Genomic DNA, 144,179 nt, shown 5'->3' on the forward strand with positions numbered 1-144,179 from the left:
GCACTATTACACAGAAAATGTGGGTTAATGTGGAGAAATGGGTGGGGGGGAATGTCTTGGAGGCAACAAAGCAAACCTAAGAATACCTATTAGAAAGACCAGTCATGCAGCATGCTGATCAGGGAAGAGGTTTCAGGGTCAAAGATATAGAATCCTTCAGAATCAAAGAAAACAAGCTCAATACTAGGATTAAAGGGACAGAGCAATAGAAAACAATGCCATGTAATTTACACAGACATTGTCCTCACATCTTATGATCACATCAAATCACATCAAGTATAGGTATTTCTTCTTCCCTTTCCTTGCTTGCTCTTTTGTGTGTGTGTATGTGTGTGTTGTGTGTATTTCTCTCTCTTGAACCTTGTAAATTATGTACAAATCTTCAATCTTTTAATAGGAAGAAGACGCAGAAGATAGACCTCCCATTCAAGGCAGAAATACCTTATTTTCCGCAAAGAGGGGAATTAGCTCACCTTCATTGTTCCTGCATTTTTGGAACAGGTTCACATGTTGAAAGGAAAGACCCAAAGACATCAGTAGTATATCCTGAAGTCCAAATCTGCTTACAATATCCACTGCCTTGCAGCTGAAATTCACCAGAGAAACTAATCCTAGAGGGACCTCTTGAAGTCCCAGAGTTCCTTGCCTTATTAAAAACAACAACAACAACAACAACAACAAAAAAAAAAGCATCTTCTTTCCATGGCCATATTCCAAAGGAACCCAGGCTTTGCATTGGGTACTTTTCAGGTTTTTGGATTTTTGCACTGACCAAAGTGCCCTTTTGTTTAAGAAGTTTACATTGCTTATCTCCAGGACTAATATGTTGGTGTTCCTCACATAGTAATTAGCTTTCAATGCTTTCTCTAAGTACAGAAAAATACAAGCCTTAAAGCAATCCTCCTTCACAAGTGTAGAAAAGTTCAAAAATGGAAAAAAACCCTAAGACCATATACAGATTGTATAATATTGGTCTGAAAAAATGTGATAATTATACTAGTTGTTTCTATTAGTCCAAAATAAATGCTTTCAGTCTTGTCCATGAACTAATCAATTCCTTCTGTTAACTAATCAACCAATATGCATTTATCTAATGTCTATGATGTGCCAGGCATTGTGCTAGGCACTGGAGACATAAAAATGAAAATGAATCTCTGCTTTTGGGGAGTTTACATTTCATTGGGGAAGCAATATGTACATCCAATAAGCATATACATGATATGTACTTTGGTATATGTGGAGAAATGAGTTGATATAGTGGATAGAGAGACAGGCTTAGAATCGGGAAGACCTGAGTTCCAATGTAATCTCAGACACTAACTAACTCTGTGACCAAGACCCTTAATCTTGCTTGCCTTAGTTCCCTCATCTATAAAATAACACAGAGAATGAAATAGCAAATCTCCTAGTATCTTTGCCAAGAAAACCTTAAATAGGGTCATAAAATATCAGACTGAACTGAAATAATTGAACAATGACAAAATATGCTATATACAAAATAAATTCAAGACATGTTTAGAGAAAAGTCACTAATCGCTAGAATGGGGATGGAATCAGGAAAGGCTTCATATTGAAGGTTATGTTTAAGCCTAATAAGAATTCTAAGAGACAGAAGTGAGAAGGGAGTGTATTTTGGGAATAGGGAACAACTTTTCTTGTCTCAGATGGATCTCATAACAGCAGACGTTAGAAATATGCCCCTACTCAAGAGGCAAGGAGACAGGGTGGGTGATGAGTTCCAATAACTGCTAACTCTTACCATGTTAGGTATCTGGTTTTATATGTCACCATTGCAATGAAGACTGTAACTATATATACAGAAGCCCCCAAAAGACATTGTTCCCTTTAACCTCTATCTTCCCAGGTAAATATGATTAAAATGGATATCTAAATCAGGTAGCCTTAGAGTGAAAAGAAATAATGAAACATGCTTCCTTAAAAAACCAAAACCTTAAGTAGGGCAATATTAGTTGGCCCTAGAAGAGGAAGAATAAGAGAATTTTTTTTCTATTTGTACATTTATATGGGTTTATTTTGCTGTGGTTTATAGAAGACTTTGCTCCATATTTCTCTGTTTTCATTATCTTTTTTGTTTTGGTTGATCATCATTACATTTATAATTTGTTTTTAAACCTATGTGAAATAGGGTGGGGGCATTCTTAATTCTTTTTACTTGTATTAGGGGCAGGAGTGGCTGATCCCAGCTCAGACACTAGACAAAGCAGCATGGAACTTAGTGGATAGTACTACTGGATTTGGAATGAGATCGTGAATCCTGGTATTGCTGAGAAAAAAAAAAAAGGCCTTGTATTTGACTGGATCATTCAGTTTGGACAGAGAGAAATCTCTTTTTAAAATGTCATTTCTGCCAGTTGTTATCTTTGTGACCTTTAGCAAGTCACTTCATTTATCTGCAATCTAACTCCTTATCTGTAAAGTTCAGAGGTTGAACTAGATGGAGTATAGTAGCAAAGATCTAGAGTTCACTCCCTTTCATTTTAAAGATAGGGAAACTGATCATAGGAAAGAGTAAGTGATAAAGATAACATAAATCATGAGTAAGGGAAAGATTTAAATCCTGGGTACTCTAACTCTAAAGCTGGTACTCTTCCCACTATTTGTATGAAACTGTTTATTCTATCTCAAAATTTATGCTTCTATGATCCCTAAACTATGAACCTGGGCAATTACATTAATAAATTGTTTTAGTAAATTCTGGCTCTTTGACCTCTTCCTTATTAATCTTCTTTCTTGGGCTGCTTCATTATCCTTCATTAGTAATTTCACCACCATCCCAGGCTTTGAAACCAATTGCAGGTCTCTTCTTAAGATGATCCATAGCTGAGAGAACTCAACATCAAGTGACTTTTTTCAACTAGTTCATAGACTTGTGGAATTTAGAACTGCAAGGGATTTTAAAAATGATCTGGTTTGATTTATTATTTTACAAAGGGGGAGACTTTCTGTTTTGCCTCATAACATCATCCATGGTGTAGACAAAGTTCTCACTTTAACCCCTAGAAACCAACCTCTAATCTGATCTCCTATGTTCAAGTTCCTGTCTTGCTTCATATCTCAGTTCTTCTAAGACTGGGGTTTTGTCCAGCCTTTCTAGTATCCTTTGGGTCATGTCCTGGATAACAGCTATGCTTCTCTATGCCAGCATGGTGACTGAGTAGATGGAGTTTTGGACTTGGACACTGGAATTAAAAGCGAGCCATAAGACAATTATTTGCTATGTAATACTGAGTCAGTCATTTAACTTCTCCCAGTCTCAGTTTCTTTGTCTGTTAAATGAAAATAATAATAACACTCATCTCTTAAGAGATGTTGTGATGACCAAAGGCAACAGCAAATCTAAAACATTTCACTAACTTTAAAATGCTATATTAATTCTGGAAGTAAAAGAAATGGAAAAAGAAGTAGAAGGAGGAGAAGGAGAAGGAGAAAAAGAAAGAAGAAGGAGGAGAAGGAGAAGAAGAAGAAGAAGGAGGAGGAGGAGAAGAAGAAGAAGGAGGAGGAGGAGGAGGAGGAGGAGGAGGAGGAGGAGGAGGAGGAGGAGGAGGAGGAGGAGGACAATAAGGAAGAGAAGAACTCTGATTTTTTTCTCAATCTACCCCTTCCCTTCCCAGAGATTTTTATGGAAAACTGAATTCAATTAAATTAAGAAGCTTGTCTTACATGACTCTTGTCAACAGCAAAATGATTCAGGCCAGTTCCAATTGGTCTTGGGAGGAAGAGAGTCATCTGCACCCAGAGAGAAGACTGTGGAGACAGAGTGTGGATCACAACTTAGTATTTTCACCTTTTTCTGTTGTTTGCTTGCATTTTGTTTTCTTTATCAATTTTTCCTTTTTTTTATCTGATTTTTCTTGTACATAATAATAATAATAATAATTGTGCAATAATTGTGGAAATATGTATAGAAGAATTGCCCATGTTTAACATATATTGGATTACTTGTCATCTAGGAGAAGGAGTGGGGAGAATGAAGGAGAAAAACAAATTTGGAGCACAAGGTTTTGCAAGGGTGAATGTTGAAAACTATTTATGCATATATTTTGAAAATAAAAAGCTTTAAAAATTAAAAAAAATTAGTAATTAGTAAAATTATTAATTGTCAAAAAAGAAGACAGTCTTTAAAGGAAAAAAAAACTTATATTTTGGTCTTAGAAGAATTTCACTAAGTAATTTTTTTTCTTTCCCAACTTATTAGCAAATCACTTTTGGAATATAAAATAAAAAAATGATAATTCCAGATCACTTGACCCTTAGAGGAAATTGGGAGAAATTTATTTTTGTAATAAATAAAGGGGATTCTAATACAATATTATACAATAAACATTTATTAAGTGATTACTATGTTGCTGTTGTAGAGGCTTATTATGTGCTATGCATTGGACATACAAATTAGGAAAAGAGATACAATGTAATAGGAGAAAGCAACATGTTAAAGTAAGTTGAAAACAGGATAGGGAGAAGAATCTACTCATTTTTTTAATTAATTTTTTTTTAATTTTCAAAAGATATGCATGGGGCAGCTAGGTGGCAAAGTGGATAGAGCACCAGCCTTGAATTCAGGAGGACCCTAGTTCAAATCTGGTCTCAGACACTTAACACTTCCTAGCTGTGTGACCCTGGGCAAGTCACTTAACCCCAGCCTCAAAAAAAATAAAAAAATAAAAAAATAAAATAAAAATAAAATGCTAGCAAACAATGACAAATAAGAGTAAAAATGCTATGTTGTGATCCACACTCAGTTCCCACAGTCCTCTCTCTGGGTGTAGATGGCTTTCTTCATCACAAGATCATTGTAACTGGTCTGAATCATTTCACTGTTGAAAAGAGCCAAGTCCATCAAAATTGATCATTATATTATCTTCTTATTGCTGTGGACAGTGTTCTCCTGGTTTTGCTCATTTCACTTAGCATCAGTCCATGTAAATCTCTCCAGAACTCTCTGAAATCATCCTCTGATTATTTCTTATAGAACAATAATATTCCACAACATTCATATACCATAACTTATCCAGCCATTCTCCAACTTATAGGCATCCACTCACGTTTCCACTTTCTGGCCACTACAAAGAGGGCTGCCACAAACATTTTTGCACATATGGGTCTCTTTCCTTCCTTTAAGATCTCTTTGGGATATAAGCCCAGTAGAAACATTTCTGGATCAAAGGATATACACAGTTTGATAACTTTTTGGGCATAATTCTAAATTGCTCTCCAGAATGGTTGGATCACTTCATAAGTTCACTAAGAACATATTATTGTTCCAGTTTTCCCAGTTTCTCCAACATTCAACTTTGTCTCTTCCTGTCTCTTAGCCAATCTGAGAGGTGTGTAGTGGTACCTCAGTGGTACCTCTTAATTTGCAATTCTCTGATCAATAGAGACTTAGAGCCCCTTTTAATATGACTAGAAATGGTTTTAATTTCTTCATTTGAAAATTGTCTGTTCATATTCTTTGACTATTTATTATTTGGAGATTGGCTTGAATTCTTAGAAATTTGAGTCAACTCTCTATATTTTAGAAATGAGGTTTTTATTAGAGCCTTTGAATGTAAAAATGTTTTCCCAGTTTATTGCATGCCTTCTAATTTTATCTGCATTAGTTTTGTTTACAAAACTTTTATAACTTACTATGATCAAAATTATCTATTTTGTGATCAGTAATGATTTTCAGTTCTTCTTTGGTTGCAAATTCCTTCCTCCTCCATAGATTTGAGAGGTGAACTATACTTTGTTCTTCTAATTTACCTATAATGTCATTCTTTATGTTTAAATCATGAACCGATTTTCTTAGTCTTTTTATTATTAGTATTTTTATTTTATAATTATAACTTTTTTTTGACAGTGCATATGCATGGGTAATTTTTTACAACATTATCCCTTGAACTCACTTCTGTTCCAATTTTTCCCTTCCTTCCTTCCACCCCTTCCCCTAGATGGCAGGCAGTCTTATACATCTTATATATGTTATAGTATATCCTAGATACAATATATGTGTGCAGAACCAAATTTCTTGTTGCACAGGAAGAATTGGATTCAGAAGGTAAAAAATAACCTGGGAAGAAAAACAAAAATGCAAACAGTTTACACTTATTTCCCAGTGTTCCTTCTCTGGGTGTAGCTGATTCTATCCATCATTGACCAATTGGAACTGAATTAGATCTTCTCTTTGTTAAAGATATCCACTTCCATCAGAACACATCCTCATACAGTATTGTTATTGAAATGTATAATGATCTCCTGGTTCTGCTCATTTCACTCAGCATCAGTTCATGTAAGTCTCTCCAAGCCTCTCTGTATTCATCCCGCTGGTCATTTCTTACAGAACAATAATATTCCATAACATTCATATACCACAATTTACCCAACCATTCTCCAATTGATGGGCATCCATTCATTTTCCAGTTTCTAGCCACTACAAAAAGGGATGCCACAAACATTTTGGCAAATACAGTTCTCTTTCCCTTCTTTAGTATTTCTTTGGGATATAAGTCCAGTAGTAGCACTGCTGGATCAAAAGGTATACATAGTTTGATAACTTTTTGGGCATAATTCCAGATTGCTCTCCAGAATGGTTAGATTTGTTCACAACTCCACCAACAATGCATCAGTGTCCCAGTTTTCCCACATCCCCTCCAACATTCATCATTATTTTTTCCTGTCATCTTAGCCAATCTGACAGGTGTAGTGGTATCTCAGAGTTGTCTTAATTTGCATTTCTCTGATCAATAGTGATTTGGAACTCTCTTTTATATCATGAACCCATTTTGACCTTATCTTGATATAGGGTGTTAGGTGCCTAGTTTCCAATTTTTACAGCATTTTCTTTCAAATAGTGAGTTTTTATCCCCAAATCTGGGGGGTTTTGAATTTGTCAAGCGCCAGATTACTATAGTCATTGATTATTTTATCCTGTAAACCTAATCTATTCCATTAATTGACTATTCTATTGCTTAGCCAGTACCAAATGGTTTTGATAACTACTGCTTTGTAATAAAGTTTTAGATCTGGCACAGCTAGGCCATCTTCATTTGCATTTTTTTCATTAATTCTCTTGAAGCTATTGACTTTTTGTTCTTCCAGATTAACTTTGTTATTATTTTTTCTAGATCTGTAAAATAATTTCTTGAGAGCTTGTTTGGTATGACCCTGAATAAGTAGACTAATTTAGGTAGTATTGTCATTTTTATTATATTTGCTTGGCCTACTAATGAGCACTTGATATTTTTCAATTGATTAGATTTGAATTTATTTGTATGGAAAGGGGTTTTGTAGTTGTCTTCATATGGTTTCTGACTTTCCCTTAGCAGGTAGACTTCCAAATAGTTTAGATTGTCTACAGTTATTTTAAATGGAATTTCACTTTGTATCTCCTGCTGCTGGACTTTGTTAGTAAAACATACAAATGCTGTTTATTTGTGTAAATTTATTTTGTATCCTGCAATTTTGCTAAAGTTGTGAATTGTTTCTAGTAGTTTTTTAGTTGATTTTCTAGGGTTCTCTAAGTATACTGTCATATCATCTTTAAAGAATTACAATTTGGTTTCCTCATTACCTACTCTAATTCCTTTAATCTCTTTTTCTTCTATTATTGCCAAAGTCAAATTTTCCAATAGAATACTGAATAGTAGTGGTGATAGTGGGCAGTCTTGTTTCACCTTTGTATCTTAATGGCAATGGTTCTAGTTTGTCCCCATTACATATCATGCTTGCTGATGGTTTTAAAAAGATGTTACTGATCATTTTAAGGAAAACTCTATTTATTCCTATATTTTTAGTGCTTCTAATAGAAATGGACGTTGGATTTTATCAAATGCTTTTTCTGCATCTATTGAGATAATCATATGATTTTTGTTAATTTGGTTATTACTATACTCAATTATGCTAATAATTTTCCTAATATTGAAGCAGCCTTGCATTCCTGGTATAACTCCTACTTAGACATAGTGTATTGTCCTGGAGATGCCTTTCTGTAATCTCTTTTCTGATATTTTATTTAAGATTTTTGAATCAATATTCATTAGGGAAATTGGTCTATAATTTCCTTTTTCTGTTTTCTCTCTACCTGGTATAGTATCAGCACCATATCTGTGTTATAAAAGGAATTTGGCAGGACTCCTACTTTCTCTATTTTTTCAAATAGTTTGTATAGATAGTTACTGAAATTAATTGCTCTTTAAAAGTTTGATAGAATTCGCATATAAATCCATCTAGCCTTGGAGATTTTTTTCTCATGGAGTTGATAATATTTGTTTCTTAAAGGACAGATCAATTCTCCGAGAGCCTCTGCAGCTGTGGATCATAGCATCTGAAGGAGTTGCAATACAATCTTTACTGACCCAGATGTTGTGGACTGGGAATGAGATAGATTGGAGGCAGGGGAAAGAGGAGAGAGCTGGGCAAATTCCACTACTCCAGGCCAAGCCCCTCACTGTGCAGATGAGAGGCTGCCCTGGCCTATGCCCCTGCTGTGTGTGACTGCTCCCCAACAAGAGCCCCTTGCTGCAGAATGCCACAAAGAGCTGTGCTATGGTCTGTGCTGAGTCACTTCCGGTCCTGGGTGTGTGCAGCCAGATCCTCTTGGGCTCTGGCATCCTTTAGTGTACCCACTACCCCAGGCTCAACTTCTCTGCTGGTCCACTATTCCACCACTGAAGCAAAGCAGTCAGACTATGGGAGAGAGCTCTATATAAACCTTCCAACTGCAGAGGCCGCCCTACTCCCAATTCTATATCTGCCCTGCGCTGGTCTGCTCCCGCTACTCAGGTCAAACCTTTTCTGGTGATATTCCAGATTCTTTTCTACTGGTAAGTTTTTGTACTTCCAATATTCGTGGGTTTTACCAGTCAAGTGCTGTTTTTCAGGCTGAATTAAATAGTTGGTAGAAAGGGAATGAGAGAGCTTAAAAAGTTCCATGTAGCTTCTCTGCCATTTTGGCTCCCGAATGATTTTTCTTAACACATTCCCTACTTTTCTGTGCCTTTGCTCAGATTTTTTCCAAGATCTGGAAAGGTATTCTCCACATCTCTGCCAGTTGAACACTGGTTTAATATTTAAAAATGAGTTCAAGTGCCCACATCCTTTTTATGAAACCTTCCCTGATCCTTTCAGTTAGAAGTGATCTCTTTATCCTTGAACTTTGGATAGCATTTTGTTTGTATCTTTAAGAATGGTAGAATCCTCTCCATCTGTGATCACTCTTTAGGGAGAAAGTATTTCATCAATCCCGTTTGGCAGCCTTGCAAATAAACACAAAATAACTGACAAACTCAGTATTTATATAACATCAATGTTTGTGAAAAGGGAGCATATACATATTCTTACCTAATCATTATTTTCTGAATTTTTGCTACATGTCTCATAACAAATTATTATACCCTGTGCAAATGGACAAATGACTATTTGTAAAGATGGAACTTCTTCAAGGGAAGATATTCTTCCAATAATTTAATATTCAATATTATATGTCATCTTTTACAAATTCAAGATAGACAACATGGCATAGCATATAGAATGATAATAGCCATCATTTCTGAATCTTAAGTTTTAAAATATGCTTTAACATGTTATCTCATTTGATCCACACAACATCCTTGGGAGATGGATGCTAATATTTGTATGGATGATAAAATAATCTGAAGAAATTAAGTGATTTGCCCAGGCCATATAGCTAGTGTCTGTGGTCATATTTGAATGCAGGTCTTTCTGACACCAGGTCAAGAAATTTATAAACTACCCTGTGCCACTGCTATCTGTGATTACATTCCTATTGGCAACTTGCAGGTGAGGAAATTTCTTCTATTTTATTTGTAACTTAAAGTCTTAGAAAATTGCCTACAGAGTACTGAGATGAAAAATAACCTGCTTAGGGTCACCTGATCATTATGTAACATAGGTGAAACATGAAATCTTCTTGGTCTTCCTTGAGATCAGCTCTATAATCATTATGCCAAGACTGTCTCTGTAATAATGATTAACAGAAATAATAATTATGATTTTTGTATTTTGTCTTCTTTGTTAATTCTATTACTAAACAATTTCTTTGTAGAGTCAAAAAAATTTTTTTTACCACTGTTGCTTTTCCTTAATTTTGAAGAGGACCAGTGCTATCACAGAGTGATGTCTTGCCTTGTGTATGAATTAGTTTTACAGGAGGGAAAATTGCACAAAGTCATCACCGTCACTTTCTCTTCCCTAATGATTGAAGTCCAGTGGCAATACAAAACTCACAACTATTGTTGATGGCCTAGGATGCAATAGATGACCTTGTGTTCAATATTTGATCAAACTCTTCACAGTTCCTGCTTTAGTCATCTTCACTATCAGTGAAACAAAATTGTTCTCACTTACCTATTCTGCTAGAGAAAGCCTTCACATCATTGAGGAAGATATCCCCCTAATTCACTAGCATGTTTGAGAACTGTTAATTACTCAACCTAAACCTGTCTGCCAAGACGGTTTTTACTAGGCTGTGGCCATGCTACAATTTTTCGGGCTCTCAGGTGAGAGTTGAATGAAAGGTAGAAGTCAAAGGTAGTTAAGCAGCTCTGAATAGGGCTTAGCAAGCTCTCACACCAGAAGTGCTAGTCTTCCCTGAACACCCCATATATTCCAATCTTACTACTCAAAGTGAGGTTAATGAAGAGGTTAACCCTTAAGAAAGATTTGATGTCATGATAGATTGTGAACTTCACTGCATGTTGACATATACTTTAGAGAATTTTCATTTGATATTATTTCCACCATATAAAATTTTTGGATAAAGTTTTTTTAAAAAATGTTTGGGTGTGGGGATAAAAGGGGAAGACAAGGCCTATGATCTCATTGGTCCAAAGAGTTTCCAGTAAAGAAACTGTTTTTATCAATTCAAACCAGTACTTGCTCTACAACTTATAATTAGAATTGTCTAGGACACCGAGAAGTTAAATGACTTGCCTGGGGTCACACAGTTGGTATATGTCAGAAGTCCTTCTGACTCTGAAGGAAGTTTGTGATCTACTGCACCATTGCTGCTGTGCAGTCATTTTTAAAATATCTTCTTCTTTGTGACCCCATTGGAAAAATATTGGATTGGCTGGCCTTTTCCTTCTTCAACTTATTTTACATCTGAGGAAACTGAGATAACAAAAAAGTGACTTGCCTAGGTTCACAGCTAGTAAGTATATGAAGCAGATTTGAACTCAATAAGATGAGTTTTTCTGATTCCAGGCCTAGCACTCTGTACGCTATGGTCTACCCAGCTGCTACTAACTGCACCACAGCTGACTCTAACCAAACCATTATAATTATTATATATAGATTTTTTTCCCTGGAATTAGATCAGATGAATGAATTGGCCATCTTCCTCAGTGTGATGTTTTTGTTTCTTCTGTTTTACTGTTTTCTGTTTGTTTCTGTTTTTCTTCTGTTTTGAATTTATATTTTACTCCAAAATAGAGGGCAGTATATTCATGAGAATAAGGAGATTAAATTATTTCTATAGTTTTACTTATTGTTATTGATTTTGTTTGCTTTAGCAGATGCTTTTCTGCTGATGTATACTTCTTGCAGTAATAACAGAATTGTAGATAAGGAAATATTTTCAGAATTTAGGCTTCAATAGAAAGAAAACTAAGTTGTGTAACAATGTGAATTTATAGTACAAAGCATTTATTTTAAATGATATAGCATTATTGTACATTGTGAGGAGTTAGCAATACTAACATAAGATTAATCATATTTGCATGTTATCCATATACTGCAACTGTTTTACAAAAAAAGCAAAATAATATAGTGTTGTAACATGTGTTTACAATGTAGTAAATTTTTCTGCCAAATTTTTATTCAAAAATTTTTATACATAATACTTACATTATCTCAGACAGAAGGGAGGGGAGAAACAGAGAGGAAAAGAGAATTTGGAACTCAAAATTTTAAAAAAATGTTCAAAAAATTGTAACATGCAACTGCTTAAAATAAAATATTATTTCTGTAAGTATTATGAGTTAGTTTATAATGTAAGGCATTTCAATATTAGTTATTTTGTACAACACTCAAAAAAGGATGAAAAAAAGTAAGTTAAAATGCTTTAGTTTACACCCTGAGAGTATCAGTTCTTTTTTTCTGGAGGTGGATAGTATACTCCATCATAAGTCCTTTACATTTCCAAAACACCTGTTTCAGCCACCTTCATGACCATTGGAACAAATTGTTCTCCTCTTTCCATTCCACTGGCGAAAATCTTCACGTGCTTGAGATAAACATCCCCTAACTCACTAATACCTTAGAGACTCATTGGTTATCCTCATCTACTTCAGCCAATATGCCTAGATGGTTTTACTAGTGAGCGACTGCTGTACATATTGCAGCTTCTTGGAGCCACAGGTGAGAGCTGAGTGACAGATGTACACCAAAGGTGGAAGAAAAGGGATCAGACTCACACAAGAGGTGCTAGTCCTCCCAGCACCCTCCATATACCTGTCAGTGGAACATTGAAAATAATCTCAGAAGGAAGGTATTGGAAGGGGAAGGATAGGATGGACAGGAAAATCTTTTAGAAAATAGGATTTGAGCAGAAGTTTTGAGTTACCAATGCAAAAATTCAAAGGGGAAGGTGAAGGAGATTCCAAGCATCTGAGACAGTCAGGGCAAATGCATGAGTGTTGAGTATGAGGAAAATCTTAGATTTTAGAGTATTTAGAAGGGAATAATGATAAAAAGACTAGAAAGGTAGGAAGAGGCTAGGTTGTAAGGGGCTTTAAATGTCAAACAGCATTTAAACAAGTACATATTAAGTACTTGGTATGTATAAAGCATTAATTAGTCTGGGTGGATAGAATGCTGGCCCTGGTGTCTGGAGGTCGAGTTCAAATTCCGCCTCAGATACTTACTAGCTGTGTGACACTGGAGAAGCCACCTAACTCTGCTTGTTTACTTCCTCATTTGTAAAATGAGCAGGAGAAGCGGATAGTAAACCTCTTTACTATTCTTTTCCAGGAAAACCCCAAATGAGATCACAAAGAATTGGACATACTGAAAAATGACTGAACTATTAGATATTAGAAAGATGACAAAGACATTATTTTACTCACATAGAGTTTATCATCTAACAGGAGAAATAAAAGAAAAAAAAATAGATGATTGAAAAGATAATAAATAAATAGTACTTCCTCACATAGAGTTTATCATCTAACAGGAGAAATAAAGGAAAAAATAGACTGTATTCAGCTGTGAGATGCACAACTCTCTGTGTGGAAATGAGACATAATAAGACTTTTGATGATAAAGGCATAGAAAATGATGAGAAGCATCTTGCAGGCTAATTATTCCAAATGTCTGTCTCTTCTGAATTCTTCAGTATTCAGTGGGAAAACAACAACAACAAAAACAGAGATATGAGAATGCAGCAGAGAAAGTATGAAGAATAGAAGATTGAAGAAAATAAATACATATGAGTTTGATTTTTCACGTAAGATATTAATACCTCTGTTGATTTTTCTTACCATTCTAGATAGTCATATACTCTCACACTCTCACGGTTGCTCAATAAATAAATAAATAATGATGGGTATTAAGTGTCACCTAATGGACAAATAGAATCCAAAGAAATGTTTATAATTTTGACCTCAGTGACTCCAGTAAGCTCAGTCCTTTACAGTTTTAATATTGTTTCACAGTTTGTGCTGTTAAATCAAAAGGTTATCTATAATACATCTGGCACTATTAATGCAAAAGATCAGGGGTATTCAAAAGACATTTATTCATTATTAATATAGATAATAAAGGATCATTTATGAGGCTTCAGATGAGATTTTTATCATCAAAAGCTTAAAAAGGGAAATTTATTTTTGCTTCAGGACAAAGATGAGAAGAGTCAGTAATGAGAATTGTGGAGTCAACACAAAACTGTCAGCTTCATTCTTTTCTTTAAGACATCAGACACTTTATAGCAACAGATTAAAAGCAAAATAAAATGCTTTTGCTGTTAATTTCTATTGATGGGATTCTGGGTTCATTCTGGATCTGTTCTTTAGTTGGGGTAGTTTAGTTATGTATTTTACTACCATCTATTCAGTTTGTGAACTTAGAAGTTTTAAGAAAAGATATAGACAGCAGAATACTATCACTACAGGGTCTGGGGATGGGAATGAAGGATGAGGATAAAAAGGGATTAAGAAACCAAGCTACTTTTTGTTAAGTTTTAAGTGGCAGCTCTTTGTCTGACTTTTTCTTGAGGATAAGCAAGAAAGGAGGAAATGAATTATTTTAGAAGATAGCATTTCATTTGAGAAAGTATCTAGAGCAATTTAGCTTAAAAACATCTCCTTTTTTAAAAAAAGCTTTTTATTTTCAAAATGATTGCATTAGTAATTTTCAACATTCACCCTTACAAAACCTTGTGTTTCAAAATTTTCCCTCTCTTTTTCTCCCTCTCCCTCTCCTAGCCAGTAAGTAATCTAATATGTGTTAAACATGTGCAATTTTTCTATACATATTTCCACAATTTTTATGTTGCACAAGAAAAATCACATCAATAAATGAAAAAGACATGAGAAAGAAAACAAAATGCAACTAAACAAAACAAAAGGTGAAAATACTATGCTGTGATCACACTCAGTCCCTACAGTCTTCTCCCTGTATATAAATGGCTCTCTTCATCACAAGATCATTGGAACTGGCCTGAATCACTTCATTGTTGAAAAAAGTAATGTCTGGCAGAATTGATCATCATATATCTTAATGTTGTCATGTATAATATTCTCTTGGTTCTACTCATTTCATTTAGCATCAGTTCATCAAAGTCTTTCCAGGGTTTTCTGGAATCATCCTGCTGATCATTTCTTATAGAACAATAATATTCCATAACATTTATATACCATAACTTAGTAAGCCGTTCCCCAACTGATGGGCATCCACTCAGTTTCTAATTCCTTTCCATTAAAAACGGGCTGCTACAAACAGTTTTTGCACATGTGGGTCCTTTTGCCTTTTTTATGATCTTTTTCGGATACAGGCTCAGTAGAGGAACTGCTGGATCAAAAGGTAGGACATCCTGGTGAAATGTAGGAATATCTTTTCAGAATAATTGTTATTAAATGCATAAAATAAAATATGTAGAATTATGATGTAAACAAGTATATTGAAAAAATCTCACAGATCCAGATTAATATCTTATGCTTGCTAGTAAATTGTACTTACTTGTGTATGTGGTATAAAGCAAAATAATAGAAGTTATGTAATTGTTTACTTCCCCAATTTACTTGGCTATCCTGCCTCAATCAAATTCATGGCTATTTCTAGTCTGTCTAGTACATAGACTAGACAGAATGTTAGGTTGAATTGAGTTACAAGATGAATATGAATCCCGATCTCCAGTAGTTCTGGGAATTTGGAGTGAAAAGTGACTACACATGTAAATTATGAATTTCTATTCTCACTCACGTTTTCTCCTTTGGAACCTTAGCAAGGTAAAAAAAAGTCTATGCTGCTTTCTTCTTCCCTCTTTTCCTTGTTGCAAAGGACATTGTTATAGGGAAATTTAACTTTTTTTTGCTTTCTCTACCTTACGGTCTTTCTTTACTTATGCTCTAAGCATAGGGTTCTTAACTTTTAGTCTATTTAGGTCACATAGTATAGAAGATTGTACCTAGAATAAAGGAGATATAAGTTCAAATCTAAACTCAAAAACTTAACTACATGTACCTTGGAAAGTCATTTAACCACTATCTTCCTCAGTTTTCTCATCTATTATAACATATAAGATTATTTATCTCCCAAGGTTACTATGAGGATTAAATGAAGTAATATCTGTAAAGTCCATTGCAAAATTTTAAAGCACTATGTAAATTCCAGTTATTATTATTAACCTTTTTTTTGTGTTGTGGACCTTCCTTTGGCAGTCTAGTGAATTCTATAGAACCCTTATAAGAGTAATGTTTTTAAGTACATAAAATGAAGGAAACTAATTATGTTGAAATACAATTATCAAAATAAAAAAAAAATAAACAAATTCATAGTGCATATGGAGCTCCTGCAAAAAGAGATTCAATTAAAACTTTAAAGAACGACTCACTGCTCTCTAAATTTATTAAGTAGATTGGAAAACTCCCAGATTAATTCCCTACATTTATCTGTTTACATGTTGTATTACCCTCAATAGCATGTAAACTCCTTGATACTGTTTCATTTTTGTTTTTGTGTTCCAAGTCCCTTCACATAGGAAATATGTAGGGTTTTTTTAAAAGATAGGTTTGTTGAACTGAATTGAATGAATGACTGCTACCACAGTTGGTGATTTTTCTTTTCTGTAACAAAGTCATCTTAAATTTTGAGCATAGATTTGATGGAAGATGGTAGAGTAGGTCAAACATTTCAGGACTCTCCAGATTTCCTTCATAAACAGATACGCCATCAAATGACCATAGAGTAATAAAAACTAAGGGATGAAACAGTTGTCTTCCCAAGATAACGAGAATAAATCAGAAAAGAAAGGGCCTCCAGGGTCTGAAGTTAGATCAGAATGAAGTCTAAGCTGACTTCCCTGAATCAACAAACAGTAGGCACTGAGGACAACTTCTTTACATTTGTTCTTGACTCCCTTTCTTAATATTCACAATTCTTTATGAGTCCTTTAAAATAAGCTTCTTGTTTTATAGTTTTTAATAACAATTTTAGAATATATTATTTTATAATTATTATGGCAAGATGTATAGAATAAGCCCCAAAGATCAATGGTTCCTTCCCAGAACTCTCTTGGTCAAATAAACAATAATCTGATTTGACAACAGAACCCCTGTTTCTACTTCCCTGTTCTCTGTCAGCTTTTAAAAATTTTCTTGACAGTATTTTGTTATTTGGATCATTCTTCCATTTTCCAGATGTAGTCTTGTTTTTTATTTACTAAGACCTTTTTAAAAGCCTCTTAAAAAGTCACATCAGATGTTTGCTCTTTGCCTATCCTAAAGAAATTGCATTTGCAAAGCTATGATTATAGTGTTTCTTTGGAGTCTCCAGCCTTCTTCCACACTCCAGGATTTCTATCCTCCCCCCAGCACATCCTACTCTCCAAATTTACTAATTCCCCCCAAATATACTTCCTGGCAATAGGGCTTCCTAGAAATGTAATGGCTTTTTTCAAGCATTTCTGTCCAGAGGAAGATTAAAAGACTGAACAAACATTGGCATCTAATTTTTGGCATCAAATAACAGCCCCAATCCCCTGCAATTAAATATTTTAGTTTTAGAGTCTTAAAAAACCCATAGAATAGAAACTCATTTGATTGCTTTATTCATAATAAGCCATTTTAATGATCACATATGTTGAGTGTTTTAAGTGCCCATTTTATAATTGAAATAATACACAGTAGACTATCTTGGGGATTTGATTCATATAATTCAGTTCTCATTATGCACTAAGATGTTTATTAATCAGTTTGACTACATAGTCTGGTTTTAGTTACTTTGATTCTTTTTGTGTTTAATTTTAAGTTTAAACTCTTTGTCACTCAAAATGAAAAGTGTATTGGCTTTTTTAAAAAAAGACCAAACAAAATAAATCCCTTCAATTATATTTAAAAATATTTTCCAGACTTGAAAAAAAAAGAGGGTGGGGGAACAGGAAAGGAAGAAAGGAGGATTATTTTCTTTGTATTATTCTCATTTTACAGATGAGGAAACTGAGGCTTTGGGAGGTTAAATAACTTATTCCTGGTCACAAAATGAATGTTAGAATTGGAAATCTCTTGAATTGGCTGGAGAATAAGAAATAGATTTAATTTCTATTAAGCTGTTTTTTTTTTTCCATATGGGTTAGTCTTTCATATAGGGAAAGTAAGTAAAAGTACCTTTTATATGTTGTTACATGAGAAATGCTGAAAATTAACGTCTGTGGAAATATACTAAAGTATCTTCCCCCATCATATATACAAATTAGGTCACACATTAAGGAAATGATGTCAAGACTGTTTAATCTAAAGTCCTTGATCTACTAATATGAATGAAAAAGTTTATCAATATTTTTCTAAATGCTAATTCTAAATGAATATTCTGAACTGAAATATTTTATATTATTCTTATGGAAAGTCTAACTAGTTTCTTCTTTTTATTTACTTATTTTTATTTAACTTTTTATTTACAAGATATATGCATGGGTAATTTTTCAGCATTGACAATTGCGAAACCTTTTGTTCCAATTTTCCCCCTCCTTCCTCCCATTCCCTCCCCCAGATGGCAGGTAGACCAATACATGAGTCTAACTAGCTTCTAAAGGAAGAAGTGTTATCAAACTAGGAAGAAATCCTTCCTGAAATTTAGAAAATAATCAAAGAGCAAAAATTCTTTTGATTAATTTAGTTCATATAATTATCTTTTGGGTTTACTTTTTTGTGACCAGTGATCAGATTAAGAGATGAATCCTTAGAGGGAGTACTTAAAGAAAGCATGCTGATAATTAAAATTGCTATCTTATTTAATGAATAAAAGACTATTACCTAAAACCAACTATGGTTGGCCATCTCTTTAGCTGTAGTATCAACTATGCCTAAAGGCCAAATCTAGCCCACCAATTTATAAACAGTTTATGAGCTAAGAATATTTTCTTACATTTTATAATCATCTTAAGGGCTGGAAGGATGTGACATAGGATATGAGGGTGACTTAGAACTCACGTGTCAGCAGTTCCAGTGATGCATCTTAAAAATGAAAACAGGAAAAACAGTAGCTTTGGGAGCTCTCCAATCAGAGTCTTAAAGGGATCAAGTAATTTGTCCAAAAAAGACCACAGGGCAAAAGACTATTTGGCAATACTGTTGCCTATATCCACTTTCTGGTCATAGTTTAAGGAAGAAGATGAGCACTTGTCCCAGGGAAGCAGGATCCCTGAAAAGCAATATTGCTTTTAGTCACAAGGGAAACAGTCATGACATCTTTCATTGGACAATACCATCTTAGAAGCACCAAAATCTTCCCAATATCTAGAACTATTTAAAAAAAAATAGCAATGTAGAAAATCTTGATTACAACACTTCACTGCCCTCCTCCTACTCCCGTGCTTGTTCCAGAAACAGAGGCCAACTTTGACATTGTGTGTCATCAATAAATAGATAGGGAAAATGAGCAAAAAACAACAAAAATGAACCCAATAACAAAAAGCTACTATAGTGACAAAGACCAAGACACAATATAGTAGGGGTTCATTCTTCTGGGTCCTTGGACTTTTCAGTCTTCAAAAATATCTTTTAAAAGTAAAAATATTTCAGGAGACTGATTTCATTTGGCATTAGCTAATATTTTAGTTGGAATTAGTTGACTAACATTAGAGACCAATACTATAGTGAAAGAAGGATCTAAAGCAGTTGAAAAGCACAAAAACTGAAATATTCCTTATTTGCAATTTTGTTTAAGGTTATTATAGTCTGTGATTTAGCTCTGGAGCATGCTACTGTGAAGGACTCACTACATGGTGTGTTTATTTAAAATATTAATCTTCCATAATGATGAGTTTCTGATGGCCTTCCTTTGATAATGCTACTCTATTTTGAATTGTCATCCAATATTTACCTTGCTTTCATAAATAAAATTCCAGAATTATCTTTTCATATTTTTCTCTATTCTGTTGTTGTGAAGATATTTTGAACTCATTTCAAACTTCCATTTATTTTTAATGCATTTTTTTTCTATTTTACTGGATCTACTGTTTTAGAATATTGAGTTAGTTTAAGGACAAGATATATACAAAACTTACATATTTTGGAAATGAGATCTTTATTAAAGAAACATATTGCAAAGATTTTCCCCATCATTACCTATTTCCCTTTTAATTTTAACTAACCTTATTTATATAAATTTAAAAAATTATGTAATCATAATTATCCATTTTATCTTATATGATCCTTTTCTGTCATTTGTTTAGAAATAATTTTTCTCTTATTCTTAGTGCTGAAAATTAATTCCTTCCTTATTTCACTAAATGATTTATGATGTGACCATTTAAACAAAAGTTATTTATCTATTTGCAACTAATTTTAGTGTATGGCATGAAGTGTTGGTCTAAAAATAATTTCTGTCACTCTACTGTCCAGTTTTCTCAATGGTTTTTGTCACCTAATGAGTCCTTCCTCCACCAACTGGGATCTTTGGAGTTATCAAACACAATAATACCAGTTTGCTTCCTTATGCTTTGTGCTTAATCTGTTCCACTGACTGATCTTTTTTTTTTTTTAATTCAAGATTAAATGTTTTAATGATTACTGCTTACATCACATTTTGAAATATTATACTAATTAACCCCCTTTCTTTCCACTTTTCCCATTTTGTTTCCCTGTATGAGTTTTGTTAATATTTTATTCTAGCTCTACAAAATTTTCTTTTGAAACTTTGCTTGGTATAGTATTGAATAAATAGATCCATTTAGGTAGTATTCACATTTTAATTATTTTGGCTTGATTCACTCATGAGCAGTTAATGTTTTTCAATTATTTAGCAAAGTTTTTATTTTGCAGCGAGTATTTTATAGCTAGATTCATTCAATCTCTGTATAAATCTCAGTAGATACTCTCCCAAGAATTTTACACAAAATACAAATACCTTGTCATTTTAACTTTTCTCTATGACCTTTAAACATATTTGTGTCTATGACCAAAATGGAGGAGTAGAAGGAAACAGTAGAACTCAGCTATATTATTTTCTCCCACAACAAAGAAAATATCTGTTTCTTCTGATTCTCAGAGGAGAGACCTACAGTCTACCTCCTGAGGCCTTTTCACCAAAATAAAAATGAGTAAAAAAGTAGCAACAAATAAGAACTTTTCCTGCAGTGCAATTACTGAGTCTGTATCCTACAGATTTTTTTTAATAGGAAAGGACCATTTCACACAAAAATATTTATAGTAGCCCTTTATGTGGTGACAAAAAATTGGCAGTTGAGGAGATGCCCACCAATTGGGGAATAACTGAACAAGTTTTAATGTGAATGTAATGGAAAACTATTGTGCTGAGCAAGAAGAGTTGGTGGAAAGACTTACATAAAGCAAAGTGGAGTGAGCAGAATCGAGAGAACGTTGTACATAGTAACAATAACATTGCACAAGGATCAACTATGAATGACAGTTATTTTTAGCAATATGATGATCCAAGACAATTCCAAGATTCATGAGAAAGAACTAATGGAGTTTGAATGCAGATCAAAGCAAACTATTTTCTCTTTTTCATGTTTCTTTTTTCTCTCCTTTATTCTGTTTCTCTTTTCACAACATGACTAATATGGAGATATGTTCAACATGATTGCACATTAGTAAATGGTATCAAATTGCTTACTGGTTTAGGGAGGGAGAAAAGAGGAAGGAAAAGATATAATTTGGAACTCAAAATTTAAAGAATGAATCCTAAATTTTATCTTTACATGTAATTAGAAAAAATAAAGGGCTATAAAAAAGAAATTCAGTTGAAAAATAAGGATTTTTATGATGCCAGGGAAAAAGAAAACAGAAACCTGTAAGAGAAACATAATTTAAAAACATTTACTATCAACAGTTAAAATTAGAACAAAACCAAACCACTGCATGTTTACAAGAACACTTAGTGTTTTTCAAAGAAATAATGAAAAAGGCTTAAGAAGATGCTATGAAATAAGAGAAAATGACAGAAATCTTTCCATAAAGGGGTCAATAGTTTTTAAAGTAAAAAACCTACTAATAGATTCCCTAAAAATTAGAATAGACCAAATAAAAGTTAGTGACTCAAAAATAATAAAACAAGGATTTTTTAAGAATATAAAAAAGGAAATTAGAGGAAAATATGTATCTTAGATAAAAACAACAAAGTTGGGAGACAAATCAAAGAGATAACTTAAGAATGATAATGATACTTGAAAGTTATGTCAAAAAAGAACATGAATATAGTTCAAGAATTAATTTAAAAATATTGTCCAGATATATTAAAATAAGAAGGCAATATCAAAATAGAAAGGATATACTTATTTCCTGATAAAAAATCTCAAAATGAAAATTCTAAGGACTGCCATTGCTAAAATATACAAGGTTCAAATAAGTTAAAAATGCTATAATCATCAAGAAAAAAGAATACAAATAGTGAATAACCACAATCACAACATTTGAAAAGCTAGGATTACAATTAAATAAAGATATGTAATAAGAAATTCCAAAAGTCAAAAGAAAAAAAACCTCTAATTAAGAATAATTTATTCAGAAAAATTGAATATCATAACGGAAAAAAATGAACCTACCAAAAAAAGACTTCCTAACATTCCTGTTGGAAAAAAATTGTACTTGAAAAGAGATTTTTAAACACAAATATGTGAGACAAGAGGAAAAAAAAAAACAAATGAACAATTAGAAAGGACTTCATGAAAATGAGCTATTGACTCAGAGAGAATGTTAAGGGCTTTTTCAGAAGCCTATGCATTTTAAAATTTTGTTTACATTATTACATTTATTTTAACTTTATTTTTAAATTCAATATCCTTTTTTCTTTATTTACTTTAATTTTTAAAATTTAAAATAAAAAATAATATTTTCCTCCGTAAGTGACATGTTGACATTTTTTAGCATCCAGTTTTGTAAGATTCTGAGTTCCAAAATTTTCTTCCTCCCCTCCTCTTTTCTGAAATGGCAAGCAATTTGATATAGCTTATGCATATATTATCATGTAGATCATAGTTCCATGTTAATCACAGTTGTGAAGGAAGAAACAAGTCAAAAGAAAAAAAAACATATAAAAGAATAAATTAAGTGAAAAAAACACACTATGTTTTGACCTTCATTCAGAATCCATCAGTACTTTATTTATTTGTGGATAGCATTTTCCTTGTGCATCCTTTGTACTTGCCTTAGATCATTGGATGGCTGAGAAAAGCTGCCTTTCATTCATTATTGGTTGTCACACAGTGTTGTTGTACAATGCTTTCCTGATTCTACTTATTTCACTTTGCATCAGTTCATACAGCTGTTAACAGGTTTTTCTGAATCTACCTGTTCATTATTTCCTTTTGCCCAATAGTATTCCATTATATTAATAAAGAACATTTTGTTCATCCATCCCTCAAGTGATGGGCATAACCTCAATTCATAATATTTTGCCACTATGAAAAAAGATGCTACAAAGTATTTTTGTACATGGAGGTTATTTCCTCTATTTACGATCTATTTGGGATACAAACCTAGCAATGGTATTGCTGGATCAAAGGGTATGTGTGACTTGGTTTCCTTTTGGGCATAGTTCCAAATTGCTCTACAGAATGGTTAAAACAGTCCAGTGCTCTACCATTAGTGTCTCAATTTTCCCAATTCTCTCCAACATTTATTATTTTTATTTTTTTGCCATATTAGCCAATCTGATAGGTGTGAAGTGGCATCTTAGAGGTCTTGCGCTTCTCTAATCAAAAATAATTTCGAGTACTTCTTCATATGCCCACAGATAGCTTTGATTTCTTCATTTGAAAATTGCCTATTCATATTCTTTGACCATTTACCAATCGGGGAATGGCTTAACTCACTTCTCTCTATATTTGAAAAATGAGGATTATGATGTTTGATCTACTCTACTATCTACTTCCATTTTATGGGAGTTCATTTCATTCATATTCACAATTATGATTACTAACTGGGTTTTCTTCTATCCTATTTTTCCTTTATTTGCCTTCTCTTTCCTTTCACCCTTCTTCTCCTCAACAGTTTTTTGCTTTTGGCTACCAAATCTCCTAGTCTGCACTCTCTTCTGTCAGTCCTCCATGCTCTTACTTTTTTCACCTCCTACTTTCCTATCAGGTAAGATAGATTTCTGTATTCAAATGATTGTGCATATTATTCCCTTTTTGAGCCAATATTAGTGAGAAATATTGAAGTGATGCCCATTGCCCATCCTCTCATCTTTCCCTTCCATTCCCATTCTCTGTAATGATTTTTTGCATCTTTTCATGTGAAATAATTTACCCCATTCTCCCTCTCCCTTTCTTATGCACCCAGTATACTCCTCTTTATCATCTCTTAATTTTTTGTCATACTCTCAAATTCATTTTATATCTGTATCTTCTATGTATATTCCTTTTAATGGTTCATTTCCATTGAATCCCTTATGTTTTCTTTTTCCCTTTTCCCTTTGTATGCTTCTCTTTTATTTTGATATTAGAGATAAAACATTTTGTTCAATTCTAGTCTTTTTATGAAAACTCAAAATCTTTCTATTTAATTGAACAGATATTTCCTGCCTTGAAGTATTGCGATTAATTTCACTGGGTAGGTGATTCTTGGTTTTAGTCCTGACTCTTTTGCATTACAGAATACATATATATGTGTGTGTGTGTGTGTGTGTGTGTGTGTGTGTGTGTGTGTGTGTGTTTCATAACCTCTTATCCTTTAATGTTATAGCTGCTAAGTACTGTGTAATCCTAATAGTGGCTCCCCAATATTTGAATTCTTTTTTTTTTTCTGGCTACTTGCAGTTTCCCCCACTGACTTGGTAGTTCTGAAATTTGTGCATATATATGTGTGTATATATATATGGATATTGCTTTAAGCTTTGCAAAGCTTACAATTTTGAGTAGTATTATTGTTATCCCCATTTTTTTTTGCCGAGGAAGAAACTAAGTCTGAGAGAAATTAAATGATTTGGCTAAGGTTATAAAGCTAATTTCTGGGATAGATTTTGAAAATTGATCTTCCCAAGTCCAAGTTCATTACTCTATTATTATATCTAACTGTCTCCAGGATGATTAATAAGATTATAAAAAGTGAAATTAATTATATTTAAACAGGTACTCCTGAACAAGCTTTTTGTCTACATAGTCAGATTACTGGGTCATTAGGGGAAAGATAAAAATGAATGCTAAGCTGGAACAAAACATAAAAATAAGAGAAAAGCATAGTGTCAAATTAAACCAATTTAAACCTGACATATTTAGAAAAGTGATTGATCTTGTAAAATGGGATGTGAAAGAAGTAAAGAACAACTATACTAATTTGTTAATTCCAATAATTTCATATGAATTGTAACTGATATACATCACCAAAAAAATAACTAGTAACTACAAAAGTCTAAAAAAAAACACCTTCATCAATGAATACTCGATTTGCTTGCTAAATTGAAAGAAATGTCAGTACAGGATAAAATGAATTTAGAAAATACATTTATTTATTTATTTGCATATTCTTATAGAAAATGTTAGTGAAAGTTTATGAACAGTATTGGATCATAAACAGAGAAAAGTAATGGTGAATAAAAATCAGTTTGTTTGGAGCATGAAGAGAGACCTAACTAAGAAAATATTACTGAAAACATTTCAGGATGAAACTGGAAGGAGGGAAACAGAAAGATAAAAGATGGAAAAAATTGGTTGATTTTCCCTAACAAGGACAGTGAGATCATCACATTTGAACTTTAACAGTACAGTATTGAATGTGCTTATAGGGGAGATAAAAATAGCCCTGAAAAGAACAATTATGGGCAAAGCAACTCCACTAGACTGTGTACACAGAGGAAATCTGTATTGAAGATTACACAGTTCAGAAGGTATGGTTAGATTGATTTCTAAAGTATTGAAAAGGAGAAGAAGACGTCAAAAGTATGGAGGAAAATTTTGTACCATATTAGTAACAAAATTGTAACCAAGAGAACATCAACAGCCACAGATGTTTGGTATTTCCCACCTATCTAAAACATCTTGGTGAGATTGCTCTAAATGTTTTGAGGACATTCTTGATCAAATTATTACTAGAGAACTGGAATAAGTGATGGTATTTCACAAATGATATTCCACGGGAAAACACATATTTACTATAAAATTGGCCAAAAATACAGAAAACAATAGATTCCATTCATTGTTTATTGTTTGACTACAAAAATCTATTTGATTGCATAGAACAAATACTATCTTAAAGAATTTTTTCCAATAATGTATTTCTCACAAATACATCAAAAAATACAAGATTATTTGAAAGATAAAACAGTGGTAACAGAGGTAATCATATTGTATGACCATGTGATCATTCATATCAGGAGAGATATTAAGGAGAAAGATGATAAAGAAGTATGTTGTTATCATAATTAGGATTCAGAGAGAAAGAGATTCCTTATAGACAGTAAAATACTTAAAGAGATTCTTTTTTGTGTTGGTTCCATCAAACTCTAAAATAATGCAGAATGGTGCATCCAGGTATGACAGTGGATAGAGCACCAGTCCTGAAGTCAGGAGAACCTGAATTCAAATCTGGCCTCAGACATTTAATACTTCCTAGCTATGTGACCCTGGGCAAGTCACTTAACCTCGATTACCTCAGCAAAAAAAATGATGCAGAACTTCCTGAATGATATATTTAAGCACAAAGGAGTTTAAGTTAACCTTTCACACAGGAAAAAAAAATCTTGCAGCTTATTATTCAGATAATGATATGCAGTTAGATGCACAACCTATAGAACTTGTTTATAGTATATATCTCTTGTAGAGTCACTGAAAATTGACAATGACTTAGATTCAGAAATAAACACAAGAATGGCAAATTTTGAAACATTTGTTTGGGAAATACCAATACCAAAGTTCCCTCTGAAATAAAAGGTGGAGGAGAAAAAAGAGGAGGAGAAAGAGGAGAATAAAAAGAAGAAAAACATACTAGCATTCCCTAACTTCTGCATGAATTGGCAGTTTGGGTCCCCAGAGGGCAGCTACTACTAGATTCAGGATTCTCTAGATAACCCTCAAAAGACTGTGTTTCTCCTACTGTAGATATTGTAGATATAGTTAATGAACAGACTGAAAAAAGTACAAAGAAGAAATTACAAAGAAGAATTACAAATTACAAAGAAGAATTAAAGTAAAGGCTGTTATCAAATATGTGTATGAGTTGTAAAAAAGTAGATTGGCTAGTTATATGATGAAAGGTAGGAGTCTTATATATTTTACTGGTTATCTTCTTGAAAGGAAGAAAAAGTGGTCCCTGCCTCAGCATGCTGGGTGGCTTCCTTGGTGAGCCTATTTGAAGGAATGTTAAATGATGATAAGGGATGGGAAGAAATGAATCAGTTGTAGTCTATATAGTTGAAGGGACTAATTATATCAATGTGATTTCATATCCCTTTGAATATTTGAATATAGCTATTTATTTCTATAAATGTGTCTCCAGTATAATGTAAAAAAATATATTTTTTTCCCTTTGTATTCTTCAGTGCCTACAGAGGGTGGTATGTATATTAGATGTTTAATAAATTCCTCTAAGATTAGATCAAATTGATTAAATATCATAAGATGATCCACAAGGTTGATCACTCCCTGGTAAAAGTCCTTGAACTTTCTTTTTCAGTTTCTTCTAATTAAGGGCACCTTTCATGAATCTTGTCTCATGTACAAAAATTACAAGTTACATTTCTATCATATAGACCATGTATCTTCATTTAGTCCAGGAGAGATATTATGAAATGGTTTGCTGAAATCTATGTCTAAAGTATTTCCCTGATTTCTCATTCTAGTTAATTTGCCAAAAAAGGAAATGAGATTAATATGACATGGCCTATTCTTTTTTTTTTTCCCCTGAGGCTGGGATTAAGTGACTTGCCCAGGGTCACACAGCTAGGAAGTGTTAAGTAGCTGAGACCAGATTTGAACTCAGGTCCTCCTGAATTCAAGGCTGGTGCTCTATCCACTGCACCACCTAGCTGCCCCCTGACATGACCTATTCTTGATGAAGACATGCCATCTTTTAGTGATCATCACTTCCCCTTTGTAAGAGTTATCTTCTAGATTTTTTTTTAGGAACAAAAATCAAGCATATTAGTCTATAGATTGCTTACTGTATCTTATTCCCTCACTCCTCCCTGCCCCACCTTTTTGGGAAAATCAAAATATTTGCCCTTATCTGGTCTTGCATATATTTTCTGTACTCTAAGATGTTTCAGATAATCAATAGTTGCTCATCCATTACAATTGCCCATTCTTTTAGTACCCTATTACAGAGATTGCAAACATGCTCCCTGTAGGCCTGAACTAGATTAAATGTAATTGGAGATATTTAATAAAAAAAAGTAAAAATACCATAAGGCATGGATAATATTACATTTTAAAATTAAGGCAATATGTGGCCTTTAGGGATCCTTATATATGGATTAGCAATCCCCCTTTTTATTTGTTTGTCACCCCAGCCCTAGGATATAGTTAATCTAGACTTGATAACTTGAATTTACTGAGGAATGTCAGATGCTGTTCAACCATCTCCTCACTTATCTTGGGTTTCTGCTGCATTTTTAACAATTTTAGGGGATTCTCTTTTGTCCAGTCTATTACATCATAATATTTGGAAAAGAAAATAGGAAGAAAGTAAGGTTTGAGTAATTTATGCTTCTGTCACTGAGTCTTATTTACTCTGAACAGCAATTATATTTCTTTTTGTTTCTTCCTGTTATTGCTGATGTAATGTTAAAAAAAAAAAAAAAAAGCTTTGGCTAGGTAGCACCCAATGAATAGAACACTAGGCCTGGAATCAGGAAAACTCATTTTTCTGAGTTCAAGTCTGTTCTTACACACTCACCCAAGATAAGATCAAAATGGGTCTATGACTTAGGCATAAAGAATGAGATAATAAATAGATTAGAGGAACAGAGACTAGTCTACCTCTCAGACCTGTGGAGGAGGAAGGAATTTATGACCAGAGGAGAACTAGAGATCATTCTCGATCAGAAAATAGAAGATTTTGATTACATCAAACTAAAAAGTTTCTGTACAAATAATACTAATGCAAACAAGATTAGAAGGGAAGTAACAAATTGGGAAAATATTTTTAAAAGCAAAGGTTCTGACAAAGGTCTCATTTCCAAAATATATAGAGAACTGACTCTAATTTATAAGAAACCGAACCATTCTCCAAATGATAAATGGTCAAAGGATATGAACAGACAATTCTCAGATGAAGAAATTGAAACTATATCCACTCACATGAAAGAGTGTTCCAAATCACTACTGATTAGAGAAATGCAAATTAAGACAACTCTGAGATACCACTATACACCTGTCAGATTGGCTAAGATGACAGGAACAAATAATGATGAATGTTGGAGGGGATGTGGGAAAACTGGGACACTGATACATTGCTGGTGGAGTTGTGAAAGAATCCAGCCATTCTGGAGAGCAATTTGGAACTATGCCCAAAAAGTTATCAAGCTGTGCATACCCTTTGACCCAGCAGTGCTACTACTGGGCTTATATCCCAAAGAAATACTAAAGAGCGGAAAGAGACATATATGTGCCAAAATGTTTGTGGCAGCTCTTTTTGTTGTAGCTAGAAACTGGAAGATGAATGGATGTCCATCAGTTGGAGAATGGTTGGGTAAATTGTGGTATATGAAGATTATGGAATATTATTGCTCTGTAAGAAATGACCAGCAGGAGGAATACAGAGAGGCTTGGAGAGACTTACATCAACTGATTCTGAGTGAAATGAGCAGAACCAGAAGATCACTGTACACTTCAACAACAATACTGTATGAGGATGTATTCTGATGGAAGTGGATATCTTCAACATAAAGAAGATCCAACTCACTTCCAGTTGATCAATGATGGACAGAAACAACTACACCCAGAGAAGGAACACTGGGAAATGAATGTAAATTGTTAGCACTAGTGTCTATCTACCCAGGTTACTTATACCTTCGGAAGCTAATAATTAATGTGCAACAAGAAAATGGTATTTACACACATATATTGTATCTAGGTTATATTGTAACATATGTAAAATGTATGGGATTGCCTGTCATCTAGGGGAGGAAGTAGAGGGAGGGAGGGGATAATTTGGAAAAATGAATACAAGGGATAATATTATAAAAAAATTACTCATGCATATATACTGTGAAAAAAAATTATAAATAAAAAAAATAATGTTTGTGTTGGTTCAGGTTTTATCTGACGCTTTGCTCTATGCTTGAGTATAATCATAAAATCTATATTTTAAATTTCTTTGTTGCGAGAAATATATTTTGACAGCATTTACTATTCCCATGAACTCAGAAAAGATATAATTCTCCTATAACACATTTATTCAGGCAACAAATTTCTAGTGATTTTTAATTTTACCAGTTTTATTTTAAGAAGTTAGAATATATGGCAATAAATTGAAAAGTTTTCAGCTAATTCTGTCTGGATTGAAATGGTTTTTATTTAGTTTTTAAAAACCTAACATTGTATATACAATTTTTGTGTAGTTAAAAATATAGAGAAAAAAGATTATTCTGTTATCATGCTTTTACCACCCAGTTCTCCTGAGCAGGATTTCATTTTGCTCTCAATTTTCAAAGTTTTATATGCTTCACCATTTGTAAATGACATGGCACATCTGTGCTTTCCATTTAAATAATAAATAATAATGATGATGCACCAAATGCAAGGGATTTAAAAAGCAACAATTCAAATACTGAAAATGTAGGCATATTCCACTTAAGATTATTAGTTCATTTGGCAAAAACACAATATTGGTGAAGTGATATTAAAGAAACTAATTAATTCCATAAAATAACATTATAAATGGGTGATTGACCATAGATGTAAAAATGAGGTATCAGGACTTTATGGTAGTATTGGATTAAGATGATTTTTTTAAAAGCTCTGTAATGACATTGATCTCTACAACTTATGGTGGTGTCATAATTTTTGAAGGACTTTTATAAAATGGAGATTATCTAGAGAATGGTAGTAAGACTGGTGAAGAACCTCAATTTCAAGCATTAAAAGATTTAGTTAAAGGAAGTGGAGAAACCTTTGGTGGGGGCATGAAAGCTGCATTCAAGCTTTGAAAGACTGTCATATGTAAGAATAATTTGTTTTGATTTGCCTCAGAGGGAAGAAGTAGAAACAATAAGCACAAATTAAAAGGAGGTAAATTTAAGTATTTTAGAATGAGGAAAAACTTTCTAATAATTAGTTATCCAAAAGTGGAATAGGATAACTTGAAATGTAATGGCGTCCCCCTTGTTCTATATCTTCAGGGAAAATTTGTATGATCATTTGTCAGATATGTTTCATTTTTGTTCAAGCATAAATAAGTGTTTGGTAAATGCTTACTACATGCCAATGATTGCATATTGGGGATTTAAAAAGAGGCAAAAGACAGTCACTGCCCTCAAAGAACTTAGAATCTTTTTTAAAAATAGTCTTTTTTTTTCAATTACATGTTGAAATGTTTTTTAAGAATCATTTTTATAAGATTTTGAATTCTAAAATTTTCTTCTTCTCTTCATCTCATTCTCCAAAGATGGAAAGCAATCTGATGTAGATTATATATGTATAATCATGCTAAACATATTTCCACATTAATTATATTGTGATAGAAGAAGCAAAAAAGAACAACAATGAAAAAAAAGTGAAAAGTATACTTTTATTTGCATTAAAATTCCATAGTTTTTTCTCTGGATGTGGTTAACATTTCCATTTGAACCTTTTGGAATTGTCTTGGATCATTGTACTGCTGAGAAGAACTAATTCTATCATAGTTGTTACTGTGAACAATGCTCTCCTTGTTCTACTCACTTCACTCAATATTACTTCAGGTTTTTCTGAAATGTGCTTTATTCATCATTTTTTATAGCACATAGAATTCCATTTAATTCATATGCCACAACTTGTTGATCAATTCTTCAATTGATTGTTATTTCTTAATTATCATTTGTCACCACAAGAAAAGCTGTTAGAAATGGTTTTATACTTATAGGTCCTGTTTCCTTTTTAAATGATCTCTTTTGGATACATACACACACACACACACATATGTATCCAAAAGAGATCATTTAAATATATATACAGATATATATACATAATATATGTATATTTATCTATATATCTGTATGTATATATCTATCTGACAGATATCTAGCTAACTAGCTAAAATGACAGTAGGAAGACACTAGAATTAAGAGGGATTTGAGAAGACTTGCTCCTATAAAAGGATTATGGGATTTTTAATTAGGACTTTAAGGAAGTCAAGGAGATTAGTATTTAAAATAGGAGAGAGAGGACATCCAGGTATGAAAGTAACCAGAAATAATGCTCTTCATTACACAAAAGCTAAATTCATGTAATAGATAATGGCAGAAATTTTACAAGGTAAAACTTAGGTTTTATTATACTTAGGTACAGATTCCATGTTCAAAAAAATAACCCTAAGCTTTAATGAAGGCTTGGACCAAGCTTTGTGTAAGGAAAAAATTATATCAGAGAGGCAGAGAAATTTTTTATACATAATAATCTTTATGACTTCTTAGTCCAAAGAGGTCACACTCATATAGTAAAGCAGAACCATTGTCTCATACTTCCTTTAATTAAGGCAAAATAAAGTTAGAACAAGTTAGTAAAAGCAAGTTACATATCTAAATGCTGAGTACACAAAAAATTATTTTATAGTGTTTAAAGCTACATTTTTAAGAAATGCGAGAAGAGGCGATTTACATGTCACAAATATACCAAGGGGTCAGAATTTTTAGATACTATATTCCTTTCTTCCTCTTTTGATTTCTTATCCCAAGAATTCTAAAAGTCTTCCCTTAATACTATCACTTCATGAATCAGGTTTTAACCAGATGACGGTAACATTAACAGGAAATAGGCTCCAGTTAATCAAATATTTAGGGAGAATGGCCCAAAGCCCCAAATAATAAAATTCCAAAAAACAAAATTTAAAATTCTCATAACAATTTATAAAATTCTTGTAACACTATAGTAGTCTCTGAAGTCTTTTAAACCCAAGATTTTGTGTTTCCTAACCTAAATATCAAAATGTTTTTTGTATCTTATTTAGGTTTCAGTTATAATGATTCAGAATTAGTATAAATAGAACATTTTAATTTATGGTGATATAAATTCCTGCGCATTGATTTGGAAAACCAGAAATTAACATTATCTAGGTTGTACTGTATTTTTATTTATTTTGTTAAAATTTTTTCACTTCCATTTTAATTGGTTCAGATTCAACTGGTGAGTTTGAAACCTCTGATTCAGGTTCTTCTTTACGATTTTATTATTAAGAAAATATTTATGGGCTACATAATCTCTCTCTCTCTCTCTCTCTCTCTCTCTCTCTCTCTCTCTCTCTCTCTCTCTCTCTCTCTCTCTCTCTCTCTCTCTCTCTCTCTCTCTCTCTCTCTCTCTCTCTCTCTCTCTCTCTCTCTCTCTCTCTCTCTCTCTCTCTCTCTCTCTCTCTCTCTCTCTCTCTCTCTCTCTCTCTCTCTCTCTCTCTCTCTCTCTCTCTCTCTCTCTCTCTCTCTCTCTCTCCAAGGCAATTGAGGTTAAATTACTTTCCCAGGTCACACAGTTAGTAAAGGCTGGACCTCCTGTGCCACCTAGATATCCCTGAGGGGTATGTTAATGAACATATTTGAAAGTATATTTTAAAGCTGTCTTTATTTACCTCATGTTTTCATAGTGATTACTAAATGCTTTGCAAACATTATCTCATTGGTCCTTCCCATAATTCTGTGAGGTACTTTAGGAATTACTATCTTTTTATTATTTGTCTCAGTTTAAGCAATTTGCTTTAAGCCACAAAATTGGAATTGAAATCCAGTAATTCCAAAATTTCTTCCATTATATCACATTGCTTCTTCAATAGAAAACAAATATTATAAATGTATATGTATATATATGTATATATATATATATATATATATATATATGATAAACTTAGTGCTTTACCAAAATCTATCTAAAAATGCCTTCAGGTGATTTTAGTTAAGATAAAAGAAAAAAGTGATTAAACTCTATACTCAGTCTAATTTCTTTGTTACTATAATAATGCATAATAGTAACTCTTTAGGGTTACCTGGTAGTAAATTTGACCAAACCAATATTTTTATTTTGATATATCCTTTTAAAGGAACTTTAGGGTGCTCTCATGATTAAATATGATTGCCTCTTTTTTTCCCTTCCATATCTAGCTAAGAGACTCATGCAAACCACTAAGTCATTCTGGTGTTCTTGTATCTTCAGATGGGAAATGGACTAGCTGATTACTTTGAACAGTGATTTTTAAATGAGAAGTTAATTTGGAAAATATGTTATTTATCATCTTTCCATCTTTCCCTCATTTCATTTTTACCAGCAATATGTTAAAACATCACATAAACTCAGTGCTGTTCTCAGCTATAGAATATTCTCCCCTTGAAAAGACAGTGATCTAATTAATCACCTCAGCAACATCTGCACTTGCTTCTGGATGATGAACTAGCACACCTCTGAAAGGAAGTGACAACCTTCAGAAAGCAGAGAATTCAGAAAAACTCAATGGATGAGGGCAGAGACTAAAATGATATAATATTAAAATATTGCCCTAAATTGTCTCTTGATATGAGTCAGGTTGCAGTCCAAGATGGATCCCTTAATGTGGTGCATTGTGTACAAAAGTATTCAATAAATGGTTTGTGGAATTGAATTGAAACACAAGGGATTGTGTAACATTTGTCTTATTATAACCACTAGCTGCTTAAGTATTCATAAGGAGGAAGATTGACGAAGAAGCAAGGAGGGAGACTGATAAACTAGATAAACTCTGGCCAGCCCAAGTCATTAATATAGAACTGACAGGCAGGCTAACCTACTTATTGTACAAATATGATGAATGCTTCACATTCAGCCATTCTACACATTTAAAAATCTTTCAGGGGATTAGGAAAGGTCTAATGTAAAACCATCATAATACTAGGGAAGAAGGGATGCACAATCTAAAGATTTCAGACAAACTTGTGTAGTATAGTCATTCGTGAAGAATAAATGTCAAATGACTGATTTTCAACATTTTATCAAAAGGAAATTTTTTTAAAAAGTCAAACATTTAAAATGGAGGGATTTTATCTTTACAATGAAGAACTGCCCAATGATTGATATTTCTTAAAAAAGTACTCAGGTCTGTCCTTTCTAGTGGGTTAGGTGGACCATTAATAGATGTTTCTTGCCAGGTTCCAGGTCAAAATGTGTAGTTTGGGGCACTTTTAAGGCTTGATGGACTTCTAATATTTAAGAAACTGAGCACTCCCATGTTAAAATACTCATCCATTTAAAACCAGAAAATGGTAAATGCAAATGAAACAGAAGCACCAAATTTCCATGGACCTATAGTAGCTTGTGGAAGTAGGAGAATTCTTTCCATCTGGCAGCACACTACTCACCTGATAATTCTTTTTTTTTTAAAATAATTTTTTATTATATATTATTTATAATATTATCCCTTGTATTCATTTTTCCAATTATCCCCCCCCTCCCTCTACTCCCTCCCCCCGATGACAGGCAATCCCATACATTTTACTTGTGTTACAATATAACCTAGATACAATACCATTTTCTTGTTGCACAATAAGCATTAGATTCCGAAGGTACATGTAACCTGGGCAGACAGATATTAGTGCTAACAATTTACATTCATTTCCCAGTGTTTCTTCTCTGGGTGTAGCTACCTCTGTCCATCATTGATCAACTGGAAGTGAGTTGGCTCTTCTTTATGTTGAAGATTTCCACTTCCATCAGAATACATCCTCATACAGTATTGTTGTTGAAGTGTATAGTGATCTTCTGGTTCTGTTCATTTCACTCAGCAACAGTTGATGTAAGTCTCTCCAAGCCTCTCTGTATTCCTCCTGCTGGTCATTTCTTACAGAGCAATAATATTCCATAACCTTCATATACCATAATTTACCCAACCATTCTCCAACTGATGGACATCCATTCATCTTCCAGTTTCTAGCTACAACAAAAAGAGCTGCCACAAACATTTTGGCACATATATGTCTCTTTCCGCTCTTTAGTATTTCTTTGGGGTATAAGCCCAATAACAGCACTGCTGGGTCAAAGGGTATGCACAGTTTGATAACTTTTTGGGCATAGTTCCAAATTGCTCTCCAGAATGGCTGGATTCTTTCGCAACTCCACCAGCAATGTATTAGTGTCCCAGTTTTCCCACATCCTCTCCAACATTCATCATTATTTGTTCCTGTCATGTTAGCCAATCTGACAGGTGTGTAGTGGTATCTCAGAGTTTTCTTAATTTGCATTTCTTTAATCAGTAGTGATTTGGAACACTCTTTCATGTGAGTGAATATAGTTTCAATTTCTTCATCTGAGAATTGTCTGTTCATATCCTTTGACCATTTATCAATTGGAGAATGGTTCGGTTAATAAATTAGGGTTAGTTCTCTATATATTTTGGAAATGAGACCTTTGTCAGAACCTTTGCTTTTAAAAATATTTTCCCAATTTGTTACTTCCCTTCTAATCTTGTTTGCATTAGTATTATTTGTACAGAAACTTTTTAGTTTGATGTAATCGAAATCTTCTATTTTGTGATCAATAATGATCTCTAGTTCTCCTCTGATCATAAATTCCTTCCTCCTCCACAGGTCTGAGAGGTAGACTATCCTCTGTTCCTCTAATCTATTTATTATCTCCCTCTTTATGCCTAAATCATGGACCCATTTTGATCTTATCTTGGTATATGGTGTTAAGTGTGGATCCATATCTAATTTCTGCCATATTAATTTCCAGTTTTCCCAACAGTTTTTTCCAAATAATGAATTTTTATCCCTAATGTTGGTATCTTTGGGTTTGTCAAAGATTAGATTGCTATATATGTACCCTTTTTTGTCCTTTGTATCTAATCTGTTCCACTGATCTACGTGTCTATTTCTTAGCCAATACCAAATGGTTTTGGTGACTGCTGCTATATAATATAGCTTTAGATCAGGTACACTTAGACCACCTTCCTCTGAGTTTTTTTTCATTAGATCCCTTGCAATTCTCGACCTTTTATTCTTCCATATGAATTTTGTTGTTATTTTTTCTAGGTCATTGAAATAGTTTCTCTGGAGTCTGATTGGTATAGCACTAAATAAATAGATTAGTTTGGGGAGTATTGTCATCTTTATTATATTCGCTCGGCCTATCCAAGAGCACTGAATGTCTTTCCAATTATTTAAATCTGACTTTATTTTTGTGGCAAGTGTTTTGTAATTTTTCTCATATAATTCCTGACTTTTCTTTGGTAGATGGATTTCCAAATACTTTATACTCTCAACATTTGTTTGGAATGGAATTTCTCTTTGTATCTCTTGCTGTTGCATTTTGTTAGTGATATATAAAAATGCTGAGGTTTTATGTGGATTTATTTTGTATCCTGACACTTTGCTGAAATTTTGAATTATTTCTAGTAGCTTTTTAGCAGAGTCTTTGGGGTTCTCTATCACCTGATAATTCTTGCCTCGGTTTTCACCAGGAAGAAAAAATGACTGGGATATCATTGTGGTTTTTCCTCTTGTATTTGAACTCAGTTCAGGCTCAGTATTAAAGGATGACTTCTTTAGCAGTTCTCCCAGTATCACATACCATGAGCCTTTCAGCCGCATTTGGAATGACTATGAATGATCCTGCTGTAGAACGAATTCCCTGTAGAAGGAAGCAGGCAGTCACCTGAAGAAAATGATGGCCTTATGGCTCATGATCTCTTGAGACTGAGAAAAATGCTGGCTTTCAATAATAAAAACTTACAGATCCTTAAAGCCCAAAAAAGACTTGTAGCTAAAGTTGATGAAGATTCAACAAAAGTAGAAAAAGACTTCTGGGACTGAGATTTAGTGATTATTCTTTGGCTGTACATATTTTTTTTACTCATATGGCTTAGTACTATTGTACTTAAAAGTTTAAGCCAACTCTTCTGGATGAACTTGTGTATGCATAGACAGAGTGTTCCATTGTTTTGGAGATGGTGTTTTGTAACAATTGTTTTTACTATATAATTTTAGTAAATACACTTTTCTAAACACTAATTAAGAGCATCAGATTATTCTTAAAATTTCATATTAGTCTCAAGAAACTCTTCCTGAAAAGTCATATCAATTCTGAAACTTCAAAATTCTCAGTAACCTCTGTGTGATTCTTTGGGTGGACAATATAGAACTCTTCTTAGATTCTTGGTTTAAGAAAAGCTACAAAAGAAGCCATCATTATATTATTTTCCACCTGGTTAAACTTCTCTTGATTTCAGCATACCCTTATGCAGGTTATTACCCTTTCTTTTATTTTTTTGCTCCTTTTGATTGAAACATCCAAGGCAGTGAATTTTTTCAAAGTAAAGTACTATTTTTTTTTCTTACCAGTTTTTGTCTTTGGAAACATAATTGTGATTCTTTTTAAAAGACTTAAAGCAAAAGTTTTGATAGAGAACTGCTCTTTTTGGAACAAATGTTGTTTTAGAGGGTAGCAGATAAATAGAGTGAAGCCAGATAAACTGTTTCATCCTGGTGGTTAGTATAGCTGTTGAAAAACATTTTTCTGAGGCAGTTAAATGGTGTAAGCTCTGTCCCTTCTCAGATGGGGCACACAGACCTTAGATTAAATCTGATATTTACTAGCTCTGTGATTCTGGGCAAGTCAATTAATCTCTCTCAACTTCAGTTCCCTCACATGTAAAATGAGGATAATAATGACACCTGTCCTTCAAGGTTGTTGTGAGGATTAAATTAGACTTTTGTGAAGTACTTTGCAAACTGTAAGATGCTGTCCAAAGACTGGTTGTTATTACTTAATATTAAATTTTATAATAAATATATAGCAGCTAGGTGATGCCAATTGATGAAATGTCAGATTTGGAGTCAGGACTACTCATCTTTCTAAGTCCAAATTTGGCCTCAGGAAACTAACTGTGTGACCCTGAGCAAGTCATTAACCTTGTTTGCCTCAGTTTGCTCATCAATGAACTAAAGAAGGAAATGGAAAACTACTCCAGTATCTTTGTCAAAAAAATTCCCAAATAGGGTCATGAAGGGTTGAACATAACTGAACAACAAAATAATAAACATGACATAAATATTAATATTCCATCTATTTGTGGAGCAAATTATAGTTATTCATATATATTTTATATAAATATCTATATAAGTATAATATATATTATTATTCATATTTATATAATTATGATATATAATAATTCAACTTATATAATTAGGTAGTTTGATAATTTTTAAATCTACTCTGAACTTTAATAGTTGATTTTTAAATTGGGCAAGCTTTGATTCTCTGTTACTTCTTTTTTGTAAAAAGACCAAGCATTTTGGGTAAAAAAAATGCAAATGATTTAAATATGCTGAATTTTCATTTGAAAATTTTAATTTATTAATTGTGAACTATGTTCTAAATACTCATAAGAAATGTTTAAAGGAAATTTTTAAAATGCCATATGCTCTTTAGTTATTAACCCATCATTCCTCATAGCACCTCTCTACAGCAGCAGCCACATAGAAAAATAGAACAGATTTGTCTCCTTATTCTTCTAGCATGAAAATGAGAGAGGTCTGAATTTTTTTTTACCTATCATCTGGGCATTATACCTGCTTAGGGTGTACTCAAAATTAGAGACATTTTTACTCCAGGGAACAGCACTGAAGAAAGGGATGACATTCAAGATCACAAAGAAAGAGGTAATTGTGGAATACTTCTGAATTAAAGCCAAAGATTTTTCATTCATTCTTAGTATTGAGAAGAGGGGAAAATTGTAATAATAAAGGCATGATAGCAGTACAGTGGGCCTTAGTTTCTGTCCAGAGGGACTTTCATCTTTTAATATAGTCACTTAAAAATACATGCATTGCTACATTTTTCATTACCCTTAATTTTTTCATCAATCATGTTAATTTATACAGAGGGCACTTAATAATAGCTAATTAACACTTCTGACTTTTGAAATTAAAAGACCTTTGGAGAGATTAGTGCTGATTGAGAAAAGGATTTTGTTCTTCCAGTTTTAGAAAAAAAAAAAAAGAAAGTAGGGGGAAAAAAGGAGAGAGAAATAGCCAAAAGACATGTACCTTTGGTGTTCTGAGAACTTCCTTTCTCCTGTTTCACCAGTGCCATCTAAATGAAAATGACATGCCAAAAATGAAACAATGAGGTCATTAGACAGACCCCTAGAAATCTATTATTATTTTAGTCGCTTATTAAATACTTTTCCCTTACTCCCCCAAATAATAATGCAGAGAGAGAAGTAGCTTGGCGGAATGGATAGATGGTTGATCTTAGATTCAGGAAGACCAGGATTCACACCCAGTCTATGATACTTTCTTGGTGTGGGATCTGCACAAATCATATAATCTCTCCATGCTCCAGGCAACTTTTAAATTGTTGAAAGAGTGCAGATGTGCGGAGTAGTGAATTTTCTCCCTCTACCTGATGAGATGAAATAGGTCTTTTATCTCATCTTTTCCCCTTCACCTCTCTCTTTGAACTCCTTCTCTTCTTCTCCCAGTTCAGGATAAAACTTATACAAGTGGAAATAAAAATAAAATTGATCTTACTACCATGAAACCACGTGAAAATAAAGAAAAGTAAATTGTGAGTAGTTATATTGTTTTTATTCATGTGTTTTTATAATCTGGATGGTGAGATATGTAGGAAAGTATAGGTAAAGAGATATAAATAAAATTGCTTAAAATAAATACTGTACAATAAATGGGACTAATACTGAATTCCTTAGAAAGGAAATAGTTCAAATAATGTTATATATCAAACTCTCTTAATTCATTTGGCAGACACATGCAGGTTCCCTGTCTTATGCTTTGAATTCCTGAAATTTATCTTTTTTTTTTTTTCCTTTCCCTTACATCTTAATGCTAATTATAATCTTCCTTGACTGTAATTTTGGTTATGGTCTGTGTATGAAGATGAGAATTTTAAACTGGCTTTTTTGATAAAATGGATAAAGGGTCTTAGGTCCCAAACCTTAGCTTGAAAAATTGTGGGCGTAGTTGCTTTTTACAGAATTTGTAGAATTTTTCTTCTGTATCACCAGTAGATGTCTCTCTTCTCTGACAGAAAGTGCAAAATGGGGATCCTTCAGAGTTTTCATCAGCTTTCCAATCTTAATAAAAAAAAAAAAAAGAAAATATAAAAACTTACCACAAACATCTTGAAATATCTTTTAAACTGTTTTCCTCTTGCTTCTGGGCAACTGAGACAGTCTCCAGGTTGTCACACTGACATGTTACAACTCTTGAGGAGCCTGGGCCCAGGGCTATACAAGCAGACAGCATCCCTTCTGGTCTTTTTTTCAGTCTCACCCCTCTCCCTCCACCCTCCATCCTAACCTCTTTCTTCCTTTATGCAAAGGATGACATTTCTTTTTTGTCAGCTGGACTGCCTTGGACCCAAGAGATTTAACAATTTGACTAAAAGTTACTAAGTTTCAAACAGGTTACTATTTTATATCTAGTTCCATATGCCAATTTACTATGATCTCCTTTTTGCTATGACTAAAGTTGACTCATTTCTTAGAAATCCATGATGTACTAAGTAAATGAATGCGATCTTTTCATATTTGCTTAACTTTCTAGTTGTTATACATATTAGTGGGGGAGCAATATTGGTCCAGTCCTGGTACCCCTAGGTAATCCACAAGCATGAAGAAAAGTCATACAAGGACATGCATTCATATAATCTTTTCCTTAGAAAAAACATGAATTAGGGAAAAACTTGTGCATGTTTCCCTACCCTCTCAACTTTTCATTCTCCATTCTCCATTTTTTTTTCTTTTTTTGTTTACTTCTGTCTATATTCCCCCATTTCCCCATATCCTACCTTATCATCACATTTTTTCTGGGTACATTCATAATAAATTTCTCAAGTGTAAGGCCTGTGTTATTTCTTATCTTTCTAAGATTAATATAGTGCCTGACACATAGTAAGTGCCTAGAAATCTGGCAGATATCTCTCTGACCTATTTTCTCACAGCAGTCTCCAACATTTGATGTCATTTTACAGACATCTAATTTTGTCTAGAACAACGGTGTCCAACTCAAATAGAAAAAGGGTTCGATAATCCATACATAAGGATCCCTATGAGCTGAATATTGATTTAGGTTAAAAATGTAATGTTATCTATGATTTATTTATAAGTAGTTTTATTTATTTAAAATATTTCTCAATTTCATCTTAATTTAATTTGGACAGCGCTCAGGAATGTTGCTGGCTATTGGCTGTGAGTTTGATACTTCTAGTCTAGAATGTAATACTGTGTTTCAGTTGTATCAAGCCAAATTCCTATAGATGCCCTATGATACTATTTCTACTTTTTCATCTAAGAGGATATTGTTATTGTTATTGAGTTTGGTATAAAAGTGATGGTTATTTCATAGTCATTTATCAGTTCTGCAGAGTAAAAGGCTGAAACTCTTGAATTAATGCACTGAGGTCGGACAATCGAGCACTTGAAGCTAATTACCAATTGGATAATACTCTATAAGAATATGCTTGGAAAATGGCTCTTCCCACTATCCTGTGCTGGTCCAATCGTTTGGTGTATACAGAGAATTGTGGGAGGGATTAGGAGGTTCAGAGAGACTAGCCAGGGTTAATTATGGGCAGAAGATGAAGAGGTGAGGTTGCAGAGATCCTACTCATCCATTCTCTTCTCTTATACTGCTAAAGACCAAGAATAAAGACTAAGGACTTTTGATTATCTTGACTCTGGCTGATTCTAAGGTATCCAGGGTGCTAATGGGGTCATCACACTGCAGGGTCACTAATTGGTGCAGTGGATAGAGCACTGAACTTTGAATCGAAAAGACTCATCTTTGTGAATTCAAATTTGACCTCAGACACTTATTAGCTATGTCATCCTGGACAAAACACTTAATCCTGTTTGCTTCAGTTTCCTTATGTATAAAATGAGCTGGAAATGAAAAATCATTTTAGTATATTTGCCAAGAAATCCCCAAATAGGTGCAGGAAGAGTCAGACATGATTAAAATGACTGAACAACAACAATGATATCAGTTCTGCCTTGCAAATGACAACTTCTGACTATCTGTAGGCTTTTCCTCTGATATGGATGTCCCATAACCTTGGTCTGCCTCAAGTTGGTTGTATTGCTGCTCATTGCCAAAAAGTCCAGTCAAATAATCAATCAAAAATCACTTTAAAGTGTTTACTATGAGCTGGCACCTGTGCTAGCTACCATGAATGCACATGCAAAAAATGAAACACTCCTACTTTCATGGAGCTTACATTATATTAGGGAGAAATAATATATGTGTATACATACATACACACAGAGACATTATATATATATATACATATATATATATATATATATAATATGTGTGTGTGTATAATAAAAATAAGTTTAGGGTAGTTAAACACATGATAGTTTTGGGAAGGAGAGCACTCAAAATTTGGGGCAGGAAAAACTATGTAGAAGGCAGTGTTTGAGCTACATTGAAGCAAGAGAAGGATTTTATGAATTGGAGGGTAAAGAGGGAAAACATTTCACTCATGGGGGAGAGTAGAAATAAAAGCATGAAGAGGAAGGATGAATATGAGGATCAAAAGAAAGCCAGTTTAGACCATAAAACATAGAAAGGAGAGTAATTAAAAATAAGACAAAACTATAAGAAGGGGCCAAGTTGTGAGGATCTTTAAAAGCTAACCAGGAGGTTTACATTTTATCTTAATATAGAGTCAATAGAGTTTATTGAGTAGGGGAGTGACAAACATTGCATGTTCTTGTGTGTGTGCTACCAGAACAAAGCCACAGCTTAGAGAAGCTTTCATAGGGCAGTCTATGGGATTGTCACTGATGACTGTGGCCACTGAGTTGTAAGAGTTTATCAAAAGACTGGGCACAGAGCCAAGCATCAGCTTTCAAGCTCCTTAACCACAAATGCATTAAATAAAGATTGAATATCAGGGGACCTATTAAAATGGCAGGCTTGTTTTATTCCATTGCTGATAGAGCACTGTGTTCCCTGCTCTGAGAGAGTTGTCTTTATATTGTTCTGGTTTTGTGATTCACTGGGCATTTCCTATCTTGGGACAGAGCAATAACACATCTGTTTCCAGGTCCTTTTGTAGGATTCTTGGGACATGTCTTTCAGTAGATCCCTGATAGAAGACCAATGGGTTAATGACTTATTTGTTTCTTGTAACAGTTCATGGGTAACAATAATAGTAGAAGCTATCATTTCTCTAATACTTTAAGTTTTACTAAGTGCTTCAGACATATTATCTCATTTTATCTTCACAACAATCATAGGAAGTAGGTGCTGTTGTTATTTTAATTTTACTGGGAAAATAGGATGGAGATAGGAAACTGAGGCTGAAAGGTCAAGTGGCTTGCCAAGAGATATACGGCTAGCAAGTATATAAGCCAGATTTGACCTCAAACTTTCCTGAATTTTGATTTAACTCTCCACATACTGTGTCACAGACATAACTGTAGATACCTCTGCAACAGTTAGTTTACTTGTGAATATCTAGTCTAACTCTCATGACATAATTGACCTATTCCTTCTTTTACCATATATACAAAGAAGTGATTACCCTGTCCATGTCTGGCAATGTGTTATTCCTCACCTCCAGTATATCACCTCTTAACAAAGAAAGCGGAAGCATGTCTCATCATCAGTTTTCTAAAATCATGTTCTAATGACATTTACGTTGCTTTACATTACTGTGGCCACATTGTAAATTATTTTCCTGGCTATGTTCATTTCATTCTGTATCAAATGATGCAAATCTTTCTCAGGTTTCTCTGAATTTTGTTATTTTTAATTTTTTTTTATGGCACAAGGATATTCCATCAATTCAATTCAATAAACATTTTAAAAGCACCTACTATGTGCCAGGCACTGTGTTAAATGATATACCAAAAAGAAAAAGAAAGACAATACAAATATAATACAAATAAGAAAAAGAAAGACAATTCCCAGCCTTGATGAGTTTACAATCTAATAGAAGATAACACATAAAGGTAGCTGGAAAGGAATGGGGATGATACACCAGGAGGGTACTTTGGACAAGAGAATTTTCCCCTGGAGTTGAAACCAAGCAGAGCTGTAGATGCAAAAAGAGGTGAGCTGAAAATTCAATTTTTACCCTCTATCCGGGAAGGCTTTGAAAGGAATATAATACTCTATCCAACACCCTCCAATCAAAGGAGAAAAGAAGCTGAAGGAGGAAATATCACAGTCTGAGTTAAGAGCATGGTGATAAAATTAGAAGTTAAGACATATAAATCCTGGGACTGGAATTTTGTTCCAAGGAGCATATAATTTGTTCAGTCATATTCTCTTTGTTCTTTGTTACAATAAAAGTTATGCTTTAAAATGTGTATTTTAAACTTAAAGCTCTTTTTATTTTGTCATTGTTGTTTTCGGGGGCATATTCCTAGTAGTGTTATCTCTAGATCAAAAATTCATATTTTAGTGATTTTGGATTTTAAATTAACTGATTAACTGATGCAATTCACTGTTCCATCAGTGGTGCATTCATGAACTGGTTGTCCCAAGGTCCTTTCTGCATTTGCTATTTTTTTTTTCATCTTTTCCAATGTGATGGTTTTGAGGTAGAACTTCTGTGTATATTCAGGAGTGAAGGGTTGATTGTTTTGCTTCTTTCATACAGCATTGTTAGGGCAGTTTCTAATTCTTCCCATTCTCCAAATTGTTGAGATATTGGGTACCAGGTCTATAACAAATAGATTTTGTATATATTATAGAAAACTTCAAATCATTTCAATGTTCCTTGAAATAAAAATCATGTTATAAGTAAGTAACCAGAAGATGGAAATATCTTTCAATCATCTTCCATGAATTTAGTAAATTTATGACTGAGGCATGAATTTATTGTTTGATATTTGGTTTTTTACCTTTCTACAGAACTCAGCTATAGCCCATTCTCCTTAATTGAAGTCTTGACTGATTAAAAGAACATATTTTCCCCCTTTGTTTAGTTTTTTTCAGTCATGTCAAACTCTTTGTGATCCCTTTTGCCATTTTCTTCTCCAGCTCCTTTTACAAATGAGAAATTTAGGCAACAATGTTAGGTGACTTGCCCAGGGTCACACAGCTAGTAAGTATCTGAGCCCATGAACTTAGAAAGATGAGTTTTCCTGATTCCAAGATCAAGACTCTATCCTCTATGAACTAATCCACCTAGCCTTTTTCTAAAGACAAATACTAAGTTAAAAAAATATGATTGCCTGATTTCCATTAAGGTCTGTCATCACCAGGGGTGCTCAATAGGCAGAAAGTCTTGCAGCAAAGAATTTCATTTTCAAGCAATTGGTCTTATTTGAAATTGGAGCCTCATGGGCCCAGCTCTTCCCATTGCATTGTCTAACTGTGCAGTGCCAATTCAATTATAATTGTTTCAGAAATGAATATGAAAATAGCAACAACTGGTTCTCTGTATGGAGCACTCTTAGGAGTGATTTAGGCACTTTCTGAAGTTCATTAATAATCTTCCAACTCCAGGATGTTTCTGCCTTCTCACCTCCCACCCAAGTTCCATCATTTGTCCTTGCCTACTGCCTCCACAGTACATTTGGCAATGTATCATTGGAGAAGAATATGGGTGGTGAAAATGCTGTGCCATCTTCATTTTACTCATACCCTAGCATCATTTCACCTGGGGGTAAAACTATTACCGACCCCTGGAGTGTTACCATAGCAACAGACAGCATGACTTTCCCTGCTTCCTAGCTGTATCTCTTTGGCAATGATTCCTAAGATTTTTGGAGCTGTGACACCATATACTTATTTCTTTTGATTTTGTGATATCAGTTTTCCAATGCCATCCTTTTCCTAAATCCCTTCCTCCTTACATAATTAAAAAGTGATTTATAGTATATTCTTGCTTTCAAAATCAAAATAAGTGAGTTTTGGTAATTTCATGGCACCATTAGATGACCCAAACCAAGTTTAGGAACTAGTGTTCTGTGGTTATGCTACTATAATTAACTAAGATAGAATTCCAGACTGTTAGAGCCAGAAAGAACCTAGATAACCTATCTCCTTTCTCTATCCCTTCAATTATAGAGAATTTGACTGAGTTACCTAAGTTCACAAAGATAATTGAAGGCAATAATTCATTACTTTTACAGAGTGCTTTGGCATTATAAAGATCATGTTAGTAAGAGGTAGCTAGATGTCACAGTGAATAGGACACCATTTCTGGAGTCCCCCCAAAATAACAAAAAAGAGCACATTAGCAATCTACCCTTCTCTTGGCTTTCCTGGATTCCTTTAATCTCAGATAAAACCTCATATTTTGCAAGAAACCTTTCACAGATCCCAAATTTTTAGTGCCTTCACTATAAAATTATCTCTAATTTATTCTCTCTCTCTCTCTCTCTCTCTCTCTCTCTCTCTCTCTCTCTCTCTCTCTCTCTCTCTCTCTCTCTCTCTCTACTTCATAGTTATTCATATCCCATCTCCTCCCTTAGGCTTGCTCATAAGCAAGGAGAATAGAGTAAAGTTGCACTGTGTCCCACTAATAAGAACTCAGGATTCTTTGCCATAGGTTGGTCACAAATAATCCATTTGAATACTTGCAGCAACTTTTCTAACTTTGAGCATCTCATATTTTTTTAAGCTACTTCAATTGTGATTTGCAAAGAAAGTATAGCACCTTTTCTGATGAGGGCATGCCATGTTGGGTGGTCCTATGCCAGTGTCTCCCATGACATACAATTAATTCTAAAGTTCTCAAGAGAGATCTTGAGTATCCTTGTTTTGCTTTTTCTGACTTTTTCTGACACATGAACACTTCTCTTGTATGAGTTCTCCATAAAATAGTCTTTTTGGCAAGCATGTGTTTAGCATTCGGACATGACTAGCTCCCTGGAGTTGCACTCTCTGTAGTAAGAGTTAGAATGCTTAGCAGTTTAGTTCAAGAAAGAATTTCAGTTTCAATACCTGCCATGTGTTCTTCAGAATCTTTCTAAGACAATTCAAATGGAAATGATTCAGATTTCTGGCATAGTGCTGGCATATACTGTCCAGGTTTCACAGGCACAGAACAATGAGATCAGCACAACAATTCTGTAGACTTTCAGTTTAGTAGTCAGTATAATATTTCTTTTCTTCTACCCTTTCCTTTGGAGTATCCCAAGCATTGAGCTAGCTCTGGCAATGCATGTGTCGATCTCTTTATCAATATGGACATCCTAGGAAAGTATACTGTCAAGGTAAATTAACATATCCACAGCATTCAAAACTTCACTATTTGCTATTACTGATGACTCTACATATGGATGGTGTGGTTATGGCTGATGGAGGACCTGCGTTTTCTTGGTGTTAATAAGCCAAAATTAGTACAAGTAGTAGACAATCAATTCATACTTTGTTTTGTTGCATTTCAGCTGCACTGAGTGCACAATTATTTACAAACAACAAAGTCATGAATCAACACTCTCTCCACTTCAGTTTTGGCTGGTGCCTTTTTAAGTTGAAGAATTTAATATCAATACAGTGACCTTGATGCCATATTCATCCCCTTGAAGGCATTTGACAAAATAAAACACTTAATAAATGCTTGTTGACTGACCTTGATTTGATTTATTTCCCTTTAAATCATTTAAAGGGATGTATAGTCACAAGATCTAATTTCAAAGCCTGAGTACTATGTAAGACCTAGATCAACTTTCCTCTCTGGATCTCCATTCCTCTTACGTAAAATGAGAGAAATGAGAGATTGACAATCTAAAATTTCTGAGTTCTAAAGTCTGTTATGGAATTTCATGACCACATTTGAGGTTTTTCTTAGCAAAGATACTGGAGGGGTTTGCTCTCATTTTACAGATGAGGAAACTGAGGCAAACAGGGTTAAGTAACTTGTCCAAGGTTGCATAGGTAGTATGTATCTCAATACTGCATTTGAACTCAGTTCTTCCTGACTCTGTCTGATGCTCTGTTTGCTACCCAGTTAGATGTCCTTAAAGGCTGTAATCCTTATTAATTTTCAAAGAAAATAAGGCAGCTAGATGGTAGAGTGCTCTAAATAGAGCTATGTGATTCTGGACAAGTCACTTAAGCCCAAATGCCTTCCAAACTCTCCTCCCTGCCCCCAAAGAATATCAACTGAACCATGAAAGAATGTCTGAATTCTTAGAATGTTTTTCAGAAATGAGTATCAGATATTGAATATTTTTCTCAGTATCTGCTACTAAATAAATTTATTCTCAAATACGATAGCCTATATTTCACACTTAACAAATCCACAAATGCAGCAAAAAAAATACTCCACAATAATGCATTTATGAAGTTAATTGTGCATGACCATCTCTGTTTAATAACCTTATGAATTGGTTTTGAGCTTTAGGGTATCTTTTAATTAGTTAAATAACACTGTGCAACGATCTTTACTGATCGGATAGAACAAAGTCCAAATTTACTGTCTGTGAGCTCAGGGCTCCGACCCCTGTGTCTTAAAGGTAGTAATTAAAGAAGTTGGAGTCAGAAAAAAATATAGCGGATAATAAAATGGTGAGTTATTTCTTGTTAAACTATGCAAAAATGTAAACACTTTAAGTACTTTTTTCTTTAATAATTGCAAATATGTATAAATAGATGTATTTAGGTATTAAATGTACTTAAACCAGACCATTTTATGGTAAAAACTTCATTAATTCAGCCTCCACTAATTCAGAGTCAATGAAATTGAACAAGGTTTGGCTGAAACTGATCTTAATAGATGAATTTTAAAAAAAAAAGGATTGCTAAATAAATAAATAGTGTTACACAGATTATAGGGGAAATGTTTAAGCTAGTTAAGAAAACAAAGTTCAGTATAATAGGTTCCCTCCTTTCTCTGCTTTCTGGCCCTTGGAACATGTATAGATATTCTTATCCTGACCCAAGCACAGTAGAAAGAGCAGGAATAGGAGAGAAACTGATATCCTTTTCCTGCTTCTGTGAATTACTTGTTGCTGGGTTGAGTCTCTTATTGTTTAGTGAACCAGACAAATTGAGGATGCAGGGTACCACATCTGATAGAAGATGAGGCAGTTTCTGACTGATAGATCTCTTGGGGGCTTCTTTGAAAGAACGAGATATGACTTAAGTCATTGTGGAAGGGAAAATTAAAGATCTTCCTTACTCCAGGATATTAATGTGCTGAGGCCCTCTAGTATCCCTCTATATATGGAGCATAGCATTAACTAGCCAAGATCCCTGATTGCTTCCTTTAATATTTCCTTTTCTCCAGCATCAATCTCATGACTAACAAAAGATTCTGGAAAGCTTACTAGGACAGGTGGCAATGTTAATGTTTTCTGGCCCAATGATTTTAGCACTATTAAAAAGGATTGGGCTTTCAATAAGGAAAGCATCAGCATTGCAGAGGCAATGTTTATATTGACAAGTTACCAGAGCAAGATGGCCAATTCATCAGAATTGCGATCTGTGATTTATATAGTAGAGTATGGTTGCTTGGTAGTTCACTTTGATAAAGAACCTCAGTGTCTAATATCTTATTTTTAGCCATATGATCTTCAGAATTTTTATAAAGCAATTCCAATAGAAGCAATTCAGTTTCCTAGAGCAGCACTAGTATACTATCCAGTTTTCACAGACATAACAATAAGGTCAGAGCAACTGCTCGGTAGACCTTCAGTTTGGTAGCCAGTCTAATACCTCTCCTCTCCCATACTCTCTTTTAGAGCCTCCCAAACACTGAGTTAGCTCTGACAATGCAAATGTCAACTTCATCATCTATGTTTGCATCCCTGGAAGGCATATTGCCAAAGAAAGTGAATTTATCCACAATATCTAAAACTTCTTCATTTGCTGTAACTGAAGATTTCATGTATGGAGGTTGTCTGTATGAGTGCATATGCATGCATATGTGCATGTATACACATGTTTATATACTCATCTTTCATATAGGTACATATATGCATTTATATGCACACACATGAATATGTGCATATATGCATAGTCATATACCCCATCCTCATATATAATGTATAAATATGTGTGTGTGCTTGTGTGTATAGATACACAAACTGTTTTTATTCCTTTTCTAGGGGAAAGTCTAACTGAAAAGGACCACTTGAGATAACATACATAAAGTATTTTGCAAACCGTAACATGACATATCAGTATTAATTATTGAACACTCTTCATTTGAACTCATAATCCATTTTAATAATTAGCTACTCTGAAATCATTATAAATCATATACTAAGCACTTACTGTGTACCAGGCACTTTGCTAAGCTCTGGTGATACAAAGAAAAGCAAAAACAATCCCTGCTCTAAAGGAGTTCTTAATACAATGGGGAAGACCACATACAAATGACTATGTACAGACAAAATAAATACAGGATAACTTTGAAGTAATCTCAGAGGAAAGACATCAACATTAATCTCTTCTAATCCATTATCCTATTTCTCTCCTCCCTTTCAGGGAGAAATTTCTTAAGAAGGTTATTTACAATAGGTAGACCTATTTATTGTCTGCAATAAAGACCAAGAAAGACTTCTTGCAGAAAAGATTTTGTTGAAACTTGAAGAAAGCCGTGGAATCCAGGAGACAGAAACAAAGTTGATAAAGAATTTTTAAAATGGGGGAGAGGCATTAAAATCTTACATAAGTTGTGAGATGAAATGTTGTTTACAAGGAATATCAAGAAAGCCATTGTCATCAAATTGCAGAAGGACACTGAAGTATAACTGGAAGAAATCAACTTATAAAGGCTTTAATAGTCAAACAGAGGATTTTGCATTTCATCTTGGGAATAATAGGAAGCTACTAGAGTTTAGTAGCTATGGACAGGTCAGACCAATAATGCAGGAAGATCATTTTACTAACTGAGTGAACGATTATGGAGAGTGGAGAGACTTAAGAGGAGAAAAATCAACAGGTTGTTGCAAAAGTCCAAGCATGGAGTCATGGGATTTGCAACATAGTAGTAGTAATGTCAGAGGAGAGTAGAAGCACAAATGAGATGTTACAAAGATAGTCAGTTAATGATATGAGTATTAAATTTCTCTGATTTAATTGAAAGGAGAAATTGGCATTGACTAGCTGAAGATTAGTTGCAGAAGCTTTTTAAAAAGTGAAACATTCCAGACTTGGGATATCTGAAGTAGAGGAGTTTAAAGAAAATAACTAGGGTTGCACCACTAGATATTTAAAAATTGGTTCTCAAGAAATGTACTCAAATACACTTTTAAGTTGTATCTGCATTTTTTCCACATTTTCTCATCATTTTTCAAAATAATAAATCAAGCTTTGATTTATAGGATTTGCTGATTTCCAAGTGTAAATGTTCCCATTGAAATTTTAACAATTGGTTCTTGAGAGTCAGTTTGAGCTGGCTCCAACAAATTACATATTTAATTACTTAAAGTCTATGGAAAGGGCAGCAGGAATGGGGATGAGATTCTTTTCTTTCTCACCACTACCAGTCATGCTGTCTTGCAAGAGCATGTGATTTTAAAATTAGATAGGCACAGAGAACCAGGGTCAGAAGATATTTCATAGAGTATGATTTCTGGAAGCAAGGAAGAGAGGTAACTAGATTCAAGGGGGGACTAGCTTTGGCATCAAGAGTTAAGCAGTCAGCTAAACAACCTGCTCAAGAGAGACAATGAACTTGGGAGGAATAGTTTGAGGAGGACACCATGAAAAAGGGAAAGACAGTGAGGTTCTGTGATAACTACGGTGTGAGTTGTCTTAGCTACCATATTCCCTACTGTGTTCCTCATTAGTATACTCTAAGTGGATGTTCACTTCTTCAGTAGATGCTAGTTGTACTTTACAGGGGATTTTTTGTACCTATTGTTCTTAGTATGCCACCTAATTAATGCCTTTGCTTTGGGAAGCTAATTGTTTTCACTTATGAAAGGTAAATTAAATGACCAGGGCTCCTAAGGTATATTTTAAGGAGTGGAAAATAGCCAAGTAAACCCTTTCCTCATTGTGGAATTCTTCCTACTGTGAGGGGATGTCATGCTTGGGAACTTAGTCTGCAAACTTTTGAATATAGAATTGGGCAGGTGGTGGTGGGGAAGGACTTTGCTAATCTTAAAACATTAAACATTAAAAAGTGGGACATGTGGAGCATGGGATAGTGGATTTGATGTCAGGAAACCTAAGTCTGAATATGATCTTGTATTTGTACTAGCTATATAGTTATGGTCAAGTTTTTTTTTTTTAAACCATTCAGAAACTAAGTTTCCTTATCTATAAAATCTGAGTGATAATTGTTTTTGCACTACAAATCTCACAGGCTTGTGAGGAAAGCACTTGGAAATTATATAATTTAAAATGCATATAAATGTGAATGGTTTTTTAATTAGATTAAATTAGTGAAGCCATCATAGATAAAATTTCCTTGGTGCCCCTCAACTCTTTATTTTTTGTATTCAAGCCTTCATCTCACTCAAGAAACCTTCCCCTTTCTATAAACCTTATTCTTTCATGAACTCTTCTCTTCCCTCTTTATCTCCTCTCATCATGTTTTTAAGAAAGGATCAATCATTTTCATCTCCGATGATTTTAAGTTTGGTAGACTTCTGTTAATGTAGTCTCTCTCAAATTCTTCTCTCTTGTTCTGAAAGGTGTTTCAGGCATCAGTGAAGAGGGAGACATTTTCAAGGGCAAAATTCTTAGCTTATATGCCTTTAACTCTATATATTTTCAAGAACAAAATGTTTAGGTGAGTTATTAAAAATATCAGAACCTCCAAGGACTAATATCTAAAAGGTCAGATTTTTGAGAGATGAAAATATTTTAAAGACTCTGGAAAATAAGGCCCTGACTGGTGTCCTTTTAAACTTATTGGACATATTTACAATCAGATCTATTACTAGAGTGTCACTACCAAGTGTAGGGACACCTGAGGGATATTTTAAAATTTAAATTTCTCTACAAAGCAACCTAGGTAAGTGTCCTTAACTAAAGACTATTGAGTACAGATAAGATACCTTGGTGCACTTTTAACCACCCTAACCTGGAAAGTAATTAACCATGGTTCAGTAATTGAATTGAATTTTCTCTCCTCTTTGAGGACCACTGTCATCCACTTGGAAATGGAAAGAAAGCCTCTTGACTATTAAAAAAAAGATTAGCTTTATTGAACAATTTAACATATTTCAAAAAGGGTTTAAAAAAGCAAACTTTAAAAACTAAGTAAAAGGTAGAAAATATAAAAGCCAGTCAAGTGTGCTATTTTCTTATCATGCCAGAGGTAAAAATAAATTAATAAGATTTTTTTAAATGGGAAAGTATTACCATCTCCCCTTTTACACTTTATAATTCAAAACCAACTGAAACAATTTTACTTAAGATGCCTGATTTTTTTGTCACTTTTAGATTGAGATGAGGACTAGAAAATTTCAAAAGAGTGTTGGTTTTGGAGAAATTTTCTGTAAGCTAAAAATGATTTATCATAGAATGTAATTATCAAATATAGCATTAATTCATTTATATGTATACATATTATATTTACATGTAATATCTATATATTATATATGTATGTGTGTGTATATATGTATATATACACATATATATACGTATATATACACATATATGGCAATCACAATGCTAGATGCTAAAGTTAAAAAGATAAATGAAATAGTCCTTGATCTCTAAGGAGCTTACATTGTACCAGGGGAGACAGTATGTACAGAGAGAATTATATACAAAATCAAAGAAAGATAATTAACTGCTTCTATCATTAACTTAGTGTGATCTTAGTAAAGTCACTTATTTTTCTGGGGTTTCAGTTTCCACACTTAAAATATTAAAATATGGTTAGATCAGGTGATCTCTAAGACTCCTTCCAATTTTAATTGTATGATTTTATGAAGTGCAGAAATACTAAATACATATTGGTGTACTTCAATCAAAGATCATAGCTCCATAGATTGAGATAGAATGAATATGAGAGACCATCTAGTCCAATCTCCTCATTTATAGATGATGAAACAGATTCAGAGAAGTGAATTATCTGCCTAAGATAATACCTCTAGTTAAAACAAATAGTCATGCAAATCCAATACGCCAATGTAACATGTTGCTTCCCACACCACATGAAGCCCTTAATATGAGTGGTACTGAAGAACCTTCCCCAAGTTGCACATGTGTAATTTGTGTTATTTGGGATGTGTTATTTGGGATGTGATTTTACTGTAATGCTCTTACATGTAGAATCTGTTGCTTGGAATCTTTGTCCCTTCCCTTTTTCCTTTCTTTCTAGCTCATCTAGCTCAAACCCTCTTGTTTTACAGAAAAGGAAACAGAGATTTTATTGATTTGCCCAAGATCATTCAATCTTCAAATATATTTTAATTTAATATATTTAATTTTAAGAATATTTTTGTTTTTTACATAACAGAATATCTTTAAGTATTCCTCCTTCTTCCCCTCCCAGAGAGCTACTTAATATTTTAAAGGAAAAAAGGAAATACTTAAAAGAAAAAAAGAAGAGAAAAATCTGTAAAACTGATAAATATATCAAAAAAATCTGAAACTAAATACAGTGTTTTACATCCTTGACCCTCTCATTTCTATACAGAAATGGGACGAGAGTGTCTTCTCATATGTTTGGTTAAGGGCTATACTATTTTGAAACATTCACTTTTGATAGTTTTGTGGTTGTGTCTTTGTTTATGTTGTTTTCTTAGCTCTGTTTATTTCACTCTCATTAGATCACATAAATCTTTTTATGCTTCCCTGTCATTGTTTTCTAATTTTTCCTCCTGAGTATAGCATTATTCTCAAAGAAAAATTCATTTATAAGTTTGAATGGAAAGCACATTTTTGGGGGCCTGAAATGTATTCTTTCTTTATTTCTAATTCTCAAAAACCTTAGATTTTTTTTTCAAAGCTCAGCTTGGGTGCCCCCTTATAGGTAATTTGCCTTTCTTGATTCAACCATTTATTGGTTCTGTCTTTCTCCTCAAGTAACATGATATTTACTCACTCTCTTCCATCACCCTTCTTTCCTGCAATAGAATGTAAGTACTATGAGGACAGGGATTATTTCACTTTTGTCTCGGTACCCAGAATGTGGACTGGTGCATTGATAACAAACTCAGTAGAAAGGGATGAATTCAGGCTGTTGGTTGATTCAGAAAACTACAATTAACTATATATGTTGTATTGTATTTTTGTTTATTTTGTTAAGAACTTCCCAAATACATCTTAATCTTCTTAAGGCCTATTCCAGAGTTTTGCTGGGCAGCTGACACTTCTGCCTTAGTGGATAGATTTCTGGATTTAGAGTCAAATAAGGCTTCAAATACTTTTCACTTCTCTTCCAGAAGTATACTAGTGTATCTCTGGGTAAATACCTATTCAACTCCTTTACAATTTTGATTGCAAAGAAGGTATGATCAACATTAGTAGGATGCATTTCCTCATCAGAGAACTCTGTGTTCTAATGGAATTATAAGTTCAGGCAACAAAATAGAATCAAAACGTTATTTAGTTCAGTGATTTGCAAATGAGAGTCAGTTAAAACTCTTCTTATTGGTAGATAGAATGATTAATCAACTCTATCTACCTAGGATGGAGATATAAGAAAAGAACTTCTTTTTCATTTTTTTGACTTCTAGTTTAGAGAGTTTGCATTCATGCTCTGGTCCTCCAAGCTCTTAGATGCATATTCTCTGCATCTTCTGAATAGAAAATATCAAATTAAATGAGATTGACTTTCACAAAATCCTCCTCCTCCTCCACATTTCATCCTAATTACACTTTCATTTGTATATTGAATGGAAAAAATTCTTAAAATAGCTAATCCAATAGCTAATAGCAACATATGTAATTTTTCAATTGTCCAGATCTCTCTAATTCTATATAAAGACAGTCTTATGTAGTAGAAAGAGCTTGAGGTCAAAAGACCTTGATTCTACTCCTTATTCTGCCAGTGATCCAGCACATGACAATAAACAAACCAAACAAATTCTTTAGGCTGGAAGAGACCTTAGAGACCATTTAGCTGAAACTCTCTTATTTTCTAGATGAAGAAACAGAGGATCACTGATCTTTATTGACCTGCCCAAAATCATTCCACTAATATCAGATTAGGGATAGATTTTGAATTCAAAATATAGGTCTCTATCCACTATACTAAATCTTTATCAAATTGGCCTTCCTTTTATGAATTATTAAGCCAATCCTTTTGAATGGTTGTAGTTCTGATTCAGAAAGCCTTGTTAGAATGGGGCTTGATAAAATACATATACTTCTATTTTGAAATAGGGGAATCTAAAGTACCCTATCTTCTAATACCAGAAGGTATTCTGCTTTCTTTTCATTCTGTTCAGATTATCTGCCATGATACTGTCACTTTGATGAGCAAACATTTCATCTGACTAAGAATAACCAAAGGATCATTGATTGAATGATGTGATCTGAGGAGTTGTAATAATCTAAACATTTTCAATATTCTTAAAATATCAGTTCTGCATTTTGCTATCCTTGATGCAATATGTTTTTAATAAAGAAAAGTGTTAGGATTACTAGGTGAGAACTCAGGTTGTCTGGATTGTGACAAGGTGAGAATTCAGGTTGGACAATTACAAGGTGAGAACTCAGGTTGACTTGATAGAAGGAGCAAGCTCATTGGCTGAAGTGGTTCTTCCCAGAAGCCCTTGCATTATCCCACGCCCATTCTCTGGGAGAATAAAAGAGAGGATTCCCAGAGATAGAAGAAGACTCTGCATTGCATCAGGCTTGACGGGGCTCTCTGCAGGAAGGGAAGTCACTTCTCTGGACAAGAGTTAACAGCAAGTGCCTGGAGACAACGGTTCACTACAGGAAGAAGAATCTGTCCAAGAGATTTGAGTTGACACAGCAGATCTCTTCCCAGAGAGCGATCCAGCAGCTTCTGGAGACGACAGCTCGCTACAGAAAAGCAAGAGAACGAAGGTGATGAATAGAATTTTAGAAAAGTTCAATATGATAGACTTCTGGAGAAAATTGAATGGGAATAGAAAAGTTCATATTCTTTTTTCAGCTATATATGGCACCTTCACAGAAACATAAAAATCTCACAACTAAATGCAAGTAAACAAAAACATTAAATGCATGCTTTTCAGACTCTAATGCACTAAAATTACATCCAATAAAGGACCATGGGAAAATAAATTAAAAATCAATTGTAAACTAAATAATTTATTCCTAAAGAATGAGTGGTTCAAAGGACAAAGCATAGAAATAATCAATAATTTCATACAAAATGAAACAACATGCCAAAATTTTTGGATACAGCCAAAAGCAGTACTTAGAAGAAATTTATATTTTCTGAACTCTTATATCAATAAAACAGGGAAAGAATAGATCAATGAAAGGGACAAGCAAAAAATAAAAACTAGAAAAAGAACAAATTAAAGCCTCCAATTAAACATCAAAATAGCAATATTGAAAAACCAAAAACTAGCTTAATAAAAGATATGAACAACCATTGAGCTAATAAATAAATCAATAGCTAGGTTTGTGGAAAATGCCCAGTAAAATAGAGAAACCATTGATTTGTTTAACATTTTATTTAAAAAAGAATACCAAATTAACCATGTTAAAAATGAAAAAGGTAGATGCACCACTAATGAAGATGAAATTAAAACAATTATTTGGAATTATTTTGTCCAATTATATACCAATAAATTTTATTTCAATGGATGCAGAAAAAACTTTGGACAAAATATAAGACCCATTCCTATTTAAAACACTAGAAAGTATAGGACTAAATGGAATGTTTCTTAAAAATGATAGTATCAATATAAATTGATTGGCAAGTATGATCTGTAATATGGACAATCTAGAAGCCTTACCAATAAGAGCAGGATGAAACAAGAGGCCCATGATCGCCACTCTTATTGAATATTGTACCAGAAATGCTAGCTATAGCAATAACACAAGAAAAAGAAATTTAAAGAATTAGAATACCAATTAAAATAGGAAACAAAACTATCTGCCTTTGCATATGATTGGATCAACTAAAAATTAGTTGACATAATTAACAATTTCAATGAAGTTACAGGATATAAAATAAATCTATATTGTTTCCGCTATGAGCTCTTCCCCCAGCCATAGATGTGAGAGGTAATATTTTCCTTTTACCTTTAATTTGTTTTTTATTTGACCTTTTTTTTTGTTCAGGTCATATATTCATTTTAGAGTTTATCTTGGTATATGGTGTGAAATATTGGTCTAAACATAATTTCTGCCATACTCTTACAGAATTGTTCCAACAGTTTTTGCCAAAGAACAAACCCTTATCTTAGGATATGAGATCTTTGGATTTGTCAAATACTGCTAGTTTCTTTTTTGTATTGTAAACCTAATCTGCTCCACTGATTGACCTCTCTATGTTTAAATCAGCACTAAATTGCTTTAGTGATTATTGTTTTGAAATGTATTTGTAGGTCCAATTGTGCTAGGGGCATCTTCCTGACCCTTTTTTTCATTCTTTTTACTGGAGGTTCTTGACCAGTTTTTTCTTCAAGTGAATTTGTTATTATTTTATTATCATTTTTTCAATTGCTGCTGTCTTTTAATAATGTTTTTCTTACATTATTCTGGACATAATATAATTTGTTCTCCTGTTTGTATATACTTTTTTGTATTAATTTATTCAAGTATTCTCAAGTTTCTCTGAGTTCTTCATATTCATCTTTCTGTATTTTAACATTCATATATAACAAGTTGTTCAGTTAGTTCTCATTTTATTGGAAGCTACTTTTTCTTTTATAAAGAAAAGTGCTGCTCTGAATATTATTGTATATGTTCTTTTGAAAATTTGATCTGCTTGAAGTGTATGTTCAATAGCGGCTTCATTGAGTCAAAAGGCAGATAGCATGTAGATATATTTTTAGAATTGTCATCTTATCTTCCAGATTATTTGGACCAATTCACAATTCTATTAGTAGTAAAACAGGCCTTTTTTTATTATAGTATCTCCAATAATCATAATTTTTAACTGCTAAGTTAATATTGATGTTCACCTGAATTCCAAATAATCTGATGATTCAACTATACATAAATTAATTTTTTTGCCTGAAATCGCTCCAATAACTAGTCATTTCTTGCCAATATGTGATCATATGACATATTTTGTTTTTATGGTGTTGTTTGTGTATTTGTCATGGACAGCAAAATCAGTCACTTATTTCTCCTTAATAAATAATAAATGTTCATCATGACAACATGTTCTCACTTCTCTTGAATGTTTGTCATAACAACATTTTTTCATTTCTCTTTTCTCATGAAATATAGGCACAAGAGTTCTGAGTATGCTACAAAATGCTGACCTCATTCATTTTTTAATACCAATCATATTTTCCAACTTTTTTTTCAATGTCCATCTTCAACTGGATATCATTACAACTCAAAGTATATGATGATTTTGTTTGTTTTTTTCAGATGTTTTTACTTACTCTTCTGCCAAAATGTTGACATATGAGAAGACATTTTTATGGCAGTCATTTTATTTATTCTCATAACTAATATTATTATATAACAAGACAGTCAAATGTTCATGAAACAATGTTTCTTTTTTGCCTTAGGATGATTAATAAAACCAAATCTAATATTTAATTCACTTACTTTTTTGAAAAGAATGGGAAATATCTTTCCATTGAGCTACAACCTGGTTTTTAGCTTTTCCTTTGACTAAAGTAAGAATGTCAATATGATTGTGAATTAGGATCTCAAGTAGTAGCTGTTGGGTAAGGATTTCACTTGATATCATCACTAGTAAAATCAGTGTTTAGAGATCACTCCAAAATTGAGTGGTAATTAATTTTTCCTTTTCTACCATTCCTTCACTGACACTGTGAAAGCAGAAGAGGGATTGTATGAAACTGAAGTTAATTTTTTTTATTATTTTTTAAATTAAAATTTTTTTTAAATTTTAAAAAATAATTTTATAATTATAACATTTTTGACAGTATATATGCATAGGTAATTTTTTAACAACATTATCCCTTGTACTCCCTTCTGTTCTGAATTTTTCCCCTCCATCCCTCCACCCCTTCCCCTAGATGGCAGGCATTCCCATACATATTAAATATTATAGTATATCAATATATATGTGCAGAACCGAATTTTGTTGTTGTTGTTGCAAAGGAAGAATTGGATTTGGAAGGTAAAAATAATCTGGGGAGAAAAACAAAAACTGCTAATAGTTTACACTAATTTTCCAGTGTTCCTTCTCTGGGTGTAGCTGATTCTGTCCATCACTGATCAATTGGAATTGGATTAGCTCTTCTCTATGTAGAAGATATCCACTTCCATCAGAATACATCCTTATACAGCATTGTTGTTGAAGTGTATAATGATCTCCTAGTTCTACTCATTTCACTCAGCATCAGTTGATGTAAGTCTCTCCAAGCCTCTCTGTATTCATCCCGCTGGTCATTTCTTACAGAAAAATAATATTCCATAACATTCATATACCATAATTTACCTAACCATTCTCCAATTGATGGGCATCCATTCATTTTCCAGTTTCTAGCCACTACAAAAAGGGCTGCCACAAACATTTTGGCACATACAGGTCCCTTTCCCTTCTTTAGTATTTCCTTGGGATATAAGCCCAGTAGTAGCACTGCTGGATCAAAGGGTATGCACAATTGATAACTTTTTGGGCATAATTCCAGATTGTTCTCCAGAATGATTGCATTCTTTCACAACTCCACCAACAATGCATCAGTGTCCCAGTTTTCCCACATCCCCTCCAACATTCATCATTATTTGTTCCTGTCATCTTAGCCAATCTGACAGGTGTGTAGTGGTATCTCAGAGTTGTTTTAATTTGCATTTCTCTGATCAATAGTGATTTGGAACACTCTTTCATATGAGTAGAAATAGTTTCAATTTCATCATCTGAAAATTGTCTGTTAATATCCTTAGACCATTTATCAATTGGAAAATGGCTTGATTTCTTACAAATTAGAAACAATTCTCTGTATATTTTGGAGATGAGGCCTTTATCAGAACCTTTAACTGTAAAAATGTTTTCCCAATTTGTTACTTCCCTTCTAATCTTGTTTGCATTAGTTTTGTTTGTACAAAAGGTTTTTAATTTGATATAATCAAAGTTTTCTATTTTGTGATCAATAACGATCTTTAGTTCTCCTTTGGTCACAAATTCCTTCCTCCTCCACAAGTCTGAGAGGTAAACTATCTTATGTTCCTCTAATTTAATTATGATCTCATTCGTTATGCCTAAATCATGGATCCATTTTGATCTTATCTGAGTATGTGGTGTTGTGTGGGTTCATGCCTAGTTTCTGCCATACTAATTTCCAGTTTTCCCAGCAGTTTTTGTCAAATAATGAATTCTTATCCCAAAAGTTGGGATCTTTGGGTTTGTCAAACACTAGATTGCTATTTTTATTCACTATCTTGTCCTGTGAACCTAACCTATTCCACTGATCAACTAGGCTATTTCTTAGCCAATACCAAATGGTTTTGGCTGCTTTATAATATAGTTCTAGATCAGGTACAGCTAGGCCACCTTCATTTGATTTTTTTTTCATTAATTCCCTTGAAATTCTCAACCTTTTGTTCTTCCATATGAATTTTGTTGTTATTTTTTCTAGGTCATTAAAATAGTTTCTTGGGAGTCTGATTGGTATAACACTAAATAAATAGATTAGTTTAGGGAGTATTGTCATCTTGATTATATTCGCTTGGCCTATCCAAGAGCACTTAATGTCTTTCCAATTATTTAAATCTGACTTTATTTTTGTGGCAAGTGTTTTGTAATTTTGCTCATATAATTCCTGGCTTTTCTTTGGTAGATATATTTCCAAATATTTTATACTATCGACAGTTATTTTGAATGAAATTTCTTTTTGTATCTCTTGCTGTTGGATTATGTTGGTAATATATAAGAATGCTGAGGATTTATGTGGATTTATTTTGTATCCTGAAACTTTGCTAAAGTTCTGAATTATTTCTAATAACTTTTTAGCAGAGTCTTTGGGGTTCTCTAAGTAAACCATCATATCATCTGCAAAGAGTGATAGTTTGATTTCCTCATTATCTACTCTAATTCCTTGAATCTCTTTCTTGGCTCCTATTGCCGAGGCTAGCATTTCTAGTACTATATTGAATAGTAATGGTGATAGTGGGCAACCTTGTTTCACTCCTGATCTTACTGGGAAAGGTTCCAGTTTATCACCATTACATATGATGTTTATTGATTGATTTTAAATATATGCACTTTATTATTTTAAGGAATAGTCCATTTATTCCTATACTCTCAGATGTTTTTAGTAGGAATGGATTTTGGATTTTATCAAATGCTTTTTCTGCATCTATTGAGATGATCATATGGTTATGATTATATGTTTTTTGTTAATTTGGTTATTGATATAGTCGATTATGCTAATAGTTTTCCTAATATTGAACCAGACCTGCATTCCTGGTATAAATCCCACTAGGTCATAGTGTATTATCCTGGGGATGATTTACTGTAGTCTTTTTGCTAATATTTTATTTAAGATTTTAGCATCAATATTTTAGCATCAATATTCATTAGGGATGAAGTTAATTTTGTAATTTTATTTGTTTCTTGGCATTTATAAACTAAGAATTTTTTTTACTGGATAATACCATAATTTTCATATTTAGCTAAAATGCTTCCCCAAAATTAAAAAGTCTTACCCTAGGATTGAACTGAAAACCTTTCTTGCTTGGTGGTATCTTACCTAGCCTTTGAGATGCAAGGTCAGACTCATACCACAATGAGTTATCAGAGAAGGACCTTTGTTATTCTCTAAAAAATTAAGCTAGGTGATATGTTTGATAGAATAATTTAAATGAAAAAGAAAATTTCTTGGTAGTAGTGCCTTACAGTTTAATACAAATATAATTTCCTATTACATATCCCTTTTTCTGCAGGTAGATGCCTTGGTTAACTTGGTTAAAGTTTCACTTTTGAGTAAAGTGAGGGGAACACAAAAGGAAGCCCCCTTCGGTTTTCATTATTATCCCTAATCATCATCAAATACAAGTCCAAAGCGGTATGCATATTAGTTATTTGATTTTGAAATAAAAAGAGCTTTCCTCTACATATACTCTACATTTTCTGGATTCATTTTGTTTTTCATAACAACAATTGGTGTCAAAATGAATGATGCTGAAGCTGTTATTGGAAAAGTGTCATGTAGCACATTTGTATGACATTGTTAAAATGGAAATCAAATCTACTCCATTAGAATGCTTAGTAGTTTCAAAGGCAAAGTGAAGTTCCATTTTAGATTCTGCTCAGGGCCTGAAGAATAGTTTTTTTTTTTTTTTTAATTTATTTGTTTGGTTATTTTTACTGCTGACCCTGCCATGGAGTAGCTTTCTTCTCTTCAGCAGGAACTCAAAATCACATCTCAGTGTAGGTTAAAGTACACAGAGAAGCAGAAATGCTTTTTAGCATAAGATTTACAATCCTCTCCCACAACATAACATTTGTTTAATTTTTTAATGTCAGAACAGCAAAAGGACTGGTGTAACTGTTATTAATAGTATTTAAATAAAGAGGAAAGCTCCACAGGAGTCTTACATGGTTTCTGTTTGTTGCTTATTTATTTTTATTATTTTGTAACTGCATCTGAATCCATAGTAGGATTAAATACAAACTTCTCAGCTTGGCATTTGAAACCTTTTTACAATCTGGCTGTAGGCTAGGTTTCTAGGCTCATTCAAGTATTCTCCATTTATCCAGTCTGCCTTCTAGCCAAATTGGCTATTTGTTGTTTTCTGAAATTTACACTCTGTTTCCTGCGTCTAGGATCTCCCCTTGACCTAGGATCCCCTTCCTCTTTACCTGCACTTCTTCATATTTCCCGTTTTCTTCAAGGTTCAGCTTGTGGGCAACATTTTACAGCAATGGTTTCTAAACATTAAAAAACATGTACCTCGCTCAAATATTTTTGTATATGAACCAACAAAATATCTTTATGGCTATCATATATTCATACTCATATTTTGATATTGATATCTACATATCAATTTTGTTGCTATTGTTCAGTCATTTCAGTCACATTTGATCTTTCATGACCCTATTTGATGGTTTTCTTGGTGAAGATATTGGAGACAATTTCCAACTTCCTTCTCCAGTTCATTTTAAAGATAAGAAAACTGCAGAAAGCAGTGTTAAGTGACTTGACCAGGATCCCACAGTTGGTGTCTGAAGGGTACATTGAAATTCAGATCTTCCTGAGGTCAGATCCAGCATTCTGTCCATTGAGTCAACTAGTGGCTCCATGTGTATCTATGTTAATATTGATATCTATCTATATCTGTATTTATGCATATTTATATCCATATCTATCTCATCTATTATTTATATCTGTATCTATACCTGCAACTATCTATACATATATATATACACTATCTATATTTACATCAATATTTGCATCTATATCTATATCTAAATCTCTATATATCTGCATCTGAAGCTACATCTATATTTATATTTATCTCTCTATTTTCATCTCTATTCAGATTCACATCTATATTTGTGTCTAAGTATTCCTTAAAGTCATTCTATATAATCCATATCTATATTTCTCTGCATTTATATTTATATCTACTCTAATCACCTATATTCAAATCTATTTATGTGCCTATATCTATAGCTGCAACTACATCTATATCTATGTTTATATTGATTTGCCTATGTAATAAATTATATAATGAATTGATCTATAATATATGTAATGAAAAGTAAAAAATTAAAAATTGTGAAATTAGGATAAATAATTTTTGGTCTTTTTATGCTTTTCTCTTATCTTGCATCGTCCCAGGTCCATATCCTAATCATACTGCTTGTTTTCAGTTTTGTAGCTTCTCCCATCAGAATTCCGACTCCTAACCCTGGGACTGTATTCTGAGTAATGAGCTTTCCTGTTTTCTTTCCCAATCCCAGGGTCCTTTCCTACCCATCTCCAATCCAGTCTGATTGTATTCTTACAGGATATATGATATCTGAATGAAGAGGATGGAGTGAAGGGCTTCAAATAATTTTCCCAGGGATATCTGGTTAGGTGATTACCTGACACATGGGAAGCCAAAGATAGAAGGAGTGGAGTGCAGAAACATTGAAGAGTCTAGTTGTATTGAAGAAGTCATGCAATTGCCAGGAGGCTGGGTAGAAGAAGAACTTGAAGGTAGAATTCAATATATATTTGCACTGTCCAATTGGCTTATCAAACACTAGTTTCAATAAAGCAAAGATTCACTTAGAGTCATTTCATCATCTCTTCACCCCCTTTTATCCTTCACAGGGCTACAGCTCCAACTCTAGACACCATGATCCTACATTTCCCTTCCTTGAATCCACTTAGTAGTCTCTCCCACTGCTTCAATTATTCACAAGTGTGAAGAGATCTTCTTTATTTCTGTCTCTGTCAATATTTATTTGCTTATTCATTTGGAATATAGGTCATATGTTGATTTGGAGTGTATTTTCTTATATACTATGATGTTAGTCTAAGACTAATTTCCTCCAATTTGATTTCCAATTTCTTTTAGCAATTTTTTTGTTGAAATAAATCTTTATCCTAGTAGTTGGTGCCTTTGCAGTTCTTGAACACTGTCATTAGGGCCAATCACTTCTGGGTATTGTATCTATACATTAAATAGTCTTTGTGCTGTGTCATTTAAGTAGCTTATAACTCTTTGTAACCTCATTTGGAATTTTGTTGGCAAAGATACTAGAGAACCAATTCTTTCTCCAGTTCATTTTTATAGATGAGGAACTAGTGCAAACAGGGTGAGGTAACTTGCCTCACTACCCATCTGTTTTTTTAAACAGTACCAACTAGTGTTGATAATTACTTTTTTGTTTTATATTTCAAGATTTTCACCCAAGGGGATCTCTAGGTCTTGAACAATCAAGATATGCTTTCACTTATAAATATTTCTGGATTAAGCCATCTTGTCACTTTAAGTATAGTGAGGTAATTGTCTGGGCCAGTGGTTTCAGCATCAAATAGACATGGAGACCACCAATTTATATGTAAGGATCCCTGTAGACTACATATTGACTTAAATTTTAAATGTAAGTTAGCTATGTTTATTGCTTTTAAATTTATTTACTTAAGTATTTCCCAATTACATTTTAATCTGGCTGAGCTATATTTAGGAGTATTATATGCTCTGTATTTGATACTTTTTATAGGGTGATGCTTCCTCATTTATAAAAAAGTGATTATTTTAGATAATTTAGAGAAATTAATTAGAAAGCATAAGTTGAAGTTTGATCATTACTCTGAAATAATTTAAAAGAAAAATCTGGTATTTATATATAAATGCATGGTCTGGAGCTATAAAACTATATACTCTCTGTCTGCTTCTCTCTGTTTTCAATTTCCAAATCTTGTTGTAAAGAAATGATCTAAGATGACTCCTTCCCAGGAGACTGAGGAATGCTTAATATGGAAGCTACCATTCAGGAAAAATTTTAAGAGAAGTAAATTAATTCTGGATTATGCCTAGATGGATTCAATTGTTTTTTGTTCATCCCTAGAATTTGGGATTCTACCAAAAGAGGAAGGAGCTTTTGAATTCTGCTAGGCTGAAAATATGGGAAAATCAAGGTGGAATATTCCAAGAGAATTCAGCTTGTGAAATAAAAGATAGTCAAGTCTTAGATGGGATAGATGAAGAATAGGATCTAGAAGGATAAATCAGACAAGAGTATAATATTCATGGGTGTAGAAGAAGAATTAACTAATGCACTTCTAGAAACAGAATAATTTCCCCTTTTTTGTACATTAAAAAAGTTCTGAACTTAATCAATGCCAGATAAAATGAGCATTTCCATAAATATTGTGGGGCACAAAATAGTTGTACATGAAATTCTGAATTTCTATTAGATATAAGTTGTTTTTCTTTGTAAGTGCATAAAAAACTTCATGTAACTTTTAAAGCTATCTTACTGGTCTGTGATTATTTAAATAAATAAATAAAATAAATTAAGCAAATAAATAAATAATAAGTATAATTTTTGTTTTGTTTTGTTTTGTTTTGATTTTTTTGGAGGGGAAAACAGTCTCCTTTGCTCCTTTCCAATCCCTCTTTTAAATAACAAAAGAGCTATGCATAATTAAGCAAAATAAATTCCCCCATTTCCTAAGTCCAAAAATATGTCTTATTCTCTATCTTAAATCCATCATCTCTTTGTCACAAAGTGGGTGAGATACTACATCATCAGTCTTTTAGACTTATAATTGTCATTGATTAGAGCTTTGAAGTCTTCCAACATTGTCTTTACAATGATGTTGTTATTGTAGTAATGATTCTTTCGATTCTTTAATCTATGTATTTTTAACAATGAACAAAGAAAAATTTGCTTGTTTGTGAGTTGGTGATTATTAGCATATAAAAATATATTTATACACATGCACGTGTGTATATACAATACATATGTACATGTGTATACATAGGGATGTACATAGAGATATACACATATGTATATACATATACAAATTATGTATACTTTAAGTATACCTAAATATATACACATCATATATATATACCAATATATATATGTCTACGATACATATTTCATATATTCATTATGTGTATACATATACATACATACATATTTGCATGGATTTGAGATCTTCTCAATGTGGATACTTCCTTAAATGGTATAGAATTCAACCACTTCATACCATTTTTTTTTTTTTTTGAGGCTGGGGTTAAGTGACTTGCCCAGGGTCATACAGTTAGGAAGTGTTAAGTGTCTGAGACCAGATTTGAACTCCGGTCCTCCTGAATTCAAGGCTGGTGCTCTATCCACTGCACCACCTAGCTGCCCCACACATCATACCTTTTCAATCTTTGAGACCCTTCCATCTCATAAATCTTTCATGGGGAGTATAGCAAAGTTCTCAATTTTTTTCCTCTCTATCTCTTGACATTTCATGGATAGAAATGTAGTATAAGCTGCCCATTTTCTGATATTCTTACATCATTGTCCTTTTCCTTTTTTGTTTATTCATCTCCCTCTTTCTTCATAGAAAATATCTTGCAGTCTATTCATTCTATCATATGCCTCTCCATTACCCTTTGAGTGATCTTCAATTTTTTTTTTGAAAATATAGTGGCATATGCCTTATAACTGCTAAACATCACATATACGTATCAATCTGTAGGTTTTCCACATTATTCTCTCCTTCTTCCTTAAATAAGTTCAATTTAATAAAGGCTTTGTACAAGCTTTTATATATGTTATGTCAGATGATTTTTATAGTTATTCTGTGTGGCAAGTGCTATTCTCATTTCTCAGATGAAAAAGTGAGGTTCAAAGAGGTCAGGGGATTAATTAGTATCAAAAGTAAAATTTGAATCCAAGTCCCTCCTGACTCAAAGTAATTGCTCTTTCTGCTAGATTTTACTTCTACCTAAATCTTTTTCAGTAAGAAATATATACCAACAATAAAATATGTTTAAGGATTCAGAGGCTGTACTACAAAGAATATTTTCTTTTTCTCTTACTGTTTCCTTGTCCATAGACTATTTTCTTTTTAATTCAAGGCCTTTTAAATTCAAGGTTTCTAATTAGATTGTTTGAAATTTATTTGTTGAACTCTGATAATTAAGGGTATTGTATCTCACCCATTAAGTTTCTGGCCCTTTCAATACTACTAACTCTGAAAAAAGTATTTAAAAAATTCATGTCACTTTACCACATAAATGTTTAGCTATTACCACTAATAATTTCAGGAGCCCATCATCAGGAAAACTGAAAGGTATCAAATGAAAACACTTTTCTCAGGTGAGGCAAAAAAGGGGTTAAAGCATTTTGTACTAATTATTAACTACAAGACTTGCAAATGATTGCATAAAATTTCTAAAATGTGCCTACAAGCTTCTATTATTGATGTAGTGCCCCCAGGAGGTGCACATATGGGTTTAAGTGTCTAAAACTGTTTTATTAATTAAATTGCTATGATTTACCTCTCCCATGTTAGCATTTACAGATTATGAAACAGCCCTGTAATTTGAAAATGACTACCAATGTTACTTGTTTACTTTGTCAAAAATATATACAAACACACACATATATATGTGTGTGTATACACACAAATCTATGCACACATTTTTGTACAATATACACGGACACATACATGTATACATATATACATAAAGATGTTTGCAATACATGCACTTATATGCATATGGGATGTATATGTACATATATCTTTATGTTTACACAATTCACACATACACACACATATGAAATTAGGTTTCATTCAGTCTTATCCTTCATCATCCAGTTTAAGCTTACCTACTTAAGGTAAGTATGATAGCTTGGGCTACCTTATTTGTAGGGCAATTTAATTGGAGACCAGCATTACTGCATTAAATTATTGTCCAGAAGTGTGTGTAATGGCTCTATAGTTTGTTGCTCCTGCTAAAATATATGATATAACCACCACAGCTGATATTTACTATGTGTCAGGTAATGTGCTAAGCACTTTACAATTGTTATCGCATTTGATATATTATTATCCTCATTTTACAGATGAAGAAACTGAAGCAAACAGAAGTTACTTGCTCAGGATCAAAAAATAATAAGTGTCTGAGGTTGGATTTGAATTCAGGTCTTTCTGACTTTAGGCCTAATCCCCTATTCATTGTGCTACTTGTCATCTGTGTTTATCAATTTTCCCTCTATAATCACAAACATAGAACCAGAAAGTTTTGTTAGCTAAAGTATAATCAAGTTGATACTGATCCACCTAATAAATTTTAAAGTCTGAAACTTGACTTTAGCTAGGTAACTTTCTATTCTCTTTCCATTGGCTTTCTCTTTACTTTCTTTTTATGTCTTTTGTTTTTAAATTTCCATATTTTCCCAATATCCTTTCCCCATTCCCAACTAGAAAGCCTTCCCTTGTAATTAATAGTGTTTTAAAAGAAAAAAAAGGAATGAGCATGCTCAATCTAATTTCTCCTCTTTAAATAAAAGGAGTCTCCTCAGATAAAGGATCAATTTGGACCATGATATTCCAGGAAACAGACTGTTTAGTTTTCCTATGCAAATATTCTTTGATAAAAGAATACCTAATTATTGCTAGAATTACTTGTTGAGGAGGCAGAAAATCTGGAAGAATTTTCATTCTCAGACCCTCAGTTAAGGAAAGGGGCTCAGACAGATGAAGACAAGATCCAAACTACCATAACAAGTCAAGATGTTCTTTGTCCTGGATGCCTTGGCCTATCAGGGACTTTCAACCTTGTATGGCCACAACAAGCCCATCCCAGAACAGAGAAATGCACTTGGCAGTGAGAATAAGCCAAGAATTATATGATGCAATCTATTCTGTTGTCTTTCTCTTATTTGGTACCCAGTAATTTACCACAGTTGCTTTAAATATATCACATCACTTACTGGGACACCTCTTCTATTATTCTATGGAATGATCACAAGGTAAACAAATATTTTTATAATTAATGTCTTTCATGATAGAGTCATTCTATTTAGATTCTAATATCACAGTCCTGGATATGTTTATAGATAATCTATATAGATAATGTGTACAGATAAAATAGCTCTAATGAAAAAAGGCATGAAGAACAGTTGGAGTAAACTGACACAGAAAAGATGTGTGATGGAAGTGAAGCACTTGTCAAGATATCAATTAATCCAGCACCACTTCTTCGGATTTCTCCATCATGCCTCTTTATGGGTACTTTCTTTCCTCTTCCCTTTTTCTAACTCCTTTTTCTGTTATCTATCCCCTTTAGATTTTAAACTTCTTGAGAAGTAAGACTATCTTTCTTTTTCTTTTTTTGGTTTGTATTCACAGGTTTTAGCATAGTACCTAATGCATAATAGGCACATTTTTTTTATTATATATATATATATATATATATATATATATATATATATATATATATATATATATATATATATATATATATATATATATATATATATATATATATATATATATATATATATTATCCCTTGTATTCATTTTTCCAAATTACTCCCCCTCCCTCTATTCCCTCCCCCCGACGACAGGCAATACCATACATTTTACATGTGTTACAATATAGTCTAGGTACAATACATGTGTGCGAATATCATTTTCTTGTTGCACAATAAACATTAGAATCCGAAGGTACATGCAACCTGGGCAGACAGATATTAGTGGTAACAATTTTCATTCCCCTCCCAGTGTTTCTTCTCTGGGTGTAGCTACCTCTGTCCATCATTGATCAACTGGAAGTGAGTTGGATCTTCTTTATGTTGAAGATTTCCACTTCCATCAGAATACATCCTCATACAGTATTGTTGTTGAAGTGTACAGTGATCTTCTGGTTCTGCTCATTTCACTTAGCATCAGTTGATTTAAATCTCTCCAGGCCTCTCTATATTCCTCCTGCTGGTCATTTCTTACCGAGCAATAATATTCCATAACCTTCATATACCACAATTTACCCAACCATTCTCCAACTGATGGACATCCATTCATCTTCCAGTTTCTAGCTACAACAAAAAGAGCTGCCACAAACATTTTGGCACATATATGTCTCTTTCCGCTCTTTAGTATTTCTTTGGGATATAATCCCAGTAGTAGCGCTGCTGGGTCAAAGGGTATGCACAGTTTGATAACTTTTTGGGCATAATTCCAGATTGCTCTCCAGAATGGCTGGATTCTTTCACAACTCCACCAGCAATGTATTAGTGTCCCAATTTCCCCACATCCCCTCCAACATTTGTCATTATTTGTTCCTGTCATCTTAGCCAATCTGACAGGTGTGTAGTGGTATCTCAGAGTGGTCTTAATTTGCATTTCTCTGATCAGTAGTGATTTGGAACACTCTTTCATGTGAGTGGATATAGTTTCAATTTCTTCCTCTGAGAATTGTCTATTCATATCCTTTGACCATTTATCAATTGGAGAATGGTTCGGTTTCTTATAAATTATGGTCAGTTCTCTATATATTTTGGAAATGAGACCTTTGTCAGAACCTTTGTTTTTAAAAATATTTTCCCAATTTGTTACTTCCCTTCTAATCTTGTCTGCATTAGTATTATTTGTACAGAAACTTTTTAGTTTGATGTAATCAAAATCTTCTATTTTGTGATCAATAATGATCTCTAGTTCTCCTCTGGTCATAAATTCCTTCCTCCTCCACAAGTCTGAGAGGTAGATTATCCTCTGTTCCTCTAATCTATTTATTATCTCCCTCTTTATGCCTAAATCATGGACCCATTTTGATCTTATCTTGGTATATGGTGTTAAGTGTGGATCCATATCTAATTTCTGCCATACTAATTTCCAGTTTTCCCAACAGTTTTTTCCGAATAATGAATTTTTATCCCTAATGTTGGAATCTTTGGGTTTGTCAAAGATTAGATTGCTATAGATGTACCCTTTTTTGTCCTTTGTATCTAATCTGTTCCACTGATCTACCGGTCTATTTCGTAGCCAATACCAAATGGTTTTGGTGACTGCTGCTATATAATATAGCTTTAGATCAGGTACACTTAGACCACCTTCCTCTGAGTTTTTTTTCATTAGTTCCCTTGCAATTCTTGACCTTTTATTCTTCCATATGAATTTTGTTGTTATTTTTTTCTAGGTCATTAAAATAGTTTCTTGGGAGTCTGATTGGTATAGCACTAAATAAATAGATTAGTTTGGGGAGTATTGTCATCTTTATTATATTCGCTCGGCCTATCCAAGAGCACTGAATGTCTTTCCAATTATTTAAATCTGATTTTATTTTTGTGGCAAGTGTTTTGTAATTTTTCTCATATAATTCCTGACTTTTCTTTGGTAGATGGATTCCCAAATATTTTATACTCTCAACATTTGTTTGGAATGGAATTTCTCTTTGTATCTCTTGCTCTTGGATTGTGTTGGTAATGTATAAAAATCCTGAGGATGTATGTGGATTTATTTTGTATCCTGCCACTTTGCTGAAATTTTGAATTATTTCTAGTAGCTTTTTAGCAGAGTCTTTGGGGTTCTCTAAGTATACCATCATGTCATCTGCAAAAAGTGATAGTTTAATTTCCTCATTTCCTACTCTAATTCCTTGAATCTCTTTCTCGGCTCTTATTGCCGAGGCTAGCGTTTCTAGTACTATATTGAATAGTAATGGTGATAGTGGGCAACCTTGTTTCACTCCTGATCTTACTGGGAAAGGTTGCAGTTTATTTCTATTGCATATTATGCTTACTGACGGTCTTAAATATATACTCCTGATTATTCTAAGGAATAATCCATTTATTCCTATACTCTCAAGAGTTTTTAGTAGGAATGGATGTTGGATTTTGTCAAATGCTTTTTCTGCATCTATTGAGATGATCATATGGTTCTTATTAATTTGATTATTAATATGGTCAATTATATTAATAGTTTTCCTAATATTAAACCAGCCCTGCATTCCTGGAATAAATCCTACTTGATCATAGTGTATTATCTTGGAGATGATTTTCTGAAGTCTTTTTGCTAATATCTTATTTAAGATTTTAGCATCAATATTCATTAAGGAGATTGGTCTATAATTTTCTTTCTCAGTTTTCGATCTACCAGGTTTAGGTATCAGTACCATGTCTGTGTCATAAAAGGAGTTTGGTAGGACTCCTTCATCCCCTATTTTTTCAAATAATTTATATAACATTGGGGCTAATTGTTCTTTAAATGTTTGGTAGAATTCACATGTGAATCCATCTGGCCCTGGGGATTTTTTCCTGGGGAGTTGATTAATAGCTTGTTCTATTTCTTTTTCTGAAATGGGACTATTTAAGCAATTTATCTCCTCCTCTGTTAATCTAGGGAGCCTATATTTTTGGAGGAAGTCATCCATTTCACTTAAGTTATCAAATTTATTGGCATAAAGTTGGGCAAAGTAACTCCTTATTATTTCTCTAATTTCCTCTTCATTGGTGGAAAGATCCCCCTTTTCATTTGTAAGACTATCAATTTGATTTTCCTCTTTCTTTTTTTTGATCAAATTTACCAAAGGTTTATCTATTTTATTGGCTTTTTCATAAAACCAACTCTTGGTTTTATTTATTAATTCAATAGTTTTTTTACTTTCAATTTTATTGATTTCTCCTTTTTATTTTTGTATTTCGAGTTTAATTTTTGGTTGGGGGTTTATAATTTGGTCTTTTTCTAGCCTTTTAAGTTGTAAGCCCAATTCGTTAATCTTCTCTTTCTCAATTTTCTTCAAATAAGCCTCTAAAGATATAAAATTTCCCCTTATTACTGCTTTAGCTGCATCCCAAAGATTTTGATATGATGTCTCATCATTATCATTATCTTGGGTGAAATTGTTAATTGTTTCTATAATTTGCTCTTTCACCCAGTCATTCTTTAAGATGAGATTATTCAGTTTCCAATTACTTTTTGGTCTATTTACCCCTAACTTTTTACTGAATGTAGCTTTTATTGCATTGTGATCTGAGAAGAAGGCATTTATTATTTCTGCCTTCCTACATTTAATTTTGATATCTTTATGTCCTAATATATGGTCAATTTTTGTATAGGATACATGAACTGCTGAGAAGAAAGTATATTCCTTCCTATTGCCATTCAGTTTTCTCCAAAGGTCTATCATACCTAGTTTTTCTAATGTTCTATTTACTTTTTTAATTTCTTTCTTGTTTGTTTTGTGGTTTGATTTGTCTAAATCTGAGAGTGCAAGGTTGAGATCTCCCACTATTATAGTTTTACTGTCTATTTCTTCTTGCAGTTCTCTTAACTTTTCCTTTAGAAAGTTAGATGCTATACCACTTGGTGCATATATGTTTAGTATTGATATGGCTTCATTATTTATGCTACCTTTCAGCAGGATATAGTTTCCTTCCTTATCTTTTTTAACGAGATCTACTTCTGCTTTTGCTTGATCTGAGATAAGGATAGCTACCCCTGCTTTTTTGGCTTTACCTGAAGCATAATAGGCTCTGTTCCAACCTTTTACCTTTACTCTGTATGTATCTCCCTGCTTTAAGTGTGTTTCCTGTAGGCAACATATTGTAGGGTTCTGCTTTTTGATCCAATCTGCTATCCGTCTCCGTTTGATGGGATCGTTCATCCCATTTACATTTACAGTTAAAATTACTAATTCTGTATTTCCTGCCATCGTATTATCCCCAGATTATACTTTTTTCCCTTGACCCCCCTGATCCCCCTCCCCGATATTTAATTTACAGACCCCCCTTGTGACGCGCAACCCTCCCTCTTTTTTTTTTTTTTTTTAGGATCCCTCCCCCCTCCCTCCAAGTCCCTTCACTTATTCTCCTTTTCCTTTCCCCTTTTCCTCTCCCCCCTTTTAATGAGGTGAGAGAAAATTCTCTGAAAAACAAATATGTTAATTATTTACTCTTTGAGCCTTTTCTGATGAGAGTAAGATTCACACAATGATTCTCCCCCTCACTAAGTTCCCTCAGATATGGTGTATTTTCTATGTCTCTTCCTGGGATGTAGTTTCCCTCTTTTTATCACTCCTTCCCCTTTTTCTGAACCGACCTCCTTCCCTTTTACTACACCCCCCTTTTTTTCTTTTATATCAGTAAAATCAAATTATCCTTGAGTATTTTTTATATACCCACAACAGAGTTACAGTTCTCAAGGGTTCTGTGTACCTTTTTCTGTTTCTCTTCAGTCTTGTGGATGCAGATCAAATTTTTTGTTTAAGTCTGGTTTTTTTCTTAGAAACATATAGAATTCCTGTTTCATTGAATGACCATCTTCTTCCATGGAAAAAGATGCTAAACTTAGCTGGGTAGTTCATTCTTGGTTGCAGTCCTTGATCTTTTGCCTTTCGGAATATCAGGTTCCAGGCCCTTCTATCTTTTAATGTGGAGGCAGCCAGATCTTGGGTGACCCTTATTGTGGCACCTTGGTATTTAAATTGTTTTTTTTCTAGCTGCTTGCAGGATTTTCTCCTTTGTGTGGTAATTCTGCAGCTTAGCCACAATATTCCGTGGTGTTCTTTTTTTAGGGTCTATTTCAGAAGGAGTTCGATGAATTCTTTCCACATCTACTTTCCCTTCTGTTTCTATTATCTCTGGACAGTTCTCTTTGATAATTTCCTGTAAAATAGAATCTAGGCTCTTTTTTTGGTCATAGTTTTCTGGAAGTCCAATAATCCGCAGATTACCTCTCCTAGATCTATTTTCCAGGTCTATAGATTTTCCCAGTAAGTATTTGACGTTGTTCTCCAGCTTCTCATTTTTTTTGTTTTGTTTGACTGATTCTTGGGTTCTCTGTGAATCATTCATTTCTATTTGTTCCATCCTGACTTTTAAGGAGTTATTTTCTTCTTTCACAGTTTTTAGTTCTTTTTGTAAATGCCCAATTTCGTTTTTAAATGAATTATTTTGCTCTATTGAATTTTTTTCCATTTCCCTAATTTTTTTTTTGAGAATTATTTTCTTTTTCCAATTCAGAAATTCTATTTTCTTGAGACTTTTTTATCTTTTCCAATTCAGAAATCCTACTTTCCTGTGTTTTTTTAACCTTTTCTAATTCACTAATTTTGTTTCCCTGCATCTCCTGTGAATTCTTTATTTTTTCCAACTCCAATTTCAGGACGTTGTTATTCTCTATCATAACTTCCCTTTCCTTTCCCCATTTTTCTTCGCTCTCCCTCAATTTTTTAAGAGCTTCTTCTAGGAGAGAGTTATGTGATGGGGGGCAGGAATCGTTCCCCTTTAGGTTGTTGTCTGCTGATTCTCTGCTGTCAACTTCCTCGGGGTTGGATACCCGCTCTTTCTCTGTATAGAAGGAATCTATGGTTTTTCTAGCTTTTTTGCTCATACTTAAAAAAATCTTTTGGGGTCTGTCCCTGGGGTAGGAAATTATTTACTTCTTTACCAGCTTCCTCCCAGACCGGATGGATGCAGCGGCTCCTGAGCCTGAGCTAAGAGAGAGCTCTGGGAGAGAGTTCCCCACCCCCTCCCTGGAAGTGCCTCAGAGGTGATTAGCACTACTGTGCTTCGAGGGCGTAGAATAGTGAAGACAGCACGAAGCCCAGCCTATGTGTCCGGGTGGGGAGTGGATGTCTGCAGCAGGTGACGTGAGAAGCCCCTGTGCTCAAACTGGAAGTGTCTGCCAGAAACTGCGGTCCCTAGTTCAAAGGTTCCGCTTCTCTGGGACTTCCTGGAGCTGAGTTCCACTCCCTCCAGCTAAGCTAGGCAGTGTGTGTTGCCTTGGGCCGTATCCACCCACTTGTCAGTCTCTTAACTATTCTCAGGAGGTAGCTGAGGCCACACCCCCTGGTGCCAAGAGTTCTGCTGAGTCACCCCCCGGATCGGGGAAAATCTAATTTGAGTTTTAAAATATTTTGGCTTTCTCTTCTGAACTGCTAAATAATTAGCAGAGAAGAGCTAACAGCCTGTGCCAGATTCCTTTACCTCAGTGGCTTCTCTGATCCCAGAGCCCTTCCCAGCGCAATGGGCGCAGTGTGCCCCTACCCCACCGTCTGTGCTGGTCTTTCTTATTCCTCCCCTGAGAACTGACCTTTCCTGTTGAAACTCCAGATTCTCTTCAGCTGGTAAGTCGTGCTTCCAGTCCTTGTGGTATCTATCAGTCCTGAGCTAATTTTGAGACTTAATTTATCTAATTGGTTGTGAGGGAGTGAGGACGTTCACTGAGTCGTGTGTTTCTTCTCCGCCATCTTGGCTCCACCCCCCAATAGGCACATTTTTTACAGTCATTTCAGTCATGTCTAATTCTCCATGATCCCATTTTGTGGTTGTTGTTTTTTTTTTTTTTTTGGCAGATATACTGGAGTGGTTTGCTATTTCCTTCTCCAGTCATTTTACAGATGAGAAAACTGAGGCAAAGAGATTGGCAAAATGACTTGCCTAGGGCCATACAGCCAGTAAATGTCTAAAGCAAGATTTAAATTCAGGAAGTTGAGTCTTCCTGATTCCAAGCCCAGTATTCTATCCATTGTGTCACCTAGCTGCCCTGAGGCATTTAACATATGTTTATTATTATTTTTTTTTGATTGATTCCAAGAAAGCTATGATACCAAAGGTGTAGAACAATCTTGGACTTCATTAATACAAAAAATTTAAAAAGCTACAAAACAAATGTTAATAACTTTCAATTTATATATCTATTTTCCTATCTATTTGAAATTGTAATGAAAATAGTTCACATAAATTAAGGATATCTTTAGTGATAGTATTAGTAGAGAGTGAACCAGATTTTTAAGAAATAAAGATGTACTAATCAGTGAGTGATAACTGATGAATACCTTATGTATTCCACTGGTAGATATCTTTCTGATATTAAGAAAAAGCAAGAAATGTTTTCAGTATGTTAGGAGGATTAATTTCTAGCAAATTTGTAGGAGAACAAAGACAAATGTCACATAGAATAGGCAGGAATGGATAGATTGAAATCTATAGCATTTCATAGAACATCTACATTGATAAGCCCACAGATATATTTCATTGTGTTTATCATTATGCAACCTAGTTTTTTTTTTTTTTTTAAGTCTTATTCATGCTTCATTTTTTTTTTTGAAAAATACCTCTAGGTTTTCTAAGGGCATGATAAGACAGTATATACTTTGAGAGATTCTACTATGTTGAAAAAGCATAAGGAATGGTTTTGGCAACAGGTTGTATCTGCTAAAAGGACTAATCTTGATAAATATTGAGTGGACTGGATATTTGTTCCAGAGTTGTTTGTTCATCATAACTTATGAGTAAAAACCCAAAATGGTTTCAAGTACTTCATAATTCCCTTGTAATTTTGTGGAAATTGGTAAAAAAAAAAAAATGGCAGAAAAGCAAATAAGAATAACATATTTTTTAGATCATTAAGAAAAATTAATTTAGCCATTGGTTCTCAAGATCACAAGTTCTAATTTAGTAGTAGATGACACACTATTAGAGGAAATCCATCATAAAGACAAAAAGTAAATTGCAAGTACCTGAGAAACTGAATAGTAGATTTTCCTGGAACAGACAAATAAAGGAATTGGCAAAGTTGGTTTTATCATCTTTCCAAAAGCTTTATTTTATGAGATATTTATTGCTGCACTTAAGTTAAACTCTTGCAACAATATCATCAAGTATTATTGCAGCTTATGTACCAAAATTTCAACATTAAATTAAGGTATACTTTAATATATAATTTCAATATAAAAGTGAATGTAATAGAGCATGACAAATATATGTTGGAAAATATGGCTCAGGTATAAGGAATGGGGCATAATGTTTTCTGACTATACAGAAACTTCATATTTCTTAATCTGAACTATTTTTTTTCTGATAAGAGAGTTGAGAGGCGCTATTCAAAGTGCTGGTAAACATCAAATAACATAAAACAAAAATTAAATTGATTATATTTTAATAGACAGGAAATTACCCATGACCAACATGGGAGTGATTCTTGAATCAACTTCATATGCATAGTTAGATCACTGATTTGTTCCAATAAATTTAATATAAAATAAGTGAAGAAAAAGGTGTGAAATGCAATTAAAGCAACTCCAATCTGACATTTAAACAAGATGTTGAGTATGAAAATGGGAAGAGAGTGGAGAAATAGATATTAACACAAATTATTCCATTTTCTTAAGGAACTCTAATCAATGTAAACAATTGCTGTAAAGAAGTATTCAAAAGAGACTAAAAAACCATTTCAACCAGCAAATACTTGATATTCTTTATAATTAAATAGATATGACCATCAAGGACAACATTGGCTTAGAACACAAATATGTCTTTAAAATTTAATGGAAAATTGTGAATAGTATCACCTCATAAAACAGCAAGAAATTGTAAAGGGAAAAACAAATTTAAAGAAAGTATAGCTCAACAAAGGAAAGTTATCCCAAAGATATTTAAGGATGAAGTTGAAAGGAAGATAGTCAATGGATAAAAAATTGACTAGTTCTGTAGGAATTTCTTTCTAAAATTTGAATAATTTTATAGATTTTTTATATTACAAAGTTTCACCTGATATTGCTCTCCCCAAAGAAAGGCATTCCATTTAACTAAAACATTTGTAAAAGAAAAAAATAAAAAGAACAGAAAATTATCAGCAAATCTTTAATAAATTAAAAAAATATGAAAAATTATGCAATGTTTCACATCTGTAGATTTGTCATTTCAAAGGAATGACCCTTACTTTTTAAATTTTTCAATTTTTACTTTTTTGTTATTATTCTTTTCCATTTACATTATTGAAGTAATTGTATATATATGTTGTTTTCTTAGCTCTACATTGCTTTAGTTCATCTAAATCTTATAAAGATTCTTTGAATAGGCATGTTCTGAGATGTTGTGGATTTGGTTTCAGATAACTTCAATAAAGTGAACATCATAATAAAGTGAGTCACATGGATTTTTCAATTTTTAGTGCATGCAAAAATTATTTCATTGTATATTGTAACCTAGTAAGTATGCAATAGGATTATGATGGCTAGTCAACTGAACACTCAGAATACACACATTTTTGGATTAAATTTTCTACTTGATAAGGTATGCTTTGTGTCATAAATAACTATGATAATAATATCAAAGATCACTGATCACAAATCACCAAAACAGATATAATAATAATGAAAATTTTCAAGCATTGTGAGAATTATCAAAATATGACACAAAGATATGATATGAGTATATGCTTTTGGAAAATTGGTGCTGATAAACTTGCTTGAAGCATGATGGCCACAAACTTTCAATTTGTAAAAAATGCAATATATGTGAAGCACAATAAAGTGAAGTATAATAAGGCAAGAATACATAGATATTCATCACATTCATCAATTGTGTGTATATGTTTTAGTTGTCCATATATCTTGGATGTCAGTCCCACATTTGAGAAATTTGATATAAAGATTATTTTTTAAATTCAACTGTTTCTCTTCTTAATCTAGATCAATTTTTTTCTGTATCTGTGAATGTGCATAAGCATGCATGTGTGTGTGTGTGTGTGTGTGTGTGTGTGTGTGTGTGTGTGTGTGTGTAATATAGCAGCTAGCAGCAGCAACTAGCATTTATATAGTACTTATTCTGTGCCAGGCACTGTTAAATATTTTATAATTATCCCATTTGATCTTCACAACAATTGTAGTATATAGATGCTGTTATTATTATCCCCATTTTATAGATGAGAAAACTAAGGTAAATGGAAATTAAATGAATTGCCAAGGGTCACACAGCAAGATCACACATAGTGCCACCTAGTACTATCCCATAGAAGGGTCCCTTGATCCCCCATCTTTGATTATTCAGCCATCATGATACATGCCCTCTATTGGTGATCTTCTTCCTCCCATATTTACTTGAAAACCTGTTCTTTATTTTTATGCTTTCCCACTTCTCCAGGTGCCTGGTGCTCCAGAGGTTTCACTTCCCAGCGCTCCCTTACAGGACAAGTTAATTTTTCAAGCACTAAGTTTCCTAGATGTCATTCAATATAAGATCATTACTGTTAGGAAACATTCATCAGTAGACCCTTTCCCACTTCCAAAGTAAGGTCCCCTTCCTTTTCATCTTATTTTTAATTGTTCTCCTCTCTTTACACACTTACTTGTAAGCTCTTCTTATTCTGAGACAGCATTCAACTTCATACAAAGATTGGATTTTACTTTTTCTATTTACCTCAATTTCTTGTTTGGTTAAGAATAATCATTGCTCATACAGCTAGCCCATGCTAAGTGTCTGAGGTCAGATTTGATCTTAGGTCCTCCTGACTTCAGGGCTGGTGCTCTACCCACTGTACCGCCTAACTGCTCCATGTTGCAAAGATTTTTCTTTCCAGGAACCCATTTCTCTTTGAATTGTTAGTATATTAGATTCATTTGTGCATAATATTTTAAATAATTTATAACCAAAATTTTTCATTTAAAAAAAAAAGAATAATCATTGCTTTCACATAGCTGTGAAAGGTATATGATCGAACAATAAAATATAATGATGATATGATGATGATAGCAGACATTCATAGTGCCTACTATATGCGAGGCATGGTGCTAAATGCTTTATGAATATTATCTCCTTTGAATCTCACAACAACCTTGCAATATAAATGCTATTATTATCATCATTTCATAGATGAAGAAACTGAAGCAAATAGAAGCTATGTACTTTGCCTAAGATCACACAGTTAGTGTCTAAATTCAGTTCTTCTTGACTGCGTCTAATGTGTTATTGTTCTACCTGATCTATTTCTCTTCTAAAATTTTTATGGTATTATCTTTAATATTCAGGTCATATGTCCACCTTGAATTCATTGTGGAATGTGGTGTGAGATATTAGTCCAAGTCTAATTTCTGACAGATTGCTTTCCAGTTTTCCTAGCTCTACAAGATTTTTGTGAGAATGATTTACTTGTTTCATTGAAGATATTGTTGATGAAGTTATGAGAAGAAACAAGTAGACATTTACAAATGATATTTTACATTAAATATAACAGTCACACATCTGACTATACAGAGAATATAAGATTATAATTTACTAACACTTTGTTAAATTTAAAAATATTTAATTCAGTGGAGCAAAATGCTGCCTTGTAGTTTCTCCTCCAATGATATTTCTCTAATCCTATGTTGGAATTATATAATTCTTTGAAACGGGTGACAATAAGGATAACTTCATCCAGTGTTTTTCTGATCATTAATATAAGGAAGAGATATATGTTTACTAAAATTTACTAAAGCAAAGTTGTTACTTTCATGGAGAATTAATCTTGAGGGCAGTGGTCCTCAAACTTTTTAAATTGGGGGCCAGTTCACTGTCCCTCAGACTGTGGCAGGGCTGGATTATAGTAAAAACAAAAACTCACACTCTGTTTCCACCCTTCAGCCCACTTGCCATTACCCGGGTGGCAGCATAAATGTCCTCAGTGTGCCGCAGGGGCCTGTGGGCCATAGTTTGAGAACCCCTGCTCTACGGGTTCCATTATAGATAGATAGTCCAGATACTTCTATTTCCAGATCACATTGTGCTGACTGCATCAAATTCTAAAACATTCAAAACCTCCTAAATTAAAATTGAATTAATTATCCTTATAAAATTTAAAAGAATTGAATTAACTCTCCTTATAAAAAAAGCTAAGTGACTGAAGATTGCTTATTGATCAGACTCTGATGTACAGGTGTATAAAGGACCAATAAAGAGCATCCATTATTCTTATATCTTAGACAGGCATTGCAAAAGGTTAATAAACTGTTTCCAGAATTTAGTAGGAGGAGGAATGAGGTTTGAATTACTTTTGTGATATGATTACAATTTTCTATTGATTCAAAGATTCTTGCTGAAACAAAGGCACTTTTTATTTACCAACATCTTTTCTAGTAGGCTATATGACTATGAATCATAATATGTAATAGATTTCTAAAAAGTGTATTTCTAAAATACAATAAAAAACCATATAGTGGGAGACTTCTGGGAGCCAAGATAGAAGAATAAGCAGTAAATAACTGTAACTCTTCCATATTCACCTCCAAACCCCCCATAAAATAGAGCCCTTAAACAAATCCTAGAGCAACAGAACCAGAAAAAAGCAAAAGTAAAAGAATTTTTAAACTTAGAAAATTAGCAGGAAAGGTCTGTTTCACTTGAGAAAGATGGGAGCATAATGTAGGAAAGGAAATATACCAGTAAGTCAGCAGTAAGATCCGCATCAGCAAACTAGTTATAGATCTTAAGCTCCAGTGTGGTGGAATAGCAAATGCCAACATAAGGTCCTCCACACGCCTCAGCATAGCCAAGGGAACAAGCAGATAGTAGTTTTGAGAATCTCTACATGATTCAGCATAGTCTTGGTCAAACAGGAAACCTCCAGTGATAAAATTCTCTACTTTCAAGGTATTCCCTAGGGAAATTCAGAAACACCCTACCAGCCTTAGTGCATACTAGACCCCAGCACTAGGACCCCAGCTCAGCACCAAATAAGTTTCCAGACCCCAATAGCTTTCAGTATCATTAGCCACCACCCTGTCCCTCTTAGCACAGCACAAGACATAAAGGTCCCCCGTGGACCCTAATCATGTGCTAAGAAAACATCAGTGTAGCACAAGATAAAAAGTCATTGCCTGTATGCCTGACACAAGAAGCCTGAGACAGTGTCCCTTGCACTTTGGGAGCAGAGCTCAAATTTAAAAGAAATGGAAAAAGCTAAAAAAAGAGAATCTGACCATAGAAAGTCATTATAGTAATAAGGGAGATCAAGACACAATCTAAGAAATGCTCACTAATGTCAACACACTTGTGGGCAAAACTCCAAAGAAATAAGAAATAGAAGCCCAGAAACAACTCATGGAATAGCTCAAAAAGGGGCTTTGAAATCATAAAAGAGGCAGAAGAAAAAAAAAAGAAAGTAATGAAACTTTCATTAAAATAAATGAGAGTGTGCAAGAGAATTATGAAAAAAGTTAATAGCTTGGAAAAAGAAAAACAAATTGCTTAAAAAGGATAACTGACCAGATTGAAAAGGAGATTCAAAACTCCATTGAAGAACACAATTCCTTAAAAGTTAGTACAACTGACCAAATAGAAATGAAAATAGAAAATTTAATTGAGGAAAACAACTCTTTAAAAGTTAGAATTGGGCAGGTGGAAGCTAAAGTCTATGAAATATCAAGAATCAATCCAACAAATTTAAAAGAAAGAAAACATAGAATAAAACATAAAATACCTTATAGGAAAAAACAACTGAACTGAAAAATAGATCCAGGAAACAATCTTTCAAGAAACTATCAAATAGAACTGCCCACATATCCTAAAATCAGGGAGCCAAATAGGCATGAAAAGAATCTACCATCAACTTAGGAGAAAGATCCCAAGATAAAAATAAAAACTTCAAGAAACATTATTGTCAGAATTCAGAACTATCAAATCAAGGGAAAAAAATAATGAAAGTGGCCAAAAAGAAACAATTTAAATATTGAGTAGCCACAATCAGGATTACACAGAATTTAATGAGTAGCTACAATATTAAAAGATTGGAGGCCATGGGACATAATATTCCATAAAGCAAAGGAGCTAGGAGTATAACCAAGAATCACTTATTTGGTGAAACTAAGCATCAACAGAAAATATAGTGAGTTACAGGAAGAAACAGACACCAAACATGTACTAGTGGGGAACTGTTACCTCTCAGAATTCAATAAATCCAACCAAAATATAAACAAGAAAGAAATTTAGGAAGTAAAAAGAATATTAGAAAAGTTAGATATTACAGACCTTTGGAAAAAATTGGGTAAGAGAAGAAAGAAAGATCTTTCTCATAGCAATCTATGGCATATACACAAAAATTGACCACGTATTAGGACATAAAGATCTCAAAATCAAATATAGAAAGAGAGAAATATTAAATGCATTCTTTCAGGTCACAATGCAAAAAAATTACATTCAACAAGAGACAATGAAAAAATAGAGTAAAACTAATTGGAAATGAAATAATCTAATCCTAAAGAATGAGTAGGTCAAAGAATAAATAATGGAAATGTATTAAAGAGAATTACAACAATGAGACAACATACTAAAATTTATGGAATACAGTCAAACTAGTACTTAAGGGAAATTTATTAATCAAAATTCTTACAACAACTAAATAAAAAATGAACAGTTCAATGAGTTGGCCATGCAACTAAAAAAGAAACTTGGGGAAAAAATAATAATAATAAAAAATTTCCAGTTGAGCAAAAAATTGAAAATCCTGAAAATCAAAGGTGAGATTAATGAAATTAGAAGTAAAAAACAAAACAAGACCAAATAACAACAGCAGCAAAAGCAAACAAACAAACAAGAAATAAACTATTGAACTGATAAAATGAGTCTATGAGCTGGTTTTATGAAAAAAAAAACACACACCAGGATAAATAAACCATTCATAAAAAAAGAATAAAATCACATATCCAATATCAAAAATGAAAGGGGTGAAATTAGCACCAATGAAGAAGAAACTAAAACTATCATTCGAACATATTTTATCCAATTATATGCCTACAAATCTGATAATCTGAACAAAATAAATGAATATTTATGAAAATGTAAATTACCCAGATTAACATATCAAGAAATAGAATGCCTAAATAAACCCTTCTTAGGAAAAAAAAAAAAAAAAGAAATACTGTCAAAGAAATCCTTAACAATAAATTCCCAGGATAAATTGGGTTCTCAAGTGAATTCTACCAAACATTCAAAGAAAAATTAAATCCAATATTTTAAAAATTATTTGGAAAAATAGGTTTAGAAAGAGTCCTATCAAACTGCTTTTAATCCACAACTATGGTGCTAATGCCCAAACCAGGAGAAGTCAAAACAGAGAAATAAAATTATAAGCCAATTTCACTAATGAATATTGATGCAAAAATTTTGAACAAAATACCAGCAAGCCAGTTGCAACAATATATTAAGAAGATTATACATTACAACTAGGTGGGATTCACATCAGGAATGCATAGTTGGTTCAATATTAGGAAAACTATGGCATAATTGACAATATCAATAACAAAAAAAGAAATTATATGATTATCTCAATAGGTACAGAAAAAGCTTTAGTACTCATTCCTATTAAAAACATTAGAGAACAGAGGAATAAATGGAGTGCTCCTTAAAATTATGAGAAGTATCTATCTAAAACCATTAGCAAGCATTATAAATAATGGGGATAAGCTAGAACCTTTCCAATAAAATCAAGGACAAAATAAGGATATCCATTGTCACTATATATAGTACTATAAATGTTAGCTTTAGCAATAAAAAAGGAAAAAAAATTGAAGGAATTATAGTAGTCAATGAAGAAGATGATACAGATGAGATGATGATGGTATACTTAGAAAATTCTAGAGAATCAGCTAAAAAACTGCTTGAAGTAATTAACAAGTTTAGCAAAGTTGCAGGACATAAGATAAACCCACATAAATCATCAACATTTCTTTATGAAACCAAAAAAAGCCAGCAGCAAGAAAAAAGAAATTCCATTTAAAATAAATATAAATATTATGAAATACTTGGGAGTCTTCTTGTCAGGACAAACCCAGGAATTATATTCACATAATTACAAAACATTTCACACAAGTGAATCAAATCTAATAATTAAATAATTAGAAAAATACCAGTTGCTCATGGGTAGACTAGCCAATATATTAAAAATAATAATTTTATCTAAACTAATTAACTTATTCAGTGCTATGCTAGTGGAACTGCCAAAAATTATTTGATAGAGCTAGAAAAAAGTGGTAACCAAGTTCATCTACAAGAGCAAAAGGTGAAGAATAGCAAGGCTTTCAGTGACAAAAATATAAAGGAAGGTGAACTAGAAATACAAGATCTCAAGCTATATTATAAAGCATTAAGTATCAAAACTATATGGTAAGAAATACAGTGATGGATCAGTGGAATATATTGGTGATAGACACAGTAATCAATGACCATCATAACATACCATTCATTAAATCCAAGGACCCCAGTCTTTCGGGTCATTATTTAATACAAACTGCTGGGAAACTGGAACACAATAAAACACTAAGTATATATAGCAATAGTATATATAAAGACAACATTTCACATAACATAACAAGATAAGGTCAAAATGGGTACATGATTTAGAAATAAAGATTATACCACAATCAAATTAGAAGAGCAAGGAATGATCTATGTGTCAGATCTGTTGAGAAGAGAAGAATTCACTATCAAACAACAGATAGAGAGCCTTCTGAAATATAAAATATATAATTTCAATAACATTAGAATAAAAAGGTTTTCTACAAATAAAACCAATACAACCAAGATTATAAGAAAAGCAGAAAGCTGGGAAAGAATCTTTACAAATATCTCTGATAAAGATTTAATTTTTCAAAAATAGAGAGAATTGAGCCAAATGTATAAGAATGCAAGCAATTCCCCAATTAATAAATTGTCAAAGAATGTGATCAGGTAGTTTTCAGGTGAAGAAATCCAAGCTATTTATAGGCATATGAAAAAGTGCTTTAAATCACTTCTGATTAGAAAAATGCAAATTAGAATAATCTGATATAATCTGATATACCTCCTCATATCTATCAGATTGATCAATATGACAAAGAAGGAAAATGATAAATGTTGAAGATGTAGGAAAATTGGGACATAATATACTGTTGGTGAAGTTGTAAACTGATCAAAGCATTCTGGAGAACAATTTGGAACTATGCCCAAAGGGTAAATAAAATGTGTATATTCTTTGATCCAACAAGACTTCAGCTAGATCAGTATTTCAAAAAGATCATAAAACAGGAGAAAGGATCTATATGTGCAAAAATATTTATAAGAGACATTTTCATGGTGGCAAAGTATTGGAAATTGAGAGGGCAGTCAGCAATTGGGGAATGGCTAAATAATTTGTGGTATATGAATATAATGGAACGCTATTGTATAATAAGAAATAATGAACAGACAGATTTCAGAATAACCTGGAAAGAAGTATATGAATTTTTGCAAAGTAAAACCAGGAAAATTTTGTACAGTATCAGCAATATTATGTGATGATCAATATGAATGACTCAGCTCTTCTTGACAATATAATGATCCCAAGACAATTATGAAATACTCATGAAAGAAAATTCTATCCACATTCAAATAAAGAACTGATGAACTCTGAATAAAGATCAAAGCATATTTTTTCATTTACTTTATTCCTTTTTGTAAATTTTTTATTTTGATCTGTTTCTTCTTTTACAACAGTGACTAATATGTAAATAGTTTTATATGATAGAACATGTATAATCTTTATGAAATTGCCTGCCATTTTCAAAAAAGGGGAGAGAAGGGAGGGAGAGAAAAATTTGGAACTCAAAATCGTGTGAAAGTGATTGCTAAAAATTGACTTTACAGGTAATTAGAAAATTAAAAGTACTATTTGAAAAGGAGGAAAAAGGGAGAAAAGATCAGCTGCATCATGACACACTACTACGAAATTTTTAAAAAAGGAGCATAAAGAATGTTGTCAGGGCAGCATATGACTAGTTAAAACTTTGTCTAGTCATATAGTGAGAATGAAGCATAACTCACAGATATCCTATGTAGTCTTTTTGTGTCTTCTGCAATTCATATGCTAGAGGATATGGACAATTGTTACACAGGAATAGAAGCCATGGGTGGGTGGTTATCTGCTTCAATGGATGTAATACACATATAAATGAGATCACAGATCCATCAAATTAATTACTTATTTAAAGTGTATTTTGTCTATACCTCATTAAGGGCAGTCAGCTTATCATAAATTTATTAGTTATTGTTCATTACATTATAATAATATATATTATTATTATATATTATATATGTAATATAATAATTACATTATATAAGTCAGCCTTAAAAGCAGAAAACAGGAAAAAAAGAAATCTGACTGGTAAGACTAATTTCAAATAAATTTTGAAGGTATTTTTTCTGCCCTTCAATTCATAAAACATTTATTAAGCAAATGTTATGTATAGAAGATTCTTCAAGTGAATTGGAGTCTGCTGGATAGTTGTTAGCTAGTGAAGTGATACATGAATCTGACAATGTTTGCAAAAATAGTGTGAGTATTTTCCCCTTCCCTCCATCAGTCATTGTAAGCATCAACTAATGACATCTTTCTCTTTGAAATCTTTTCTTTCATCTTATAAGCTTAACAATTCATTGAAGCTCATGGACTTAGCCCTAGGAAAAATTGTGAAATAGGCAATGTTGGCATTGGGTACAGTCAGTGCCCAAGATATCTATGGCTTCTTAGAACCCTCCAATTTCCTTACTGGATAGAATTTCCTGTCCATCTACCATGTATTTCAATATTTCAAGGGTCATTTGTTTTTATCAATTTAATCAATCCCTCTTCCCTCATAAATTTATAGTCTATGGTAGGCAGATGATCTTAATGAGTTGCTGTAATCACAACAATTTATTAATTGGTGGCAAACTTCGGGATGATACTCATGAAAACAAATGTGCTCTTTTGCAAAGCCATTATTTGATTTCTTTCTGTCTAGGTGGTAACTGTTTATCCTTCGTTTTTAGAGGACCAATGACACATAGGTTATGTCTTGATTAGCATGAATTGGATTTAAGTGAGGCAGAGTCACACAAAATTGTCAGCCTCATTTTCTTTTCCAGAGGCATCAGAGTTTGGTGACAAAACAAAAATCAAGATGACTGGCAATGGCCAAGAATGAAATGGATGATTTTGGCATCTTGATATCAGACCAAGCTCCAAGTACTCCACAGGGCCCACCTCAACTGCTTTCATAGTCATTGGAACAAATTGTTCTCATATGCCTTTTTCACTGGGGAAAGTATTTATATCCCCATAACTCACTGATGGGTTTTAAGCCTGTGATTACTCCCAACCTGGTTAAGCCTAAGGTGTGGCCACTATACATATTATGGCTTCTTAGGTGTCACAGAAAATAGTCAGGCATTAGGAAGACCAATCTTCCTGAGTTCAAATCTGGCTTCACAAATTTAACTATGTAATCCATGGTAAGTCATTTAAACCTGTTTACCTCAGTTTCTTCATCTGTAAAATGAGATCTAGTATTTTTTCTAGAAAACTCCAAATAGGATTGCAAGTAGTTGTATACATTTGAAACAACTGAACAACAAAAGTAACTAAGAAAACTTATGTTTTACTGACATAACCTTTGAGAACATAAGACCATCTCCATACAAGAAAGGACTGGAATAAAAATTTTGTGAAAACATTCATTTTAATACATGCTTTGTTGGAGGGGGGGAGAATCATGTGATAAACCCCAAATTACACAAAAATACCTAGCTTCCTTGATTATCTTTGCAGTTAGTTTCATTTTTAAAATTTTAAATTTAACTAGAAAAGAAAAAAAATGCCATGTGCACAGCAGAATAGGAGAGGATTTAAAAGAATAAAGCAATAAATTTCCATTAAAAATGGCGGTATAATAAATAAATTAAAAACTATACATTGTATTCAGAACCATCCCCCTACTTTTTTTTTTTTCTTCCTTGTAGGTGTTTTTTGTTGTTGTTGTTGTTTATTTGTTTTCTGCTGTGCATTGTTTAGTTTATTTTTTCCTCTTCCACCTCCCAAAAAGGTCATAGTTAAGGGCAGATTATATGTATATGTATCTGTGTGTATACACATACATAAATATATAAACACATATAGGTGTACATGTGTATATGTACATATATACATATACATAATATCTATAATTATACATATATATATAATTCATATGATTATGTGTAAGATCTATTATGTTTATTTCCACTTTTAATGTGGTTTTCCAAAAGTAGATATCATCATCCTTCATAAGTCCAGTCTTTCCATATTTTTCTAAATCTACTAGCTCATCATTTCCTAAACCAAAGAAATATTCCAACCTTGTACTTTCTAGTTATTTTAAATAGTACAAAACAATATTGATTAATAAAGTTGATAAGTAGTATAGTTTCCCTATTTTTTCATTTGATTAAATCTATTTTTCCTTTAACTTTGTTCCATCAGTTGTTTCTCTGGGTATGGATAGTTTTTTCATCATAAGTACTTCAGAGTTATCTTGGATCATTGTATCTCTGAGAATAGCTAATTCATTCACAGCTAATCATCTTACAATATTGTTGTTACTTTGTACATAGCATATTTCCCTTTTTGTCAGTTCATGGAAGATTTTTCTGAGGCATCATGTTTTCTACCATAGTAGTATTCCATCACAACTACATATCAAAATTTGTTTATCGATTCCCTCAATTTCCAATTCTTTGTCCACAGAAAAGAACTGCTTTAAATTTTTTTTGTACATATAGGTCCTTTAGTTTTCTTTTTCTTTTTTTAATCTCTTTTGGTCTAAAGACCTAATAGTGGTATTTCTAGGTCAAAAGGTATGATGGTTTTATAGCCCTTTGGGTATATCTATAGAATGGTTGAATCATTTCACAGTGCATTAATATCTCATTATTTGATATTTGACATACACACATGTACACTCATGCACACATGCATATATACACCAACATACAAATATATACATATATACATGTGAGGCAGCCAAACCAGGAAGCACATTAGACAGAATGTTATATTTGGCATCTGGAAGACATGAGTTCAAATTGGGTTTTAGGCTCTTCTTAGCTGCATGACACTAAACAAGCCACTTAACCTCTGTTTACCTCAGTTTTTTTTTCAATTTTAAAATGGGAATAATAAGAGAACCTGCCTTGCAAAGTTCTTCTGAGATTCAAATGAAATAATATTTGCAAATTGCTTAGCACAGTGTCTCAGATGTATTGTGTGCTATATAAATTCTTGCTCCTTTATTCCCATTGTCAACTTAGAAGTATGTGCACAAATAAACCCCAACTTTCAGAGAAGATTATGCCAGTAGGAAGAAAGCATTTTGAGCTGGAACAATCTGAGTTGAAAATGATGAATCCATTAAGGAACAGTTAGCATGGCCTTTGACAGTATTCATGAGATGCTTCTCAAAGAGTCACAAGATGCTTTCATAGTGGCAATTAGGTGATTTAAGTAGACAGATGAGGGTTAAAAATAGAACTCCTCTCCTGTTCTGTTTGGAAGATATAAAGAGACTGTGACAAGGATGTTATAAAGACTGAAATCCAGAACGATAAATTTCCCTACAATACTAAAACCATTTTTGGTCCACTTCTTGTTCCCTCTCAACTCTGACCCCTGATTATTGTAAAATGTCTTTTTGCTCTTTCTGAATGATATATAACTGAGTACTAGGGGGACTCTCTGATATTCTTATTTTATTTTAAAATTTTTTATGTATGAAGATCGGCCTGGAGAAGTGTATGATCAGAAGGGTTAGGAATAAAGGATAGGGAGAGGTAAAGAAAGGATGCAGTAGGTGTGGGGGTGATAGAAAGGAAAGAAATGTTTAACATTCAGAATTTGTCCACAGCCGATAATTTATTGGAACTCATCTGTAACAAGGCCTGGCACTGATTTATAAGTTGATTTGAAAAATAAATAAAAGTGATAGAAACCTGCATTTGGTTTTAATGATAGACTGTTGCAGCGTGAAAAGTAAGGATATGAAACATTGCAAGGAAATTAGATATTATGCCCCGAAGACAATTGCAGCTACCAGCCCATTAATTGTTAGATATTTATTATTAAAAATTTCTTTTCATGAGTGACTGCAGAATATTTGTGCTACTCAAGCTGTTGAGTTCTGACATGAATGGAGTGCATGGAGCTCATTTCTTTTAGTGTGTTTATATGTGTATGCATATGTGTGTGTGTGTGTATGTGTGTGCTCACTCTCATGCAACTGACAAAGCAACCAACCAAAACAAGTAATATATCTTTACTGTAAAAACAAATGTAGAAGTGTTTCCTCTAAAATTACTCATGGAAGAGCAATGAACATAGGAAGGCTTGTCACTACAGTAGTCTTTTTGATTTTTCAACTCAAGTAGATGACTTTTTTATGATTACAAGGCTGACCTATTTCAGAAAATCCACTTTAAAGCTAAAGCAAAGTAATGGAATGCTGGGGGAAAATCTTGGTTATCGTGCCTATAGGTAATTTATAATGCTGTAAATGGTTACTGAAAGATGAAGAAAAGTTACTGCCCCAACAAAATAGTTTCCCAATTAGTTAGTTCAGTTCCCATCAGTTAGTTCAATTTGATTCAATCCAATCCAATTCATTTCAAAGGTAGTATGGTGCTAAGAGCATTGGATATAGAGGCAGAGAGCCTAAATTGCAATCTTAGCTCTGTTACTTATTAGCTATGGATGTAACTTTTGAGATGTAATTTGTGCATCTCAGAGCCTCAGTTTTCTTGCCTGTAGAATGATTGGACTGGATCAAATAGTCTCTAAGGTTTTAGTTCAGGTCTAAATTCTATTATGCCTATGAATTAGATACAGGAATTTTTTTTCTATTCTGTGTATTCTCCTAAATTCTGTTACAAAATAAAGTTACAAAACAAAAAAAAAAAGCTACTTTACATGTAAGGGGCAAGTAAGTAGCAGAGCAGATGAAGCACTGGGTCTGGAGTCAGAAAGACCTGAGTTCAAATCTAGCTTCAGACACCTAATAGCTGTGTAACATTGGGTAAGTCACTTCACCATGTTTACCTCAATTTCCTCATCTGTAAAATGAACTGGAGGAAAAAATGATAAACAACTCTAGTATCTTTGCCAAGAAAACCCTAAATGGAGTTGTAAAGAATTGAACATGACTGAACAACAAGAAATACTGCAAAGTTTGTCTTTAAATGTTTTCTCAATTAGAAAACAAATTTCTTTAAAAAAAAGAAATGCATATAGATCCCTACAATAATCACATAAAAGACAATGGAAAGAACATTAAACCTGGGGAAAGAAAGTTTGGGATTAAGTGCCTTTCTGAGAATCTACTGTGTGATCATGAGCAAATCACTTTATAATTCTGAGCTTCAATTTATAGAGAATAGACATCAGAATCATGAAAATCTGGATTCAAATCCTATTTATGGCAAATCCTGGCTGTATTACCTTGGGCAAATTACTTACATATTAACTTTAAGTTGCACAGCAGGCGCAGATCTGCATTGAAGGAGAAATTTTCTGTACATACATACATATATACATATATATTCCACATTGGGAACTATTAGGATTTTTTTTGGAGGAAGCAACTATATTGTCTGACACATTTTTATTCAAAATAGAGCACTGATTTTTTTTAAATAGTATTTTACTTTTCCAAATACATGCCACAATAGTTTTCAACATTCACCTTTGTAAAACATTGTATTCCAACTTTTTCTCCCTCTCCTCTCCCCACTTCTCCCCCAAAAAGCAAGCAATCTAAATTAAATATATGCAGTTCTTCTAAACATATTTCCATATTTGTCAGGCTGCCCCAAAAAAATCAGATCAAAAGAGAAAAAAAAAAACATGAGAAAGGAAAAAAACCAAGAAAACAACAAAAAGGGTAAAAATATTATACTTTGACCACATTTAGTCTCCATAAGTCTCTTGTTGGATGTGGGTGGGACTTTCCATCACAAATCTATTGAAATTGCATTGAATCATCTCATTATTAAAGAGTCAAGTCCATCATGGTTGATTATCATATAATTTTGTTGTAACTGTGTACAATATTTTCTTGGTTCTGATCATTTCACTTAACATTAGTTTCATGTAAGTCTTTCCAGGCTTTTCTGAAATCAACCTGCTCATCATTTCTTATAGAAAAATAATATTCCATTAGATTCATATACCATAACCTATTCAGATACTCTTCAACTGATGGGCATTCATTTTATTTCCAGTTCTTTGCAACTACAAAAAGGATTGCTACAAATATTTTTATTAATTTTTTAATTATAAATTTTTGACAGTATGTATGCATAAGTAATTTTTTTAAATAACATTATCCCTTGTATTCATTTTTCCAAATTTTCCCCTCCCTCCCTCTACTTCCTTCCCTAGGTGACAGGCAATCCCATACATTTTATATGTGTTATAGTATAACTCTAGATATAATATATGTGTGTAAATCCAATTTTCTTGTTGCATGTTAAGTATTGGATTCCGAAGGTATAAGCAACCTGGGTAGCTAGACAGTAGTACTAATATTTTACATTTATTTCCCAGTGTTCCTTCTCTGGGTGTAGTTGTTTCTGTCCATCATTGATCAGCTGGAAGTGAGTTGGATCTTCTTTATGTTGAAGATATCCACTTCCATCAGAATACATCCTCATACAGTATTGTTGTTGAAGTGTATAGCTACAAATATTTTTACATATATGAGTCTTTTCCCCTCTTTTATGATCTCTTTGGAATACAGACCCAATAGAGACATGGATGCCTACATTCTTGAAAATTTTACTTCCAATAGTTCATTTATATACTTTTTATAAATAATTAATACTTTTAGAAATAATTAAAATTTTTAAAAACTTAAAAATCAATTTCAATTTATGATATGCACTCATTTCTATTTCTTCTTAATTTTCAATTTTAATTTTTACCTTTTAACTTTTACAATTTTAACTTTTACTTTTAGAAAAAAGATATATGGAAACAATTGATAATACATAGTTGACTTAACAAAGACATGGTTGTTTAGAACTATATATGGGTTTTTAAAAATAATATTTAGTTTTGTCATAAATATAATTTGTTTTTATTTTGTATTGAATGAAAAAGTACAAGTGTTGTCTGACAGAATCTTTACTATGATAAGATTGTAGATCTAGTGCTGAAGGAAACCTTAAGGGTCATTTAGGCTACCCCACTAACCTTATAGATAAGGAAATTGAGTAACAGAGATGTTTAATTATAGGCAAGATCATATCACAAGTAATTAGTGACAAAGCCTAGATTTTAACTCATGTCTCCTTGACTCTCGGTTCAACACTCTAAGTCTAGTACAATATTCTTTCTGATAATAGATGGTCACATACTGTGAGTACTGATTTTAATGGATTTCAACTACTGATTGCATGACAATGATTAGACTTCATTAAGGAATTCTAAGAAGCAGAAATGAAGAGAGATGTGGGAATTATATAATATTAACAATGACAATAGCAACCATATATCTTGCTCTTACTATGTGCAGATACATTGCTATTCATTTGATCCTCATAACAATCTTGTGATATAGGTGGTGTTATTACTCCTATTTTATAGATGAGAAAAAAGAGGCTGAAAGAGGAACAGTGATTTGCCTATATGGAAAGGGAAAACATTATGGATATTTATAGGCAGAAAAGAAAAATAGAAAGTGAGCTAAGAGAAACAGATACTGAAAGACAAAGGGGGAATGTAGAGAATGAAGAGAGGTAGAGAAGGAGAGTGGGAGGGAATAGAAAGCTGAAGAGGAGAGGGACAGAGAGACAGAAACAGAGAGAGAAATAGAAACATTGATTCAGAGACAGAGAGATAGAGAAACAAAGAGAAACAGAGACAGATAGAGAGAAAAGACAGATACATACACATACACCCACAGAGAGACAGACATAAACAGACAGAGACACAGAGAGAGAGAGGCTCCAAGCTGCAAGGTCTTTGAAGAGATGGGATTAAGAGCAAAAATAGATAGTAAAGTATATATCTGTTAAATGTAATAAAAACAATATAAACCTCAAATCTCTACTTTGTTGCATTTATTCACCCCTGAATCCTTCCTATCTGGCTTCTATTCCTAACCTTCCATTAAAATATCTTTGTTTAAGGTAATCAATGACCTCCTAATTTTTTTTTGAGTCCTCAAAGTCTCATGCCTTCACTTCTTTAGATGCTGTTGACCATCCCTGCCTCTTAAAACCAGGAAGAATAGCTTAAGAAATGATTGATAGGTGTGAACCCACAAGTATTTGTTTCACGATATCCACATGTGATTTCTAAATATGCCTACATTATGATGCTGATATTTGGATATTTCCACCTGCTGTCCTCCTGATCTCAAATTTAACATGTCCAGAACTTACTTTCTTCCTCAAACCAACTCATCTTTCTAACTTCCTTGATTATTATAATAGTGCTAACATTCTGCTAACCATCAATGCTTTAAAATCCTAAAGATCCGCTTTTATCATATCTTTCTCATCTCTTCCTCCTGCCATTCCCCCCTCCATCCTCACTGATACTACCTTTGTTTAGATCCTAATTATCTCTTACCTGATCTATTGAAATAATTTCATAACTCTTCTTTCTATCACTAATTTCCCCTCACTGTGATCCATCCTATTTCTACTATGGAACTATATTTCTTAAGCACAATTCTAATGATGCACTTTTTAAAAACTTCATTATTGTTTACTGAATAGGTAAAATTATTTTACTTAGATTTCAAGAGACCCCTCATTCCTGTACATGATCCGTCCCTAATCTACCTTCTAATCTCATTAGGCATTATTCCCCACAATTCCAGGCAACCTGGACAATTCATCAGTTAGAATATAAACTGAGGCAGTAAAATGCTGTTGTTTTTTTTTCCTTTGTATCAAAGAGCTTAGCACAATGCCTGGCTAACAACAAGTATTCAATACCTGGCTATAGACTGATTGTTTCTATTCCTATTATAATCTGCAACTGGATAGTTGTTCATCATGGTCACTAGAAATCAGACTTTTGAAAATATGCCCTAATGTATATGTGCCTTCAATGTACTCGATATATTTTTTTGTTGAGGATTTGTGGGAGAACAAGTGATGAAAAAGTGAGGGATAGGTTGGCTTCTGCAACAATGGAATGAGATCATAGAATTGATATAAGACATTGTCTTATACTGGAAAAGAGACTTTCTCTTCCCCCAGGGTTTTCTATATCAATTAAATCACAAGTTCATTTCCTATTCCAATCCCTTTCTAGTTCAGTCTTTTGGGGATTTGGGAAACCAGAGGGTGGCTACTCCATGTTTAAAATATTCTGTGGCATGTATTCCTAAAACTATAGCTCATGAGCCCCAACTAATATCTTTATCTTTAATATTCTGACAGTTAATACAGTTAGATCAAAATAAGGACATTTTTAATAATGACACAGTAAAAAAAATAGTAACAAAACATTTACCTGATTAATATAGGGCATATTCAAATGCATGCAGTGCCATTGAGTAGAGGAGTAGAGCAGACATTCAGATTAAGTTCACTAAGAAGCATATATGCATGATCCAGGCAACTCATCCCCTAGCACTATGCGCAGGGACTTGATATATTTGATATCCTTTTTTGTCTTGTTGTATCTTTATTGTTCTTCTTGGGAATGCTCAAATGTTCTTTGTTCAAAAGTCAAGAGTGCTTTCTGAACCTATCTAGCTCTATAGCTTAACTGATAATGGCCTGGGCTAACTTTTTTCCAATTCAGAAAGCCCTTTCCATCTTATACATTGATTCATGTGCCTGCATCCTAAGAAAGGAAATGTGTCATCCTGGGTGAAAAGCTTCATTATATTATACCATAGCTAACTGGGGGAGATAAATACCATTTCCTCTGCAGAGAGGTGAGGAATCCCTTTTCAAATCTGGGTTCTTTTTCTACAGCTGGTTCTTTTCTGGCTGACAAAACTTAGTCTTCAGAGCTCTTTCCCTAAAGAATGTGTGTTGCTTTAAAAAAAAAAAGTCCACCAGAAGTATAGCTAGATCTTTAACAAAACAGTGAATAACAGACTCTCTCATTCCTTCAAATTTGATCAGAAAGCTTCTTCACAGCTCACAAAGGGGTAACAAAGTAGAAATAATTTTTTTCACAAAGTGGTTTATTACCTCTTTTTTTTTATAGTTCTTTAGTTTTTATTCTTTTATCAGCTGGACTGAGGGGAGAGAAATCAATTGATTGGACATCTTCTGATCAAGTCTTTACCAATATATTTCCTATATATTATTTATCAAAATTTTTGATAAAAAAATTTTAGAGACTTCTTTTTTGTTTGTTTTTGTTAACACTTCCTGGGTATAAGATAAACAATGTAATTGCTGAGTTGAAAGGTATAATTGTTTTTGTATCTTTTGCTCCTCTCTAGCAGATTTATATACACAATGACTCTACAAGTTTATAATTCCATCAATAATGCATAAATGATGGCTACTTTCTCTAGTAGTCTCTAGGCTACTTTCTTCAACATGAATGTTATTGCTTTTAATTATTTTTATCCATTTCGTGCATGTGATATGGTTCCTCTAAGTTGCTTCAATTGTAGTGAGCTCTATAAAGAAGTTAAAGACTTAAAAAATCAATTCTAAGAAATACAAAAGAGGAGCAGCTAGGTGGCACAGTGTATTCACCAGCCCTGAAGTCAGGAGAACCTAAGTTCAAATCTGATCTCAGATACTTAACACTTCCTATATGATCCCACAAGTCATTTAACCCCAATTGCCTCAGCAAAAAACAATACATAAGAAAGTGAATAAAGCATTTAGCTCACTTGCAAAAGGAATATAGTTTCTTTTTAGTCCAATAAATGGAAGGAATTTTTGGGAATAAGACAATTGTGCTTGGCTACATTGAAATTAAAAATTTCTTCAAAATAAAACCAAAAATAATCAGCAGATAAAGAAAAATATGACTGGCAATATATTTAATGCCATATGTAAGAACTGAAAATTAGTGCTAAACATTAAAGTTAAAAGTGATAAAAGGTCATAGTGGAAATGGTCCTCAATGGAGAATCAGAAGATAGGAATATAGTTTTTTAAAAAGAAAATAAATGTTAATAATCCACATAAGTATCAAAGTATTGAGGAAATTGATTTTTAAAGTTGTTTTATTTTTTTACATCTCCTATATTTCCCCTTTGTATGTCTCTTTTATCCCCTTCCAGAGAGTCATCCATTATAGCAAAGATTTTTTTAAAGGAGGAAAAAAATCAGAAGAAACTGCTTTCTAATAATGATGAAAAGCCTTTGAAAAGGCACCTTTCTTTTCAAAATTGGAAATAAATGAAAAGAAAAAGTATGGGGGAAGTTTATATCTTAGAAATGGTTTTATAAACAGAGAACACAGTCTTTCTTTCCTCCTGATGGATATAAATCCAACTGAGTGCTTTTTGGCCATCTATTAGATTTCTCCATGTTATTATGAACTGCAGCTATGGGTTACTAGAAAGAACACGAGATTAGGAATTGGAAGAAGAATGCTGGAAATCTCACTCTCACTACTTTCAGATCTTGGACAAGTTATTTAACTCTGAAGAAACTTCAGTTTCTTCCTCTATAAAAAGTGGAGATTATGCTAGATGACTTCTAAGGGGATTCTTATCATAAATCCTATTTATCAGTCTTTTATATGACTAATGAGTAATTATATTCTTGAAAAAAGTGGATCATATCAACCATTGTAATAATGTCTGTATTTGATGGCTTCCATGCAATGCTCACAGTTGAACCAGCTGTTTTTATGAGAGTTTAAGGCATTATGCTGCCTCATACTTGAAGCTTTGTGATAAAGATCACAAAAATTATACTCATAAGTAACTTATGATTTATTTAGGAAAACAGTTAAGAAACGAGGTTTGAAAGGCAAATTGGAACTGAATTTAAAAAGGATTTCACTGCCAGGGTAGGAATTTAGGAGACTATGTGAACCTATTGAAGGGCCATGAGCACAGATACAAGATAATCAGAGAGATATCCAATTCAAGATTTATGAAGCACTATGTTCAAGAACCTATTATACACATAAATAACATGAATATATTAAAATGTTTTTGTTGTTCATTCACTTTATTTATGTCTGACTCTTCTTGGTAATGATAGCAAAATAGTTTGCCATTTCTTTCTCCAGTTCATTTTACAGATAAGAAAACTGAGACAAACAGGTGACTTGCCCAGGGTCACACAGTTAATAAGTGCCTGAAACCAAATTTACACTAAGGTACTCCTCACACCAGGGCCAGCAGTTTATGCATTGCACCATCTAGCTTCCCCATCTAGAATAATACTTTGCACATACTAAGTGTTTAATATATACTTGTTTAAATGCTTCTTGGTATTTAAAATCCTTTACAACCTAGCCTCTTCCTACCTTTCTAGTCTTTTTTTAAGCCATTATTCCTTTCCAAATACTCTAGGATCAGTCCCCCAAATGATATGCATTTACTTTCCTTCCAGACAATTCTTGTATTTATTACATTTCTGAAGTGAGAGTACCTGGGTTCAAATCTGGACTCTGCCACGTCCTATTTTTGTGATATCAGGCAAGGCACTGAACAAACTCTTGGGGATTTTGGTTGTCTTATTTGTAAAATAAGGGAGCCCTCAGGTGGCTTCCAGAGAGAAATCTATTCTCCTTTCCTCCTTATCCACAGACATTATTCTAATTTAACCTCCAATCACTTCACAACCTCTAGTTACTTCACATGTAGACAATTTTTATTTTCATAACTATTCTTCCTGTCTCTGAACTCTGACCACTACTGACACATTTATCTTCTTTAAAATATTGCTTTTATAAAATCATTATTCATTTCAGAAACTTTCACTCATTTTCCATTAACTTAGAAATAAACCCCAAACTCCTCAGACTGGTTGGTATTTAAGGACTTCTACAATTCAGTTTTGAGCTAAATTACTAGCCCCAAAGTGTTATTGGATCATGGACAGAGCTAGAATGAACCTTAGATGTTAGTTTCTCTCTTAAAACCGTTCTTTCTAATTGTACAAATATGTACGCATATATGTATTTAACATATATATGTATTTAACATATATGTCTACTATGTTTAACATATATTGGACAGATTGCCATCTAGGGGAGGAGATGGGAGAAGAGGGAGGAAACTGGAACACAAGGATTTGCAATGTTGAAAAATTATCCATGCATATGTTTTGAAAATAAAAAAGTTTTAATAAAAACAATCTTTATCTTTCTTCAGCATCCTTTTCATGTTCTACTTCATGGAATATTTTTTCGAGAAATTATTTTTCCTCAGTTATATTTAAAACAATGTTTACATTTGATTTTAAAACTTTGAGTTCCAGATTCTCTCCCATATTGCCACTCTCAGCCCTCATTAAGAAAGCACATGTGAAGTCATGAAAAACATTTCTATAAAATTCATGTTGTGAAAGAAAACATAGATCTATTCCTATAAAAAAAACCCTAAAGAAAATAATTAAGAGAGGAGAGAGAGACAGAGAGAATCAGAGACAGAGAAACACAGAGAGAGAATAAAAGAGAGAGATATAGAGAAAAAGAGACAGGGAGACAGAAACAGAGATAGAGAGACACACAGAGAGAGACACACACAGACAAAGCGAGACAGAGAAAGAGAGAGAGTCACAGAGAGAAAAAAAGAGAGAGAGGGAAAGAAAAAGAAAGAGAGAGAGAGAGAGAAAGAGAGAGAGAGAGAGAGAGAGAGAGAGAGAGAGAGAGAAAGAGAGAGAGAGAGAAAGAGAGAGAGAGAGAGAGAGAGAGAGAGAGAGAGAGAGAGAGAGAGAGAGAGAGAGAGAGAGAGAGAGAGAGAGAGAGAGGGAGAAGTATGCCTCAATTTATATTCAAACAAATCATTTCTTTCTCTAGGTATGGATAGAATTTTTCAGCATAAATCCTGGGTAGTTATGGATCATTGTATTGCTCAGAATAGCAAAGTCATTTACAGCTGATCTTCCCACAACATTGCTATTACTTCATATACAGGACATTTCACTTTGCTTAAATTTTAAATTCATGGAGACTTTTTAAGTTTTTTGGGGAGCAGCCTGCTCATCATTTCCCATGGAACAAAAATATTTCAAAATAATCACATAGGTAGAATATTCCTTAATCTTTTAAGTGGAAATGATCTCTCTCTGAATTTTTTTTAGCATTTTGCATGGTCATAATCTAAATTAGAATATAGATAATTGTGTACATGTCTTCCCTTTTACTATGTTGTGAATTCTTTAAGAGCAGTTGAGGGTCACATAGTTAATAAGTGTCTGAGACCAGATTTGAACTTAGGTCTTCCTTTCCCCAGAATCTAGTATGTTACCTAGGAACATAATCAATATTTGTGTAATAGAATTACTCTTATTAAGCCATTCTTATAATCAAAACCTTATAGAGGTTCTCAATAGACAACTAAACTCCTTTTCCTGACATTCAAGGCCCTTAATTTGCTTTTCAAATCTATTTTCCGCTTATTCCTGAGAATTAATTATCTGAATTGGTTCATTTTTTTGCCTCGGCAAAGGCATTATATCTTCTCTTCTTCCTATATCCAAGGAAGGTTGGTAACAATCCTTCAACATAAAGGTATACATATTTTAAATTTAACTTGCATTATTGACACTTTCTTAAATCTAGACAATCAACAAAATAATAATTCAGTCATTCATTTGTACTAGTTTTCAGATTTCTGGGATTTAAATTCTCATACTAAAAATTAAGTAATATATTCTCAAAATCTGGTTAGGGCTGTCTCCCATCATATTTTTTCCTCAAGTCTTTCAATGATTATGTGATGTTAGCCAGTGAAGTATCTTTATTCCCATTTTACCTATTAAAAACTGAGGGCTGTCCAAATTTATAACATGAAAGAACTGAAATTACTAGTACCAAAACTCAATCCTTTTATTTCCAGTCAAAACATGGTGCCTTTTTTTAATGGGTTCTTAAATAAAAGAAAATAAAGGTTCTTATTTCATTTTTTTCCCTTACTGGGCTTGACTTTGAATTGGAAAAACCTCCAAACCTATTTTAACACTTCATGCTGTCAACTTCACAGAGCTAAAAATCACTGTCTGAAAGTAATCTCCTCAGCCATTCTCTAGGGTGAAATGACCTACATCAGCTTACACCCCTCCCTGTAGTTCCTGAGTCTGGGGAATTACCTTGTCCCTCTGTTTTCATTTGGAATGAATGCTTTAATATATTTCTTTAATCATCTGTTGCATCAGAGGATATTGTTTCATGCATATTAAAGACATGAGCATGTAATAGGAGACCAGGGTTTGACTAATAAAAAGGACTCAAAGCATGTCACTAGTCTTATTGCTTTTTTTGGCTTCAGGATAGATGTGCTTCATTTGGGAAATACTACTACTAATGGCACCACTGGTATCATTACTAATCTCAGTTCTTTTGAAAAAATGCTATAATCGTCTTTTAGTCTACTATTGTTTCTTTTTTTTTTTTCTTTTAAAGGGGGACGAATAATCTAGGCTGCATGGCATAATTTAAAGAGTGCTGAATTAGGAGGAAAGAGAGATGAATTCTAATTTGATCTCCCCCCCCAACTAGTTGTGTGATTTTAGGCAAGTTTATATAATGATAATTCCTCATTTATTCAATAGTGGATTTGGACTAGATGACTTCTAGAACCTTCATGCTCTAAAACTCCATGCCTGTCATTTACATCTTCTGCAAGAAGAACAACTAGGTGGGAAAGAGGATTGCTTTTGAGCCTGGAATTAGGAAAATTAGAGTTTAAATCTGGTCTCAAATATTTACTAGCTTTATGATCCTCTTCAACTCATTTTATTCTGCCTCAGTTTCCTCAAGTATAAAATTTCCTCCTAGGGTTGCTATGAGAATCAAATCAAATAAGATATTTATAAAGGACTTAGCACAATGACTGGTGCAAAGTAGGTGCTTAAAAATACATGTTTCCTTTCTTCCCAAGTAATTAGAGATATATATTTTGTGCTTCTTTCAGAATACTATTGATCTGGTAATTCCTCTCCAATTTCCTCTTGTCCTATTAAACCCCCCTCTACTTTCTCAGGTTCTTTATCCCTTCCTTCCTTCCTTCCTTCCTTCCTTCCTTCCTTCCTTCCTTCCTTCCTTCCTTCCTTCCTTCCTTCCTTCCTTCATTCCTTTTTTTTATCAGTAGCTATTTGTCACTTCAGTCTTTTTTTTTATTTAATCTTCACTTAGGCTATGATCATTAACCAGAAATGTTCTCCAAGGTTTTATGCTGTGCCATATTCTCTTTTGCTCTATGTTATTTTTGATTACCTCATGAACTCTCATGGGTTTAATTAGAAGCTCTATATTGATGATTCCCTCTCTCCTGAACTCGTTCCACATTATCTACTTCAAAATACTTTGTATATTTCAACTACATGCTATAGGTACCTCAACTCAACATATCCAAAATAAATATCAATATCTCTTCCCCCCATCCCCAACACTGCCCTCTTCTCAGGTTCCCCTTTGCTGTTGATATCATCATTCTCTCAGTATGGAAATAACAAAACCTTAGTGTCATCCTTAATACCTTTTCCTCACCCCAAACATCTAATCTATTATAAATCTTATCATTTCTACCTTCACAAAATCTTCTGCTTATACTGCCAACTCCCCATCCCTACTCACTTAGCTATCAGCCTTGTTCAGGCTGTCATTCTGTCTGGCTTGGACTATTTTGATAGCTTTCTCATTGGCTTTCCTGCTTCAAGTTTCACTTTCATTCACTTTTTATTCAACTGCCAAAGTGCACAGAGGTCTGAACACATCACTTTCCCCATACTTTCTAAACTCAAATAAACTCTCTCTTACCTACAGAATCAAATGTTAAAAGATATTCTTTTTTGGCATTTGGCTTTTTCCTACTTTTTTTTTTCCTTTTTCTGACTTCTTAGATTTTACTCTGCTCCATACACTGTGCACACTTCAATAGTCCGCCTGATACTTCTTATGCCGGGCAATCTACCTTTAATTTCTGTGCCTTTGACTTGAATCTCCCATAAGGAAAATGTTCTCCTTCCTCACCTTAACAGCTAGGAGCTAAGTAGTGCAGCTGATGAAATGACAGGTTTGGAATCAGGAAGGTTCATCTTCTTGAGTTTAAATTCAGCATTGTGTGACTCTGGGCAAAGTCACTTAATCCTGTTTGTCTCAGTTTCCTCAACTGTAAAATGATTTAGGGAAAGAGATGGCAAAGTATTACAGTATCTTTGCCAAGAAAACCCCAAATGGGGTCAGGAAGATACAGGCATGACTGAAAAACAAAGCCTCAATTTGGCTTCTTAGTTTAATTTGCCTCCAAGTGTGAGAATTTCTCCTCCAGTCTTCATATACTTATATGTATCTAGTTGTTTTGTGTATTTTCTCTTTCATTGGACTATAAATTTCCTGATGGCAGGAACTTTTTTTAAACTTTTCTATACATTCTTAAAGTTTTGTTCACTTCCTGGCACAATGGAAGTGTTGAGTAAATGTTTGTTGAGTGACTGACAGACAATTTGTATCATTAATATTTACCTGATATTCCCCCTGTATATTTTTCCAGCCTGCTCTTCGTCCCATCTACTGGTCATCATTACCATGAAATGACAACAATGTTCTTTGTTCCAGACAAAGATTATACTACATACCCTGTACCCCAAGCTCCTGTTCTACTCGGGGGGCTGTTCTCTGCCCCCTATAATTTTTTCTCTGGGTTTCATTTGATCTGATCATAGCTTTTTATCCCATGGTGTTTTAAAGAAGATGGGGTTGAGTGTATCTTGGGGCTGTATTCTTTGACATCTCTCAGGGTAGACCATCCTCTCAAGATCAGAGTCACAACAACAGCCAACTATCTGCATAGATGTCATGTAGCCAGCCTGAAGGCAATATCCCCACTGGTTGGGAGTAGGTTATCCATCTTCAGTAAATAGTTCTTCAGGCAGGGGAGGGAAAGACATAAAACAATACTTTTACATTAATACAATGATTCATGGTTTACTGAGCACCCCACAGACATTTTTCAGACAAGTTAACTACTGACAGCAGGTGGGAAACTGCTAGGCCATAAAGGACCTTGTTCTTCTAATTCCAAAACCACTTTTCATATGTGGGTGGGACTACTTAAACGTGGTCCTAATTTCTTCTCATAATACCAGTACCTTTAAAACTATTACTCCATTCCTCTCTAATTCTCTCATGGTAGCTGCTTAATAGGAACAGAATATTTTTTATTAACAATCCCTCTTTCCACACAAATTCTTCAGTGAAATGCAATTTCTTTTGCAGACAAAACCTTACATACCAGCATAAAAAGTCAAGTTACAATTGTGAATTAGAATTACTTTGAACTTCCCCAAGGATTCTGCTCCAAAATTATACTTCAATCACCATACCAATAAGATCTCTGCAAGAGTAAATTGAATAAAATCAGGAAAATAATTTACACCATAACATCAGCATTGTAAAAACAGTTTTGAAAGAATTAAGATCTATGATTAATGGAATAACCACCAAGATTCCAGAGAATCCATGATGAAGAATGCTACTCATATCTGACTCAGAGGTGATGAACTTATAAATGCTAGGTATAACTTTTGAAACATGACTACTGAGGGAATTTGCTTCACTTAACTATTTTTTATAAAATAATAATAACTAACATTTATTTAGTGCTTACTTTGTGCTGTGCTAAGCATTTGTAATTGTTATCTCATTTGATTCTTACAACAAGATAATAAAGGAAGTGCTATTATGGAAACTGAGGCAAATACAGGGTAAGACTTTCTTAGCTTCACACAGGTGGTTAAATGTTTGAGACTGGATTTGAACTTAGGTCCTCTTAACTGCAGGCCTAGTGCTCTTTCTCTTGTTGGAAGGATTTTGTCTCTTTCCCCTCAGCATGAGAGTAGAGAGGTAAGAAAGGAAAAATGCTTCTTAATTGAAAAAAAAAATTAAATTGATTTTATAATAAAAAATTCAAACTCTGCTAGTGAGCTAACCCAGAGAGAAAGTCCATAAGATATGAAAGACATAAACAATAATAAGCCTTCTTTGCTTCAGTTGGAAGTAGTCTAGTTTAATAAACATTGATGAAATCTTTATTTGAGAAAACAATGTTAGGGCTGTTGATATAAAGAGAAATGCAAAACAGTTCTTCCCATTAAGAAATTTATAAAGCAAACACAAAATGTGCAAAGATCAATAAAAACAAAAGTATGTAGAAGATAAGGAGAGGACTAATCTAATGACTTCTTTGTTATAGAGAATTCTCAGGTTCACTTCCCAAGTTAGAATCCCTTTTCTGCAGTAGGCACCATCTATGCAATTTTATATCTTAGAAAGTTGTCTAAGGATGATTTCAGAGGCCTGGAGAGGCTTACATGAACTAGGGTTAAGTGAAATGAGCAGAACCAGGAGATCATTTTACATGGCAACAACAAGATCATATGATGATCAATTCTTATGGACGTAGCTCTTTTCAGCAATGAGATGATTCAAGCCTATTCCAATGATCTTGTGATAAAGAGAGGCATCTGTACCCAGAGAACTGTGGGAACTGAGTGAGAATCACAATATAGCATTTTCACTCTTTTTGTTGTTGTTTACTTGTATTTTTTCTTTCTCATTTATTTTTCCTTTTTGAATTGATTTTTCTTGTGCAAGATAATTGTATAAATATGTACACATATATTGGATTTAACATATATTTTTACCATGTTTAACATATATTGGATTACTTGCTATCTAGGGAAGGGACACACGATTTTTCAAAAGTAAATGTTGAAAAATTATCCATGCAAATGTTTTAAAAATAAAAGGCTAATTTAAAAAAAAAAAAAGTTGCCTGGGCTACTTAATGGTTCAGCCACTTATTTAGCATTATCCAGCCAGTCAGGACTTGAAGCCAAGTCTTGCTATATTTGGGACCAGCTTTCTCCACTATACTAGACTAAAGTTTTATTTGCAAAGTAAATGCAAATTGAATTAGGGAGAGAGAACTTTTCCCCACTCCAGTGTAGAGAGAGGTGGGTTCTAGGTTAGGCTTCTTTGAGAAGTAAACATTTAAAGAAGTTAGACATTTCATGTGGAGGTGAGGAGAGGGAATATTATTTATATGAGGAAATGCCTGCACTATTGCTCAGAAGCAAAAGGTGGAATGTCAGGTAGGGAGGGGGGGGGGAAAGTTAGTACACCAGTCTGGCTGGACCAGAGAGTGAATGTAGGGGAACAATAAGGACTCAAAAGATGGAGAGGAAATATAATAGGAAGCCAAACTATAAAGACCTATCTGATTTTGCATTTTATCCTATAGGAAGGAGAGGACCATTAAAATTTTCTGACAATGAAAGAGACAGAATCAAATCTGTGTTTTGTAAACAGCTATGTGAAGGAGAGATTTCAGAGGGGAAAGATTGGGAGCAAGGAGACTTGTTGGGAGAGTATTTAGAAGAGTTCAGGTGAGAGGTAATGAGTACTTAAATCAAGGCTGTTATGTGTCTTGGTGGAAGAAAAGGAGTGAAAGAGAAATGTTTTGGAAATAGAATCTATCTTGTGTTATATTTTTTCCTCCCCTATATTTATCTTTACTGCACTTACTTCTATCTAATTTTTTGAACTGACAAGTTTACCTTTAATTCCACAGTAGACAACATATTCATAGTAACAATTAAACGATAGGTATAGGATATATAAGATCATGCTGTGTCTAAATTTAAAAAATTTATATTGTAGAACAAAACAACAACCTTGAAAGTAATTCTTAGAGATCTTTCATGTGGATATATTAAAATTATGTAAGATTCTATGGCAGATGAGAGTAGAGAGGTAACAAACCTGGAAAGTACTGGCATTAAAAAATATGTAAAATGAGGAGATAATCACTACTAGTGTTTTCCAGTATCTTGGAAAATGTACTCAAAGTAAAACAAAGATTCTCTAAATATTTAGGGCTGCCAGGTTCTCTCTATTTTCTTAATAATATATAATATTATAATAATAATATATAAATTTTTAGTTATTACACTAAGCTCCAGGATAATACCAAGTCTCCTCTTTGAAATTCAAAACAATATGAGAAATTAGTCTAACTATTCACACTGGAAAAACAAATGAAAAAAAAAGCACACACATTTTCCAGACCTCAAACATTTGAATGAAAAGCCCATCAAATTAGTCCATCAATATGCAAATTTTAGCCGCTGCAGATGGACATTGAGCTGTGCCCAGAATAAAGGCATGGGAGATTATACTAACTGGCATTTAGGAAATTGTACAGCGCTTTCAATGATTCCAAAATGCTCATTGCCCCAAACCCTAACTTTTTAACAACATTTCCCCATTGATGTTGTTGTACACTAACAGATTTTGGATTGTTAGCATCACAGAATACTAGAAATGGCAACATATATAAAAATCAACATGCGTGATGGGTGTAAGTATCCTGTAGTCTATTGTCAGTGACAACCTTCATAGAAATGGCAAAAAGGGCATTATTTTAGTAAACAGATAGCTGGAAAAGGAAGGGGGGATGTCAGATAGCAAGAATGAGAGGAAACAGAAGGTCAGTCTTAATGGCTCGTTGCTGTAGCCAACACTGATTGTTTCTGAACCTGTGATTGCCTTGGTATGGGGAAATTCTGATGAGAAAATTCTCTCCACTAATTGCAGATTGGTATTCAAGATAACAAGACAATTATGGCCCAAATAAAGCATCATATTGAATGAGAACTTTATGGTAGATACCTGAATAATCATAGAATTGAATAATAAAGGCTAAGATAAGAAATTATGGATGAATGATATTCAGCACCGGTGAAAGCATGGATATATGAAAACATAAAGATAAAGTAAGATCTCAATTAAAAAAGAAATCTCTCCAACTTAAATGCTCTTCTGAGCTCAAACTTATACTTTAAGGCTTGATTCCTTCTCACTAAGAGTTATTAATACAAGTTCTACAGAGTAGAATATACAAGCAAATACATGAATGAATGGGTTCTTTTTAGATAGGAGTGAGGAGATCTTGCTCAACCAGAAGTCCTAGTCCAATTCAAAGGGAAATTTCCCTATCTTAAATTGGCAACCTGGAAAATGGGGATATGTTGTGGTATTGGTTTCTCCTAAATCTTTTCTACTTCTAAAGTAGTTTTCTTTCTTTTCTCCTATCTCAAATCAGTCCCAAGAGAGCCCAGAATCATGTATGTCCTTTCAGGAAAAGGAATGAAGAAAGTCTTTTCTTTCCTAGGATCTCAGACATTCACCCTACACATAATCACATAGGGTTGTACCTATACTATCAATTCTGAAGACAACAATGGGCTGTCTGTTCCCCATTCAGATTGATTAGAAGTTGGGTTATTTTAGAATACTAAGAGAATGCTAAGCAGGATCCTCTTAGAAAAACCTGGAAACACTTCCATAAAGCTTAAGCAAAGTGAAATGTTTATGAATTAATTATTCTCAGTAATACAATAATCAAAGACAACTCTGAAAAAAATGCTCTCCATATGAAGAGAAAGAATTGATAGTGTCTGAATATAGACTGAAGCATGCTTTTTAAACTTTATTTTTCTTGAGGGCTGTTTTGGGGGTCTGTTTTTTTTCATAACATGACTATTACAGAAATATTTTTCATAACTTCAGATGTATAATCTATATTGAATTGCTAACATTATCAATGTAGGGAGAGGGGGGTTTAGTAGGGAGGGAGGAAGGAAATTTTAAAATAAATGTTAAAATTGTTCTTACATGTAATTGTTGAAAAATAAAATACTAAATTAAAAAATGAATAGTAGAGACGGTTTCTGCTCTTTATGATCTCATCTCCTGAAAAAGGAAAAACTTTGTTGGTGTAGAACCAAAAAGTAGTGTTTTGTTTTGGGAAGCTAAATATGCACAGGTAATGGGAAGCAGGATTGGAAGGGAGATGGTGAGAATGCATAGTATAGCATGGAATGTGAATAGATGAGACAAAGATGAAATGAAAATATGAAATGTGAAAAAATATGAGATATAAATAGATGGATTCTTAAGCAAAGACTGAATATTACATGAGTATCTGAAAATAGTAATCAATAACATGAAATCCATAAAGAAAGAATAGAAAATAATTGAGTGAATGAAACTGAATGGAAGAATAGTTATGAAAAACTATATTTCATAACACAAAATAATACATTAAAATTCCTCTAAGCTGGAAGGGAAATTTTAAGAATTTGGAGAGTTTTATAATGAAATAGAGTACAAATTAACTTATTTTGCTCTGATGAAAGTATATTGGTAAAGTGGAAAGAGAATGCTGTCTTTCTGGCCAAGAGAGAGCTGGATTCAAAATCTGTATCAGATTTTAATATATATATATATATATATATATATATATATATATATATATATATATATATGTGTGTGTATGTATATATATATATATATTTTTTTTTTACCAAAGAAAAGTTATTTAACTCCTTGTATAAAGTTGACTTCTTAATTTCTAAAATGGAGTTGAAAATACCAGTAAGTAGTAATAATCTCATTTGATTGACATACAGATGAGGTGACCAGTATAAAATGCTTAGAAAGTGCTTATATATATATATATATATATATATATATAATATTATTTATATTATCTCTCTCTCTCTCTCTCTCTCTCTCTCTCTCTCTATATATATATATATATATGCTTAAAGTACTATATACATTGCACTATCATTATCATCATCATTATTAAAACATTTTAAGGCTGTTTTTAGAAAAATGAAATCTCCCCTCCTTGCACACACACACACACACACACACACACACACACACACACACACACACACCTCAAAAGGTGGCCATGTGGAAAAATATCTTATTAATGCATCCTTAGAGATAGTATGCTATACTACATAGAATACTAGATTCAGGATGATCTTGAGTTTGAATGACATTTTTAATTTGTGACCTTGGAAAAATTATTTAGCCTCTCTTGTGTTCAGTTTCCTCTCCTATAAAAGAAGAATATTTTATTTTATAGGACTAAGTTGATATAAAATGCCATAGTAATGGCTATTACTATTGCTTTCTTTGTATGTGAGTTCAGTTGACAAAAACCAATATCTTTCACTAGATTATGAAATCTTTGCCAAATCTTTACATTTATGTTAACTTCTGTCAATGGTCTAAGACACAAAGCACAACATGAGTTATAAAACTGTGTTAAGGAGATCACCTTCTGCATCTTCCTTTTAATTTTTTGTGTTTGAATAAGGTGTTTTTCTTTTAGTCAGAGAAGCCTTATAGGAAAGATGCTATACAAATCACAAACTGAAGTAGGTACAAGAAAACTTCATCATAATGGAGATAAAAGCAGCACCTGGAAAAATAGAATTTGCAATTGTGTAGCGGTTTGCCTAATAATGGAAAAATCTTTTAATACTCTTACATTGATAAACTGATTTGTAAGTATCAAATACATTATAAGGGGAAAAACATTTAAGACTTACCTTAAATGGTCTTGAAAACAAATTTATTAGTCCCTTCATTTAATTGGCTTAATAGTAATATAATGTCCTCAAGTGATAGACTAGCAATTCAATGATTTCACCTAATGACTCTGTACTCAGAGACAAGTCTCCTTTGAACACCTGATTAATAGGAGCCCTTAGAAGAATAATGAAGATTAAGGCTGTGGAAATATTTTCTCATGGATGATATATTGGGCTATACATATTAAATTAAATATTGTTAATTTATTGGGGATCTGCTTGTCATGTGAGATAAATATATCATTGCCCCATCTTCTATTGCCCTTCTAAAACACTAATGTATTTCATTTTCACATTCATCTTTCTTGTCTTTAGACTTTTTTTGTCAATTGTTTATTCCCTCTTCCACTTGCTGTCATTTAATTCTCTTTGCTTCACATTAGTTAACTTTCTACATTAAGCATTTTCTGGCTTTTTTTTTTTTGGTTCTGTTTACTTCTCTGTATTGTTCCTTCAGTTTTTCAGTTCCTTCTTTCTTCTGTTATTTATATTATAGGAAAGAGGAAACAAACAAAAAAACAAGCATTTTATTAAGAGTTTACTATGTACCAGACACTGGATTAATCTCTAAAGATACAGATAAGCAAAAAGAGAAATAATCTCTGCCCAGAAGAACATTCTAAAGGAGGAAGACTGTAAGGGCCCTTTAAATGGGTGGACACAGTGCATCGGGAGATTGAGGCCCGGAAGTAATTTCTGTGGATATTAGGACTGCCTTGTAGGTGGGATCTTGGCCAGGATGAGATAGCTTCGTAATGGGTGACTCTCTCGCTGATTGGCTGTGTGTGTGACCTCACAGGCCCTTTATAAGCTCACTGCAGGCAGCAGTCACTCTCTTTAACCTGGCGCTCTTCACCCTGGCTCCCTAGCCTGGTTGGCCAAGCCAAGATGGATAGCCAAAAGAGGTAAGGGTTTTGGTAGTGAACACATGGGTCTTCTGACCAGGTGTTCACTCGGGAACCAACAAGTCAGGGCATCAGTCAGGGCATTATGTGAGTAGGTATAATAAAGGCATTTAAGATTACACGTGGCTGTTCTTGAGTGCGCTACCAGTTATTAAACTATAGATTCAAGAGATTGTGGCCAGAGACCTTTGAAGGCCTCAGAGGAGGCGAGCCGGGTAGAGTTCACACTACAAAGGTCAGTGGTCAAAGGTACTCTGTTGGGCCTAGGACAGACTAGTAATTGTAACTGCCAGGAGGGCACGTTACAGAAGACAGTACATAAAATGTTGCTGAAAATGGGACTGAAAGTAGAATAACGATACCCTGAATAGGGATATAGTTTTGAAGATCAAAGGAAGTCAGGAATAGAACTGTGAGGAGAATGAAAGCTGGCTAACCTTACCCAATCCATAAAATGGAAGTTTCAGGAGAGACTTGCCAATGGAAGAAAAGAGGAGATGGATCTCATAGAACAGCATCTCATGGAGAGTGTACCTTTGAATTGAGGATGTTACAGGTGCTAAAAAAAAAAATAAAAACTACAAGATAAACCAACAATAGAGATGGCATGGTTATCAAGACCAGAAGAGATGTGCAAATGGGTGAACATGTCTTTAGAGGACTATATTCTTGTATACATGTGTGTGTCTATGTATACATCCATGTACACACACATATGCACACATCCATTCTCTGCCTTATTTCTTATCTAGCCTTAATCATTGATTGGATGTTACCTCTATCAAACTGAGTCGAAGCTGTTAAAGACTTCAGCAATTTTCCATTGTATCCAGGACCATCTTTAGTTGTATGACTCCAGAGGAGAAAGTGAGAATAGTGATTTTGCAGAGCCCTCCCTCATTTAAATCCAATATACTTGCAAGTCACCCCCTGATGATATGGTATTCTTCAAGAATAAAGAACAAAAAGCAACAACAACAATAGTAAAATATAACCAATAATGTAGAAAACTGGAAAAACAATAAAAGCATCTTGGGATTATTTATATCTGTTAAGGTAAAATTATAAGTTTTACAGTAAATTTGTATATTTGTAGACATCTTAAAATCTCAAATAGTATAAAGCATTGATATTAGAAGATGCAGTGTTTTGGAATATAAAGTTATCAATGTTCTCATAATTGCTAAACCTGATGGGCCTTTTCTTATTTATCATCCTTCTTGATCTTTCTGCAGTATTCTTATGATTAATTCTGTCTGAATGTTGTTATTGCTTTGAGAGATAATCATCTCTTGGCTTTTTCTTATCTTTATGAGCCTTCCTTTGCTTGATAGTAAAAGTAAACTCAAATTTTACTTCTAAACCATGGGCATTCTCCAATATCTTCCTGTTTTCTCATCTATTTTTCTCACTCTACTCTTTTGGTATTCTGATTAGCTCTCATTAATTCAATTGTCATTTCTTTGTGGATGGCTTTCAAATCTATATATCTAGCTTTAGTTCTTTCTTGAGTTCTAGTTATATATCACCAACTGTTTAGTGATGGATGTCCCATAAGCCTCTCACAGTCAACATATCAATAATTTTAGAAAGGATTTATCAGTTAATTACTCTTTGGCTCTAGTTACTACCCCTGTAAACTTTGTTCTAGTCACTTTTCCACTTTATTTGTTATCTTTCTCTATGAAATTATAAACTCCTTTAGGTCAGGGAACTTTATTTTTAATTTTTATCTTCAATGTTAATAGTATCTGGCATATAATGTTTTTTCATTCATTCATTCATTCATCCATTCATTCATTCTTTCTTTCACCAATTCATGTCCAAAACACAACTCATTATCTTAGGGGCAGCTAGCTGGCACAGTGGATAGAGCACCAGCCCTGAAGTCAGGAAACTTCCTGACTTTGAATCTAAGTTCAAATCTGGCCTCAAACACTTAACACCTCCTAGCTGTGTGACTTGGGCAAGTCACTTAACCCCAATTGCCTAAGCAATACCCACACCCACACCCACACCCACACCCACACCCACACCCACACCCACACACACACACATACTAGCCCTCCTCCTTACTAGGTTCTTCTGTATCATTTTTCCCTGTCTTATTTGTGTGATATAAATGCTTCTTTATATATATTCCTTAACAGTTTTATTTCTTTTAGAATCATATGATCATTCTCAGCTCAGCTCAAGCCTTTCCTTAAAAGTATCCAAATAAAAATGATAATAATAAAATAATTTATAATATATTTATCATATATGAGAACTGGATTATTTGATTTTATTGAGTTCCTTGTTTGAGCTCCTTAATGTTTACTTTTTATTTCTCCTGTATGTCATATGTTGAATTTTCCCTTAAATTCTGCTGTTTTTGTCAAAAATAACTGAAATTCTTTCTGTTCATTAAAGGTCCATTTTTCCCCATTGAGGATTATGCTTAATTTTGCTGGGTAAATTATCATTGGACATAACCCTAGATTTTTAATCTATAAAAATATAGTATTCCAAGACTTCTGGTCCTTTAATTTAGTAGTTGTATCCTTATTCTAGATCCACAATGTTTAAATTGTTTTTCTTTTTGCTTTCAATACTTTCTCCTTAACCTAGGAAGTTTGAAACTTGGCTATGACAGAATATAATTTCAACACACTGTTTACCTTTCTGTATGAAATCATATCTCTTGTTTCTCTGCTTTGGTACAGGTTATTTACAAATTCTGAAATGCCCTCTCTTTAATTCTACCTCTTAGAATCCCGAACTATTTTAAAGTTCAGCTTTCAAACAAAGCCATTATTGAAGTCCAGTTTCAAATGACTTTTTGTTTGTATTTAATTTTTGTATTTATTTATATGTATATATTTTGTGTCCCTTAGTAGAATATAGCTTGTCTCAAAATTGTTAGTACAAATCAACAGATGAGGAAATTTAGGCTTAGCGAAATTAAGTGGTTTAACTAAGGTCACACAAATAGTAAGAATAAAATTGTACATGATAAAAAATTTTTAACAAAAATTATGAAATTAGATATTATTTTGGAAATATTAACAATTTGTTTTGTTTTGTTTATTATTTAGTTTATTATGGAGGCTTAGCAAATGTTTTCCATCTTATTTCCATTAACTTCAGATTGTTTGGTGACCTCTATTAATTCTCAGACTGTGTATTATATTATGATCATCTGCCAAACTCATCCCAATATTAAAAAAATTCTTTGGACAACACTGTCCCCTAGGCATTACCATGGCAGGGAAGACTGGAAGCCCATCCATTATTTCAGATATTTCAGGATATAATGGAGAGTTCAGGTCCTTGTTAAGGGCAAAACTACAAGTAAAACAGATTTTTGGTTCTGCAGTGGAGCAGTAGACTGAGTTTCTCTAGTATAGCATAAGTAAATGAAACAAATAAACAAACAAACAACATGTTCTCTATACTACAAACACATACCTTGAGCAATAACACAGAATAATGAATAGAGTGATGGATTCAGAGTCAAGAGACTTAGGTCACATTTCACCCAATTATTAGCTGTGTGATTTTGGTTAAGTCATTTGCTATTATGGAGGCATTTTGAAAAAGACAGATTTCTATCTAAAACAGGAATCCTTGCCCTTACTTGTATGAATGATCCTGTGGGCAGCCTCATGAATTACATTGACTTTTTCTTAGAATAGGCAATAAAATAAAATACATAATATTACAAAGGAAATCAATTATATATAAAAATTTTTAAAAGTATAGATTCCAGGTTAAGAATCTCTCTTTTGGAAGCTCTATTATGGATAAAATTATATAATACAGAGAAAGTATAAATGGAAATATAACTTGTAGTAGTCACATTGCTAAAAATAGTTGAAAGTCAAGAACAACTGGGCTGAGATCTTACCTCAGATGCTTACTAACTATGTGATATTGGCCAAGTCACCCAATGTCTTTTATCCTCTAATTTTTCATCTGGAAAATTAATTGGTTATAATTAATGTAGCACTTTTATAATAGGGTCATTAAGAGGATCAGATGTGATAATGTATGTAAAACATTTTGTAATACATGCTACATACATATCAGGTATTATTATTATTGTTGTTAATAGTAGGATAATCTTATTCTTCATATTGAAAATGATGTTCTTAAACCATGAGCTTTAAGGCATGAACTTGGAGTAGTTTCTTCTAGGAGCTATAGTTATGGATTTATAGTGGTACATTTTTCATCCTTATTATTCTCTCCCTTATTTGGCTAAATGCATACATAGCTAGATTTAAAAGGGAAATATGTGGATTGAGAACAAAGCAAAACTAATTGGTTCCAATGAAAATCTTGATTATCCCCAGTTCAACATTTTAACCTGTGAAAGAAGCATTTAGCATAATCAGTTTTGCACTTTGGATGACAATTATATGGCCTTTATTGGGAGGAGAACAAGGAAAAATGGCAACAGAAAAGATTTTGCTTACACTTATTAGGAAATTTTCAGAATGATATATATATATATATATATATATGTATATATGTACATATATACATATATATGTATCTAAGATATAATACTGAAATGGATTGACAGTGTCAGCTAAGAAAATTATTTCCTTAGGAAGTTTTAAAAAACATTAAGAGATGACCATCTAACTATTTGACAAGACTTAGGTTTAACCTGGCTTACGGCAAAGTATTGAATGAAATAACCCTCCAAAGTTTTCTTCATTAAAAATACATGGTGTACCACATGTTATATGTCAGAATAAGCTGCTTTAAAGACTTGTCTTGGGGTTTTTCTTTTTTACTATTTCTCAAATTCAGTACTATCTATGCTTCATGCTTTATGACTTCCATTCATTAGAATCATTTGCTCTTCAATAGATAAATATATTAAGCATGTGGTTTCAGTTTCCTTTGTTGTTGTTCAGTAAGTTTCAATCATGTCAAATTCATAATGATCCTATTTAGGCATTTTCTTGGCAAATATAGTGATGTAGTTTGCCATTTCCTTCTCTAGATCATTTTATAGATAAGGAAACTGAAGCAAACATGATTAAATGACTTGCCCAGGATCACACAGTCAGAAAGTGTATGACACCAGATTTGAAGTCAGGATGATGAGTCTTCCTGACTGTAGGCTTGGTCATCTATCCTCTGTGTCACCTAGCTATATGAAGGGATAAAGAAAAACTTTTTGATTTCTGGAATTTTGAAACAACCTAAAATGATAATTTCTTAATGAACTTTAGAGCCAATACTGGTGATGGTCAGAGAGTACTTATAGTAGGATTCTAGGATTTTATGATCATAGATTTAGAACTGGAAGATCCCTTTCTGGTCATCTAAACCAATTTCTTGATTTTTTACTTGAGGAAATTGAGGCCCACAAGTGACAAGTCATTATTGAAAAGTATTTTAATGAATAATAAGCAAAATACTTTTCATCCTCAATTGTTAAAATTTTCCCACCTGCCTGATAAAAACCGATTTGATAATATTCAGAGAATCAGGGGCTTCTTTCAGTAGAGGAAATAAAGAACCAACAACATTTTAAAGTTCTTTATTATCCTGTCAAAAATAACACTTTTAAAAATCTGCTTCAGGGAATTGTACTTCTGGAAATAGTGGTGTAATGATTCCCAGAAATGTGAGGACAACCAGACTTGTAAGGATTTGCCCTAAAATGGTGATATTTTTAGAGTTCTGAAGACTCCTTTGGGACTTATAGAACACCATTATGAAGGAATGAAAACAATAATACCTCGTGATCTCATGAATGTAGATCTGGAAAGGATCTTAAATCTAGTTCAACCTCATTTTACATGTGAGAGAAGTGAAGCCCTGGAATGTGAGGACAAGCAGACTTGTAAAGATTTTCCCTAAAATGGTGATATTTTTAGAGTTCTAAAGACTCCTCTGGGGCTTATAGAATAGCATTATGGAGGAATGGAAGCAATAATACTTTGTGAACTCATGAATGTAGATCTGGAAAAGATCTTAATCTATTTAAACCTCCTCATTTTACATGTAAAAGAATGAAGATGAAGTGACTTGCCTAAGAGTGTACAGGTAGTAACCATCACAAACAGACAAAAACTCAAGTGAAAATGAAATAGGATATGAATAATTGTTTCCATGAGTAGTGCATGCTTGAAGTACTCCTACAGTGTAATCCACTATACAGGACATATGTTACCACTGAATTTCATTCACCTCAACCTGTCAAGACCAGATACCCAAAGAAAGACCACCACCATTCAGCTACTTTCAAACTCTCTCCAGGCTCTTTTGTGGGGGAATATACTCTCTCTTCTCATCAATATAACCCTTATACTAGTATATACTTCCACTTACAGAATAATAACAAAATTACTACTCCTGATGATGACACCATTAGATGTGAACTACAACCATTTCCTTAACAAAAAAGCAAAAACAATAATTCATCCCAGGTACTCAATATGAGCAAATGCAAGAATGATCAATACATCATAGTCTGCACATAAACTCACTCACAAGTGCACTCAATATCTGTAAGGAGCAGTAGACACATACATAAACTTAGTATGAAAACACAAGTAAAAAAATCCATGTGTCTGGGGTAATTCACAATTTTGGATTGTAGACCATGTTCTGTTCAGAAACACCTGCACCCCATGAAGTTGCTTCTCTGTTGACTGCTCTTCCTCTGGGCTTCATTGCCCTCTTACTGAGTAAATCTTTTTCATATTTATTTATTTAATATTTTCCCAGTTACATTTAAAACAAATTTTTAAACATTTTTTTAACTTTTGGGTTCCAGATTCTCTTCCTTATCCCTATCCTCAGCCCCCATTAAGAAACCACATGTGAAGTTATATAAAACACTTTTCTTTAACTCTTAAACACCTGGGCATTGATAACAACTTTTAATTTTCAATCACTTTTTTAAAATAGTATTTTATTTTTCCAATTACATATAAAGATAGCTTTCAACATTCATTTTGTAGGATTTTGTGTTCCAAATTTTCTTTTCTCCCTCCTTCCTTCACCTCCTCCCCCCAAAGACAAGCAATCTGATATAGATTATCTATTTTAAACATATTTATGTATTAGTCATGTTGTGAAAGAAAAATCAGAACAAAAGGGAAAAACTACAAGAAAGAAAAAGCAAACAAATTTTTTTATTATTATAGTTTTTATTTACTATATGCATAGGTAATTTTTCAGAATTGACAATTGCAAAACCTTTTGTTCCAACTTTTACCCTACTTCCCCCCAACCCCTCCCCCAGATGGCAGGTTGACCAATACATGTTAAATATATTAAAGTATAAGTTAAATACAATATATGAATATGTGTCCAAACAGTTATTTTGCTGTACAAAAAAGATCAGACTTTGAAATAGTGTAGCCTATGAAGGAAATCTAAAATGCAGGTGGACAAAATTAGAGGGATTGGGAATTCTATGTAATGGTTCATAGTCATCTCCCAGAGTTCTTTCCCTGGGTATAGCTGGTTCAGTTCATTACTGCTCTATTGGAATTGATTTAGTTCATCTCATTGTTGAAGATGGCCACATCCATTAGAATTGATCATCATATAGTATTGTTGTTGACGTATATAATGATCTCCTGGTCCTGCTCATTTCACTCAGCATCAGTTCCTGTAAGTCTCTCCAGGCCTTTCTGAAATCTTCCTGCTGGTCATTTCTTACAGAACAATAATATTATATAATATTTATATACCACAATTTATTCAGGCATTCTCCAATTAATGGGCATCCACTCAGTTTCCAGTTTCTGGCCACTACAAAGAGGGCTGCCACAAACATACTTGCATGTACAGGTCCCTTTCCCTTCTTTTAAATCTCTTTGGGATATAAGCCCAGTAGTAACACTGCTGGATCAAAGGATATGCACAGGCAAACAGAATTTTAAAACATGAAAATAGTATGTTTTGATCCACATTCAGTCTCCATAGTTCTCTCTTTAGATGCAGATGGAATTTTTCCATCTCAAGTCTATTATACTGATTATATTGATTAGTTTGAATAATTGCTGAGAAGAGCTAAATCAATCATAACTGATCACCAGAAAATCTTGCTGTTACTATGTACAGTGTTCTTCTGGTTCTTCTACTCACCTCACTCAATATTAGTTCGTATAAATCTTTCCACTTTTCAATTTCAGTCATCTTTAAAAGAGAAAGTGTGACATTTTTGTATTGACCAGCTATTCTCTTTAAAACTAAGAATTGCAAATCTCATCAAACTGGCTCTCTCATAACTGCAGAAAAAATCCAGCTAGTTCTTTATTATCTTCTAACCAATTGCCAACCAACTAATCCAACAGCAAATCAAGGGTAGAGTTCACATTTTCTTTTTCTGCTTTTCTTCTTTCGTTAGAGAGGAAGATATCTCACTCATGCTATAAAGGCAAATCTGATTGACTTCTAGTGAGAAGGAGCTTTTCACTGGATATATAGGAACTACAACTGAATCCCTCTTATTACCTAACTCTCCTGATGTCCATTTTTTTAGGTGCTGGCTTTTCCTCCCTGGTTCCTTTCCCAGACCATTTTCTATCTCTCCCTGGATTTCACTCTTGTTTTAGTAGTTCAATTCAATACTTCGTGGTACTTAGTAATTTACCATTACCTTTTGAGCTAAAATAAAACAAAAAAAATCCACTTATAAACTTTATCTGGTTATTAAATCAGCACTCCTTATTTAATCACCTTGGTGTCTTCAGTTCTATGATTTAGCATTTTGTAAATAGTAGACTCTTAAACCTAAAAAAGTTTAATGTAAATGATCTAAGAGAACACAATGAGGGTGGGAAGGGAATAAACATTTATATGGTACCTACTGTGTGCCAAATATTGTGCCAAGTGTTTTACAATATCTCATTTGATCTTCACAATTATCCTGTGATGTAGGCACTATTATTATCATCCCGATTTTAAAGCTGAAACTGATTCAGAGAGAAGGTAAATGACCTGCCCAGGGTCACATAGATTATAACTATGTGAGTTTGGGTTGAGCCACACCCAACTCTGTAGCTACTGATCTACCTAGCTGCTTTCAATGCCCTCCAGTACTCTTTAACCTCTGATTTTTCTCAGTCTTTGAACTGGTACTCAACATTATGTATATTTGAAAACTCACACATACATTTTAAAAGATCTTAGGAATAAAAGTTTGTTTTCCCCCTGTCCATTTTAGCCACCAAAATATTCAAACATAAAAGCAGAATCCATTTATATCTTTTACAATGTGATTTAAACCTTTTTTATTTATGAAAAAGTATATTCTCTTCCTTTTCCCAAATAAACTGTCATATCTGATTTGAAAATTATATTTCTTTGCTTGTGGATTTTAACAGTTTTTATTAAACAAAAATTCTTTGTCCGACCTTTTTTTTTTTCTCACCAAACTGCATTTACAAAAGGGTCATTAATCTATATTCTTCTCACATGGATTTTTTTTAATGCAAAAGTTCTCTGTTCTCTCTCTATTCTCTCTATCTCTCTTTTCTCTGTCTCTTTGTCTGTCTATGTTTGTATCTTTGTCTATCTCTGTCTCTGTCTCTGTCTGTCTCTGTCTCTCTCTCTCTCTCTCTCTCTCTCTCTCTCTCTCTCTCTCTCTCTCACACACACACACACACACACACACACACACACACACACACACACACACATACATGTGCAAACACTCAATTTTCAGTTTTTTTCCAGCACTGCTATAAATAGTTTTGTAGGTTAGACCACACTTTTAAAGAAGCCTTTACATAAGGTAAAAGTTATGAAGTCCATACATAGCAGTAACAGATTAGAGAAACCACCTGTCTGCTTACATAAATGTACATAAAGATAAAAAAAAATAACTTCTGATGAAAATGAGCTTGGGAATCAGTTAAGAAGGAATAAAGGGAATCAAGCATCAAGACCCCCCAAAATCAAACTCCTCCAGGAAAGGATTCATTCAGAGGAGTTAGGTATGTTCAGCTCCACAGGAAGGATTAAATAGATGAAGAATGTTTATTGCCTAGATTTCAATATGCATTTGAATGGACACCTTATAATATTGCATTATTGAGATTGACAGTAATCTAAAATAAGAGTTGAAATAAAGAATGAAAGTAGGATTGTTTTTGAGAAATTCCAAAACACTTTATTTCCATACTCCATACAAATTAAGATGTAAATCTGATGCTTTGGAATAGTGATGTCACTATTTGTCTCAATAGAAGACTGTTTCCTTGTTTCTCATCTCACTTCCTTCACTCTCCTTTGTCATGAAGAAGTAGTTCACTTATGTGCCTTCTAACGTACATCCTTACTAACTCTAATGACCTCTTCTTATCTTTCTTGCCATCTCTTCAGCCTTTGACATTGTTATTCACCCTCTATTCCCTAATACTCTCTTCTCTCTAGATTTTCATGTCACTGCTCTCTTCTAGTTCTCATTCTAATGGTCTGACTATTCTTTCTCTATATTTTTTGTTGTGTTTTCATCAATATCACACATGATAACCATAGATTTGTCAATCTTCTATCTTGGGTCTTTTTCTCTTTCCTTTTTATACTGTATCATTAGTTCCTAAGAATACTATGATCTATGATGGTGATTTATAGATTGCCTTGTCCAACTCTAACATCTCTACAACTACCTTGTAAAATATATTGGACTGAATGTCATATAGCCATCATAAACTCAACATGTTTCAAACTGAACTTACTTTCTTTCCCCTAAAACCTTTCTTTTTTCCTAAGTTCCCAATTACCTTTGAGGATTACTGTCATCTTCCTGGTTACCCAGATTAAAAATTTAGGTGTCATCCTCCATTCCTCATTGCTTTATGCCTCATATACAGTTAGTAGTCAAGTCTTATCATTTTGACCTTTCTAACACTTCCTTTATATTCCCTCTTCTTTAATCTGGCATTATAACCACTCTGGTGAAGGCTTTTTTCATCACTACAATTACAGTAGCATGGTAGTTGGTCTTCCTGGCTTAAATATACCCCAATATGACTATATTTCTATAGACTTGAGACCTGAAAAAAGCATAGCTTAAAAAGGACAAAGTCTTCCACTGAATCTAGGGCCATTAACATTTGTTCTGACCTATGTCTTGCCACTAGATTTCAATGAATTTGGAGGAGAAAGTAAGACTGATGATTTTCTACAGCTCTGCATCAGTCAACTCCAACTCTGCAAGCAAAGACATCTTCCTCTTGATTTTATTGGTCCACTTTGAGAATGAAGGGAAAACAATAACAAAATATTAAGAAAAATGGTCTTCCTAAGACTAAGCTAGATGGCACAGAGTCAGGAAGACTCAAATTTGGCATCAGACATGTAATAGCTCTGTGACCTTGAACAAGTTACTCAACTCTGTTTTTCTCAGTTTTCTCATTTGTGACATTATCTGGAAAACGAAATGGCATAGTTTCTTTGCCAAGAAAACTCCAAATGGGGTCACAAAGAGTGAGACATGACCAGAAAATGACTGGAAAACAACAACAAAAAAGTTCTACTGACAATATCATCCATAGTCAGTGAACTCTAGTGGCTCCTTATTGTTTCTTTATTAAATATAAACTGTTATGTTTGACTTTTAAAGAGCTTCATAAGCTGGTCTCTTTCTTTTTAAATTATTATTATAGCTTTTTATTTGCAAGATACATGCATAGGTAAGTTTTTAGCATTAACAATTGCAAAATCTTTTGTTCCAACTTTTCCCCTCCTTTCCCCCACACCTTCCCCCAGATGGCAGGTTGATCAATACATGTTAAGTATGTTAAAATATAAATTAAATACAATATATGTATACATGTCCAAACAGTTATTTTATTTTTGTTTTGTTTTGTTTTTTCAAACAGTTATTTTGCTGTACAAAAAGAATCGGACTTTGAAAAAGCCTGTGAAGGAAATAAAAAATGGAGGCAGACAAAAATAGGGGGATTGGGAATTCTATGTAGTGGTTAATAGTCATCTCCCAGAGTTCTTTCCCTGAGTATAGCTAGTTCAGTTCATTACTGCTCTATTTGAACTGATTTGGTTCATCTTGTTGGAGAGGCCACGTCCATCAGACCTGATCATCACATAGTATTGTTTGAAGTATATACTTCAGAATTGATCATCATATAGTATTGTTCTTGAAGTATAGAATGATCTCCTGGTCCTGCTCATTTCACTCAGCATCAGTTCATGTAAGTCTCTCCAGGCCTGACTGAAACCATCCTATTGGTCATTTCTTACAGAACAATAATATTCCATAATATACATATACCACAATTTATTCAGCCAATCTCCAATTGATGGGCATCCACTCAGTTTCCAGTTTTTAGCCATAAACATTCTTGCACATATGGGTCTCTTTCCCTTCTTTAAGATCACTTTGAGATATAAGCCCAGTAGTAACACTGCTAGATCAAAGGATATGCACAGTTTGATAACTTTTTGAGCATAGTACCAAATTGCTCTCCAGAATGGCTGGATGTATTCACAATTCCACCAACAATGTATCAGTGTCCTTTTTTTCCTCACATCCTCTCCAACATTGCGCATTATCTTTCCCTGTCATTCTACCCAATCTGACAAGTGTGTAATGGTATCTCAGAGTTGTCTTAATTTGCATTTATCTGATTAATAATGACTTGAGCCATCTTTTCATATGGCTAGAAATATAGAAAAGCAATTTTAAAGGTCATGAAGCTCTTTAAAAGCCAAACAATTAAAAAAAATTGTGGGGAATGAGTAAAAGGGTAAAGGGTAAAAGTAGCTGCTGACCTAAAGTTTGAACACATTGGAAACAATGAAAGAAGGACATAATCATCAGTATGGCAAGAGGCATTTGGATGACCATAGCTTTTTATCATGCTTTATATTACTGAAAGTGCTTTCACATGAACTGTCTCATTCAAGTCTTCCAAATAAAGGTATCAATTACTATTGTTAAGAATGTATTTTCCAAGATACTGATAATGGGTCATTGATAACAAAGGATCAATAGAGATCAGAAATATGCCTACAGTGAAAATGCTTGATAAGCTACACTCTTTGTAAGCTTACAAGTATGATTTGCTTATCTGAAATTGTTTTTGTCTCAAGAAGGATGGAGTTTGCACATAGATTTTTTATAACTAGGCCTGATTCACATTAGGAGGAAAAAATAAAGTATGATTCATAATAAGAAAAAGCTGCCTTTGAAATCACTTCCTACCATAATACTGGCCACTTCATTACAATGGTAATTAGGGAAGAAAAAACCAGTAATGGCCATTTTGGGGGAAATTAGTGCTTAATTTCCAAGACTGTTTTATTTTAATGGTTGCAACACTGGCAGGATTTTATACTTAAATTGCAAACCAAAGAATGATAAGACTAGTGTTTTAGATCTGTCTTCTAAATGGAAAACACTTAATGCAGTGCATAATGAAAAAAGTATCTAATGCCTGAATACATTCTTCCTCAATGTCAAATATTCTATCTCTGGTGGAGTTTTTCTTTTTATATAAGGATGAAAATTATTATCCATTGAATAATCAGCTCCTTTTGCCATTAACTAGTAGAGCATACTTTTTTTTAGTTTGCTTCTGATAACTTGGATAGTAAAAATGGGGAACTAATGTATCAATGAGGAAGTTCTCTTTCACTAAGGAGAAAGTTGAGAAAAAATATTTTTAATTATACTTTTTATTTTCAAAATATATACATGGATAATTTTTTATATTTACCCCTACCAAATCCTATGTTCTAATTTCCCCCCTCCTTTTCTTTCCCTCAGTTGGCAAGTGATCTAATATGTTAAACGTGTGCAATTCCTCTATACATATTTCCACAAATATCATGCTGCACAAGAAAAATCAGATCCAAAAGATCTCATTAAGAAAAATGAGAAAGGAAACAAATGCAAATAACAACAAAAAGAGTGAAAATATTCTGTTGTGGTCCTTATTCAGTTCCCATAGTCCTCTCTCTGAGTGCAGATGGCTTTCTTAATCATAAGGCAATTGGAATTAAAACCATTTTTATTTGAAAATAGAAAGATAAGACAAAGTAGTGCATAGTTCACTGGACTTTGAGTCAAGATGATCTATGTTCAAATCTCATCTCAAAAATTAAAGTTGGTGTGACTTTTAGCAAGTTTTTTAAACACTCTGTGTCTCAACTTCCTCATCTGTAAAATGAAAGGGTTGAAAGCAATAACCTCCAGCTCTAACTCTATGATCCTCTGTTCTTTTTGAGAAGAGTAGAGTAACAGGATATAAGATGGAAAAGGAATTTAAGAAATGAAGAATGATTTTCTCTGAAGGGCATTTGACAAGGTTGTTTGATGAAATGCTCAGTTCCTCACATTAGGATTATGATTAATTTTATAAATATTGTTTTATTTATTGTATTTATTAAAGAAAAAATGTATGAGGTAAAATATGGCATGATTCATTTGAAATTAGACAAATCTAGAATACAATTTAGAACTACATGAGAAAAATACTAAATTATCCATTCCCTTTGTCACAGTGATACAGAAAGAAAAGTCTCACATATATTCATAACAAAAATTTGGGTATGTGCTTAATATAACAAGAAAATTTTTTTTAAAAAAAGTCCTGAGAGAGAGTGCCATTCTTGGGAGTCTAGAAAACTCATCTTTGTAAGGGTAGCTCTGAATATACTCCTAGAGAGAACCCCTATAGGTTCATATTCTAATTCAATCACTGTTACAAAAAAAAAATCCCAAAAACCAACCAAACAAAACCAAAAACACTGAAGATCCTGAAAGGCACTAAACTCATATTAATTGTAATAACTGATATTGATTCCAGAAGACAAATAATAAAACATTTTCATCTTCTCCAGGGGCAGCATTGTAGATTCTAGATGTAACATGCATTGATTACTGTGTTTGTTGGTTTTGTTGAACTCTTTTTCTTTGTCAAAAGAGTGCATTCCATGGAACTGAGAGGGCATATTGAGAAATTATTGTAGTGTTAAAAACAAATGACATAATTTTAAAAATCTCCCAGTTTAATTTAGTCTTATAATGTTACTTAAAGGAATTTTAAACACACTTGCCTTCACTAAATCTTTCTTTTGCAAAAGCATTCTTATGAAACCTTTTTTTATTGGAACAAAGGAGGAAGTTATCCTCACGTTTTAATGAAAGAAAATATTTTTCTTCATTTACAAGCAAGCTATATTTGGAAGCAAAGGATCTGGGTTTTAACTCTAACTTTTCTGTTTGCTACCTTTATGATCTTGGAAAAGTCACTTCTTTCTCAGTTTATTCACCTAGAAAATGAAGGAGTTGGATGATGAATAAGCACCTATCAAGTACTAATTTAGTGAAATTACTACCAATGTCTCTAGTTCTGAAGAGTGCTACTAAGAGTCTGCTGGCAAAAGTAGAATGTATCCATGATATACTTTAAGTTCAATCTACATTCTTAACATTTTCTCCATCCATTTCTTAAGTCTAGATAAGCAACAGAATAACAAATCAAGACCTAATTTGTAACATTTGATTTCTGAGGTGTAAATGCTTTCCCAGAAAGTTGAATAACCACTCTTGTAAGCCTATTTCAATTGGTACTGATGTGGGTTGTGGTCCCTTTAAGACTAGTCCTTTCAGATTGATTTATTCCTTTCTGATTCCCAATGCCTCCTAGCTGAAGAAGCTAGGATTTTGATTCACAAATCCTGGTCAAAAGCACGCTTTTGAATTTCAATAGGAGTTATCCAGGCTCTCTCAGCCCCCATTGGATCTGAGCCAACTTGGGCTGTCCCAGTCCCCATTCTAATGATGTGCTCAGGTTTTCCAACCCCCACCTAGAAAATTCTAGCCCTCACTGAAACCCAGCCAGAGCCAACCTGGGACTCCATTCATAGGCTTCTTTAGGTATAAGAGAGCCAAGCTGGAGTCCTGTCTTTGCAGAGGGTCGAAACATGGCAGCCTTATGCCTGGTATGTGTCAAAGGATCTCTGCCCACTGGAACTCTGGTTCTGGTGCCTTTTATCTCTACCTTCAACTTTACTGACTAAACTCTACTTCCAAACCCCATATTAAACCTCTTTTATCAATCTAGGTTTTCGGGTCTGTAAATTCCTTTACAGAGGACTTTTGCACTGCTACTAGACCTCATTTAACTCTGTATCCTTGCACCAAATACAAAGGGGTTGCAGGGGAGTTCTTTTTGACTCCCTGTACCCTGAACCTGCCACTAGACCTCAATTAAACCTAATTTCATTAGATACCCCAATTCTAAACCTCATCAGTACCAGCACATCCTTTGTACTTTCCTTGAGGATCTTATATTCTAAAAAGGGGAGATAAAACTCATGGGGCTATGTTGGCCAGGGAAAGATGCTGTGTTCTGCTGTCACCAATATGGCAATTTATTAACACATTCCTTCCAAAAATCTTTGTGTTGTTTTTATTGAAGTTCTCAGGGAAAAGAGAAAGGGCAATGGTGGTAGCCTCAGGACAATATAGATTTTGCTGACATTGTACTGGCTTCTAAAGAGCTTAAAGAATTTTCCAAATGTAGCGTTTTTTCCTCTGCAAATACTCCACTACCTCATTGGGCACATTCATCATCAGATAGTATCTGTGTGATACTAAAAAATGTCACTTAGTCTCTCATAGTCTTACTTTTCTCATCTGTAAAATGGGAATAATAATACCCATCTCATAGGATTGTAATAAAGATCAAATGAGAAAACATATAAAATATTTTATAAACAATAGAGGACTTTGTAAATGCTAATGTTAATGTAAATAAATAATAACTACAATAGCTACTATTCATATAACAAAGATGGAGAAGAACAGAGGACAAAGATCTTCAATTAATGAATTGTATTAATGAAGCTGGGCCAAAGCTGAATTGAAGCTTATCTACAAGGTGTCTGGTGATGAAAGGAAAGTCTGATATTGTAAATATCAACAATGGATAGGTGTTGTAGCCTTCTTTTTAGAGCCCCCCAAGTTGGGATGACAAAACTTTACCATTATTTTCTAAAGCTCCCACACCGGGGTGATTAAAATCTCCTGCTTTCTAGAGTCCCCAAGTTGGGGTGACAAAATGTTGTGGGTTAAGATTCCTTTCTAATTCCCAGCCCCCATGAATCCCAATGGGAGATATCCGGGCTTTCCCAGCCCCCACCGGATCTGAGCTAACTTGGGCTGTCCCAGCTCCCACTCTAATGATCTGCTCAAGTTTCCCCAACCCCCACAAACAGCTTCCTCCTTATCTAAAAACTCATTGAATTCTATTCCATTCTAACCCTGGCTGAAACCCACCAGGAACCAAGATGGGACTCCACCCACAGGGCCCTTCACCAAAAGCCCCCATTATAAAAGAAAGAAACTGGAGCCCACTCTTTGCGGAGCCCCAAACATGGCATCCTTACACCAGTCATGTCAGGGTTCCTGTCCACCCGGCACCAGCCTGGCCCTGGTGTCTTTCTACCTTTACCCTTACTTCCAAACCCCAAATAAACCTCTTTTATTAATCTAGGTTTTGGGGTCTGTAAATTCTTTTACAGAGAACTTCCGTGCCACTACTAGACCTCATTTAACTCGTATCCTTGCGCCGAATCCAAAGGGATTGCAGGAGAGCTCTGTTTGACTCCCTGTACCCTGAACCTGCCACTAGACCTCAATTAAACCCTAATTTCAACTAGGTATCCCTTACCTAACTCTCATAAAAAACATACTGTGCTTTTTAGAGCCCCTATGCCAGGGTGATTAAAATATATCCTCCTAGTGAAGAAGTGATGAGGTGAGATTACCAAGGATGGTGGAAAAATAGAGTCTGTTTATTTCAAGGACTTTCCCCTTTTTGTACCCTCATAACCTTATGTAATCAAAACAACACTGGGCATCCATCCAGTTTATGCTGTGTATGGGGGACCACATAAACAACTTGCTGTTGTACGTAGTTTACCATCACTCTGCTTCAATTATAACACAGCTTGTCATTGTCCCCCTGACTTCTCAAGAGAGCTGAAAGCCCTTAGGGGAGATGGGAAGCTGAACCAGACATTGTCAGCAGGTTCTCTGTGGGCTGAAGGGTATTATACCTCACCCAGGGTTTCCCCACTGTCTGTGACCCTCTACAGATATGATCTAAATAATGTTCTGTATGAATATAAAGTAAAAGTAATGAATAGGGTTAAGAGATTAGATCCGTTAAATGGGATGCCTGAAGAATGATGGTTCAGAAGAATAGAGATTCACAATATTGTTTAGGAAGCAGCAACTAAAAAATGCCCCCAAAAAGAGAGAAATCAAAATAATTGTAGGATAAGGCTTTTAAAAATCTGAAAAAAAGAAGGAAAGCAAAATGTAAAGGAAACAAGGAAATATATACACAGTTGAATGCAGAATTTCAGAGAATAAAAGAAAAAAATAGCAATGATTTCTGAAATGAAATATGTAGAGAAATAGAGGACAACAATAGAATGAGCAAGACAAGAAATTGAGAATCAAGAAATTAGATATCAAGGGAACATTTCATGCAAAAATGGACATAATAAATGACAAAAATGCTAGAAACTTAACAGAAGTAGAAGAGGTTAAGCAAAGATGGCAAGAATATATAAAGGTATTTTACACAGACAAATACAAAAAGATAATGACAATAATGAGACAATATACCAAAATGTGTGGGATATAGCCAAAGTGATGAGTTAGGGAAAGAGGAACCCCTTTTGGTTGGCACAAAGATAGTCCCATGAGGCTCAGTGTCCCCTGTAAATGAATTTACAGGCCTGAAAACCTAGATTGATAAAAAGGTTTATTGTAGGGATTTAGAAGTAAAGTTTAGTTAGTAAAGTTGAGAATAGAGATAGAAAAGCACCGGAATAGGTCTGGTGGGCAGAAACGCTTGGCATAAGGATGCTACTTAGGACTTCTGCAAAAGCATGGCCGTCGAGTGTTGCCCTTTTATAATGGAGACTCTTGGAGGTAGGTGGAGTCCCAAGCTCCTGGCGGGCTTTTAGTTAGCTCGGATCCAGTGGGGGCTGAGGTGATCAGGAAGTAAACCAAAGGTCAGCCATGGGGGGCGGGGTTCTTAAAGAGACCTCAACCCCTATCATTTCCCCCCTCAAAGTTAGTGCTTAAATTCATTTTTAAAAAAATTGGGACAGTGTCCTTCATTTAAGGCAAAGTTGAAGATTTTCTCCAAAGATCTTCAGAGTAGCGGGGTCCCCTTTTCTTGTCCCCCCCTTAAACCATCACCTTCAGATGCATGTGGGAAAAGGGGCATTGATCTCCTCTTAACTGCTTCGAGCTGACAAGGGTTGTAGAGATTTGGGGTTTCATGCCAGTAGGTGAGGCGTGAGGTGTGGGGGGTGGCAGCAGGGCATCAAGGGGGTATCCCAGTTACTTGTTCCCAGTCAATGTTCTCCAGGCTGAAGGCCAGCTGAGAATCAAGTCTAGAGAAAACAGATCTCAGGAACAGATTAAAAGTGGGGCGTCATTCCGGGTGGAGATGGTGATATTCAGGAGAATGGGGCCTTTAGCAAGAAATGCATCAGGTCCCTTCTGTGGGCCGCTTGCCTGATGGCCCATCTAATTATCAAAGAGAAATAGGAGAAAATGCTGAGAGAAAAGATTATTTGTAGCCTAGCTCTTTCACCCTTAATTCCCCTGGGATTAGGATTAAAGGGTGTGGACTCAGAAGTCAGGGGAGGCAAGAGGCCTTGAAATCTAGTAGATTTAATGAACCACTGCTCTTCTGTAAGGCAAGGTCTAAGGATGGGTATATCCCCAATTGTCAGTGCTGCAGATCAAGATAAGAATGTGGTTTAAGGGCTTGGAAATGTTGGAAAAACTGTGCTGTTTTTCTTGAAAAGAAGAGAGTTGGTTCCTCAATAAGCAAAGATCCTGAATCTTTTCTTTCCTAGTTTCCCCACTCTTTATGGGGGAGGGATGAGAGGAGTCAGAGGGGGTTCACAGTATCAGTAGTCTACCCAGCTTACGGGCCCCTGAGGTGTTCAGGCTGTCCTGAGATAAAGGGAAACAGGGCCAGACCTCAAATTCCTATCAGGGAGCAGGATGCTGCGGGCCAGTTCAGCCCCTGTAGTGTATTTTTTCCATTTTCCCTCCTGCTTGAACTCAGGACAGAGACTGGGGTCTCCTCAGACAGTTTCCTTCAGGAGTCTAAGTCTGGGAGAGATTTTTAAAAAATAAAATTTAAAAAAAAGCACATCTGCTCCGAGTGTTTCTTTCAGGAGGCAGAAGTTGCCCTTAGAAAAGAAGAACTGAGAGTCTCAGGTTAGCGAGATAAAGGGAAACCAACAGGTGTTAGAAATTAGTTTTGGTCTTACAGATCTCTATTAGTTGTCCAGTAACAGACAGATGACCAGGCTAAATACTTATTTGCCCAAGCATTTAGAATACAATGATTACATATAATCAGGCTAGAAACAGCAAGGTATGACATAATTGAATTGCATTAACAATTTTTTATTGACTATTGCTCTGATCTTAAAATCAGTTACATGAGGAAAAAATGCAAGAACATAAAATTCTAAACAAATATTTATCATAACCTTATATTGATAGCAGTAAGGAATTTGTCCCAATAAGTTCATAACTTAAACAATTATCATATCCAAGTAGATGTTTCATTAGTGAACATTATTCATACAAATCAGTTTGCTTTTAAAATACCCAATACATAGAAAAATATCCCAAATTGCATATTGTCCTTAACAGAAACATTTTCAAAAGGACAAGAAAAAAAAAAAAAAACACATTATTTTAGAGGCCCTGACCCAATGCAATACAATCATACAATCAGAATGTCCAATTCCACATAAAGAGAATTCAAGAAGTTAAGCAGTTAAACTTTTAGAAATAAATCCTACCAAAGTATTGATGACATTTAAATTCCCAGAAAACCCAAGCTAAGTTTGAATTTTTATTGCTCTTTCCCAACTTTGTTTGCTTCAAAGGGGCTAGTTTTGGTGATTGTGTTTCCTAGCAGCAGGGAAGCCCTGTCAAGGTGGATGGAGATAGATTAGTTAATCTGTTCAGTGGAGTTTATTGAGAGGCAGTAACCAGACCCCAACTCTATAGCTTTCATTCTCTTTAGGCATCCCTAAGAGAGAGAGAGAGAGAGAGAGAGAGAGAGAGATGACAAAAACTTTTAATTTTTGTCTCTATTCCACAGAGATATTGTAAATATATCCAGCTTGAGCGTTTTGAGCTCCAAGACAGCGTCAATCAAGTCCCGGGAAATTGAGCTGTCTACCTCGATGATAGAGGGTGGGTGTTTGTTACCTCATGAACAGTAAATCAGGAAGAGTGAAATAGAGGAAAAACAATCAAACTATTGGAGTAGGTTTCTAGAGAGATGACATAATCAGTGGAGACAGCATCTTGATAAGAGATTCCAATAGTTTGGGATGGGAGAGACATTCTGCTATTCTGAAACATAAGATCTTTTACCCTTATCAAGTATTCTGATAAAGAGGCAGGGGGAGGTTTTGCAGAACTAAGAAGCAGGAAAGCTGAGGCAGGACTGAGTCAGGATAATTAGGGAAACTGAGTCAGGACAATAGTAAACAAATTACACTAAAACTAGAAAATGCAAGGACTTGTAGCAAGGACCAGTTTCTCCCCAATAACCCCAGAATTATTAGCATAGAACAGCACTCCTTATTCAGAGAGACACATGCCTCCCTGTTTGAATCTCTGCAGTTGGGGGGCATCTCAGCCAGAGATGGACAGTCTTTAGGTCTGTGGTCATTTGTGCATTTAACTCAGCCTCTGTTGAGTCACAGTGCTCAAGGCTGTCCTGCTGCCCTGAGAGGGCACCCCAAGTCTGTCAAGGGCTCCAAAAGAAGGGGAAAATGGGTTTTTGAGGACTCTAATTATCCCCTCTCTCTTGAACAGGAGCTGCTGAGAGACAGATTTCTGAGTAAATTATGCAATTAGATCAAGACAGGCCACCTTAACCATTAGAGTCCTGATGTCGAAATGCTGCAATAATAAAGGAACTGGGGTAACAGGAGGGGAGAAACAGATCAGAGAGGCTGCCAGTCCCAGGACAGGTGTCTGATTTTTGGTTGTTTCTAAAGAATAATCCCAAAGACTGAATAAGGGATTTCAAAGTTAAAACATAACCCAGCATATCATAGTCTAGTAAATTTTAAGCAAAGAGTAAAATAGTTTCCAATTCAGCCTGAACTTAATGAAATAATACATCAGTTTTTCCCAATTTCCTGACCAGCTGAAATCAGTTCCCTTCATCCCCTGTTTACAGAAATTATCAGATCATACATAACTGACTAGTAAATTTCCTGAAACAGCAATAGTCAAACAGTTTTATACAGAGGAATAGTTAAACAGTTTCTTTCATACAGAGCAATAGTCAAACAGTTTTAGCAAGTCCCCCAGTTTTAATGAGTCTCTTTAAAAAATAGATCAATTAATTTAAATTTTACAAAGCCAAACCTCTCTGCAGAAGGTAGATGTGGAGAAATACCATGTGGCTCCTCCCTACTCTGTTTCTAAGAGGCAGGGGAAAGCAGCTAGCATTTACCTCAGGTTAACGAGGTACTTAGCAGAGAATAGTGGGTCAGGTCCTATCCCACCCATCTTTTAGTGAGTTGGGTGTAGGGTGTTGGAGCATTTATCCTAATTGGAGATACTTTAATCCTGAAAAGAAAGTGGAAATAGAAAATACTCACCAATCACCACCTCAACAAGATCCCTTGTGGAAAACATATAGGAACATTATTGCCAAGTATTGAAACCCCCAGATCAAAGAGAAAATTTTGCAGGAAATAAGGAAAATAAACCAATTCAAATACGTCAATGTAGAAATTTTTTTTTTCTTATATTACTGATGTATTTTCCATTTTTATCCTTTCTTTTACTCCATGATCCTTTTCTTTTCCATTTACCATGAAATATCCTCTCTAGATTCTACTATGCTTCTAGATATCAGTAGTCCATAGGAGTTCTGATTCCTCTTCTGTTGAAGTATGAAGCTATCCATAGATGTACAATGTTGTCTAAGAGGTAGAAGTCTCTGTAAGCACCAAATCCTTGCTGACTATGCCCATTGTCTAACCCCATCTTCCATTTCTTCCTTCCCTTCCCCCCTGCTCCACCATGGAAATGTTCTTCAGTTCGATCCTCGTCCATCCCTGAATTGAGATTCACCCCTTTCATTTGCTTTGGCACATTCCTCCCTTTGCCTCCTCACTCAGTCTGGTAGCTTTCTTCTTTCTGAGAGATTATCTGTATTTTTCTCTTCATCGTTAACCATTGACTTGATTAGGATACATCAAACATTCTCCTTCATGTTCTTCCATCTTGTATGTGCTTTACAAATATTATCTTAATTAATCCTCCTCATAACTACCCTGTTTTGTAGGTTCAATATTACTCCTATTTTTATAGATGAGAAAACTGAGGCAGACAGATATCAAGTGACTTGCCTAGAATCATACACTGGTTTTAAATTCAGGAATCCCTGACTCCTGGCCCAATGTTTTATCCATTATACTGTCTCGTGTTTCTATCATCTGTGATATTTGCAAAGCAAACTACATACCAATGAGTTTTTTAGTTGCTATTAGAACATTTCAAATACCTCTATTTTATAGAGTATCCGTTATTTTTTCATTGATGAGTTTGTTGTTTAGTTGTTTTGTTGTTATCTAACACTTTTTAATCCTATTTGGGATTTTCTTGGCAAAGATACTAGAAGGGTTTGCCATTTCTTTCTCTAGCTCATTTTATAAATGAAGTGAGGGAAAAGGATAAGTAATTTGCCTAGGGTCACACAAATAGTGAATGTCTCAGGCCATATTTGAACTCAGAAAATGAGTGTTACTGACTGAAGTCCTGATGATCTCTCCACTGCATCACCTAGCTGTTCACATTGATGAGTAGGCTTGGATTTATAAAATCTGTTACCTTGGGTTGATCTTTGGAGCGTATTATTTCACTGTCTTTCACAGTTGCATTATTGAATTTCATTTCCTTACTATGCCCAAAGGGCTAAAAAATTGTGCATACCCTTTGATCCAGCAGTGTATCTACTCAGTCTATATCCAAAGAGATCATAAAAGGGGGAAAGGGATCTACATGTGCAAAAATGTTTGCAGGAGCAAGAAGTATTTGTAGTGGTCAGAAACTGGAACTGGAAACTGAGTGGATGTCCATCATTTGGAGAGTGACTGAATAAGATATTGTATATGCATGTTATGGAATATTATTGTTCTATAAGAATTGATCAGCAGGATGAGTTCAGAAAGGCTTGGAAAGACTTACATGAACTAATGCTAAGTGAGGTGAGTAGAATCAAGAAAACATTGTATACAACAAGAAGATTATATGAAGATTGATTCTGATGGACACTGCTCTTTTCAACAGTGAGGTGATTCAGGCCAGTTCCAATGGCTTTGTGCTTAAGAAAGCTATCTGCACCCAAAGAGAGGACTATGGGGACTGAGTATGGATCACAACATAGTATTTTCACTTTTTGGTTGTGTTTGCTTGTATTTCTCATTTCTTATTTTTTTTTCTTGTTTTTCCCTTTTTTTCATCTGATTTTTCTTGTGCAGCATGATAATTGTGGAAATAGGTATAGAATTGCACATGTTTAACATATTACTTGCTGTATAGGAGAGGGGGTTAGGTGAAAGGAGGGAAAAATTTTGGAATACAAGGTTTTGCAAAGGTGAAGGTTGAAAATTATCTATGAACATGTTTTGAAAATAAAAATCTTTAATAAAAATGCCAATGGCAGATCATGTAATAATAGATATTTAATTTCTAGATTTAAACAAAAAACCAAACTAAAACAAAGAAATTCCTTTCCTTTATATTTGAAGGTCTTTCCCCGACCATTTGCTTAGTTTATTTTTTGTCTTTGGAAATGTTAAATTTAACCATAGCATTTCAGTTAGTCAGCTAAAATTTATTAATTGCCTACTTACTATGTACCAAGTGATTTGTTAAGCACACAGTGTTGAAGTTTGTTCTATATTTTTTGTTTGTTTGTTTTTAGGTCCTTTTTGGAGATGACCTGTTGCTTCTCTTTTTATTGGCACTTTTTTTTGTGTTCAGGAAAACTGGTCAGTTTTCTTATAAAATATATTGCATAAGTAATTTATTTCATAGTTCACATTTTTCAACTTTTCATGATTTTCTGAGAAACATATAATTCATAAATTGTTTCTATACATTGTGGCCTCAAGATCAATATGCTTTGTATGGAGATCATTATTTTTATATCAATGCTTTCTGCTTCTCTTTTTAACCATAATTCATTTAGTATTGTATTTTATCAATATATGTAAAACAATTTTTAATATTTACTTTTAAAATTTTGAGTTCCAAATTCTCTCCCTTCCTTCCTTTACATCCCCTTCACTGAAAAGGCAAGCAATTTGATATGGGTTAGCTTGTGTACTCATGCAAAATATTTCTATAATAGTCATGTTGTGAAAGAAAACCTAGACCAAAGATTCTCTGTTGATCTTTTATTCTTCAATTTGTATCTATATTGCCAATCAACCATTCTCTCTTTTAGTTCCAATAAACACTAAGAATACCAGTGTGGTTCCAACTTTTCCTATTCTGCCAATTATATTAATTATGTAGACTAATAAGTTCTGCTTTTATGATTTTATTTCTATTTATTCATCCAATTGTTACATCATTAGATTTCTCTAGCTATAGTTATCTTCCCTGTTATTCATAATTCTTATTTTGGGCAGTTTATAGGATTTGAGAGGATTGGGGAAAAAAGCAGATATTTCTACAAATCCTTAACAAGATCCCCAGTTACTCAAGAGAAGGAAAGAATGAAAGAAAAAGCATATAAGAACTTATTAAATATTAGTCTAAAACTCTGCATACAAATACAAGCAAGCAAACAGTCACTACTCTCAAAGAACTTAAATCCTGGGTAGCTGGGAATGGAAAAGAGCTGAAAATAGAATTGGAAGTTAATGTTCAAATATACATTGCATCAATTGTATGTTGGGGAGCTTGCTGGCATTTGGTATGGCAATCTGATTTGGGGCAAAATAATGTGAAAAATCACTTATCAAAGTCCAGCATCCCAAGGAAAGGGATATTAATAATCTGTATAACAATAAATAAATGAATATGATAGAATATGATAGAAAGTGAGCTTGCTAAATATGGGGTCAGGAAATTTGTGTTTAAATCTCATCGCAGACACAGGCTAGCTATATAACCACAAGCAAGTTAACCTCATTTTCTACACGTGGATACCCAAAAGCACTTCATAAATGTGAATTATTATCACAAAGAATGCCTTTTGTCCAGACTATGAAAAGCAGTTGGATGTCAGCACTTAGAGCTTGGTCAGCTTTCAAGACATCTAGGTCATTCTGGGCCATTGCCAGTCTTGACTGTTGTCCTGTTATTGGATTTCATTGTCTCAGTAAGGCTTATTCATACAAGAACTGATATAAATTGTGAGTGATATAATTGTGTCTGATACAAATTGAAGCATTCTATCTTTCTCTCTCTTTTTCAACTTAATTTTTCTTCAGGGTTTTTATTTTCATTAGGGAGAAGAGATCTCTGTTTTCTTTTACAACTTGACCTTATGGAAATGTTTTGCATAACTTTAATGTGGTTTCTTAATTGTGGGTGGGGATAAGGGAGAGAAATTAGAACTCAAAAATCTTAAAAACAAATGTAAAAAATTGTTTTGAATTTAACTGGGGAAAATATTTTAAAAATTAAATTAAAATTAAAAAAAAAGAAAAGCTCTGTGCTCCACATTCCATTAAAAGAACTTTTTATAACAAATATTATTTAACAAATGTTGTATTGCTGTGAATCAGGATCACAAAAGATGGTATTAAAAAGTTTATGTGACCTACAATAATAAAGAAGAAACATATGATGGGTATTAATATGCTGTAGCATATTACCAATTGTGATTTGAATTATAGCTATCTAAAAACTGAATGGACTGCCTCATAAGTTTGGAATTCTTCATCATCAGGAGCTTTCTGTAATCACCCAACTGACTGTTCAGCAAGAGTATGAGAGATGGTAATCATTAATGATTAAGGTGGCTATACTAGGTGATAATTAACATCTCTTTTAACTCTGAGATTTGGGGAATGATTGTAGATTTTTTATGTTTGTGATATAATCAGAATATTATATCACAGGTTATCCAGGCTAACCCTTCTTTCTTTTTTAAAGGTGTACTAAACTGCTACAAATGAAGCATGGTGATACTGGATAGGGAATTGACTTGGAGTCAAACACGTATTCCAATCCTTTCTCTGACACATAAGAACACATAGTAGTGCTGAGCAAATTGCTCAACCAATTTGTGCCTCAGTTTCCTCCTCTGTAAAAATTGAAATCTAGTGGGGCAGCTCGGTGGCACAGTGGATAGAGCAGCAGCAGCCCTGAAGTCAGGAGAACCCGAGGTCAAATCTGATCTCAGACACTTAACACTTCCTAGCTGTGTGACCCTGGGTAAGTCATCCCAATTGCCTCAACAAAAATTAATTAACTAACTAACTAAATATAAAAATTAACTAACTAACTAAATAAATAAATATTCAATCTACTTCAATGCCTTCTAGAGACTGTTTTATCTTTAAATTTGAGTTGCTATGTTCTAATGCTTTACCAACCTTCAAGGGAATGTTATTTATATAGTTTCCTATATTTTTTTAGCAATAGATAGATGTTAGGTTCTTACTAAGTGCTAAATCTATACTTAACAATTCTCTAGTTCACACCTTAGGTTTCGGCCTTTAAGGGAAGTTTGCCCCTTTGAACTTCTGAGGAGGAGTTTACATATGAAAAAGAGTTTACACAACCTTTAAAAGGAACAAGTTCATTGGTTAAAGTAATTTTCCCACAAGCCCGTGAGTTCTCACACACCCATTCTCTGGGAGGATAAAAGAAGACAACGTTGAGCCTGGAGTCAGTCAAGTCTGGGCCAGAGTGGGACTGCGGCCTGGAGGAGGAGTCTGGATTGGGGAAGGACAAGACTTCCTGAGAGAACTTCAGGGAAGCTTGAGGAGATTCAGAGCTAGGATTCAGGAAGAAGAGAAATCGAGATTCTACCTTCTCTCTGGCTGGAGGCTCCAGAAGCCTCCCAAGAAACCTGCTCACAGAGGAAAAGATAATAGAGAAAAGAGATCTCCTCCCAGAGAAGGATTACAATTGAGAGGCGACAGAACTTTACAATTTGGCACCCACAACGTGGTGCTCGAACCCATGAACCTTAGATTAAGAGTCTCATGCTCTACCGAATGACATTTTGGCGCCTGAACAGGGGCAGACAAGATCCTGATTCCAGTGGAAAAGCCTCTGATGCAGATCTCAGTGGAAAAGTCTCTCTGACCCAGAAGCGTGAGTAACAAGGAAACCTTGTTAAAGAGCTAAAGTAGAATTTCAGTGAAATGAGGCAAATGCCTTCTGTTCAAGGAAAATGTTTGGAGAGCATTATCAAGGTTATGAAAAGCCAAGGATTGATTATAATTTTGGAGAAGATTACTGAACTTTTAAAAACCGTGCAGGTCATATGTTCTTGTTTTTCTCTGGAAAAAGAATTGGATCCAGATGAATGGGAATTAGTAGGAGAGCAACTAAGTGAACACTACAATTCCAAACCAAACTCAATTTCCAAAGATACACTTCATACCTACAATTTAATCCAAATGGCTTTAAAAATTGTTATTCCAAAGGAAAAGAAGAAGGAGCAAAATGGGGAAGCGTCAACTAAACTAGGTGAAAAGGATGAATCAGATAACAATGGAGTTAAGTACAATTCTGAGCAACAGGAGCATTTCCCATTCCTCCCTCAATTAACCCTTCAGGGGTGGAGCAAGAAGGAGGAGGGGAAGAGGCAGTGACACAAACAGAATTGCCTGTGAAGCAGCCTATGACAAGATTAGAAAAAGCATTG

The sequence above is a fragment of the Sminthopsis crassicaudata genome, chromosome 1, assembly GCF_048593235.1.
Source record: "Sminthopsis crassicaudata isolate SCR6 chromosome 1, ASM4859323v1, whole genome shotgun sequence".
NCBI lineage: Eukaryota > Metazoa > Chordata > Mammalia > Dasyuromorphia > Dasyuridae > Sminthopsis > Sminthopsis crassicaudata.